Source organism: Ceratotherium simum, chromosome X (assembly GCF_057802395.1).
Source record: "Ceratotherium simum simum isolate JZ-2026a chromosome X, ASM5780239v1, whole genome shotgun sequence".
NCBI classification, from domain to species: Eukaryota; Metazoa; Chordata; class Mammalia; order Perissodactyla; family Rhinocerotidae; genus Ceratotherium; species Ceratotherium simum.
The window spans coordinates 33,102,380-33,246,558 of record NC_141940.1 but is presented as its reverse complement, the minus strand read 5'-3'; the positions used below and the strand labels follow the sequence as shown (position 1 = coordinate 33,246,558).

At 37.3% G+C, this 144,179-nt stretch overlaps 1 protein-coding gene across 2 annotated transcripts; it reads left to right on the top strand.

Annotated features, from left to right (window-relative positions):
* The first annotated feature begins 52,181 nt into the window (after positions 1-52,181).
* PLS3 (plastin 3) lies at positions 52,182-132,313 on the top strand. 2 transcript variants are annotated; one of them, XM_087426511.1, is made up of 17 exons: positions 52,182-52,310; positions 90,438-90,509; positions 92,758-92,841; positions 102,069-102,232; positions 108,060-108,189; positions 108,696-108,828; positions 110,691-110,772; positions 111,541-111,706; positions 113,890-114,032; positions 116,771-116,866; positions 118,740-118,935; positions 119,993-120,071; positions 120,861-120,975; positions 124,131-124,264; positions 124,931-125,054; positions 125,276-125,400; positions 126,804-132,313. In XM_087426511.1, the coding sequence occupies exons 3-17, from the start codon at positions 92,769-92,771 to the stop codon at positions 126,934-126,936; spliced, it is 1,893 nt and encodes a 630-aa protein (XP_087282637.1). In that variant the 5' UTR covers positions 52,182-52,310; positions 90,438-90,509; positions 92,758-92,768; the 3' UTR covers positions 126,937-132,313. The 2 variants fall into 2 exon arrangements, with proteins under 2 accessions (XP_087282637.1, XP_004440568.1); XM_004440511.3 differs by lacking the exon at positions 90,438-90,509 and having other exon boundaries at positions 52,198-52,310.
* Positions 132,314-144,179: the final 11,866 nt, after the last annotated feature.

The window sequence follows — 144,179 nt, the reverse complement described above, 5'->3', positions numbered from 1 at the left end:
GAAAAAGATCTTATGGGAGGTATACCAAGGAGCTAATTGTGGCTATCTCTGGTGGTGGTGTTGTGTGCAGTTTTAATTTTCTTCTCTTTGATTATATTTATTTTTAAAATTTTTATAGAATGAACATTACTGCTTTTTTAATCTTTCAAAAAGTTACCGTCTTATTGGTAATGAGTAGTCTTCATTTTTTAAAAGGTCAGAAATGATTGTTCTAGTCTGTATAAGCCTCCAGTACCAACCTGTTCTATCCTGTGTTAGCTGACTTTCCTGTTCTTGGCATCTTGCCTATCTGATCTCCAATTTCTCTCTGATACTTCTCATTAAAGCAGGCTATGCTTTCAAGTCAAGTCATTCTACCACACAGCTTGTCTATTGAATTTATTCATCAAAGGAGGTGTGGGTGCAGGAATGACTGTCACAGTGATCATCTCCCAGTCTAGATTAGCCCTCATTACTATGCTAAGTCTGTGGTTAAGCTGGTCGGAAGATTAGTCTTTATTCTGAACACACCTTCAAAAATTGTGTAATTGTGACTAGTGACTAGTAGAGGCGTTGCAGAAACTGGCAAATGCTGAGAGGCAAGAACAGAAATGAGGAATAAATGACCCACCAAGATCTTTGTTTTTGGTTAAGACTGACGTATGGGATCCAACATATGTAGTAGCAGCAGTTGCTCTCTAACCTGGCAAACTTCTGTTCTTGTTATTTTTATGAGTGCTGATTATGAAACTTTATTGCTGGATCTGCTTGCCCTTAAACAGTTCTGCTCAAATCTTTGGACACAGCATGCTGATCTGCAACCAACATTTAGATATTTTTCTCCTTCTTTGTATTTAATGGATTCCAGGAGGCCTGATCTCTTGCCAATGTTTCCTTTGTGATTACATCCAATGACTATCAGGCAGACAGAATCAATTTCTCAGAATCAATTCTCTCTCTCTCTCTCCCCCCCCCCCCGCCCTTTGTCTCTCTCTCTCCACCCTCCTCTCTCAAAAACCTTCATTAATAGCATGGGCTTAGAGAATTGAACAGTGTGTAATTTTTCTTCATTAAAAAAGATTTGTTTTTCTGAATTGACATCTCTACCATTTGAATTCATAGTAGGGATGAAATTTAGTCAAAGTAATCATCAATTTGTATCTATTCAGCCTCCTTTTCATTTTTTGCCCTTCTGGATTGCCACAGAGTTCTTCTTCCTGTTTTTTGCTCTGTCAGAATCTTAATCACAACGTTTCTAGATCCTTTTTGGCTTAAGCTCTTTTCAGCCAGTATCCAGTTAAATCATTTCAAGTAAGCAAGATCATCTTTGATATGTGATCCTAATTGAACTCAAACTTTGTGTACAGCTTATACTCTTCATTCAAAGGGCTTCATATTCCCAGAAATCCACATTAAGGAGTTTTAGCTCAAGAACCATTTTTCAGTGTTTTCTGCTCTTTGATCTTTCTCCTGTGCCTGCTTGACAAACATAGACATAACATCTGTGTCCCTGTGGACATTTCCCCCTGAAATTGTATTTCTTTCTCCCTTAGAAAAGACTAATTCTTTTTTGTTGAGTTCCAGTGTTTGGCACGTGTGGGTGCTAATAAATCATAAATAGGAAGCCTGATTCTCCTCTCTAAGAAAGAAAGATAATTTGTCACATGCCTGTGGGAAAATACCCAGGGCATTTCTCCATAAGCGTTATTCGATTCAAGAAAAGAATCATTTTTCTCCATTTGCCCCAGTCCTGTAGCTTTAATAGAGCCACCTTGCCAGTGTATTTATACCATATACTTCAGGCAGAAGTGTGAGGGCATGATGGGACCCTGACCAGATAGAATCTTACATGTGGCACTCTTTCAGTCTTCATTTTAGAAGATCACACCCTTCTTCTTAAAACAGTGTTCCCTTGATTTCTGTGACATCATCTTCTTCCAGTTTTCTTCCTTTTATCTGGTCACTCCTCTGGCATCGTTGTTGGTTCTTCCATTTTTGACCAAACTTCTAAATGTTGGAGTTCCTCAGAGGATGGACTTTTCTCCTTAGATGATTTCATTCACTCCCAGGACTTCAGTTAATACCATCCTAGATTTTCATACTGAACTTAAAATCTGCCTACCATAGGTATCTGATAGGCACCAAAAAGTCAACAGGACAAAAAGAGGATTCAAGATTTATACTACCTTCCCCAAATTCCTGTTCCTCCTTCAGTGCTTTGCCATTCAGTTAAAGGCACCACTATCCACTCAGTTACTCAAGTCAGAAAACCAGGAGTCGACTTCAACATCACAGTCTCTCTTCTGCCATCAATTAATAGCTAAAGCCTGTTGATTCTACCTCTGCTATTTCCCTCAAATCTGTCCACTTCTCTCCATCTCTATTGCCAGGACTCTAGGGCAAGCCAACAGGTATCACTGCTTCTAGCTCTAGCCTTGCCCAGCCCTCCTATCCATTTTGCACACTGTGCACCTAGTGACCTTTTAAACTCGTAAATCAGCTTGTGTCACCCTTGAACATGAAAACCATTCAGTGACTTTCTATGATTCTTAGGGCAAAGCCTAAACTCTCGCCCTTACTCACTATCCTTGAACTCTTCTGGCATTCATTCACGTCCTCCAACATGCCAAGTTCTTTACCATCTCAGATCCTCTACATATGCTCCTCTATTTGGAATATTTCAATGCTCTCTCCCTCCACTCCCAATTTAACTTTCAAACGAATGAACGAAGGAATAAATGCTACTAGAACTAACAGTATGTAAACTAAGGATGGTAGCAGTTAGGAAATTCTTTGGTTTACTCAATAACAGACACACCAAACAGAAAAATATAGAAGTCCTATAGAAAGTTCTTCTTCCTGTTAGGCCTACCTACCTTAGTATGAATTAATATAACCAAACTTTGTTGCTCTTGTTGGTACAGCAATAATCTTTTCTACAGAGAGAAATGAATACTTAAAAAAAGATGTTTTTGCAGTGTTCACATGGTTACAGCTAAAATGTTGCATGAAAAATGGAAATTTTATTCTGTTATCATATAGACATAAATCCAGATTTTTGACTGAATGTTTCCAATTTTATCTAAATATTTGTGGTTGTCCGTACACATTTTCTGCTTTATTAAGCTACCCACTTATTTTCAGGAATCTTTCAAATATGGTACTTATGTTATCAAACTAGATTCCTGTGGCTCTAAGTCATCCGTGAGGCCAAAGATGAAAGAATTATTTTAACGATAACATCTGGATGACAAAATTTCTCAAAATTATATTTAATGGCAAGATAGGACATCAGAAAAGGTTAACAGTGAGATTAAATTTGAGTGGATGGTTAGTGGCTCAATAATTTTCTTTTTCCTATATTATTTACATTTTACGCGTGTATTTTAAAACACAAATCGCATTTGCTTTGTGTTTAACTATATATATTTCTTTGTCCAGTAATACAGAAAGGATATTGCCAATATGAAATGTTAGAACAATGCCCCATCTTGGTCCAATTTTATCCCTAGATTGCTCAGAGTTTAAAATAAATAAGAGGCAAATTGTCCTAGGCGTGTAACCGGATACCGTCCATGGCCTGTCTCCTACTGTAACAGGTGTGCTTTCAATGGCCTTTTATTGCTCTTTTTATCCCTCTCTTGTTCTGTTGTCTCCTAGAGTCAACAGCTGTGACTACTGTTTGGTCTCTATAGCACCCAGAAGCCCTGCGGCCTCTTAGTTGGGAATGACCCAGGACCCCAGAGTAAAGCAGACACCCTAAGCCTGCCCTAGGCCAGGCATACATTCTCCTCCCAAACATTCATCCCTCACTCATTCAAAAGCTATTTATTGAATAAGTAGGCATTGTACTAAGGAAATGGAGATACAGAGATGATTAAGATACAGTCCCTGCCCTTAAGACTTGAGTCTTATGGTAGAGACAGACACAAACACAGACAATTACTATGAAAGATGGTAAATAAGGATGGAGGAGAACTGTAGGATTACAAAAGAAAGATACTTTAGTGTTAGGAAAGCTTTCCAGAGGAAGTGACATCTAAGCGGGGATCTAAAGGATCTGCAGGAATTGACCTCACTAAATACTAGAGGACAGCTGTCTCAGGGAGAGGGGGCAGCATTTACAAAGGAACAAAACTTTGAGATAACATGGCTTATTGGGTGAATTATCAGTAATTCCTCATGGCTGGAACATAGGATTCAAGGGTAGGGTGAGAGGAATAGTAAAAGAAGCCTGAGGAGGAAAACAGGAACAAGTTAGCTAGACTAAGTCTATGGGCTTTATCATTTAAGGCAATGGGGATCCAGAAATGTTGTAATTAAGGGTATGACAGAACCAGAATAGCGTCTTAGATGGGTCACCTTAGATGGCAGTATAAAAAAGTAGATAGGAAAGGGTCACAACTGGACACTGTTGCAATAATCCACATGAGAGATGATGATATACTGAGCTAAAGCATTGTAGACGGAATGGAGAAGAGAAGACATATTTAAGTGATATTTTAAAAGTTGAATTGCCAGTACGTAATAATATAGTTATGATACAACATGGGAAGTGCTATAATAACAATAAATCTAAAATAGAAAGCAAATATTTTTTGTCTGGAGGGCTTGGGTGAGACTCGAATGAGAAGATGAGCTTTGGTTATCCCAGGCAGAAGAAACAACATGTGCAAGGGCACCAAAGAGTGAAAGTAATTGTGTGTTCAGTGAATGGCTTGAGCGGGTGTGTGTGTGTGTGTGTGTGTGTGTGTGTGTGTGTGTGTGTTTTCAGCAACAGAGCACTTTTCCCCAACTAAATGTTTCCCTAAACCTTAATGTTTAAAATAGACAGAAATGATGAACCAGTTCCTCAGACAGTTTAAGCATTTTGGCCAAATATGTCATGGTTTGCAGAAGTCTGGAGCACCCTGCCCTGTGAGTCCCTAAGGAGGCCAGTTGAAAACTTGCTGGGGTAGAACTTTATCTACTGAAGTCCAAATCACTGAGCTAGGCTAGAAGTGGATCGTTAGACTACTTAAAGAGAAGTTACATCAACTGCCTCTTCTAGGTACATTGCTCCCTGAATCTAAGCTGTGTGCCATATACTACCTATAGCATTTCAAAGAGATTTATTTACCCCTGCAGTTAAGGAGAACCTGGGAAACCAGGTCAACGGGTAACTTTATTTAACTAAACTTTATCTCTTTTCTCTACTATCCCTTTGTCCAAAGGGCGAACTGCATTTCTGCAACCTCCCCCCCACCTCCGTACCAGTCTTCTACACTTTAGTGTGAATATAAGTAAATGAATGCCTTGTCCCAAGGATATGAGCAATGTATGCATGTTGAGTTCTAGATTGAGTATATAGGTTTTGGGGTCCCATATCACAATGACTCAACAATGACTCTTTTAAAAATCATATTATAGTGTCTGGATGGGGTCAGTAGGGATAATGCCTTCCTCCTTACTCCAATCCCCTGCTTTTCACATTATTCTGTTCTATGGGGTCAATGTTGTTCAAACTGGGTATACATACTCCTAGGATATATGAAGACTTTAAAGAGATACATAGGCAGGTTTTGTTTGTGTGTCTGTTTTTAACCAATTTCCAGATTTTTAACTTCCATATGTACTCTTTCCTAAATTTGATCTGCCATACTCGATGGTTCTACTTTCCCACCTTCCCTTCTCCCACTTTACAAAAGAAAGGCGAGTCTCTAACCCATCTCAAGGCTTACTTGGGGCCTGGCCCCAAGGTATTAAAAACCTGGACACCATAGAGACCACTGGAAATACTGGTGTTGATACTGAGAAAGTACATTACTCTAATGACGAGATAACAAATTCTTTTGTAAAGGCAAACGGGTTTTTAATGCTTTGCTTTCAACAAAATCAGAGGAGGGCCTAACCAAGTTGTCATTTGATAGACCATTACACATAATTTTGATGACAGATCATTATGTAATTTTTTGAGATATTATTCATGAGGTGCTCAATTGAATGATATTATTTTAACTAAACTCCATTCATTCCCACCCATTTATTTATGTAAACAAGATTTCTCAACACTTAGATCTATTAAAAATGCTGAACTTGGTCTCATTCTAGCAATAAGTAACATTCATCCACAGATAAATGAACTACTTTAAAAAAAAATCCCCTTCTATCACATTAAGAAATACATTCCCAATAATACTCTATGTTATGTTTATTAATTATAAAGTTCTGTAATCTATTTGTGTTATTTTAATAAATTATGTACTAATGATTATAATAAAAACAGTTCCAAAGGCTCAGAGCCTTACAGTCACAGGAAATAAGCACTTTTTACAATGTAAGTTTATACATGTTTTTATGGCAGAGATTAGGATGTAATGATCAAAGACTTTCAAGAATAAAGATAAATTACATTAAGATACAATTCTGTGGAGTGAGTATAGTGAAAATAAGAGTTCGAGAGCAAAGGTACGATATAAAATTTCTGACTATTCAAAAGGAGTTTGCACACGTATCTTTTAAATGGATAATGGGGGCCGGCCCGGTGGTGTAGTGGTTAAGTTTGCATGCTCCACTTTGGTGGCCCAGGGTTCGTGGGTTCAGATCCCAGGCATGGACATACACAGAGCTCATCAGGCCATGCTGTGGCGGCGTCCCACATACAAAATAGAGGAAGATGGGCACAGATGTTAGCTCAGGGACAATCTTCCTCAAGCAAAAAGAGGAAGATTGGCAACAGATGTTAGCTCGGGGCCACTCTTCCTCACCAAAAATAAATAAATAAAAATTAAAATTAAATGGATAATAGTGGCTATCAAACTGCTATAGTATTTGGTTCCACTTAATACATTTAAAAGAGGGTGGTGACAGTTTTATTTTTAAATATGAACATTTGCAATATGCCAGAAATTACATTATTTGAAATATTTAAACTTTCATAAATCCCTCTGTAAAAAGTTGTTAAGTGTCAACTTTAAGATATATTATGGGGCATACAGTTCTTCCAAAATTCCTTCACAGGCTACGGAAGTAAAAACATTTGAAGACTACTGTCATAGGTGGAGAATTAAGTAGGGGTTGTTTAAACCCACCTGCAAGTTGGGAGTTCTTGTTCACATAGATCAGTGTGGGGCTGTCCTTCCCAGCTCTGAAACCAAGCACATTGTCTCTTCCTTGTTGATATGATGTATCAGACATCTTTTCCCCAAACAGCACAGTTTTGAATACGTTGAAAATCTGTTCACGTAAATACCTCTTCCCAATGCCAAGCTCCTACGATCTCAGTAGTAGCTGGTATCTTAGAGAACTCTGTAGCAACTTCGCTAGCCCTACACCACCTGATCTCACTTGCATGCGTAGATTCAACGGCCTTGAACCAGGGGAACCTAAAGCATAGGGAAAAAGCCATTGCTTGTGATGTATTCATTCACCTGTTCAGTCATTCAAAAATATGTATTGAGTACTTAGTATGTATCAGAGACTGTTCTAGGCTCTTAAGATAGATACATCAGTAAACAAAATAAAGATCCTTGCCCTCATGGAGCTTACATTCTAGCAGGAGGGAAACAGATAATAAACACAGTAAACAGGTAAATTATGTATTGGAAGGAAGTGCTATAGAAAAAGAAAAGATAGAGCAAAGTATGAGAGATTGGGAGCACCAGGAGTGGCAGTGGGAGGAGGAGGCTGCAGTATTAAATAAAATAGGGTCATCAGATTAAATTAATGCAAAATAATAAAATTTTCATTCACAGTATTTTTACCAGGATTAGCTTTTGAGTTTTTGAACAAACTTCTAAACTAGCTTTCTCCTAAATTAATATAACACTAATAGACATATGACACTGATGCTGGGCCCTCAGCCCTACAGTCAAAAGTTTTCTATTTCCTCAATTGATTTACATCTCTCCCGATGACTGTGGATTGCAAAGGCACAGAACTTTCTATATCTGCCATCATTTGCTCTTTATCATTCATAATTGTTTCTATCACAGAAGGAGTCATCCTATCAAATATTGGTCATTTCTTACCAACTTCAAATTTTTTATTCTCTACTTTTATTTTCATCACGGATATACCAATCTCGTAACACTTGCAACATGTTCTCTACATTTGTACTTATGATGATACAGGATTAGAGTTGCCAGATTTAGAAAATACATTTAAATTTAAATGGGAATTTTATATAAACAAGAATTTTTTGTATAAGTATTCCCATGCAATATTTGGGACATATTTATATTTTTATATATATTATACTTATATTACATATAAATATATATATCTAAATAGAGAGTAGTTGTATTTATACTAGAAATGATTTGTTGTTTATATAAAATTCAAATTTAAATATTTTATCTGTCAATCTTATGCAGGAGTCAATGAAATTTATCAAGGTTGATTGAATGTCCATTATGAGCTGTTATTCTACATAGAGCAGTGGTTCTCAAAGTGTGATCCTGAGACCAGCAGCAGGGAACTTGTTACGAACGCAAATTCTGGGGTTAACCTCAGGCAAACCCAATGAATCAGAAACTCTGGGCATGGGGCCCAGCAATCTCTGTTTTAACAAGCCTACCAGGTGATTCTGATGTAAAGTTTGAAAATGACTGTTATAGACAGCTTTGTTAGTGTCCCGCCCAAATCACACCCGTGCACCCATCGTGCAGCTGCTAAAGAGTTGGCTGCTAAAGTCTCACAGTTGTCCCCCTTTCACTGGGGAATTGCCCTCAGCTGTCAGAGCCACCTCTCCTGGGCAGTTGTATCCCAGGGTGGGGGTGGCCCATAACTTCTGAACCACCAATAGAGGTATAAAAGGCTGACTTCTTGACAAAAAGGGGGCCAACTCTGCAGTGTGGTTTATACTCCAGAGCCTTAACCCCATGGATCAGACCAAGGCTAGACTTTATCTGAGACCACATCTTTTCCTGGTTCTTTTCCCTTCCCTATCCTGCTTCTCTCACTCACTTACAGGTGTTTCCTAAAGACCATTCCCTCAACACATCATTTGCAACCAAATTCCTGCTTCTGCAGAACCTGACACAAGATGGATGGGGCTAATAATGTTCCTAAAATACTGTAAAGTTAAGCCTAAACACAGCAAATTCAGCAAGCCAACGAAATAACAAAACTAAAATGATCACATGGAACCACCGATGCTGTTTGAAGAGAAGTAAAAACTATTGCAATATTTTAAGCATCAGGTTTTAAGAGCCAGGATTTAGAAAGCAAAAAGGAAGAGGATGAATTTAACACATTAGAAAAAAACAACATTGGCAATATTAAAATATTAGCAGCTGCCATTTATTGTTTTCTACATGCCTTCATGTAAGTCAGGTCACAATACAACTCAATCACAACCTGAATATAGAGCCCCTTGAGAGTTGACACCATATCCCCAGCACCTGGCATGGTACGCAGCTCACTGTAGATGCTCGATGAATGTCCGTTAATGAAAGAAAGGTGTGTGTCCAAGGTGACACCAAGATTTCTAAGTTGGAAGCATAGAGGAATACCATTAAGAGAAATGGAAAGCTGGGAAGATGATGAATTTATTTTTAAATAAAGGGTTTGAGGTGACCCAAATTTGAGAAACTCAAATGAAGATGTCTATAGATCGCTGAAAACATAGGCATGGCAAAAAAAGGTGAAAGGTCAGAGCCAAATATATCTGTTAGAGAGTGGTTTTCTATGATTACAGTGTCATTCATATATGCTCAGTCTTCATAATTTGGCATGAAGCCGAGGCATCTGATCACAGTTTCAAAAATCTAAAAAGAAAATTGCTAAACACAAATGTCTAGCCACTCTTTCTTCTGAATGATCTTTTAGAAATTTTATTTATAGGGAACTTTTTGGTAAAGGACTTTCAATTTAACAAAAGATGCTTCTGTGTAGCAAGCAATTATGGAAGAAAGTTATTCTCACCAGGCAGCAACCTCGAGATGACTAGAACCATCAAGATAAGATGCCTTTGGTATTTCTCTTTCTGACTTATTTCACTTAGCATGATTTCACCCATATGTGAAAGATAAACAAACACATGGATAAGGTGAACAGATTGGTGGTTACCAGAGGGGAAGGGGTTGTGGGGAGGGATAAAGGGGCACATGTGTATGGTGACAGATAAAAACTAGACTATTGGTGGTGTAGTCTGTACGGAAGTCAAAATATAATGATGTACGTCTGAAATTTACACACTGTTATAAACCAATGTGACCTTGATTAAAAAAAAAAGATAAGATTCCATTGGTATTTAAGTTTTGCCTTGGGAAAACTTTGTGTTTCAATAGTCTGTGGGTTTTCACATATTTTTTTGACAACTTAGGTTCCCCAAAAGAGATTTAAACTGATACTTTATGAACCAGCCACACCTGAATCTTTGTACTGAAAAATAAGATTTTCAATTCACTGCTTGAGATTTTTTAAAATGCTGTTTTTAAGGCTAAGTTGAAAAACAGATGTTCCCTATAACAGTCCCTTCTCTCTTCTCAGAGTTTTAGTGCACATATAATGTTTGGAGACCTCGGAGGCTTATTTCTTTGCTATTATGCACCCATTACATTATACGCTGAAGATGTGATGACTCATGCCTCCCAAGAACCATCTGTATTGTCTATGTAGCTCCATTTTATTCTAAGAAAAGCAATTTTGTATATGTTGAAGAAAATGCAGGCAATATGGATGCTGGTTCAGGAGAGAGAAAATAGAAATGTGCAGATAATGTAGGATTTAAGATGATTCTGAGTCAAGTGGAAACCATAAGAAGAGAAGAGAAAGGACTGAAGTGACAAGAACAGACTAGAAAAAGTAGAACGGAGAAACGGCAATCGCCTCAAGAGCAGCTCATGTAACCTGACCTAAGTCAAGTGTCCAGGCTAAGGTTTTATTCAGGGGATTTGGGTGGCTTGTCAGGGCAACTGCTACGTTATAATTGGTCTAGAATCTCAGGCTCATGCCTGAAGTCACAGAGACTTATTTTTCTGTAATTACTAGGGGCTTAAAAGTTGTCCTGGTTGGCTTGAGGGTGAAGGAGGTTGAAACTCAGAAGACAAAATTAGGCTTGGCTCCATACTTATCTAGGCAATTATCATTTGCTTTCCTGGGTATGGTTTGGAACCTGAGATTTTTTACAGTGTGGCTGTCCATGCATTTTTCATGGTGGAGTGTAAAGGTCAATCCTGAGGAGGGGCACTGACATCCAGAGGGAGAAAAATTTTCATCCTCTGAGAAATGGCGAGGAGAAACTGATGACAAAAATGGGAAATATTCTGTTACTTGAGTAGTCCCGGCATTTTTGGCTGAAGAAACTGTGTTAAAAGAGAAGTCTCAGACACTCTTCTAGTGAACATCTCCAACACTCTGCTCTTTAAAACTGTGAAGATCTCAAGTTTTCTGAAGGGAATTGAAAAAGAATGATTAAAATAAATTTTTCTCTTCAAAGAACAGTTTCTTGAAGTAATCAAAAGCACAGCCTTAAGAACAGCAATTCTCCTTCCTTTCTTGTATTAGCTGCTAATAGAAAACAATACATCATTTGGTATCAACTGATACTTTTAAATGAACCTCAGAGAGATAAGAAAGTACAACTAATTACTATAAGTAAGCCCAAGGGGACAAAAAGACGGTGTTACTATGGTGTGCAAAGGAATATTAATGGAATACTCAGCCGAACATATGTATTCATCAGATTATTTTGTGTGCTTGAATCCATATTCTAGAGGGTGTATTTAATACTGACCGCTTGTCCTATAGTCATGTTTTCTGTTAGCAAAACTGTTCATAAGGGAAGGCAGTAGATGCAGTAGTTAAGATCACAAACTTTGAAGTCCAGGGTGCAAATCTGGTTTCTGTCACTTCCTGGTTGTGTGACCCTGGGCAAGTCTCTGAACGTCTCTGGCCTCCATCTTCACATAGCACACATTGCATAGGGCTATAGTGAGAGGAAAATAAGGTCATGTATGTAAAAGGATTAGCAGAGTATTTGGTACATAATAAGTGCCCCCCAAATGGCAGGTGCTGTGATACTGTTATTCTTTCATTCTTCTCATTATTAACTGATGGAATCAAATGAAAAAATATCATTTGTTAAAGTCCCGCAAAAAGCACCATGAGTCCCAAGTACTCTGACACAAGAGCAAGTTTGAGAACAACTTCCGTAGTACAGCATAGCCTGTGCCTGAATCCAAGATATTACACCTTTGAAGAAAACTGGACGAAAAGTGAACCTTTGGATAAACAAAAGACATGAAGAGGAGCCTTCGGGGAGGAAAACTACACGAGGAAGGATACTGCTGGGGAGAAAATCCACATCCAAAGGTCAGAGGGCTATGAAGTACAGAATCTTCAGGGACAGTAAATATTACTGCATTGCCCCTGGATTTCCATGATCACACCAGCTTTATAGGAAAGGGAAAAATCACCAGTCAGTGTTTTTCTGGCTGCATTCCCATGCACTCTCTAGGAACTTCACTCCCCATTCCGTACCCACACTTTCCCATATGTCCTCTCTCCCACCCTCCCCCACTGCAAAAAGAAAAAAACCTCTGGAAAACCAAGAAGATATCTCACAAGTTCTCTGGGATCTGGTACTCATGGCCACCACATGTCTCCCATTTCTCTTCTTTTTTTCTAGAGCTTGACCTGGGTATATATACTCTCATGGCCAATGCCCATCAAACGCAAGACTCTTACTGGTGCTGCCAAGGGTATGACTGGTGGCGAGCAGTATCCATGCACAGGCTGTCAGTGCCCAGTAAGGAGGGTGCTGTCTTTCAATGTGGCAGAAGCCAGTGGGGCAGTCTCCCAGGGTGCTGCCAAAGCTGTTGGCACTGAGGTTGCTGACGTATTACAATAAAGTTCTTTTCATTCTCACTTGTTCTTTTATTAGAGATCCTTTGCTGTAAGATTCAGGCATGGATTCAGGGTGCTGAGCCAGACGGTATCTGTGACAGACACTGTGCTGGGCTCATAATCTAGCCAAGCCCCTTACACTGGCCCAGCTGCCCTTGAATCAAGTTATATGACACCAGTTTAACTTTGGATGATTTATTTCCCAGGAGACTTCTTGATGCTTATGCCTTATCAAGCCTCCTGATGCGCCCAGCCAGTCGCGCCTGACTTTTAGAGTAAACACCACTTAAGTTGACGATGGAGTTCTTTATTATGATGGGATGGTCAGAAGAAAGGAATAGGGACAGGGAGGTGAAATTCATCGAACAGCGCAATTTATCAGGCATTAATGAATACCCACTGTGTGCTTTGCAACAACCTTGCAAGGCTGCCATTGTTATCCTCATTTTACTGGTATTATACTCCATTTTGCTAATGCTCAATCCATTAAAGTAACAGGTTCAAGGTCACACAGACAGTAAATGACAGAGTTAGAATTTGAAACCAGGTCTTCTTACTCCAACTGTCCCTGACTGCAGTAATATTCTGTGCTTTTATCACTAGAAGTAATTACATTTGGCCCTAGGGAATTAGGGATAAATGTGTAAGAGGTTACAAGCACACACAATAGATCCTATAGAATTATATCTTTACAACAGTCTTTGGCCATTCTCTAATATGGGGGTCAGCAAACTATGGCCTGAAGGCCCACAACCCGGTTTTGTAAATAAAGTTTTATTGGAACATAGCCATGCTCATTCAATCGCTTACATATGGTCTACAACTGCAGAGATGAGGAGTTGTCACTGATACCATATACCTGGAAGCCATACATATTTATTTTTTGGCCCTTTAAGAAAAAGTTTGGCAACACCTGCTAACCCATCAAAATGTCCCATTGGGTTCAGGAGATGCCTTCATTAGCAAATGATATTCCTCACCCCTCCCCGCCTTGAGAACCATAAAGAGTCTCAAGAAGATCTATTCCTGTGTTTGGGAAGAAATCATCAACCAAAAGTTCCCACAGAGCCCTAGCTCATGCTGAAGAGTAGCACCCTGGTGCAGGGGTTCTTAAACTGGGGCTAGTATGCATTTGCATAAGTTTATTTTTTTAGACAGAAGATCCATACCTTTTATCGTATCAAAAAATAGGAATCACTAATTTAATCATTGTCAGACTGACATAGGTTTAAGTCCCACCTCAGGCACTGACCAGGTGTGTGATTTTAGCCAAGTAGTTAAACTCTTGAAGCTTCTCTTTTCTTACTTGTGAAATGGTGTATATGGACCATCTCCTAGGATCAGGTCATCCCCTGAATATGTGAATCTACTTGTAACTTTAGATCACTGAAATGTTCCTAGGCTCTCTTCTCTCCCTGTTCCCTTAAACCTAAGGTGACCACTACTCATATTCTTAGACTGCCATTTGTGCCTGGACTCTCTCATCAGCAAGTGAAACAAACTGTGATAGGTCCATACAATGAAATACTACCCAGCAATAAAAAGGAACTATTTATCCATGCAACATTGTGGATAGATCTCAAAGGCCTTATGCTGAGTTAAAAGAGCCAGTCTCAAAAGACTACACACTGTATAATTCTATTTATATAACATTCTGGAAAAAACAAAACTATAGGGACAGAAATCAGATCAGAGGTTGCCAGAAGCTGGAATGGAGTGAAGGGATTGATACAAAAGGTGCAGAAAGCATAATTTTTAACCTTATGACCTTCAACCCCGGTTTTATGTCCATGAATATGTTGTTACACGGCAACAGGGACTTTGCAGATGTAGTTAAGGTTATTAATCAGTTAATCTTAAAATAACAAGATAAACCTGGATTATCTAGGTAGGCCTAAATGTAATCACATGAGCTCTCAAAAGCAGAAGAGGAAGGCAGAGAGATTTGAAGCACAAGAAGGATTCAACTTGCTGCTGCTGGCTTGAAGATGGAGGGGGCCAAGTGTCAAAGAAACGGGACCTCAGTCCTAAAGCCACGCGGAACTGAATGATGTCAGCCACCCAAATGAGCTTGAAAGCAGATTTTTACTCTGACCTTCGAAAAGGAAGTCAACCTGGGCAACAGTTTGATTTCAGCCTTGTGAGACCTTGAGCAAACAGCCCAGTGACACCATCCAGGACTTCTGACACACAGAAGTGTGAGATCATAAATGAGTGTTGTTTTAAACCACTAAGTTTGTGGTAATTTGTTTTGGCAGCAGTAGAAAACTAATACAAAAGGGCATGAAGGAACTTTTTTGGGTAGTGGAAATACTCTCTATCTTTTTTTCAGACATTTTATTTTTTCCCCAGCTTTACTGAGATATAATTGACATATAACGTTGTGGAAGTTTAAAGTGTATAATGTGATGATTTGATATATGTATATATTGCAAAATGATAATCACAATAAGGTTAGTTAACACCTCCATCACTTCCCATAGTTACCTTTTGTGTGTGTGTGGCGAGAACTTTTAAGAGTTACTCTCTTAGCAACTTTCAAATACTCTGTATCTTGATTGTGATGCTGGTTACATGACTAAATAAATTTGTCAAAATTCATAGAACTGTACACCTAGAAAAGCTAAATGTAAATTATACCTCAATAAACCTATAAAATAAAATAAATTAAAACTCATCAAATTATACTTTAAATGGGTAAATGAGCAAATTTTATTGTAGGTAAACTATACTGCAAATAAAATAGATTTAAAAAGAAACAACAAAATTCCAGTTCAAGAGTCATCTATTACAGAACTTTTCCCCCTCTAGAGAGGGGAAAGAAAGAGGGGCGAAAGAAAGCGTGGCTTTCTTTCCTAAAGTACTACCACTGTACTTTATTATTTACTTCTCTTTTTCTCCTAACACTATATTGTCGTCTTTTGTATTTTGAATTATACCTGTATTACTAGTAGACTTCCTGAGTGCTGGGACAGTGTCTTCAACTCTGGATCCTAAGTGCCAAAATACAGTAGGTATTTTATCATTTTTATTTGATTGACATTATTGTACATGAATACATCTAAAACTTTTAAAATATCTCTTTCAAAAATTTTCTGGCTGGGGCCGGCCCGGTGGCGCAAGTGGTTAAGTGTGCGTGCTCTGCTTCCGCGGCCAGGAGGTCGCCGGTTCAGATCCCGGGCGCACACCGACGCCCCACTTGGCAAGCCATGCTGTGGTGGCATCCCATATAAAGTAGAGGAAGATGGGCACGGATGTTAGCTCAGGGCCAGTCTTCCTTAGCAAAAAGAGGAGGATTGGCACCTGATGTTAGCTCAGGGCTGATCTTCCTCACAAAGAAAAAAAAATTGTTTTCTGGCTGGATCTCTTCCTTGGAGTATTGAATTCCATATATTTATTACTGAGTAAAGCATTTCAATTTTTTAAAAAATTCAAAACCACTTCCTTAAATTTCAAAGAGTACTCCCCTATTTCTGGTATTTGGACTGGACTATCTGGACTATCTGAAATAGTCCTTGTGTATCATATTTCTTACACTTTTTAGACTTTGATAACATATCCCTTTTAGATACAGTTTTTCTAGAAAATAATTCAGTTAAAAATGCCCTTTCAAGAAATCCATGATGACATAAAGAAATGGAAAGATATCCCATGCACGTGGATTGGAAGAATAAACATAGTTAAAATGTCTATATTACCTAAAGCAATCTACAGATTCAATGCAATCCCAATCAGAATCCCAATGACATTCTTCACAGAAATAGAAAAAAGAATACTAAAATTTATATGGGGCAACAAAAGACCCCGAATAGCTAAAGCAATCCTAAGAAAAAAGAACAAAGCAGGAGGCATCACAATCCCTGACTTCAAAACATACTACAAAGCAATAGTAATCAAAACAGCATGGTACTGGTACAAAAACAGACACACAGATCAATGGAACAGAATTGAAAGCCCAGAAATAAAACCACACATATACAGACAGCTAATTTTCGACAAAGGTGCTAAGAACATGCAATGGAGAAAGGAAAGTCTCTTCAATAAATGGTGTTGGGAAAACTGGACAGCCCCATGCAAAAGAATGAAAGTGGACCATGTGCTATCGCCATTCACAAAAATTAACTCAAAATGGATCAAAGACCTGAAGGTGAGACCTGAAACTATAAAACTCATAGAAGAAAATATAGGCAACACACTATTTGACATTGGTCATAAAGGAATCTTTTCGGATGACATGCCTACCCAGACTAGGGAAACTAAAGAAAAAACAAACAAGTGGGACTTTATCACATTAAAGAGCTTCTATAAGACTAATGAAACCAGAATCAAGATGAACAGACAACCAACCAGCTGGGAGAGAATATTTGCAAAACATACATCTGACAAGGGGTTGATCTCCATAATATATAAAGAACTCACACAACTGAACAACCAAAAAACAAACAACCCGATCAAAAAATGGGCAGAGGAAATGAAGAGACACTTCTCCAAGGAAGATATATAGATGGCCAATAGGCACATGAAAAGATGCTCAACATCACTAATCATCAGGGAAATGCAAATCAAAACAACACTAAGATACCACTTCACGCCCATTAGAATGGCTATAATCACCAAGACAAAAAACAACAATGTTGGAGAGGATGTGTAGAAACAGGAACCCTCATACACAGCTGGTGGGAATGCAAATTGGTGCAGCCTCTATGGAAAACGGTATGGAGATTCCTCAAAGAATTAAAAATAGAGATGCCCTATGATCCAGCCATCCCACTACTGGGAATCTATCCAACGCACCTGAAATCAACAATCCAAAGAGGCTTATGCACCTCTATGTTCATTGCAGCATTATTCACCATAGCCAAGAAGTGGAAGCAATCTAAGTGTCCCTCGACTGACAATTGAATTAGGAAAATGTGGTATATATATACAATGTAATACTACTCAGCCATAAAAAAAGACAAAATCGTCCCATTTGCAACAACATGGATGGGCCTGGAGCGTATTATGTTAAGTGAAATAAGCCAGAAAGAGAAAGACAAACACTGTATGATCTCACTCACATGTGGAATATAAACCAACACATGGACAGAGAAAACTGGGCTGTGGTTACCAGGGACAGTGGGGGGTGGGGGGTGGGGGGTGGGCACAAGGGGTGAAGGGAGTCATATATATGGTGATGGACAAACAAAAATGTACAACCCAAAAATTTCACAATGTTAGAAACCATTAAAACATCAATAAAAATAAATGCCCTTTCAGCAATATATATGTCCATCATAGGTAGGGTTGCCAGATAAAATACATAATGCCCTATTAAATTCGAATTTCAGATAAACAACAAATAATTTTTAGCATAAGTATGTTCCAGGCAATATTTAACTGGGCATCCTTTATTTGGGGAGGGGGTGGCTAACTATGACAGCCCTAATCATAGAGTACATCTGTCTGCTGAAGCAAGAATATAAGATTAATGTTAATGTAAATTTGTGTTTTAAATATGCTATGTTTTTACTAAGTGACAGTCAACTACATTATGGGCCTGGGAGGCAAGATGTTTAGACTACTTTGAGGGCAGGGATGAGGAGAAAAAGGAAACTGGTCAATGACTTGGGTCTGCTAAGAGAATCACTTCATGCTATTGGGAGATCTGCAAGAGTTGCCAGAAAACTATACATTAATGAAAGTAAGAGACTGCCACTTAAAAAACTTATTCAGGCAGATAGGACTTCGGGACGAAATATTTGTTAAGGAGGTTCCAGAAATATTCCACCGGAAGGTAGAAGTTTCAGAGCTCAGCAGGTGGCTACAGACAGAGCAGTTTTAATTCCTTCATTCAAAAAATAATTATTGAGCACCTATTATGTGTCATGCACTGTTCAAGGCATAGACAAAAGTCCCTATCCTCATGGAATTTACATTTCAGTTGGGAAAAGGGGATACGCACGATATACAAATAAATAAGGAAAACATATAGCACGCCAATGATTAGTGCAATGGAGAAAAATAAAGCAAGGAAGAAAGATAGAAAATGTGGATGAGAGAAGCTTAAAATAGAGCACAGTCGTCCCTCGGTATCCGTGGGGGATGGGTTCCAGGACCCCCTGCGGATACCAAAATCCGCGGATGCTCAAGCTCTCCAGTCTGCCCTCGGTATCCGCGGAACCCGCATCATCTGCAGATTCAACCAACCGCGGATCGTGCGTACAAACCGTGTTTACGACCCGCGGTTGGTGAATCCGCAGATGCAGAATTCTCGGAGACGGGCCAACTGTATTCAGGAAATGCTTCACTGAGAAAGTGACACCTGAGCAGAGACCTTAAATAGTTGAGGAAAAAAGTCATGCTTCTATCTGGTATAAAAGTATTCCAGCAAAGAGAACATCTATGCGAAAGCCTAGCTTTGTCTAGGAAAAGCAAGGAGGTCAATGTGGCCGATGTTCGGTGGAACTAGCAGGAGAGGAAGTAATGAGAAAAGAGATGTTGAGTCTTCCTATGGGGCCTTATAGGATAACGTAAGGACTTTGTCTTTTACTGTGAGTGTTAGCTACTGGAGATTTTTAAGCAAAAGAATGACTTTTTAAAAGGGTCACTCTGGCTGCCATGTAGAGGATAGAATATAAGGAGGTAAGAACAGAAACAACATGACCAGTTTTAAGACTAAATGAGGAAGAGATTGAAGCTTCCTTCTTTGAATTATGGCTAAAAGTGGTGAAAATAAATTTTTATTAAGCAGTAAAATGACACCAAGGTGCTAGTCTTTTCTTTTATTTAAGCAAGAAATAGTTTTGTGTAGCAGAGTGTTGAAGAAGTAGGATTGTTGCATTGCATTACACGGGGATTGCAAACTAATAGGCTATAAGTTATATAACTTGTCTGGGCCCACACTTTATATCAACTTCTGCCTATCCCAAGTCTCAGGACAGGCTGGAAGCCTCTAGTCCTTAGATAGCAAATTCCTGCCAGACCTAGTGTCTTTCTCCCAACCCAGGCAAATCATCACTGCTTACAATGCACTTTAGCTATTGAGCCTGAAAACAGCCTCAGAATCCTTCTCAACATCATAGTTTTTTAGACAGCCATTATTGATTCATTAGTATTAGCTTTAAAAATTAAACCTGTTTAGCATCGCTAGTCTCACAGCTGCTTTGTTATTCACTGAACCACTGCACCTGCATGAGAGAATGCAATGTGGCTATTATCCAACCCATGCTCTGCTCTTCATGGGCTGGGTCTGTGTTCTGAGAGTGTCTTTTTCTAAATCACACGAAGGCAATGTATGGACTAGCAGCAGTTCTGTCTGTTCTAGGAGAATAAGCAGGGAGTCACTTGGCATAACTGATTCAAATAATAAGGGAGAGAATATTTAAACCAGAGAGAGAGAGATGAGTGGAAGCATTCATCTCTGAAGAATGGCTAAGATTTGATTTTTTTTCTTCTTATTTGAAGTAGGCAATGATTTGCATGATGACGAGGTTAGTATGAAAGTGGTTTAATTAAGCTAGATGTTGTAAGTAGAGAGCTGTAGAAGCAGGATTGTAAAGAATGGGGGTTTAGGGCTGGCCTGGTTAGGTTTGGTGCACTCCACTTCAGCGGCCCGGGTCCGCAGATTCGGATCCTGAGCACGGACATACACCGCTCATCAAGCCATGCTGTGGTGGCAACCCACATACAAAATAGAGGAAGATGGGCACAGATGTTAGCTCAGGGCCAATCTTCCTCACCAAAAAAAAAAAAAAAAACAGGGGTTGACCTTGCCTGATGGAGATGCTTACTTGGGTGGTTATTTGCCTCTGCCTCTTGGCAACTAAATAAAGCCAACCTTGGCTTCTGAGCATGTTCAATACTGGATGCCTTTCTGTTAGAGAAATTTAAATATCACCAAACTGAAAGCAGTTTTCTATTTACTGATGCACTTTCGTTGTTTGTTTAGTTATGTTCTGTATTAAAGAAACACATATATGACATTCTGATTTTATATAATAGATAAATCAAGTGCTAAATGATTCATAGCACCACAGTTCCCCAGGTGATTCTGATGTATACAACTTGGTTGAGACACATGGACCCTAAAGAGTAAGTCAACTGGCCTGGAGGGGGAATCAAATCAGAACCATTATGAACCAGCTTTCGAGCTCATTAACTAAGACTGTTCACCTGCCCCTTACCAGTATATAAGGGTGTCCTTACATTCCCCATCCTCTCATGTCATGTGATGTAATGAGGAGGTGTTGGCTTAGGGATAGTTCAGCTGAATGAACATAGAGAGAATGGAAAAGTAAAACTTCAGCCCCAAGGCTGAAGCCATTTGGAGGAGAAACTGTTTAGCATGCATGCTCTGGCAAGACACCGGTAACAAAGACTGCCAGCCACATAGCTCTTTGATGAGCTTACTCTTAGCCAGTTTCATGAAGAAGAGTTGTCATTTTACATATAGCCTATCCCCACCCCCCTGCCTCTCTTGCTATAACCCCCTTCATCATTTGAGTTGCTTTTCTCTGCATCTTCTCCAACTCTATTATTCCTGTCTTGTACACAGACCAGAACTACAAAAAAACAGCCCAGGTGCGGATGTCTCAAGGATTTACAGAAAAGTAGGATGACTGCTTACTGGGTTTTTTCCTATTTTTCTTAATGATATTGATCATTTTCCTGATTATTTTGGCCAAAGCAACCCTTGGGCAGCTGTCTTCAGGGAACAGTCTACAACGACTTTTGGCTCACTTTCCTAGGATGTAACAGCTCAGAATTCATCATTTTAAAACATGAATTTTTTCTTCTCTTGTCTTGAAGAGACAGAGATGTGAGGAGACTGGAGAGGTGGAAATATAGACGTGATTTGAAAAATCAATTTGAATAGAGATATGTTGTTGGGAACGTTCATTTGGGTGGCTATTTGGAGAAAACACTTCATATTTGCATAATGCTTTATGGTATATTAGCACTTAACCCTCACAATAACTCTGATGAGATAAGTGAGTGGACTTTTCCAGTACTACACAGTAATTGCACAATGAAGCTGGAATTAGAACCAAAGTCTGGCTCCTTATTTCATGTTAGACTGCTTTATTATTTGTTAGGATCCCCTGGACAATCTTGATATCACAAAACAAATTGTATATTTTGTAATTTTATTTATTTATTTATTTTTCCCCAAAACCCCAGTAGATAGTTGTATGTCATAGCTGCACATCCTTCTAGTTGCTGTACGTGGGACGCGGCCTCAGCACGGCCAGAGAAGCGGTGCGTTGGTGCACGCCCGGGATCCGAACCCGGGCCGCCAGCAGCGGAGCATGCGCACTTAACCGCTAAGCCACAGGGCCGGCCCCAAATTGTATATTTTAGAAAAGTTTTTATTTTAGAGAAAATATCTAAAAGTTTGTAAGGTAAATTTATAAAGAATTTTTTTTAAAGATTTTCCCTGAGCTAACATCCATTGCCAATCTTCCTCTTTTTTTTTTTTTCCTTCCCAAAGCCTCAGTGCATGGTTATATATCCTAGTTGTAAGTCCTTCTAGTTCTTCTATGTGAGCCGCCACCACAGCATGGCAACTGACAGACGGGTGGTGTGGTTCTGAAACTGGAAACGAACCCAGGCCACCAAAGTGGTGAGAACTTTAACCACTAGGCCATCAAGGCTAGCTCTATAAAGAATATTATGAGACTTAAGGTAACCAATGGAGTAGGCGTGATAGAATGCCCATCTCCTCAAATCTGAAGAAAATGTAGGGCTCTTTTTGTGACTGCCCATATTGTAAATTTAATCATATTTCAGGCTCTAAAACCTTATCGGTCAAAGATACTACAATGGACCCAAGGAGAATTTTATTTAAGTAAGATCGTCAACTGTGAAAAGCAGCTACAGATAGAGGGCTTCTATAATTCTACTTCATTCTTGGTGAAAAGTATTTTCATTTCACGGTGGGAACTGTTCTTTCTCCATCTCTCAGATTACTTTATGAGCCATTTGCTTTGCAAGTATTTTTTTCTCTTTTAATGGAATGAAATGGTACAAGGCTAAGGCTCATTATCAAATTGGAATGCAGAAACAACATTGGCCCATAGTTTAAATTTGCCACTGTAGAAACTATAAAGAAGAAAAAAATATATATATATATAAAATGAAGTTTGTTACCCATTGAAGAGTTCTGAAGAGACCTTGATACATTCAAGGCTATCAACTTTATTTTTATTTTTTTTATTGTGGTAACATTGGTTTATGACATTGTATAAATTTCAGGTGTACATCATTATATTTTGATTTCTGCATAGATTACATCATGTTCACCACCCAAAGACTAATTACAATCCATCACCACAGGCATGTGCCTGATCATCCCTTTCATCCTCCTCCCTCCCCCCTTCCCCTCTGGTAACCACCAATCCAATCACTGTCTATGTGTGCTTGTTTGTTGTTGTTTTTATCTTCTACTTATGCGTGAGATCATACAGTATTTGACTTTCTCCTTCTGACTTATTTCACTGAGCATAATACCCTCAATGTCCATCCATGTTGTCACAAATGGCTGGATTTCATCCTTTCTTATGGCTGAGTAGTATTCCATTGTGTATATATACCACATCTTCTTTATTCATTCATCTGTTGATGGGCACTTAGGTTGTTTCCAAGTCTTGGCTATTGTGAATAATGCTGCAATGAACACAGCGGTGCATGTATCTTTACGCATTGGTGTTTTCACTTGTTTTGGATAAATACCCAGCAGTGGAATAGCTGGATCGTATGGTAGTTCTATCCTTGATTTTCTGAGGAGTCTCCATACTGTTTTCCGTAATGGCTGCACCAGTTTTCACTCCCACTAGCAGTGTATGAGAGTTCCCTTCTCTCCACAGCCTCTCCAACACTTGTTTCCTGTCTTGTTAATTATAGCCATTCTGACAGGCATGAGGTGATATCTCATTGTAGTTTTGATTTGCATTTCCCTGGTAGTTAATGATGTTGAACATCTTTTCATGTGCCTGTTGGCCATCTGTATATCTTCTTTGGAGAAATGTCTGTTCAGATCTTTTGCCCATTTTTAATTGGGTTGTTAGTTTTTTTGTCGTTGAGATGTATGAGTTCTTACCTTAGTGAAATACTCAAATTCACTAAAAACATGCAAATGAAGCAAGACATTTCTTATTTCTTGAAATTTCAACTGTCAAAAAGGTTTTGACCTTTCAGAATATAAATATAAGAACAATCTCCCTATCTATAGATGTCTATGAATATGAAATCACTTAGCAGTCATTTAGCAAACTAACGAAATATAAACAAAACTTTACTACTGGGTATGAGTAGGTGAATGGAACAAATTAACTGATCTGAGTGAACGGGAAGAGGCTCATTCTAAAGAAGGAAAGGAAGGACAATTGTGTAGCACATCACCAATTCTAAGGTTCATAGTCTATACAGAACAGTGCATACTGCCTCACTTTTTGTTCTTTCAAAAAAATATAAAGGTATTCAAAGAAAAAGTAAAAAAAATAATGATTTTAGACTATAACACCTGAATGTGCTAAAGAAATCATTGTAGGGAAATAAAAACAACATTGTTGGTAAGGCAAGCAAACTGACACCTTGGCTATCTACTTGGTTGAGTATAAAGCTGCATGTGTCCTCAAAACAGAGCCCAAATACTTAACATAAGAATAAAACAGCAGGTACTTTTTCAAAAATGCTACTTTAAAGGCCTTTGCAATTATCAGTTTGTAGTCTGCCCTGTGAATGCCTTGAAAGTCTAAATCAGAAGACCATAAAAACTAGTTCTTTGCTTGCTCTTAATAATCTGGTTTGGGAAAGTACAAAATTCTGGGGATTTTATTTGATTATTATTTTGATATTACTAACACACCGTAGATAGAGCTATAATGCCAGCTGATAATTAAGGCAATCACCTGAAATGACTCAGACAACAAGCTCCTCTCGCCTGCATTCACGGAGCATTTCCTCTGTTCTTCAATGCTCAAGTTGCAGCAGTGGGGCGGTGTCTTAAGTTTTTGGTGATAATAAATCTGATGTTAACTTCTCTCTGTCTTAGATAATAATTATTAGAAGTGGGACAGGAGTGAGCATCTATTAACCGCCTGATTTCCTAAGTGAGGAACTCAGGCCCAGAGAGGTGAAAGGACTTGCCCAACATCACAAAACTAAATGCTGGCACAGCTGGAGTACAACTAGGTCTCCAGTTTTCCAGTGTAGTGTACTTCTGATTTTAAGAGGCTGTCTCAAGTTTGAACTGGTTGCTGCCAAAAGTATATAATGATTTCTGTTTTATAGAACTTTCTGCTTTTAAAGTGATAACAAGAGTAACAACTCACTGAGTGCCTCGTAGGTGCCCCCTCTGTGCTAGCTACCTTATATTATTTAGGAGAACTGACATCATGGCAATATTGAGTTTTCCAACCAATGAATACGGCATATCTCTCCATGTATTGTTTTAGACAGTATTTGACTTCTTTTGCCAGCTAAGTAAAGTCAATTCTCTCTGATAACACTGTTGTCTTGGCCTCAAATTATTCCAGCTTTTCAGAACAGTTGCTAGGCCATTCTGCTCTCATGTTTTAAAATGAAATGATAACCAGTAAAATTCCATAAAAGTACAATGTGTTTATTCAGAGGAGGTCTGTCATTTGGCTCCAAATTAACGTAGAAATGACAGTAAGACAGTTATATGACATTCACTATGAAAGCTTTTCAGGAAAAAATATTATAAGCTTATATTTAATTTATAACAGCTTTATTAGGATATAATTTGACATTTAATAAACTGAATACACTTAAATTGTACAATTTGACAAGTTTTGACATATGCACATACACATGAAATCATCACCACAATCAAGACAGAGAACAAATCTACCACCCCCAAAAAGTTTCCTTATGCCCCTGCATAATCCTTTCCTCCTGCTCACTCCCAACCTCCCGCATTCCCAGGCAACCACTGATCTGCTTTCGGTCACTATAGATTAGTTTGCATATTCTAATATTTTGTATATATGTGGACTCATACAGTCTGAACTCTTTTTTGACTTGTTCATTTCACTCAGCCTAATTATTTTGAGATTCTTCCAAGCTTTTGCATGTATCAAAAGTTCATTTCTTGGGGCCGGCCCGGTGGCATAGCGGTTAAGTTCGCATGCTCTGCTTCAGTGGCCCAGGGTTCGTGGGTTCAGATCACGGGTGCAGACCAATGCACCGCTTGTCAAGCCACCCTGTGGTGGCGTCCCGTATAAAGTAGATGGGCACGGATGTTAGCCCAGAGCCAATCTTCCTCAGCAAAAAAGAGGAGGATTGGCAACAGATGTTAGCTCAGGGCTAATCTTCCTCACAAAAACAAAACAAAACAAAATTCCTCAAGCTTTCTGAAGCTAATAAAGATACACGATATAACATTTACCTTTAAAAAAAAAAAGTTCATTTCTTGAGCCAGCCCTGATGGCCTAGTGGTTAAAGTCCTGCATGCTCTGCTCTGGCGGCCTGGGTCCAGTTCCGGGCGCGGAACCACACCACTCGACTGTCTGTAGCCATGCAGTGGCAGCAGCTCACACAGAAGAACTAGAAGGACTTACAACTATACAACTAAGTACTGGGGCTTTGGGGAGAAAAAAAAAGAGGAAGATTAGCAACAGATATTAGCTCAGGGTGAATCTTTCCCAGCAAAAAAAAAAAAAAGTTCCTTTCTTTTTAGTGCTGAGTAGTATTCTGTTGTATAGATATATGACAATTTGTTTATCCTTTCACCTGTTGATGGATATTTGGGATGTTTCCTGTTTGAAGCTATTTTACAAATAAAGATGCTATGAACATTTGTGTACAGGTATTTGTACAGACATATGCTTTAATTTTTCTTGAATAATTACTTAGGAGTTGAATGGGTGTATCATATTACAGTATGCATATGTTTAACATTTTAAGAAGGTGCCAAACTGGTTTCCAAAGTGCTTGTACTGTTTTACATTCCCACAAACAGTTTATGACCATTCCAGTTCCTCCACATCCTTGCCAACACTTGGTATGGTCAGTCATTTTCATCTTAGCTGTTCTAATAGATGTGTAGTGGTATCTTACTATGGTTTTAATTTTCATTTCTTCAATGACTAATGATGAGCAACTTTCCATGTGTCTATTTGCCATTCATATATTTTCTTTGGTGAAGTGTCTATTCAAATCTTGCCCATATTTAAATTGGGTTGTTTGATTTCTTATTATTCAGTTTTGAGAGTTCTTTAGATATTCTGCATGTAAGTCTTTATCATCTATATGCAAAATTTTCACCCAGTCAGTGACTTGTCTTTACATTCTTTTAACAGTGTCTTTCAAAGAGCAGAATTTTAAAATTTTGATGAAGTTCATTTTATCAATTCTTTGCTTTTATGGATTATACTTTTGGTGTCATATTTAAGAAATCTTTGCCTAATCCAAGGATGCAAAAATTTTCTCCTATATTTTCTTCTAGAAGTTTCATATATTTAGGTTTTACATTTAGGTATATGATCAATTTTGAGTTAATTTTCATATATGATAAGAGGTATGGACTTGCATTCGTGTTTTTGCATATAGATATCCAATTGTTCCAGCACAATTTCTGGAAACGATATCCTTTCTCCATTGAATTGCATTTGATCCACTGTTGAAAATCAGCTGTCCATATATGTGTGGGCTTATTTCTGAACTCTCTATTCTGTTCCATTGATCTACATGTATATAAAGGTAAACTAGTGCAAAGACACTAGTACCATAAGGTTTTGATTACCATAGATTTATAATGAATTTTAAAAATGATACTCTTACTCCTCTAACTTTGTACTTTTTTTTCCAAAGTTGTTTTAGGTAGTCTAGATCCTTTGTAGTTCCATATGAATTTGAATATATATTGATATATACATCAATTTGGAGAAAATTGACAAAATGACAAAATTGAGTCTTCTGATCTATGAACACCATATATATATTTATTTATAATTTATTTAATTTCTCTCAGTAGTATTTTGTAGTTTTCAGTATACTGATCTTGAACATCCTTTGTTAGATTTACACCTATGTATTTCATGTTTTTTTAATGTATTGTCAATGGTATTGTTTTATTTAAATACAATTTCCAATTGTTAGTTGCTAGTATATAGAAAGAACATTGATGTTTCTATTTTTATCTTGTATCCTGAAACCCTGGTAAACTCACTTATTACATCTAGAAACTTTTTTGTAGACTTAAGATCTTCTATATGGATGATCACATCATGTGTGAATAAAGACACTCTTACTTCTTTCCTTCCAATCTGAATGTCTTTTATTCCTTGCTTTATTACACTTGCTAGAACATCCAGTACAATGTTGAATAGAAGTGGAAAGAGCAGACCTCCTCATCTTGTTCCTGATCTTAAGAGCAAAGCATTCAGTTTTTTACCATTAACTATGATGTTATCTACAGAGTTTTTGTAGGTGCCTTTTTTCAAATTGAGAAAGTTTCTTTCTATTTCTAATATTCTCAGAGTTTTACAAGGAATGAGCCTTTTTTTGTTGTTGAGTTGTAAGAGTTCTTTAAAAATTCTGAATACTGGACTCTTATCAGAAATGTGATTTGCAAATAGTTCCTCCCATTCTGTGGCTTATCTTTTCACTCTCTTGGTAGTGTCCTTTGGTGCAGAAAAGATTTTAGTGTTGATGAAGTCCAATTTATATACTTTTGCTTTTGTTTCTTATGCTTTTAGCATCGTATTTAAGAAACCATTGCCAAATCCAAGGTCATGAAGATTTGGCTTGTCTGTTTTCTTCTACAAGTTTTATTGTTTTGTCTTTTACATTTAAGTCTTTGATCCATTTTGAGGTAAATTTTTAATATAATGTGAGGTAATGGTCCAATTTCATTCTTTTACAGGTGGCTACCTAGTTGACCCAGCACCTTTGTTCAAAGGACTGTTCCTTCCCCATTGAATGTTCTTGGCACCTTGGGAAAAATCAATTGATCGTAAATTTGAGGGTTTGTTTCTGGACACTCTCTTCTATTCTATTGATCTATATATCTATCCTTATGTCAGTCCAACACTCTTTTGATTAATGTAACTTTGTAGTAAGTTTTAAAATCTGGAAGTGTGAGTCCTCCAACATTATTTTTTTCCAAGTCTGTTTTGGCTATTTGGGACCCTTTGCAAATCCATATGAATTTGAGGATTGGCTTTTACATTTTTGCAAAAAAGGCCATTGAGATTTTGATAGAGATTGCATGGAATCTGTAGATCACTTTGGAGAGGATTGCCATCTTAACAATATTAGGTCTTCCAAACCATGAACATAGGATGTCTTTCCATTTATGTAGGGCTTATTTAATGTCTTTCAGAAACTTCTGCGTACAAGTCTTTCACCTTCTTGGTTAAATTTATTCTTAAGAATTTTATTCATTTTGATGCTATTATAAATGGAATTGTTTCCTAATTTCCTTTTTGGATAGTTCATTGCTGCTGTATAGAAATACAATTAATTTTGGCATGTTGATCTTGTATCCTGTAAATTTGTTGAATTCATTTATTAACTTTAATTTTTTTGTGGATTCTTTAGGATTTCTACATATACGATCACCTCATCTGCAAATACAGATAGCTTTAATTCTACCTTTCCAATTTGGATGCCTTTTATTTCTTTTTGTTGCCCAATTGCTCTGACTAGAACTTCCAGTATGTTAAAATACGCAGTTTTTATTTTTGAGGATGTACATTAAGTTAAACCAAGCTAATGAAGTTTTCATGCAAAGCTTTGTCAAGATTTTTTTATTGAAAAGAATAGTCTACAATCAGTATATTAATATATATATGTGCACATGTGTGTGTGTGTGTGCTTGAAAAGTTCTCAGAGTTCATGTGTTAAGGACTGTGGACCTGATTAATTTGCTTGGCAAATTTTTTTAAATGACAATAAAAATATATACTTAAGGCTAACCTATAACTAGTTTATCATATATCTTATATTATTAGAATCTTAGTTAATGTTGCTTTGCTGTACATAATTATTCAAATGCCAATACTATTGTCAAATATATGTATTTTATGGTCTGGAAAATTTTTAAATTACTTTAAAAATATCTTTTTATCTGCATGTAGGCATTTATTTCAATTTAGTTTCGAAGCTTCCTTGGACAAAAGACATACTGTATAATGTATATGGTGTAAAGTCACATATAGAAAAATATTTTTCCAATCAACATTGAAGCTTGATCTGAAGTTGTGCTTTTGCTTATGTCAGCATTTTTGGGGCATGATATCTTTTTGAGCCTTTGTAGTGTTTGGGAGCTGAACACAAGATTTAATAATCATCATAAACAGAAGCACACCAATATTTTTCCATTAAAATATTCCTGAGAGGGCAGACATTACATCTGAAAGTGCCTAAATAGAGTTCTTACCCATTTCTGGAGGCAGCTCAGGCATTTATTGCTGTGTGTCCTTTTGCAAATCACTTAACCTCTCTGAACCTCAATGTTTCTCATCAGTGAAATAAAGTAATATTACCTACATAACTCAATAACACATGGGGTTTCAAGTAAGTACAGTACAGAAAAGTACTGTGTGTGTTTTAACAAAGCATATAAACAAAAGAAGGGAGTGTGTAAATCATTTTTAAATTAAACGGTTAAAGAATTTATACGAAATGTTTGAAAAGCAATAATTTTTAAAATCGAATATGATGTTTAAGGTTATTTCATCATCAAGGATATCTGTCATAATAGAGTTAGAACCTTGATAAGCTGTGTCAAGGTTTCATAAAACGGTTTTATTATGACACAATAAAGCAACACTACTTGAAATCTGTAATATTTCTTACAGTTTTTGTTTGCATAATTTGATGTCCCTCCAAAAATTGTTATAAGTTTAGGGAACAGTCTAGGTTATTCATATTCATTTGCTCTACTTGTCATACTTAGAATCTGTCTTCAGGGATCACCTGAGGGGGAGGGAACTAATCTCCTTTTCAGATGAGGAGTAATTAAGTAATCCTGGAAGCAGACATCAACGTAATCAAATGTGAAGATGTATTTTTCCTTGTAAAATTGGTAAGAATTAAATGCAGCATCATCAACTTTTCAGACATTTTTGAACCCTCCCTTGGAAGTGTGAATTGCATGTTCATTGAAATGATCAGAACAGGTACAGCATCTGAGTTATATTTGGTGAGGCGAGATTCTTTAATTAAAGGAAAATTCCATGTGAGGTCTACATTTTGTCTCACTCCATATCCATTTTGGGTGCTCTCCAATCCTCATTTAAAATATTATGACTTTTTTGACTCGGTTCCTAGACTCCTCCTTCCCCCGCCTCGCCTCGCCCCGCCCCTGCCTCATTCGGGTTGAGCCTTCACGCCAAGACCGGTAGAGAGCTGAGGCACTTATCTGAATGAGTCAACCCAGATCAACAAGTGAAGAGCAACTGGGCCGGCACAAAAAGGCGACCAAAAAGAGGCTTTGTGTTCACTTTTTTTTTTGCAGAGGGGTGCAGGGCTTTAAAATAATTCGTTTATGAAATGAATAGTCTTCTTCACAGAAGATCTTTCCATTCATTCAAAGAAATCTTGTATGCTAAGGAGACAGGCAGAAATGGAGAAGGATGAAAACCCGGGGACTTAAAGCAAACCTGCTTCCTAAAAATTAAGCAGCCCACTGGAATATTATAGAATCAAGCAATGCTCTCTAAGGTTAGGGTTGCCAGATATTGCATGGGTCAGACTTACACTAAAAAATTATTTATTGTTTATCTCAAATTCAAATTTAACTGGGCCTCTGTAATTTTATTTGCTAAATCTGGCCACTCTATTAAGGTGTTATTCCATCACATCTGCTACATTTAAAATTCAGAGTCAGGTTTTATAATTTAACAATCTTTAAAAAACAGAGTTTTTACACTGCTCTGTGGAGAAAAAAATAACTGTTATTTTTCTTGACAGTAAATAAATTTAAAATCTAACTGTTCTATTACTTTTCTAAAGGTTGAGGGTGGTAATAATGTCATCTACAGAATTTAGACTCTAAGTTCCTATGCAGTATCAATATCAATGTAACAGTAAGTTCTAGGTTTATAAGTTTTCTGGCTATCCATGGATTCTCTGCCTTCTTAATCAGGGCCCTATATCTATTAATACCAGACTTTCTGTTTCAGTGAGCTTGGGGGAAGGGAGAAAATTCAAGAACACCCTTTTGCTATTAGTCCTGGCTCAGTAAGCACAATGTGGGCTCTGTGTCTGCTTCAAGCTTGCTGAGCAACAGAGGGTTAAAATCTTTTTCAATATTGCCACTCAAATTGCTGTTTACCATCTAAAGTACAGGGTACAGAGTGAGGAGAAAGGCCACAAGGGTCATTATGCTTTGGTGGCAAAAGACGTATCATTATTTTCATTCTATTCGATGCCAACAAACCGTTTATTAAAGGACAAAATTGGAAATTCTCCACTTTGCTCTTTTTGAGGACTGTTTTATTTTATTTCCACAACCTGAGGAAAAGAAAGAAGGCTTTACAGATGGAGCACTGCAATGGTCAGGGTCTTTTGGTGCCCACAGGCTGCCCTCATCCAATGACACTATGCTTATTGTTGAGACAATCGAATTTCATTTTTTTCTTATATTGAGTTGAAATCTTTTAAAATCTTGTTGCTTAAACTGGCTTCATGAGACTGACATATCATTTGGTCAGTCACTGAAGGAAACTAATCACATGAGGTTTTCAGCCTGGAGGAGTCTCTCCCTTCTCTGAAGATGCATTCTATTTCATTTGTGCCCCTCCCATGGCATTTATCCCTTTGTGCTGTGTATTATAGTTGTTTGTGGCTTCTCTCTCCTATTCAAGGATAAACTCTGTGCTATCTCAGCAGGGTCCATGTTTACTCATCTTAATCCTCTCATTCAGAACTTTACATTGCATATCATAAATTCTTGATAAATATTTGTTGAATGGATGTGTGAACTGTTTTTATTTTGTACTAACCACAGCATGATCAGAGGCATACCCAGATGTGTGGGGCTTCGAAGAAAATATCTCAGAAAGGAGTTTTTTTCCCTTTGTTAACTCAAAATAAAAGACTTTGCAGTTCTGTTATTCAGGACTACTTGGATGTAGCAAGAAAGAAGAGAAAGGTTTTGGCGTTTTCCCCATTGACAAAGTCTAAAAAGGAAGTAATGCTCGGCAACTAGAATAACTTCTTGGGCATAAGAATAACTTATTACCCACTCCCTGTAGGTAACTAGAGAGCTTTAGCTGAAGTGAGTATTGACTGTAAATGCAGTGTATTCTCGAGACTTAAAACAGGTCTCTTATCATCCTCTCAAAGCCAAGTGGTAACAACTCCAGCTGGTTGGACATCATCCATCATTAGTTGGATTTTAGGTCAGCATGTGTTTGCATATCTGTAGTTGGACTTGAATGTGGCCAGAAGAGGATGACAAACCCTGGAGGGCTAGAAAAGTTCATCTGGAATAAGGGGAGGGGAGATTTTTTAAAAAACCTTTGATACAACAGCAGGTTAAATGATGCAAAATAAGAAAGTTTTAGAAGGGGCCATAAAAAAGTATGGGGCTAGTTTAAAGAGATTCCTCTGAGTCGAAGACCAGAGGAAGATATGCATTATTTAGGAGGCTAAGGACAGAATTTTTCATCTAGAGAGAAGTGGTCCTAGGTTCCAGAACAAAGGAACCTCACTTCCTTAGAAATATAGGTGGGAGGGAGGGAGAAAACGTGAAAGAGAAAGAGAGCAAAGAGATGGATCAAGCAAAAAGGGCTAAAGCTAGGGAGGAAGAATTGTGGATCTCATAGGACCAGGGCTAAAGTAATGAGTTCAGGCACTATATTAGAAAATCAGACAGGGATTATTGAAATTTGATTAATCAATTAAAAAAGGATACTGGGCACTTACTATGTACCAGTCATTATAGCAGGTTCTTTTACTATTATATCTGATTCAATCCTCAAATAAGTATGCAAGTAGAAATTTTTATCTCCATTTTCCAGACTTAAAAAACAGTAGCTCATATACAGCATATTCAAGATCACACAGATAGTGAAAAATTGAGAGGGAATTCCAACTCAGGAATGATTCAGGTGTATTCTGACAGACTGAAGCCCATGCTCTTTCCACTGAATGAACAGAGCTTGCATCAGGCTGAATGTATATGTATGTATGTATATCTATATTACGTATATCCATATTTAGTGCTATATCTATATTTAGTGCTGTATAGTCTATTTGTTACCCCTGAGATTTAATAACACAGGAATATATTAACTTTGCAATAAGTAAAAGCTACTGAAATCCTATAGAGGAGAGAAGTTCAAAAGGGAAATTAGATTGTTGAGTAGGCATATTTCCCATTTCCTGACGTTGTGACAACAGAAGTCCACACTTGGACTCCTTCCACCTCCCCTCAACCCCCATAGCTCTCAATCCTCTAATTCTCGGAACCAGTTTAACTTAATCACCCCTTACAGGTGTGTCCTCACCTCATACCTTGACCCAATCCTGATTCTAAATGGGGGGAGGTGCGGTGTGAAGCCTGATAAAGGAGCTTGGTGGCTCTTATTCACACCACTCAGTAGACTGAGGCCACTGAAAGAGCCGTACAGCTTTGTTCCTTCTCTGATGTAGGTCTGCCAATAACTTGTGCTCCTTCCATTATAGCCCTTCAGTTGATGTCCTGCCTTCTCCCTCCCCTCACCACCACTCCCCACTTCAAGTCCTTCCAGGGACTGGATTTCTTGACCCTGAACTCTAACACTTGTCAACACTGAGTCACTGGTACCTGGTACCACATCTTCCAGATGTTGACCCACACCGGCACTTCCTTTGAATCTATTATTGACAATAAAACCTACGAACTTTACAAAGCACTGTTACATTTGTTATTTCACGTGGTCCTTACAATCCTTTATACTTAGGTACATGTATTTCTTATCCTCATTTCAAGGATAAGAGGCCTGAAGACTTGTGACTCGCCCTAGGACACGAGGATATTAAGTAGCAGCGCTCCTTTTTCTCATCTGACAGTGCTCTTTCACCTATGCCCTGTTGCATTCTGACTGTCCCTTCTGCCTATTGACTGATATACTGGTTTCAGATCTTTGACCTAAAGTTCCCACCTACTTGCTTTTTGTTCTTTGCCTCTAATGGGTCCACTTTTTAAACTAATGTTCCTCCCTAGCCCAGAGAGTCTCAAACTTTAGAGTGCACCAGAATCATGCACTCTGGGATGCTTGTTAAAATGTGCTTCTGAGACCTCAGCCCCAAGGGATGTGATGTAGTGCGTTTGGAGGAACGATGCAGGAATCTCCATTTTAACAAATAATCTAAGTGACTATGATGCAGGGAGTCCAAAGACCACCATTTGAGAAACACTGTTTTAGCTATTTGGAAATAAGGCTACAATCAGATAATCCTCATAGTGTAAGTTGCTGGGGAATTCTTCAATTTGAGTGTGTGTTGCCTTGAGTTACAGAGCTCTTACACAATGTGAAATGAAAAATGTAGAACATTCAATCAACACAGTTGTTCACTGCAATAAAATGTCAACGTTTCAAGTCTTTTTTTTCAAAAGACTTCTTAAAAATTACTCTCTCCACACACGGTCCTGTTTAAAAGGAATTACAGCTGCGCCTACTTTTGTAACTAACACTTCCAAATATGTCTATAAAATATTTAAAATGAACAAAGTGCAGCTATAGTTATATTTGCAGTTGTGTAGAACAAATCCATTGCCTTTAAAATTATAAGTTTGACTAATTAAAACTACCAAAAAAACTCTATGGAATAAGAATGGAATTTTTAAACATATAAGCCATGGAAGAAATTGCAAATGGAAAAATCAATACTACACGAAAATGTAGTATTTTGAACTGCACGAAAATGGAAAAAAATGAAGCTGAAAAGCCATTACTAAACAAGAAAACCTAAAAGACAAGCCACAAACTGGGAAAAATATTTGCAATGAACATTAAAAAGGGATGATAGATTTGACATATTGAAAAGCTCGCCTCAACCCGAAATTACACAATGTTATAAACCATTATGATCTCAATAAAATTACTGAAGAAAACAAAAGAAACAAAAAATAAAAATAAAAAGCTCACTCTTAAATCAAAAAGGAAAATGAGTAAAGAACAGGAATAGAGATAAATACACATGAGACAAGTTCAAGAACCTAATGGACATATGTTTTTAATGTTCAATACTTTAAAATAGCAGTGATATATATCATTTTTGTCAATCAAATCAGGAATTTTTAAATGACTATTTGGGACAGAATTCAGTGAAATGGATGGGCACACTCAAACACTGCTGGTGAGTGGGTAAATTGGTACAAATTTTCTTTAAAACAATTTTATAATTCTTATCATTATTGTTTTTTGAAAAAAAATCACACGCTTAGACCCAGTAAGTTTCTTTGTAGGATTCTCGTCTAAAGAAACAATCAGAAATTCAGACAAAGATCAAGTACAGAATTATTTTTAAAATGGAAAAATTGGAATCAAACTGAATGTTCAACAATAAATGAATGTTATTTTTAATAAACAACCTGTGGTATATTTATAGTCATATGACAAAATGTTATATAGCAATTTAAAATGGTGTTTTCAAATACTTAATGGTACTTGAACATGTTTCAAATGTAAGGACACTTTGAAAAGCCAAGATATAGCATTTTATATATAATATGATCCTGATTTTCTTTTAAAATGTTTTATATGCACATAAAAAAGCTATAAATAAATCAAAATGCTAACAGCTGTTATCTCTAGGTGTTGAGATTTTTATTCTCCTCTAAGTACTTTTCTGTACTATCAATTCTCTGCAATGACCATATGTTACTTTTATAATCAGAAAATGTAACAAATGGTATTTCAAAAGTCCCTCTGAAAGCATAACATAAAGAAGGAAAAGTTGTCAACTTAATTAATTTATAGTTTGCAAGTGACAGAGAACACTCACCACTTGTTTCTGTAGCAGGCACTGGAATCCATTTATGGAATGCCAGTGACCTTATATTCGCAAGACAACTGCTTATCTGTCTCCCTAATTGCAAGAGGGGGATATGGAGTAAAGACAACAGTCTCCGGGAACAGATGTCTGAAGGGAGATAAAACAAGTATCAGGATAAAGCGAAAGGAAATTTTTGCTAACAATCCTATATTCTAACTATATTCTGATTTAGAACTCTTGGACCAAAATGTTTCTCTTTGTACAATCCGGTACACCAATTGCTCAACATGACACCATTAATATTTATGAGGTTTTTTTTTTTAACAGAAAAGGCTTTCCTTCAAGAATTTTAAATTGTAATCATTAGAGAAATGTCTTACTCCTTCCTTGAAGGTTGGATGGTTGGGTAGGGGTTAATTTGGGTAATTAAAAGACTAAAAAGGAAGACGTGGGATACTTGACCCACCCCAACAAGGACTAACTTTACATGAGAAAATACCAAAGAATCTTAGGCATCCATATTAATTTTGTATTGATCACGCTTGATAGACTGATGGGAGAGAGATAATTCTAGTACACTACTTGCTAGCACTCACCTACAACCCAATTTCTTCATATTAAAATCAGCATGGAAAAGGGTCCCTTCTTGGTTGCTGGACAAATGAAAACAAAGTGAGGGTAATCTGGAAGGGAGGTAGTGCCAGGATTTTTCTCCCAGCTCCATAGGACGTCTTTACTTGAGCATTCCCAAACTCAAAGCAGGGAATTAGACTTGGTGAGTTTAATTCTCCAAATTTAAAAGGACAGGCTCAAAACTAAGGGATTTCACAGGTTGATGCACCATATCTAACTTATCACACCTCTGCCCAGGGCTAGACATGCCAACTAACACACTGGGTAGCCACCGTATTCAATGTAATTTGAAAAATATTTTAGGGATTATGCATTCAAGTCTCCCTTCCCCCACTCCCCTCAAACAGCCTGTCATGAGGCCTGATATACCATCATTTGCCAGGGTATTTACATTATAGCTGGATTGAGAAACAGATTGGGAGGGATAGCAAGGAGTTAGCTAATAACACATTAGCAGAGATGAATTTATCTAATTCAAACCTATCCTTTGGTATTTAGCACAAGAAGGCAGAGACTAAGAGCACACATGGAAAGGCAGATATTTTTGAGGATCTTGTGAAGTGGAGGAGAGTTACTCAAATAAAGGAAAAGAATGGGCGAAAGAGCTCTAAAGATAGATTTTGCCTACATTAATTCAAGAGACATTTATTGAGCCAGGCACTGTGTTGCCACTGCAAACACAAGCAAAGGAGCCTTCCCTTAGATTTCACGGTCTAGTGGGGAAGACAGATATGTGAATTAAAAAGTATAGTCAAATCGTACATTCTAGTAAAAGCTCTGGCAGACGACTCAGTCTCTTCATCATCTTTTGTCAAACATTTATTTGCTATATTACATGCCTGAGACTTAGTTAGAAAATAGGGACACAAAATCCAATAAGGTGGAATCATTGCCCTTAAGGAGCTTCCTATATCTAGCTGGGTAAATAGACAAATTAATAATGACAACACAATGCTCTGAGAGTCAGGTATAAGATGTTATGAGAATGCAGAGATAGACTCCTTAGCTCTGCCAGGAGGGGCTGGAGAAGTCATCTCCAAAGACATATCATTTGATGTGGGACTTGATGCTAAGAGATTTGTTAGGTCAAAAAAGAACATGAAAGGAGACCTCATAGAGGGACAGAGGATATATGATAAGAGGTACTATTTACTGATACTATTATATATGTTATATTTGACCCTTCAGCAATAACAATTGAGCACATGCTATACACAATTTAGCACTATGCTAAAGTGCTAATTCTCTGAATTTTCATATGAGGATACCAAGGCATACAGAGACTAAGTGACTTTCCCAAAGCCACACAGATGGTAAGAGACAGATTCAAACCAAGTTCAGACTGTCTCATAAACACACATGTTTTCCATTCCACTCCCAAAACTGGATTATATAGGTATACAGGCATATTTGGGAAATGACGAAATATCTGGTTTGGCTAGAATATAAGGGAATGTGGGGAGGACGTGGGAAGTGGCAACAGAAAATCTGTGGAATGTTTCACTAATTTGCATGTTGAGGTTGACATATCTGATCATTTGCATTTGATTTTAGAAAAGGAGAAACAATTCCTCTTTTGTGCCTTTCCAAGAAGATCCTAGAACAGGTAAAATAATAACTTTTTAAAGTTTTTAGAAACTTTTGACCCCACAACTTTGAGGAGGAAAAGAAACCAAGAAGGAATTAAAATTGATTCTCAATGCAACCATTTTTTACTTGCAATTACTTTAAAACATCATGAATATTTATCACCCAGCTTTCCAGACAATATGCCAGAACCCAACCAATGATAAGGGAACAGCTGTCTGAAGCAAATATGAAGAAGAATACCAAATAAAAACAACAGCCTTCATGTTGCATCATAACTGTAATGTGTTTATGTAATTTCATATTCCAAAAAACATTGCCAAAATCAGCATATACCTTGAAAACTCATTTTGTATAAAATTAAATCTCGTTAAATGATCTATAAATGTGTTAAATAGTGTTACAAAAGCAAGTGTTTTTGCGATAAAGATTGAGTTATTGAGTAGCGCAAACCAACAGTCATTTCACGGGATTTCTATTAAGCCTTCAGGGAGGTAATTGAAATGACCTATCTTAGTGATCATGGAAAAAAATTGTACCGTATGCTGAGACTTAAGATGTTGGCTTTCAGTTTGTAGATGTTAATGTTTAAGCAAATATTTAGCTTCCATGGAGCACCAAAGCATTATAATTAATTTAATGGCTTTTAATAGGAATAACTGAAAACATGGAAATTTGCTCTGAACATGGCACTTTCGTTTTATATAATTTTAAATAATTGAAAAACCTACTAATGGTTACGCATTTCTTGAATTTATATTATCCTTTATGCTTTCATAGACATCATACACATTTTTATAAATTATGTATTGATTTCCCTTTTAGAAACTGAATTTGTTCTTCTAATTATTTATAAAACGCTATGAGACATTTGGAAAAAACTATACTACTACTGATAAGCATTCAATAATCCCAATTTTCTGACCTGCACTTTGGAGGCTGAGCTGTTCCAAACCTTCAGAGGATTTTCTTTTCTCCACAAAAAAATTGAGTTGATATAAATATTAATGGAAATATTGATTCATTTTTGAAAAATTCATATTTAATTCAAAATGGAAAAGAAGGCATAGGAAAGACCTTAATGTTTTGAATCACTTCTAGCCAAAAGAATGATATACATTACTATTTTAAATATTCCAAGACAAATTTTAAAGAAGAAAGAATCCTGGACAACTGGTTCTAGTCTTGCATGTCTGTTCTGTGTATCTGGGGAGATTCAACACAAAATCATATGTTGCTGGGAGGTAGGAGAGGCTGATATTCATATTTGGGCTTAACGGAAGTACTGCCAATTCTTTGCATTCTGTTACCTATGCCTCTCTCCCTTGGTGGGTTTTCTTCTTTGTTAAAATTGTAACCTACACTGATCCGGAATGATTATGCCATTTTAATGAGCAGTACCTGCTTCAATCAAGGTAAAAAAGAAATTGGAAAAGATAAATAAGGCTAGAATCTATTTCCCAGATTTGATGAAGAGAAAGGGCTTCATTTTCCTTTACCAGAAGGGAAAGAATTTTGTATACTCAACAATAAGGTAAGGGAGAAAGGAGAATTAAGGAAGCAAACCAGAAGTCTTTCCATTGTGTGGCAGAATGACCTGACAAGTGACCTCTTTGCAGACACTGAGCTGTTCCTAATCATGTGAATCATTTACTCCAGCTTCCCAAGGAATAATGTAGTGATTTTCATGCCTCTTAGACTCGGAGTCATTAATTAGAGAGCAGACTCAAAGAGCAGTTCGAATAAGGGATCTTTGCATTGTGTGATCTGTGGGGCGCACTGTCTCAAAACTAGCAAATCGTCTCTCCGCTGAGGTGCTATTCAGGTTTCCTCGGCCTTACCTTGTGTCCTTTTCAAGCCTTCATTTTGGATTAGGTCCTTAAAGCTTGGATTTCGCATTTCCTTTGGTTGACAGAGTTCCTGATCTTGGTCAGTGCTGGCCCTACCTTTTGCTCTATAGGTGCTGGGCTTTGGCGACACACTTACACCCTACTTGCTATTTGACCTCAGCCAGAACCCTATTGTTGACCTCCCTTCTCCAGGAAACTGACAGCTGGAAGGGACTCCACTGTAGTACATGACAGAAGTTATGGCAATGTCACTGGAATGCATCATTATCTAGCTTATCTGCAAATCCACACTTAAAATTGAATAACATAGAAAGAAAATTATAATCCTCAAAATGCCACCTGTTAAAGTAACTTTATAAAAGGACTTTGAAAAACCAAAAGATTAGGGCAAGTCATTTGGCTCACATGGGCCCCTGTTTTACTAATCTGTAAAGTGAGGGGGATAGCCCATAATATTCCTTCTAATACAAAAAGTCTATGATTTTAATTATCAAATTATTTTACTTTTTAAATTTGTTGCTTCAAGAGACCCTGTGTTAAATAAAATCAAATAAAATGTCAGCCAAATGCTATGGGTGTTTTTGTTATCAACACATTTATTTTAGAATATATTTAACTTGCTGCAAACTACACCCCCACAATGATTTATGTGACCCATAATTCAGAGTTTATCAGATAGGACAACTTGGGCTGTAATGGTGTATTTTCTGGATAATTTGATAAATTTTGCCTCTGTCTATCCTGCCTAGAGGAAAATCTGTTATTTTGTATTTGTAACAAACAAAACTGATTTGATAAACTTTTCACTGAAATTATCCTATATTTTAATATCCCATAGAATATAGAAATATAGACATTATTTATATTTCTTATATTATATAATAGCTAATTATATATTATAATTATATAATATCTTATATTATATTCCTGCAGAATATAGAATATAGAAAATAGAAAATAAAACACCCTTTGCTTCCAGTCTTCATAGTACCAAAAGATCTATGTTATTAATCCTGGACATCACCTAAAAATATTACTAAAAAGCAAGCTGGAATTATATTCTTCCTGCTGCCATTGGCATAAATTGCTATTACATGGATCCACTGACTTACTCTTCAAAGCTGACAGTGCCATTTGGTGGAATGAAAACACCACGTGTAGAATTACAAAAATAAATACATGCTACTATACACAGCTAACATTGGATTAGGCATGAGTGTAATAAACATGCCTGCTTATCTATGAGATTTACCACTAACGGGCTAACCAATTTTCATGGAAGTGAGAAGAAAGGTGAAATCATCAGCAGAGTTCCTGTGCTTTATTTCTTGGGATAAAGTATAGTGAACATTTCCTGTAAGATCCTGTGGTTCAATCCCAGGCTGTAGAGTCAGACTTGAGATGGAATACTCTCCTCCCCACTCCTGCACCCCTCAGCTCCTGCATTACAAGCCAAATGATCTTGGGCAAAAGTTACTTATTCTGTAAGCCTTAGTTTTCTCATCTGAAAATGGGCATAATAACGCTTCTGTTCATGAAACAGGTATTAGCATTAAATGAGATGATATATATAAAGTTTCTAGTACAAATCCTACCACATAGAAGGAGTTCCATAAGAGGTAGTTGTAGCTCTTGTCATTTTTTCCCCTTGGGGGAACTTTGCCATTGTGATTACATTCAAATTGGAAAGATGAAAAAGAAACAAGAATAGAATATAGCCATTCATCAGTTGCTTGGTATCAAAGATTGTGAAGACCTAGGATTGTAATAAGGAAAGGGTGCTAATTTCTATCTTAATCTGTTTCATATCTTCAGTTGTGAACCAACTTTTACTTAAATACCCCTTTAAGAACACAACTCCATCCAGATGCCAAGTCCATATTGGAGCAAGCACAGGAACCTAGACTGGGGTTCGTTGGCAGACTACAGCCGGCAGGCTCAATCTGTTGCCACTCTTCTCATAAATAAAGTTTTATTGGCACACCACCATGCCCATTTGTTTACATATTGTCTGCCTATAGCTGCTTATGTATTACAACAGCAGAGTTGAGTAGTTGCAACAGAGACTGTACGACCTATATGCCAAAAATATTTACTGTCCAGCCCTTTATAGACAATGTTTATTGGCTCCTGACTTAGAATAGTCCTTAGGAGTCGGATCTCATTTCACATGATGTCCTTTCTAGAGGATTACAGAATATTGAAAAATTTTTAAAAAGCTTAGTTAAGCTTAGTTAGTTATAGGCCTACTCCATTCCATCCATTAAATGAGATGTAACTTACCATAATGCTGACCAGTGTGAAAGGGCATGCCTCTCTGAATGGACAGCTTTACATTCTATTGACCCCCTTGTTCAGGTGACCCTATGGCATTGATAAAGAAACAAACCAGTGGAAGCATTCTTGGTTCTGAATTATCAAAGAGATGTTTGTTGATTCAAATTGAAACTTCCTGTCCTCAACTCTTCTGTGACACTTTCTAAGTAACCTTTTTGTATTTAGACCAAATGTCCAATTATTTCTAACTGCAATTAGTTATTAAAACGTTGGCATGATTTAAATCTTTAAACCAATATAGTAATATGATTACTTAAACTTTTTAAAAAGTATCAAAGAAGAAATATATCATCTTTTGCTATCCAAGTTCTGTTTCTGGCTTACTTGATTTGTTTAAAATGTTTTTGGTAATGTTTAAATCTCTTTTCCAGTAAATTGAAGTGCTTTGTCCTTTCAATGATAGTGGCAAACAAGGGATCATGCTGACCAAGAGGTAGATTATCTTCCAAGGCCCTTTTGATTTCTGAGTTTAGTTTGTCTCTTACAATACAGATCTTTTCTATACTTGTTTTCTGCCATCACACGTATATCCTCATTAGTATGGTTTTCCTGTGCTTAAGCAGCCTAATTGTGTCAATCTCTTTTTTTTAATACCAGCCTTATTGAGATATAATTCACAATACTGTAGGATTAAGAAAAGAAACGTCAACTAAATTAGTCAGGAAGGCCTGTAGGGGGAGCTCTCATGCCCTAGCATACATGGTCAATTACTCCAAAAAGGAAGAGACTGTAGGCTTGCACACCCAACAGGAAGGTGTTTACTACTTTACTATGCAGCAGAAGAGAGGAAGATTTCTCTCCCCCTCCAGCAACAGCGCAGCCAATGAGAAGCCGTTGCCACCCTGAACTCTTACTTTCCTCCAATGAACTTTCTTTTAGAACAGCCCCTCCCAACTCCCCCCCCCCCCCCACTTTCCTCTATAAAAGCAAGTCTCTTCTTTTGTCTCTCTGGATTTGCCTATGGTCTGCCATAGCATGCACTTACTGAGTTGCAATTCATTTGGTTGTTCCAGAACAAACTCATTTTGTGGGTAAAACAACTGGCCAATTTGCATTTAAGTTGACAATACCATACAATTCACCAGCTAAAATGGTACAATTCAATGGTTTTTAGTGTATTTACACAGTTCTGCAACCATCACCACAATCTATTTTAGAACATTTTCAAGACCCTAAAAAGGAACCCGTTAGCAGTAACTCCCCATTTTCCTCCAAATCCACCTGCCCCCTGCCCCCAGCCCTGGGCAACAACTAATCTACTTTGTGTCTCTACGGATTTTCCATTTTCATACATTTCATATAAATGGAATCATACAATAAGTAGTAAATACCTTCCTGTTGGATATGCAAACCTACAGTCTCTTCCTTTTGTAACTGGCTTCTGTCACTTAGCATAATGTTTTCAAAGTTCATCCATGTTGTAACACTGTCATTTTTAAAATCATATTTTGCGTATTTAGTAGACACAGACTCAAATATTTATACCGTTTTAAAATCTGATTATATTTTTCCTCTCTCTTTCTCTCACACACACACACAAATGGACTCACACACTCACACACACAGACAGACACTCCTAAATTCACCAAAATCTGGCCTAACATATTCGGGAATCAAGCAATCAAACATAATAGGCTAGACAGACTATTTCTTTAGGATGCTGATTAGTGGTGTGGAAAATTATGTATAATCCTTATGAATTTTGAAATATGCTCTACAATTTATTCTGAAAGGTCTCTAGTACATCTTTTTTTAATGAGGTAACATTGGTTTATCTAGTATATCTTTAACAGACCCTTCTCATAGGAAACCTCCAATATTTGAAATTACATTCTGTTGAAGGTTTAGGTTGAATATGTCACCCAAAAGAATGCTTTCATAACTCAGACACACAAAATGATGAAGTCAAGATACATATGTGAGCTAGTGCACTCACCTACCTTGCCCTGTCATTTACAGGCATGTTCAATCAACAAATACAACAAAGTTGCAGAATACAAAATCAACATACAAAAATCAGTTGCATTTCTATACACTAATGACAAACTAGCAAAAAGAGAAGTCAAGAATACAATCCCATTTACAATTGCAACAAAAAGAATAAAATACCTAGGCATAAATTTAACCAAGGAGGTGAAAGACCTATACAATGAAAACTATAAGACATTATTGAAAGAAATCAAAGAAGACATAAAGCAATGGAAAGATATTCCATGCTCATGGATTGGAAGAATAAACATAGTTAAAATGTCCATATTACCTAAAGTAACCTACAGGTTCAATGCAACCCCAATCAGAACCCCAATGACATTCTTCACGGAAATAGAACAAAGAATCCTAAAATGTATATGGAAGAACAAAAGACTCTGAAAAGCCAAAACAATCCTGAGAAAAAAGAACAAAGTAGGAGGTATCACACTCCCTGAATTGTACTACAAAGCTATAGTAATCAAAACAGCATGGCACTGGCAGAAAAACAGACATACAGATCAATGGAACAGAATTGAGAGCCCAGAAATAAACCAACACATCTAAGGACAGCTAATTTTTGACAAAGGAGCCAGGAACATACAATAGAGAAAGGAAAGTCTCTTCAATAAATGGTGTTGGGAAAACTAGACAGCCACATGCAAAAGAATGAACGTAGACTATTATATTACACCATACACAAAAATTAACTCAAAATGGATTAAAGACTTGAATGTAAGACCTGAAACCATAAAACTCTTAGAAGGAAATATAGGCAGTACATTCTTTGACATCAGTCTTAGCAGCATCTTTTCAAATACCATGTCTACTCAGACAAGGGAAACAAAAGAAAAAATAAACAAACGGGACTACATTAGACTAAAAAGCTTCTGCAAAGCAAAGGAAACCAGGAACAAAACAAAAAGACAACTCACCAACTGGAAAAAAATAATTGCAAATCATATATCAGACAAGGGATTAATTTCCAAAATATATAAAGAACTCATATAACTCAACAACAAAAAATCAAACAACCTGATCAAAAAATGAGCAGAGGATATAACAGACATTTTTCCAAAGAAGATATGCAGATGGCCAACAGGCACATGAAAAGATGTTCAACATCACTAATTATTAGGGAAATGTAAATCAAAACTACAATGAGATCTCACCTCACTCCCGTCAGAATGGCTATTATTAACAAGACCAGAAATAACAAATATTGGAGAGGATGTGGACAAATGGGAACCCGCATACACTGCTGGTGGGAATGCAAACTGGTGCAGCCACTATGGAAAACAGTATGGAGATTCCTCAAAAAACTAAAAATAGAAATACCATATGATCCAGCTATTACACAACTGGTTATTTATCCAAAGAACAAGAAATCACCAATTCAAAAATTCAAAAAGATTTATGCACCTGCATGTTCATTGCAGCATTATTCACTTGGAAGCAACACAAGTGCCCATCAATGGATGAATGGATAAAGAAGATGTGGTATGTATATACAATAGAATACTACTCAGCTATAAAAAAGACAAAGTCGTGCCATTTGTGACAACATAGATAGACCTTGAGGGTTTCATGCTAAGCAAAATGTCAGACAGAGAAAGACAAATACCATATATTTTCACTTATATGTGGAAGATAAACAAACAAACACATAGATAATGAGAACAGATTGGTTGTTGCCAGAGGAGAAGGGGATAGGGGGAGGGCAAAAGGGGTAAAGGAGCATAGATGTATGTTGACAGATAAAAACTAGACAACTGGTGGTGAACATGATGCAGTCTATATGGAAACTGATATATAATAATGTACACCTGAAATTTACACAATGTTATAAGCCAAAATGACCTCAATAAAATAAAATTTAAAAATGTGATGTGTGCCAATTCATTATGTAAACCTCATGGGAGGAGTTAATATGGCTCTATCTAAAGGAACTGTCAGAATTGCTGTAACCAAAAGCAAGACCTTCTGTAACTTTCAGTTTAATCATTATAAAACAAGATCCAGAAGTCTTTTCAATCTCTAAAGTAAATATAACAAATATTTTATCTTTTAAATGGATTAAATAGATGAAATCTCAACCTTCTTTCCAACTGATGGTATCACTGGACCTTTATGATAGGCAAATTAGAAGCTTTTGTTTTACTGATCATGAAGCAGATGCCCGGAAAGGAAGCGCAATCCCCGAAACTCATCTTAAACCGTCCCTTTGCCTTCTTTCCAGGAAAGGAATGCCTTTCATTTCCACTTAGCTTTATCAAGTCTTATGCATCTTTTAAAGCCTAGCTCAAGTCTCATTGCACAAAAGATGCCTTCTCTGACTGCTTCAGCCCAGTCATTCTCAGTCTTTTCAGAATTCCTACAGCATCCCTTATACATTCTATCTTGAATTGTTTTCTCATTATTTCATGTATGTTGGTTTTGCTATTGAATTATTATCAGACTATGAATTCCCTGTGTGTTGAGACCATGCTTTTTCTATGTTGCTTATAATACTTAATTCAATGCTGAGAACATAATAGGCATTTAAAAGAATGTTGTCGACTAATTGTGTATTTAACAGACAGCAAACCCAGGGGAAACATTTCAATTTTGAGCATTTCCAGTGATGATAGTGACCTTCATTGGATCTACATAATAAAACATTAATGTTGATCAAATATGTCCTAATCCTAGTAAAGACATTTTTTTTCTAAGGAAGATTCACCTCGAGCTAACATCTGTGCCAATCTTCCTCTACTTTATATGTGGGTCACCGCCACAGCATGGCTGATGGCTGAGGAGTGGTATAGGTCCGGGCCCGGGTTCTGGGCCCATGAACCCAGGCCTCCCAAGCAGAATGTGCTGAACTTAACCACTATGCCACCGGCTGGCCCCTAGTAAAGACATGTCATTTGATTATTTTGTCTTTTATCTTTTTTTAACAAGTGAAAATCTGAAAATACCCTTGGACATGTCACAATAATTTCTTTATGGAAACGTTCTTATAAGATAATTGGCATGCTTTAGCAGACATTCAGATGACAGCAACTTCTGAGGCTTAAAAAATATTTGAAAGTGCCTAGTCAAGGAATTATCATTCATGTGTTGTACATGTGTACATTTTGAGTTGAAAACATAAAAACACCTCTCACTTAGTAAACACTTTAAATTTTTATATTCTGAATCAAAAACTTTTAAGAATTTTCCAGGTCTACCAAGATTTCCTGCATGTCTAATATTTTAAGGATAAAAGAAACCTTTAAAATCACACTTAACTTTTTAAAAAATTTCATGTCACTATTTGCTGTGGATATTAAGCTGTATTTTTCACAAGATATAACATGTGGAATAAAGAGAATTTAGGACCAATCCAAGAACCTAAAATATCATAACATGGAATAGAATATAAACCATAAGATGAAAGAAAAATAGATTTGTTCTTGGAAATTAACTGATAAATTAAGAAGCAATTAATTTAAATAGATTGGTACACAGTTATACATTTAGACACTGAGAAAACAATTAGGTGAATTAGAATAAATTATTTAGTATTGAATTGATCAAGATTATTTTTTACTTCTATTATATAATGATTGTGTAGCAAAATCACCTTTTAGTAGGCTATAAAAAGGAGGTTTTAAAAAATGGACAAAAAGGAAACAGATAATTCACCCTACAAAAATCTCAGCAAAAAACTCAGACTATGTGCACATAATAAATTGTAAACTGGTCTGGGGAGCGTATTGGGCAGAGCTACGGGAAAAAGAGAAAGAAAGGGATGTGCTTGTGGAAAGCAGGAAAGAAAGGTAGGCTGGACAGAGATAAAACCCACGGGGGAAACTGGAGCCTCCTATGACATCAGAGGAGTACAGAAAGAAGAAACAACTTTCAAAAGTTTGTGATACTGATTTTGTTTATTCATTTATTTTTTTGTGAGGAAGATCAGCCCTGAGCTAACATCCATGCCAATCCTCCTTTTTGCTGAGGAAGACCGAGTGAGCTAACATCTATTGCCAATCTTCCGCCTTTTTTTTTTTCCCCAAAGCCCCAGTAGATAGTTGTATGTCATAGTTGCACATCCTTCTAGTTGCTGTATGTGGGACGCGGCCTCAGTATGGCCAGAGAAGCAGTGCGTCGGTGCGCGCCCGGGATCCGAACCCAGGCCACCAGTAGCGGAGCGCGAGCACTTAACCGCTAAGCCACGGGGCCAGCCCCTGTGATACTGATTTTAAGTTATTTATTACAAAGATGCGTGAGACTGAAAATTGGAGATGGAAGGAAAGGGCAAAATTTTTTAGGCTATTGATTCACAGGATCTGTGAGACACCTATGTGTATATACATACTTTTTTTTTATTTTTACAAGAATAGAACCATAAAATAACCATCAGTTCAACAAACATTTACTGAACTCCTATGTGCCAGGTGCTATGCAAGGTGCTGCTAAGATGCATTAGAGCCTGTAACCTGACTGTAAGCAACTGGAAGGGACCCTGAGGATCATCTGTGCAAGCCTTTTTTATATAGATAGGAAATCTACCAACTTTGGGTGACTTTGTGAATGATCCTATATGAGTTAAATTGATGGTGTAAACGATCAGAAAGAAATGCAGTTTGAACAGAGCTCTGAGTCTGAAGCTCCTTTCTTAGAGAAAATGCCAACCCTTGAAAAGGCCTTTCAGATTTTGGGCAACACAAAGGTAGTTTAGTTACATCAAAATGCCTATCTTAATAGTATCCATTAAAATGGAGTTCTACCTGGATTATATTGTTGAGCTTGTAAAACAGGAATCTCAACTAGTATCCAAATAGGTGCATCCGTGTTTAAGGCATGATTTATCTGTTGGAAATTACTGAGGCAATGACAGGCGGTGCCACCACCTGGCTGCTTGGAAACTATGGACCACTGCACTTCCATTAAAGTGACATTTCTTTTTTTTTTTTTTTTTAAAGATTTTATTTATTTATTTTTCCCCCAAAGCCCCAGTAGATAGTTGTCTGTCATAGCTGCACATCCTTCTAGTTGCTGTATGTGGGACGTGGCCTCAGCATGGCTGGAGAAGCGGTGCGTCTGTGCGCACCGGGGATCCGAACCCCGGCCGCCAGCAGCGGAGCGTGAGCACTTAACCGCTAAGCCACAGGGCCGGCCCTAAAGTGACATTTCTTAACAACAAACGCTTGCTGAATCCTGAAATCTTCAGTGTTAGTGGTAGATGAAGACTTTTATTAAAGTAAAGCTTCTATGTGAGCTTTTTTGACTAAGAAACAGGAAAGCATAAATAGCATATGCATAGGCTTCTTCATATTTTGACTTATTCTAAATTCTAAAACTTGAAAAATAAACTAAAATAGAATACGAAGTTAAGTAATTGAGACAAATACATCCATACTTGAAAACTTAGCTTGCAGAGTCGCTTCACGCTACTAAGTCTGTAATTTAAGTTTAAAAGCAGGTGGAAGCTTTCACTGGTCACTTACAGACACTATAAAAGGTAGAAAATTGAAGTACCATATTTAGTGTATCTAGAAACTGTGTAAAGAATTCCAGAAATCATACCAAACCTTGGGCCAATTACTGAAAGCCAAAAATCTCATTTTGGAGCCTACCGTAAATGTGTGTGGCAATGCACTGCACCGTCAACCCAACACCAACATTTTGAAATCAGCATTTTTGTGCTGACCCAAACCTGACCCAGTACAAAATCTCTCATAACAGAAATTTAATTTTTCTGAAAGCATGATTGCCCTCTCATTTCTTTTTCACCTTCCTGTGCCTTTCATAAGTTCTTCCAGTTGGTTAATCATTAATTAATATTTAACGAGGCTTTTTTCCAGTGCCAAGTCCTTCTCTGCTTGTCTAGCCTTTAGGCAGTATATGAACTTCCCATTTAAGAAGTCCTTCCCATTTAAGAAGACCTGGCACTCACTACAGGTTAATTTCTCTAAGGAAATTCATCATAGCAGATGAAGTGAGGGTTCCTTTACAACAGCATTCAATTTTTCAGGCCACTCTTAATTTAGCATTTTTCCTAGTGCATGTAAAATGGAATGTAATTGAAGCAATTTTAAATTCTTAAAAAGTTTCCAGGCACACATTTCCTGAACAAAATGGTTACGACTGGAACAGGAAAGAACTTAGACTTTCTCTTCTACAGCTGTCCCACGAGCCAATCTCTTGACCTGACCCTAGAGAATCCCTCAAACTCTGGCCCTCGCAGCTGACTTTGGACCTGGAGTGAGCCAAAGGATTGGAATGCAGATAAGGCGGGGAAACCTCCGCGGGTATTAATGACAGAGGTCAGCTATGACGTCGAGGCAATCTCGTGGGCAAAGAAAAGGTACTCGGGGAAGCAGGAGCACGTCTACAAGTTTTCTCTGGTGAAAGGAGACTGATGAGAATTGACATCCATGTCCAGTCAAACGAGTGGAACCACGTTACGTCCACCATCCCTTCGAACCTCCACCTCTCATCCCTTTCTGCACGGAGAAACACACCAGACAGGTGATTTGGGGCAACAATTTACTTGGCACGAAGCCAAAGACATGAGAGCCCCGTCCTGTCCATATTCTGCTCCCTAGACCTCGTAAGGAGAAGGAGGATTGCTGAGGTTTTCCCTCTGCGTTGTTCCACACCTGGGCTGATGAGTAGCAGACGAAACTACTAGTAATGTCCCTTCCCATCCCGAGATTCTCTTCACGCTGCCGGGGAGAAACTGTACGCTACACAGACTTAAATAGGGGCTTGGTAACGTTCAAACTCTCGTTCCCGACATTCCCATCTTTTCATTTATTCCACAAGATTTTTTTTGAATATGTACTCCGAGCCAGGCACTATGGACGCCTAATCTGTTCTTAGCCAGAGAGAAGGAGAAGCAGGCGCGGGGGACCAGTCTCCGCTCCTTGCCGCAGTTACAATCCCCATCCCTCCTGGGCGCCCATCCCGGTGATTATTCTCCCGGCTCCCACCCAGTTGATGTGACAGGCTCGTGGTCCAATCCCCTTCTTGGTTCCCAGGCCGACTGCTAGCACCACTCGAGCCAATGGCGGCAGCCGAGGGGCGGAGGGGGCTGGCAGGAGGGGAGGGAGCGCTGGCTTTAGAACCACAGCAGCAAAGATTCCGAGAGGCAGAACTTGTCCGAGTGCGTCGATCGGAGGCTGTCGGGCCAGATCCGGTACTCTGCGACTTTATGTAAGTGCTTTGTAGGCACGGGAGGGCACAAGGGGAGCGGGGTTCCCTGGGCGTGGGCAGGAGTGGGTCCAGGGGAGAGCATCTCCGGGAACCTCAGCAGGAACGTGCCTGCATGGGGGGCGAGGGGCAGAGAGGGAGGCTGGAGAAATTTCAGTTCTAGCCCTTGGGCGCCAAACCGATCCTTCGCATGAAGGATGGGTGAGAGTGACAGAGTGTTCCCCACGACCACCACCCCGCCGCAAACACGTTTTCTGTCTTAACTATAGAAATGGTGCTTTCTCACTAGTTGCTCTTAACTTGTTGCCAACCTTGCGCTGGAGTCCTTGACGCCAACACTTGCCCTTCTCCCCTTCCGTGGTGGCGGCCCCAAAGTGGAAACCGAGCGCCTAACTTCCCTCTGTCGTCCTTCTCCAGCTACTGCCACCCCCCCCCCCCCCAACTCTCGCTCCGGACTCAGGAAATCCCAGAGCCGGCAGCCTGCGACGCCTCCAGCCCCCGCTTGCCCGCCTCGGGTGACCTCGCGGGCTCACCCGGACCCCGGGGCTCTGAGGGGGTGCCGTGGCCCAGGGAAGGAACGAGGCTCCGGTTGCCTGCTTTCCGCCTGCTTCCCTTGCCATTAGCGAGAGCGTCGCGATCGCACCGCGTCTCCCTATGAGTAAGCACTTTTTTCCTTTCAGTAGCAGAACATCTCCGGGCCATTTGGGCAGTACCTTTCCGTTCTCCTCTCTCCAGACCGCGCGCCGCCTGCCTGCTCCCTCCTCAGCTCCTCCGGCTCTGCAGCCCTGAGCGCGCGGTCCCGGCAGCGGCAGCCCGGGACCTCTCGGGGCTCGCTGGGAGGCAGAGCCCAAGGGGCGGTGGGAGGGGGGATAACATCCACCCTCCCCCCACACAGCTGCACTTGCCGGTGTTTACTTTTCTCCACCCGCAGTACTTAAGCGCTCTAATGAGAGGCCGGGGGACGCCGACCTCCCCCGCCCCGGCTTCTCGCCAGTCCCAAAGTTGCCGCCGCCGCCGCCGCCGCCGCCGCTGCTGCTGCTACTGCTCTAGTGTGCTGGCAGGTCCGACGGCTCGGCTCCAGGGCAGGAGATGATCCCAGCCTGGGAGGTGGAGTGGGGTTAATGCTATCTGACACTTGCCATACGCAATGCTTCTTGCTCCTCACTTGATCTGTACAACATCCCCGGTGGTGCAGAAGGTTGAGTTGAGAACTAACTGGGTTGGAGAGCCTCACCATGTAAGATCACACAGACGGGATGCTGGGGGGGGGGGGCGGCCTGTTACGAGGGGTGAGGGGTGGGGAAGAGAGCCTGGCTGGCCGCGCAGTAGGTAGAAACCATAGGTGAAATTAAAAACTACTGAGAGGTTAAGCACTTACTCTACTTTATGGATGTCACAATGTATTTGGGAGCCTAAACTTGATCCTGGAGATGCAATTTACAGTGAATTCCAACAAAGTGGCCGAAGTCCCACACATGCCAATTGGCGTCACGTGAGCCAAGTATCTGATGCCCCTAGGGTAATGGTCACATGACTTATTTTGACTTGAAAACTGGAATGTAATGGCTGAAGCCCATTTTCCAAAAATTACCACGACGAAAAAAGGGAGAGGGGGGTGTGAACTAGCCTCTACTCCAGGGAATTCTACTTGGATTTGGGTGAGAGGAACAGAAAGAGAATTTGTTGCTCAGATTTTATCCAAAATAAAAACAGGAGCTGTTTTTAAAATAAGGTCTTGAAATATGTTTGTGCTGGGACATATCTCTCCCTTGTGGCCCTTCAATCTAGTTATGGCTTTTCTAAATTTTAAAAATATCTTACTAATTATTTTCTAGGAAAATCGCCCTTTTAGTCACGCCCTATTTCATCCCTAAATGATAGATTTGAAACCATATACCATAAGATAGTGTTAAAAAAAATAAGGCTTTGTCCGCATTCCTGGGTCTGCCCTATATTCTAATTGAACTGGTCTCTATATTAGGCATCTGCTTGAAGGTGGTGGATAATCTCTTGACTAAAATTAACTATCAGTTATTGTGGCTTGGAATTAATTAGATCAGAAATCAGGCACAAAAACAGTGGACAATAAATTTGATAAATCCAGCTGGTTGGGTTTTTGCCTGTTAATAGTTGGGTAGAATAATAAGAGGACACAAACAACTCCCATATTGACCAATACCCGCCCATGTGGCCCAAGTTAAGGTTACTGTTGGAAAAACGTGGCAGTTTTGCTATTTGGATTATATATTACAGAGTATAGAAATGGGCAGAGAAATCTCGTGAGGTCAGGAGCTTAAAAGCTTTCCTTATTTACAAAAATGGATCCAGTTGATACATAATTCAGCCTTGAAAACAACTAGGACAGCTAAAAATGAAACTGGGAACATTTAAGAGATTTTGTATGCCTTTAGCCAAAAACCCTTTGACTACTGTAGCAACCTCTGAATGACTGGAGCGCTCCATTTCCACGCTGTGCATGGGTTTCTGAGCCTAAAAACTAGAACTACTTTAAAGCACATAGTTCTGACCCCAAGGCTAGCCTTGCGGCACAGATTAGTTGGAAGTGGATTTAATCTGCACCTGAGTTATTGGAGTTAACTACACTGGGAGATAGACCCCCCTAGTGGAAGTGAGGTGATAATATAATTTTAGACTGAACTAACAAATAATTAACCTCAAAAAAAGGAGAGTACAACTATCCAACTAGGTTACAGTGGTAGGGAGATAAGCTCTTTTTAAAATATTACTAACTGATGTCAAAATAGGATCATCCCTAGGTTCTCGGTCCACAGCATTTCATTGTCTTCGGATGTCCACTCATTTAAAACCACTGACTTCATTTTGTAGTGGTATGATCTAATGAACCCGGGTTTTATTAAAATTAGGGAGTTGTGAGTCTAATTCTTAATTTCTACTGTTAGATCTAGCAAGTTTTCAACCTTTTTCTTTACATGGGGTGGAGAACCAAACAATTATGCTCTACCTTGACTTAATACAGACAGTCAACATGGAAGTCCAAGGTCTCTAGTCTGATGCCATCATTTAGATTCCATTGCTAAAATTGTCCAGGTTTATGGCATTTTGGGTAAGATTAATTATAACTAGTGAGTAATATTTTGGTTGAGATTAAATCTCTTCTACAAATGGTTACATGCATATTAGACTTGACCCTGACTATCCTGGCAGAATGTCAGTATCCAGGGCACTATCAGAAACCAAATGAAATTTTGCTCCTGTGCAAACAACGTGACTGTTACTGAAAAGAAGGGGATAGCTTGGCCATGGTGCTTGAGCACTAAAGTGATTCTTTTTGGTGAAACTGACAAGGAAAAGGAAGAAAGTCCACTTGCCACTATTCCATGTTTGTTTTAGGCATTATTTCTACTTGCCTTTCCAAGAAATTTACTGACATATTTTTAGCACATATGATAAATTCATGAATTTGCTACTGTGTTTGATGTAGCATAATCTAGATGGAATGTGTATTCCAAACTGTTTTTTGCTGTTTAGTACAGATTCCAAAAGTAGCTGATATAAAATTGAAAATGAACATCTATCAGTACATGACAACTTGGGTATCTGTTTTTAGAATCATTCTGTACTTGCTCATATGACAGTTTTTCTTTTGGTAAAAAGTAATCCAGAGGGGGGAAAATTTGATCTGTGAAAATAATAAAACTCAATTTAGAAGAAAACAGCAAGATTATGTTTTGAGTCTGTGTAACTATTCTAGAGAGTGATATACCAAATAACGTATGTTCAATGCCTTGGAAGTTTCAAAAGATTTGTGGATACGTTACACTGTTGGAAGCTCTTAGATACCCGTGGTCACGACTAGCTGTTTTTAGTTATGAGAGAGCTTTGGTTAAAGTATGGCTTAGAAATATAAAAAACTGCCTAATCCTGAAATGTCAGCCTCAGGAGAAGATCTGATAATACTTTGTCCAACTTGCAGTTATGAAGGCGAGGCAGTTTCCAAAAATTCAATATGTTTAATAATATTGAATTTGCCTTGCTCTTAATGCTTGAAAGACAAATATCAGTAAGTTCGAACTGTTTTAGGGATGAAAGAGCATTGTTGTTAAATGAAAATTAAAATATTAAGGGGGAAGTATGTTGGACTTGGCTTCAGGAGAACTGGGTTCTATACATGGCTCTGCCACTGACTCATAGCATGACCTTGAGAAAGTCACTTCAAATTATTATATTGGTGACTAACATTGGTACATGCATATGCCAGACACCATGCATTTTCTCATTTATAAAATGAGGGCATGGCTCAAGGTTTTTGGTTTCCTGGGAATTTTTTTTCAAATGGTTAGAGTCTGGCTTATTTCAGTTATATTTATCAGTTGATTTTTCAAATTTTAATGCATCTATATTGAACCAAGCTAAATACTTTGTTGGCAAATTGGTGACTCTTCAGGAAGATGCTCACCGCTGGCTTATACCATGACTAACGTTAGTTCTTTAAAATATAGAGGTAGCATTTATATCATTTCTTAACAAGAATTTTTGGCACATTAAACCTACTGGTCTTATATTATGAGAAAGCTTAATTTTTCCTAACAGTCTAGAAATTTGTTTGATGGTAAGGATGTAGTGTCGTTTATTGGAAAAGGCATTAAGCGTGGAATCCAGGGTCTTTTAGTCCTCTACAGTTTGGACAGATGGGCCATCTTAAGTAAATCATGGAAGTTCTCTGTGTTCATATCTGATTTTTACTTTATTTGTAAGCCATCTGTTTCCAATCTATGTATTTCACAGGCATGCTGAAAGGATAAGCGAGCTATGTAAGCCTTGGCTCTTCAGCGGACAGGTGCTATATAAATTCAAAGTACTGTAGTAGTATATCATAGGAACACTAAAGCTTTAACAAGAGTTAACAGAAATGATAGAATTCTCATCACTTAAGTCTTGCTGCATTTTTATTTGCCTGTAAATGTTCTCCAGCCATCCAATTTTATAAGCAAAGGAGAAATAAAGCCAGACATAATATAATGAAACATAAGAGAAATGGTTGATAACAAGAGAATAAAAACCTATATGTAATACTTATATATTTTCCCTCAAATATTGTGCCAAGTAGCCTGTTAAAACCATTAATGTGGTGTTGGGTTTTTTTTTTTTACCCTTCTCAAGTAACCACTGAGTAGTATTTTGGTGTTCATTGGTAACTGTTACACAATCCGTTGGCTTATCATATTTCATTCTTAGTTCTGTGATTGCCCATAATAGGAGGTTTTGCGTAAAACTGCTCACGAAAAACAGTGTTTCTCCTTACAATTGCTCTCTAAAAGAGGACAACATGTAGGTATGGAAAAGTGTCTAATGTATATTTAAGTGATATGCCATCATTAACACAGAAAAGGTGAGAAGTTAATGTAAATCTTCATTGGAAAAGCAAACATGTTGGGCTAGATGACTTCTGAGAGGTCATTTTCAATCCCCACCCTCAAAACTATTAACTTGGAATTAATTTTCAATGTTTGTTATCATGCCAATTATATGGTGGTTCTTTAACTCTGTCGTTCTTTGAATTATCATGAATTTTTATTTTGTTGGTTAAAATTATGTTTGATAACATTTGTTAAAATATCATTTGTAAAGTAATAGTACTTAATTAAAATGAAATAAACAGAAAGCCCTGAAATAACCTGGTATCGTATGACCAGATCTGAACAGTAGGTTCTTTTTGCTAATAGAAATCATTTCTTTTTGTAAAGTCTGATCTCTTATTTCTACCATCTCTGGTTTAAAAGATTCAATAACAAATCATTTTTTGTAATCTTGTAACCTTTTCATTGAAAATATAACTCTGATTCTCTTAAGCTGTTTAATATATGTAAATAATATTTTTATATTTATATATAAAGTTTTTACTTTCTATAAAATAAAATTCGTTAGGGCAAGACAGTAGCTTTGAATATTCATATCATTGCGTTCTACATTATATGCTCTAATTACAGAGTGTTGCACTCAGATTGATGTTCTGCTATTGATACTGAATAATACACTGTCTTTCACAGATGAATGTAATTTTTAAGCTTTTTTTCTGTATTTCTTAATTTGCTTGTATATTCCCATTTTTGCCATTTCTTACTGTTCTTTTGTGTGTGTGTGTCAGGAGATCAGCCCTGTGCTAACATCTGCCAATCCTCCTCTTTTTTTGCTGAGGAAGACTGGCCCTGGGCTAACATCCGTGCGCATCTTCCTCCACTTTATATGGGACGCCGCCACAGCATGGCTTGCCAAGCAGTGCGTTGGTGCACGCCCCGGATCCGAACCGGCGAACCCTGGGCTGCCGCAGCAGAGCACACACACTTAACTGCTTGTGCCACCGTGCCGACCCTCTTACTGTTCTTTTCAATATTTTCCGGCTTGTATTTCAGGTCAGGGAGAATTACTGTTATAGACTGCAAAGTGTTTTCTCAGAGGTGAAAATGATAGTAGGAAATGGTTCCTGGGGTATATCCTATTGCTATAATAGTCCGTATGTATGTATGATTTAGTTAGTCTACTGGAAAAGTGTCTTAAGTAGTGCATACTTAAGATGTTTTCGATCACTTTACTTTGGATTAAAAAAATACCAGGTTGGGCCGGCCTGGTGGCACAAGCGGCTAGGTGTGCGCGCTCCGCTGCAGCGGCGCGGGGTTCGCCAGTTCAGATCATGGGCGGGCACCCATGCACCGCTTGGCAAGCCATGCTGTGACGGCATCCCATATAAAGTGGAGGAAGATGGGCATGGATGTTAGCCCAGAGCTGGTCTTCCTCAGCAAAAAGAGGAGGATTGGCAGATGTTAGCTCAGGGCCGGTCTTCCTCACACACACACAAAAAAATACAAGGTCATTGTAAAAATAAAACATAAAAGGGTTTATAAAGAAGAAAATAAAAATTACTCATAATTGTACCACCTGTTCATATTTTTTTATCTGTTTCCTGTGTAGAGAGAAAGATATTTTTAAAATTGGGATCATATTGTATATACAGTTTATATATCCCATTCTTTTCACTTATTACATTATGAAGATGCTTTCACGTAATCAGATATTTTTGAAAATGTTTAAAATCACTGTATGATATTCTATATAATGGATATTTCATAATTTATTTCACTAATACCAGGTTGTTGGAAGTTTGTGTTGTTTCAAAAACCATTTTGCGATTATTTCTTTGAGATAAATATTTAGAAGAGAAATTCCAAAGATTTTTGTTTTTAAAGATGAATTCCCTCGACAATCTCTGAAATATAAACATTGGCTTAAGCAAAAAAAGCCTTGATTTCAAACAGTGGCACTCAAAAAAAAAAAAAAGCTGTTCTTTATATAGTGTATTGTATGTGACTCTAAACTGGCGCTGGTTTAGGTATAGTATATGTCTTGGAAATATTTTGGTTTCCTCTGATCTAGTTAACAGGTGCAAAGCAGGATGAAGTAGAATCCTGTGGAGTATACAATCAAAGGAAGTTCTGTTTTTTAAAACGGAACTGTTAATGGGGGAAGGGAGATGGGTTTGTTTTTAAGTAGCCTCTAGATTTCAGGTTGCTATAAAACTCAGTTCAAGTTACGGAGCTTATCTGTGACCATAAACCTTCTGTATCCTAAAGCAACTTTCAATCCTGGAGTTGGTTAAATGACTGTGTTTGTTGATAGGCTTTTTTATCTCAGGCTGTTTGTCTCTTAAATGACTTTGACATCACTCAATAAACTCAAAGTTTTATATTTCATTCAGATTGCCTAAGTAACTAAACAGAGATCCAATAGTAGTAAAAATTCTGATGCCACCACTTAGTTGGTGCCTAGTTTCAGTGTATGGTGACTACCTAAATTACAAACACTTGACTTAACAAATATTTTGTATATTTGATTGGCTCATTGTACACTGCACATCCTCTCTAAGCTAATCCCATGCTGCTTCACAGATCCTTCCCTGATGTTTTTCTCCTTCCTTCAGGTCACCAGTCTCACTAAGGCCGTGTTGGTCTGGGCATTCCATGATGACCCAGAAGCCATGTGGAAGGTTTATCTGACCTGACAATTTGTTGTCATCACCTTCTTTTTTTTTCTTCTCCTCAAAGGGATCATGGACATGCTATGTTTCATAGTCAGAATGGATTTTAGCATAAAATAATGGGGTCCAGTGGCTTTGCTATTTTATATCTCTGACATTGGGAGAGTTCCCCAGCTCCTCTAAACCTCAATTTGGCCATCTATAAAATGGGGATAATACCACTTGTTTTCGGTGTTGGCCTTAGAATTAAATGAGAATATTTATAAAGAAACTAGCATATAGTAGGTGCTCAGTAAATGCCCCCATTTATAGGTCAGTTAATGTTGCCTTAGATAATCTTTGTCAGGTATCTATATTTACCTCTTCATTTTCCTCTAATTCAAACCCGTTTTCCTTAAGTATCACCATTCAAGATAAATAAGATAGTTTATTTTTTCTGTTTTATTTAATGGCATTGTGAAAATTTTGCTTCTATTGCTTTTCATTGTGAATGTGAAGAATTTTAATAAAGTTCCAGGTTGAAAAACCTTCTTGGCTTAGCTAAGAAATCTATTTACCATTTAATTTATCCTTTTGTGAGGATATGCCATCCAACAGTCTAAACTCGTCCTCAAAGAAAAATTGGAAACATGACTCTTCTAATACATCACAAACACCATTATAAACTCATTGCAACCAACAAACATAGCTTAGATCAGGATGAAAGGTAATAGGTAATGTTGATGCCTGATTTGGAGGGAGGAAAAAAATGCTTCAGAGTTCTTCAGTGTTTCTACAATAGTAGAAATAGTAGAAATGTGAATGTTAGAAAATTTACTTTTGAAAAAATAGGAGAAAAGAGAAAATAAATTAGTGAAAACTTAAAATGCTGGGCAAGGCAGAAGGTTATAAATTAAATCAATATCTTTCCAAGATGACATGTAGCCTTTAGAAATGGGTGAATCCAAAACATATTAATCTTAAATTTATGATGTCCATTATTTCCTCTAGTGGAAGTTTACAAAAGCAAAAGCCAGGAAACGATGAAGGACATTGACACATTCAACAAATATTTTGAGCGGTTTGTGGGTCTCCAGTTTAAAGCCACAGTTGAATCATTTTTGCAAGTGGTTATGAATAATTAAAATTTTATATTTTGTCTTATGATAATTAAAAAAAACAAATATAGCCAAACTGTCATTAAGTGTAGGTAACAAAAAAGTAATATTGACAGATTTACATGTTTAAAAATATAAGCAAACCCATACATTTGGTGTCTTATCCTAAACCAAAGTACTGCTGTATTAGTTGGCCCTCTGAAAAAAAAGCAAACTAGAATATATACACAGGTGCTAGCAGAAGGGGGAAAATTTTCCTAACCAGAGATTTGTGTAAAGATAAAGAGAAGGTTGATATGTCAAGTGCCTTGAAATAGGTATTATGTAAAAGAAAGCCTATAGGCCATTTATAAATAGATGTAAAACTCAGGAAAACTTTTAAAATGCGTTCAGAGTTCTCAAGTATATGTTGAGATAGTACAAACTACAGATGGAGTAATAGTTAGCCAAGGATAGTAACGTGGACAATGCCTTAATCAGTCTATGTGGAATGGTTTCATCATTCATTCAATTAAAAGTTTAATGAAGACTGTTAGGTGCTAGAGCTATAAAGATGGATAAGATACTCCTGCAGTCTAGTAGAAGAGAAAAACACAAAAGTAATATTGGATTTCATGAAACTAAAAATATTCGTACATGTAGAAAATGAACTTAAATATGGCCTTTTTTCTCAACATAAAATAATTTCTAAATTTAAACCTTGTGTGAACAAAGATATTCATTTGTAATCCAATATAATCAAATCTAAACTAAGAACAAATCAAATTTAAACATTGTTATTTCTTTGCAATAATTATTGCATCCTAAAAAAAGAGCCCACTATGAGTTAATTTTACTTAAATAGAACATTGCTCAGCCTATAAATGAAGGTCAGCAGACACCAGTGTCTTGGAATAAAATAGCCCTTTGGCAAGAAAATGAGCCACACCCCATTTAGTTTTTACAAAAATAAAATTCTTTCCAGCTTTACTAAATTGTAGATGTTGTGCACAGCATGTACTTCTGCAGTAGTTGGTTCTGCAGCTGTGGAAATATCCATTTATGCAGAAGCCCTAAAAACATTGATTCACCATTACTTGTACATGCGGCTCTCATACTTTCTGTAGTATGGTATTCTGTTCAGTTTTATCTGACTCAAGGGTAATAGCAAGTCACTACAGGTATGGCTGATACCTTAATTTCTTGAACTTCTTGATTGTCACAGACTTGAAAACGAGCAGAAAACCCTGGGGTTCCAAATCTGATCATTGTTTCATTTTAGTGGGAGAGGATCAAATGGATGTACTATGTCTGGATGTACTATGTTTACTGTATATGGTTTTCTTCAAAGACAGTACTAAATTCTTGCCATGTTCCATGGAAAGAATTGTACTTCTAGCGAGAAAAGAAAATAAGCCCTAAGGGGAAAGCCCCATTCCCCTAGTTCTTTCACAGTCCACCCGGTGCACAGCAGGTCTCCTTATATGCATTTGAAAGAGTGAAAAATAAATGGCCGTGAATGGTCCTTGCTGATAAAGATTAAATTGTGAAAACCTAATCAGCAAATTAGTAACGTATAAATCACATTGAATAAAATACAAAATGATGTCAACTTAATAAGAAGACTAAGCAAATGGCTTCCTTGGTTTTCTTTTTCTTTTAGTTGTTTTAAATGAATGGTCAGGAGTGAATGTAATGGATGGCGCTTTCATTGTGAGAACTGCTTAACTTTAGAATCAAAGAGGAAATTGGGACATGTTAATATTTTTTCACTTTTTAAAGCAGTTTTATTGAGATATAATTCACATTCTATACCACTCATGTAAAGTGTACAGTTCAATGGATTTTAGTATATTCACAGTATGTACAAAACATCACCACAGTCAATTTTCTAACATTTCCATCACCTCAAAAAGAAACCCCAAATTCTTAAAGCTATCATTCTCCCCAGTCTCCCACCCCCCCAAACCTAAGCAATGACTAATCTACTTTCTGTCTCTATAGATTTCCCGATTCTGGACTTTCATATGAATGGAACATATAGTTATGTGGTCTTTTGTGACTGGCTTCTTTAACTTAGTTTATTGCTTTCAAGGTTCATTCACATTGTAGCATGTATCAATACTTCATTCCTTCTTATGGCTGAATAATATTCCATTGTATGGATGTACCACATTTTGTTTATCTATTCATCTATTGATAGACATTTGGGTTGTTTCCACTTTTGGGCTATTATGAATAATGGGACATGTTAATATTAAATGTCTAACCACAGGTCAGCTAATGAGTTAGAGATGGTATTGACAAGATAGCAATTTGTCACTACTCTGCTATTAATGTAAATCCTTGCTTTGATTGACTCTGAGCAATATTGATTTCTGCATCTAAGTGTAGCTAATTTTTTCTTGTTTCCTGATGCTTAGTAGCTTATTACTATCAACTTGTTCCCAATACCTTTTTCCTTAGTAATATTTTTACTCGAATAATGGAAAACCTGTAAAAGTTGTATAATCACCTTTTCTAAAACATTGTAATAACATATATACAAAATGCCTTGTTTATACACGTTTATTGAACACCTACTGTAAGAAGCAAAGGTAAACAGTATTAAGTAGTGCAGAAGTAAATGATAAATGCTTTGAAACACATGGTTTCGGTCATCCTAAAGCATTATTGAACATGTCTAATATATTTATTTTTAAAATTTACTTTTCAAATACGAAATATATTCATAGAACAAAATTCAAAAGCTGTAAAGGGCCATAAAGAAAAGAAAATAAGCCTCCCACCCCTGACCCCAATCCCCCATTTCCCTTCCCAGGAGGTGACCATTAGTCTAGTTTCTTGCATATCCATCCAGAAATAGTATTGAGTACATTTAACACTTGACATTTTCAGAAGAGCTTGATGTTTTACGTTTAGGAAGTATGGCACTAAGTTTGAGGGAGTCTTTATCTTTTGACTTTTTAGGGGTGAATGTGAGAATGAGGGATTATCAAAGGATGATAAAAAGAATCACCTTCAGTTTCAGATCAGAGTTTTTCTTTCAAGGACCCTTGACCCCAGATTCACCTGCATGGCATCAGGTCAAAATAGCTAATGACACCTAGAACCCAACTCGGCCATTATCTTCTGGATTCAACCCACAGAGAAATTCCTGGAACCAATCTCCTTACTCTTATGAGCAGTTAGTACCTTGCAGGCCCATTAGGGAAGGACAGGCTTCCCTGAGAGAGGAAGGCTGTAGTTCAGTCAAGAAAAAATACAATTTCCAGGAGACCCATTTGGAATTTCCTATATAATTACTTAATTCATTTAACAGGCCTTTGTCAATTATCAGCAGTGTGCCAGGCACTGGTATCATTAAGATAAATAAAACAATGTGCCATCATTTGAAGAGCTCAGAGTCTAATCCAGTCACTGATTTTTACAGATGAGGTGACAGAGGTCTAATTGATTTTGACTTGCCCCAGCATACAGTGGTCGAGGACAGTGATGGAGGACAGGGTCTCCTGAAACCTAATCCATCACTGTTATCACCATAAATTTAAACAGCACAGCCGGAGTCCAACTTTGTTTAATAAGAATGCCTCTTCCTCCCTGAATCAGCTTATATTAACTGGTGTTTTCTTTCAGATGTTAACAAAATGGCAGGTGCCATGTCCTTAAAGTTGATATGAACTCTCTGAAACTCACTTCACCTATAACTTGAGCAGCTTGGTTTTGCTCTTCTATAGCTAATGGAAATTCATTAACAATAGTTTTAAACTGGTAAATTATTTTTCTCAGTCATATATTTAATCCAGAATATTCTTATGCTGACAAAGCTACGGTCATGATCACTGATCTTAAGGAGTTTCGTATATCATAATGCATTCAAAAGATTTTGAAAACTCTAATGCCAATATATTGGATATACATTATAGGATTTATCACTCTTGATTTCTTCTAAACTGGGTTTTATTACTCTGAGAGAGCCAGTATTTCACCTTTGTATTACTCCTCACCAAGATAAAAATTTCTGTTTCATTCACTTATTCAAATATTTACTGAACACTTTCTATAGATCAGGTACTATTCTAGGCACTGGAGACTGATTATACCCGTGACTGGAACAAACAAAAATTACGACCCTTATGAAGCTTACATCCTACTAGGGGGAGATAGAAAATAAACAATGATATAGTATATTTGATGGTAATGTGTTATGGAGAAAATTAAGGCAGGATTAAGGGTATAGGGAGTGGGAAGAAGGGTGTTGCCATTTCAAAACGTGTGCTCACAGACAGCTTCACTGAAAGGGAAATAATTTGAGGCAAGACAGAAGGAGATCAAGGCGTGAGCCACTTGAACATCTAGGGAAAAGTGTCACTTAAACAATTAAATATTTCTAATAACAGATACCTAAATTGTAATGCATTGATGGATTTTAGCCCTGAAATTCTCCTTTATATCAGCTTTTTATTTTGGTATTGAACAGAAAAAAAATATCTTTTACCCAGATCAAATACTCTAATGGAGTCATGAATTGACCATATATGCTGAGGCAATAGCAGTAGTTATGTCAATAATGTTTTGGAAAGATTAGTGGGAATAATGTTTAAAACAGGGTTTGGAATGATTGCAAGTAGATTTTTCTTCCCTTTTCCCTATCAATTTAGTTATACTATATTCTGTGTTTAATTCCAAATTAGATTTTTAAGTTAAACTTTTTACTTTGTGATAATTGTAGACATGTACTTGTAAGAAATAACACAGAGAGATCCTGTGTACCCTTTACCCAGTTCCTCCCAGTGGTAACCTTTTGCAAGACCATAGTACAATATCAAAGCCAAGATGTCGACATACAGTCAAGATGCAGAACAGTTCCATCACCACTAGAATCTCTTTTGTTACCCTTAAACAACACACACCTCCTTCCTCCCCCGCCCCCCATCTCTACCCCTGGAAATCACTAATCTGTTCTCCATTTCGCTAATTTTGTTATTTAAAAAACATTATAGGGGCCAGCCCCATGGCCTAGTGGTTAAGTTCAGTGCACTCTGCTTCGGCAGCCCAGGTTCAGTTCCCAGGCATGGACCTACACCACTCGTCGGTGGCCATGCTGTGGCAGTGACCCACATACAAAATAGAGAAAGATTAGCATGGATGTTAGCTCAGGGTGAATCTTCCTCAAGCAAAAAGAGGAAGACTGGGAACAGATGTTAGCTCAGGGTGAATCTTCCTTAGCAAAAAAAAAAAAAATTATATAAATAGAATCATAGAGTATGTAACCTTTGGGGATTGGCTTTTGTCACTCAGCTTAATTCTCTGGCGATTCATCCAAGTTGTGTAGATTAGTACCTCTTTTTTATTGCTGTATAGTATTCCATGGAGTAGATGTACCACAGTTTATTTAACCATTCACCCATTGAAGGACATCTGGACTATTTCCAGTTTTGGCTATTACAGATAAAGCTGCTACAACCATTTGTGTACAGGCTTTTGTGTAAATGTAAGTTTTCATTTCTCTAGGATTAATGCCCACAGAGTGCAATGGGTGTGTCATATGAGTGTTGCATGTTTAGTTTTATAAGAAACTGGCAAAATGTTTTTCCAGAATGACTATATCATTTAATCTCCTACCAGCAATGTATGTGGTCCAGTTTTTCCACATTTATGTCAGCATTTGGTATTGTCATTTTTTTATTTTAGCCATTCTGATTGGTGTGTAGTGATATCTCATTGTGGTTTAATTTTGCATTTCCCAATGGTTAATGGTGTTGAACATCTTTTCATGTGTTTATTTCCCATCTCTGTATCCTCTGTGGTGAAATGTCTGTTCATGTCTTTTACCTGTTCTCTAATTGGATTGTTTTTTTTAATATTGAGTTATGAGAGGTCTTTATATATTCTAGATAATAATCCTCTGTTAGATTTGTAGTATACAACTATTTTCCTAGTCTTAGTTTGTCTTTCAAACTGTTGAAGACAACAAGATCTTTCACAGAACAAAAGGATTTATTTTGATGAGGCCAAATTTATCAATATTTCCTTTTAGGAATTATCTTTTCAGTGTCATGTCGAAGACCCCCTTCTCCAAACATAGTTCCTGAAGAATTTTTCAAAATCTTTTTCAAAAGTTTTATGGTGTTGTGTTTCATTTAAGTGCGTGACCTATTTTGAGTTAATTTTTGTGTAAAGGTATGAGGTTTAGGTTGAAGGGGTTTTTTTTTGGTTGTTTTCTTTTTGGTTGTCCAGTTGCTCCAGCAGCGTTCCTCCACCTACGTGCTTTTGTACCCTTGTCAAAAATCAGTTGAGCATATTTGTGTAGGTCTATTCCTGGATTCTCTTGTCTGTTCCATTGCTCCATGTCTCTTGCTTTGCCAATACCACACTGTCTTGATTGCCATAGCTACAAGGGAAGACTTAACACCAGGCGGAATGATTCTACCCGCTTTATTTTTCCATATATTTTACCTGTTCTAATGTTCTAAGACCTGTTTCTTTCCACATACGTTTTTAGAATAAGCTGGTCTATGACTACAAAGATCTCTGTTAGGATGTTAATAGGAATTGCATTAATGAATTAGAGTTTTGAGATTGCATGTGCAATGTTAAGTTAAAAATGGTAATTCCATTAAGGAAGAAAATTTAATTTCTACTATAATCTCATGTTAGGTCTCATTTTCTAAATGGTGCCTATTTTTATGATTTCTAAATCATTGAATGAATATTAACTGGTCATTTCTCTTCAGATATAATTTGGATGTCTTTTTATAATTGCCAAAATTGAAGCTTTTTTTCCCCCAAAGGAATGATACATCCTTAATTTAGGTATATAACTCTCAAGTTGTAAATCATTGATTGTTTTTGAATTTAAAAATGTTTTGAAGAGTTACTTCCAGAATTTTTAAGACCCCCTGCCCCCATTGGATTTCTGTTTACAAGGTTTCTAAACCTATTGTTCTGCCTCAAGGAAAGTATGGTTTACTTCTTCTGTTGTTTCAAATACTTTTCCCAAAATAGCAAAATAGAATATGCCACTGAAGCATTGGGATTTAGGGTATTGGAGTTTGGGATGCTTATGTTATTTGTGAATAGTAAATCTAAAGATTTAAGAGAAAACTTTGTGCGTTCTCATGCTTTGATCTTTGATTCTGCAAAATAAAATCTGAAAAATTACGAAAAGAATCTGGTAAACCTCTTAATTTAAAAAGCACACTTGGAAACTTACTCTTAGGTGTAAAAAAAAGAAGGAGACTGTTAAACTGATTAGAGCTGAAGAAGAACTCAAGAGAAAATGTCACCTTGTTGCTTTTGGGTGAGGAAGAAGTGAAAGAGATCATGCTTTAATTTCTGTCTTGCTTTCTCCAGATAAAGCTTTTCCACCCTTCTTTCTGTTTAATGATTCAGGGTGGAGGCACACACACACACAAAAACCTGGCTCTCTTTCCCATCCTGTTTATGTTCTAAATTGGCTTTTATTGTTTTAATAAAATTTATCACTGGTAGCCTAGAACATTATGAATATGGTATTAAGTGGTTAGACTTAGAAAGAAAGAATTTTAAAATCACAGTCCAATTATACTACCTTAAATACAGTTAACAATTCTCAGTAATGAAAACTTCCGTAAGTTAAAGCATAGGGCTCATAGTTTTAGTATAATCATTAGATTGAAATTTACTACCACTAATATCAGCAATTTGTTTCTTCTCCACCTACCCCTAACTTTGTTTAGGTAATAGTCACAGCTGCAGCATAACCTTTGCTGTAATTGAAAAAAGTGTAGTTTAAGGAAGAATGCAATATAATGGTAGTCATCAGAAACAGATATTCCAGTTTCTTTCTTCACATATAAGTTATCTGCATTTTTTATATTTATTTGGTCTAATGAGAGACTTTTAAAAGCTCATTCTCTAAAGCAGTGAATTCTCAGAGCCACTGAGCCTAGAACAGTATACAACTTCAAAAGAACCCTGCTAAAGGCTTTAGCCAGTTTGTGAGGCAATATAGCACCACCAGGGAGAGGGTTAAATTGGGAGAGGGAAGAAATTACTCTTGCGTGGATGATTTTTTGCAAGTGAAGCCCACAAAAGCCATTTGATTTGTGGCAGAATTAATTATAATGAGACTTTTTAGCTGCACCAGGTAACAGATTGCCAAATAAAACACTGAGCAAGCAACATTGGTCAGTTACAATTCACTCTTTAGAAATCTGAGCCAGCATAGTGTTATATTTATGAATTCAACTCCATCTTCAAAGAAATACAAATTGGGGCATCTCAGCAAAAATAAAATTAATAAAATTTATGGGGCATCTCCCATACATCTGAATGGTAAGGGCATATAATACTTTATGAGACCATGGTGTTTTTGCAGCCAATCTTAAGGATAAATTGACATTGTGTTCAGGATTCTTTGTTGGGCCAAACTTAACAATGACCATTATGTTTAGAAAATAGCAACCATTGTTGTTGAATTAAACTCTCTCTGGAGATTAAAAAATTTTTAATTAAGCTAATAAAACTTTTTTTGTGTGTGTGTGAGGAAGATCAGCCCTGAGCTAGCATCCATGCTAATCCTCCTCTTTTTGCTGAGGAAGACCGGCTCTGAGCTAACATCTATTGCCAATCCTCCTCGTTTTTTTTTTTCCCCAAAGCCCCAGTAGATAGTTGTATGTCATAGTTGCACATCCTTCTAGTTGCTGTATGTGGGACGCGGCCTCAGCATGGCCAGAGAAGCGGTGTGTAGGTGCGAGCCGGGGATCCGAACCCAGGCCGCCAGTAGCAGAGCGCGCGCACTTAACCGCTAAGCCATGGGGCCGGCCCAAGCTAATAAAACTTTAATGGCAACATAACCAAAGAAATTAACATAACCAGAGAAGAATGGTAGAAGCAGATAACATAGTGCATTTGTTGAATTACACCTGGCAAAGGAACCCTCAGCTGTGTAGAGCTGGTGACTATTTACTTGTCTAAAAAAGCAATTCCAGAAGTATACACATACACAAATTCAGATTTTTCAGCTAGACCTTTAAGTAGGCTGTTCATGACAAACTCTCAATGAAATGGAATTAATTTGTGTTGTGTTTTGAAAGTGTATATATGTGCTTGCTCAAGAATTACATGGAAGAATTAGACTGACATAGGGTACTTGGTGGTTCTTGAAGTGAATATTGGCAATCTTAAGGACGTTTTATTAGACAATGAGGCAACAATTTTTCTGGGAACATGTCTCCACAGTAATAGCGGACGACAGAAAATATTTCACATACAAATATCTCTGAACCTCTTCAAGAATGCATTTAACACTTTGAAGCGATGGCAACATCTGGTAACAAATAGGAACCAGCGTCTTATAAACTATGGCTTCACGTTACCACTTCATCTGAATTAGTCATTTAAAGGGGTTTTATATGTCTTCCTAAGAACTGACAAGGTTAATCTTGGACTAGGGCAGGCAGGCAGGAAATGCTAACGCGGCCCTTTCTTTTGAAGGTTTCATTATTCCTTGTGAGGTCAAAAAGTAGTCGTTTTAAAGTTTAGAAAGCTAAAGCAGTGATATCTTGACACCTAAGTGAGATTTTTCTTTCTTTTTTTGTGTGGCAAGTTTCAGGGAAAACACTAAAATTCAGAGTTCTTTATACTTTCCACTCCACTTCTTTCATCTGAAATGCCTTTATTTTCTAAAAGTGGAGAATTAAAAAAATCATTTCAACTGCCAATATGATCATGGATTCGGTGCCAGTAGAAAGATGTAACCTACTATTTGTTTGGCCACATTAGCTCTTAGGAATCACGTATTTTGTAGAGTTACTCAATGTAGATGTCTTTTATGTTTATTTGATTTGCATTAAAAGTGCTAAAAGTTTGCTCTTGATTATGTAATCAACCACTATAGCAAATGACAGTGAGTTTAATTCCTTTAGGATGCAATGTCATTATCATATATTGATTTAACAGACACTTATTGTCTACTGTGTGCCAGGCGATGTTCTAGATGCTTGAGATAGATTAGTGAATGAAACAGACAAATCACCGCCCTCATAGAGCTTAATAAATACTAAATATTAAAACACTAGAGCCATTTTAAGTAATTTAATGCTATCACTCAGCTTTTAAATACTTTCACTGGGCCGGCCCCATGGCTTAGCGGTTAAGTGAGTGCGCTCCGCTGCTGGCGGCCCGGGGTTCAGATCCCGGGCGCGCACCGACGCACTGCTTCTCCAGCCATGCTGAGGCCGAGTCCCACATACAGCAACTAGAAGGATGCACAGCTATGACATACAACTATCTACTGGGGCTTTGGGGGAAAAATATAAATAAATAAAGTTATAAAAAAAAAAAAAAAGACTTTCACTGAATGAGTTTTGAGAACTCTTGCACATTTTATTTGAAGTTTGAATAGGGAAAAATTGACATTTTGTTTGGAATATATGGCAATAAGCTAGAAGCTGATAAAATAAATATCTGATTTTTTGATTCTCACTTTTATTTGTCATTTATCAGTGTTATAATTGAACCCCTTGAGTAACTGAGGAATGTTACTCGTTTAACTTGTGGATTTATTCTTTATGATGGGCTGAATTTGTATGGAGGAGGATGGTGAAAGGACCTAGTAGTCCTGGAAATTAATGTTACAGTGTGGCATTTGTAAACATTGTCTTCTGTCATTTGAAGCATTATAGAATACTTAATGCATTTAATGTTCACCACGGAAAATGAATGTATTGCTCAGTTATTTTTGCCTATGTGAGTAGTACAAGAGCTGACTCAAAGGAGATGACATGATGGTTCCTGTCCTGAAGTGAAATAAGATGATGGGTTGTGGTGGAAAAATGATGTGGTCATGCCCATATTTGCTCACATCTCTCGTTCGTTTCCTTTTATAGAGGAAAACCAAAGAGAGTCTCATTTCTTATTTTTTTGTTTCCTTTTTTTATTTTCTTTTCATGCCATTTTTCTTTCTTTTTTCTTAAAATTGCATTATAATGATTTGCAATTCAGTTGGCTCAAGTTGTGCTTTGTAATAGCATAAGTACCCCTTAGAATGGTCATACTGGAGGCATTATACCCATTTTAGGGAATTAATTACATATATGGACACACACTCTGAGCCCCTTTGGGTGTGAAAGGCATGTTTCATAAATCTTTATTTTTCCAGATGCCATCTAATACAGTGCCTTTTACAGAATGGGTGCTAGTCAGTATCTGTCTAGTGAATGAATGCAAGCCAGGAGTTTTATTTTTGCTTTCCAAAATACCAAATTCTTGTAAGCACACGGAATTTTTTAAAACTTTTTTTTATGGAAATTTTCAAACATATAAAGCAAAATAGCATAATGAACACCTCTGCTTCAACGATTATCAATATTTGATATTCTTGTTTCATCTTTTCTCCCCCCTTCTTTTTTATTTGTTGTTTGGGATTTGCTTTAAAATAACCCATGTATTATTTTACCCACAAATACTATAGTGCACTTAGTTTTTAATATTTTTAAAATAGTTATAATCTCTGCATTCATGCAGAGTTTAACTTTTAAACCCTTTCTGTTCTAGTTTAAGATAGAGAAGGAAATTCTTACCGTTTATCAGAAGAAAAATCTGATTTGCTACATATGAGCTGGCTATTTTTAAGTAGTTTCATAACAAATATATTGCCTTTCTTAATCTTTTAAAAATTTTTATTAAAAGTTTCTAAGCTGCACTATCATGATAAATTTATGTCTTATGGACGTGAACCTGATTCTGCAAAATTTGCTTTGGAGTAGATAAGCTGTAGATCGGTCCCCTCAGAATCGATATTAATAAATTAATTTTTCTTTTCACAGTTCAACAGCTACAGAACTCACATTAAAACCTATATATGTGATTCTGGTAATGTGTTCTCAGTTTTGAAATTTCTTGTTAAAACCTTCAGACCTTACTTTTTTTTTCTTTCTAAAATTGGATGACTCCATCATAAATATTAGTAAATAAAGCACCAGTTCTCAAAAAAAAATGTGGCATATGGGCCCTTGGGACCTAAAATTACTTGCATAATAACACTAAGATGTTATTTGCTTTTTCACTGTGTTGACTTTTGCAGTGGTGGTGCAAAAGCAGTGGTGGGTAACACTGCTGGTGCCTTAGCAAGAAGCAAGGCAGCGGCACCACATTGCGTTACTAGTCATTGTCTTCAACACCACTGGAAAGAGATGGTGTTGAACAGTTTCCTCACCATTGAAAAAAGACCTACAACATTCATTTCATTTACAGATGTCCTCGATGAAGCAGGAAAAATTAATTTTATTAAATCTCAGCTCTTGGGTATACATCTTTTTAATATTCTGTATGATGAGATGGGAAGCATACATAAAGCATTTCTGCTGCATGTGGATGTACAGTGGCTGTCTTGAGGAAAAGCACTTGGGCAATTGTTTGAGTTGCCAGCTAAACTAGCCGCATTTTTAAAAATAGAAAACCATTTTTACTTGAAAGATCGAATGACACATTAACTAATTATTCAGATCTGAGTATTTGGCAGATATTTTATCAAAAATGAACTAAATGTGCCTGTCACTGCAAGGAAAGCAACTGAGAGTATTTGTTGTCAATGACAAAATTAGAACTTTCAAGCAAAAATTCAAAGTTTTGAAAACTTGCATCAGCCACCAAGTGTCAATAATTTGACTTTTCTAATGAGATTGGTGGTGTTTTTAATGAAAGTGATTTGTCACATATTGTAAAATAAAGTGTCACAACATTTGGAAGATTTGCATTTGTCAAACGGTATTGTTCCAAATGACCAGTGCATGATGTTACAAAATGATGCATGGATAAAAAATTAAGCATTTAAAGTGCAAGGTAGACCAATGGATTTTAATGTAATAGAGTATGAAAAATTCATTGATATGGTATCAGATTCCACACTGCAGCTAACATTTAAGAAACTACCACTTCTTGAGTTCTGGTGTAGTATTATAAAGAAGAATATTCATACTTATCTGGAAAAGCTCTTAAAATACTTCTTTTAACAATGTATCTGTGGGAGGCCATATTTTTTTTCATATACTTGAACCAGAACAACATAATTGCAACAGGTTGAATGCAGAAGCAGATATGAAAATCCAGCAGTATCAATGAAAATATAACTGTCATTGTATTAAGTTAAACAATAAAACAATTGCAAAAATGTTAACAGGACACTCTTCTCACTAATTTTTTTGAAAATATAGTGATTTTTCACTTAAAAATGTTAAGTTAACATGTACCGGGTTTATTGTTGTCTTTAAATAGACAAATACCTTAAAATTTTCCCAGTCGTAATTTCTAACGTGATAAATGCATTGATGGATCTAACCCACATATCAAAAAGCTCTTTGGAGTCCTCAGGTCCTGAGGCCAAAAATTTAGGAACTGCTGAGTTAATTGGGTTTTTTGTTCTTGTTTCCTCTTCTTTCCTTTTTCCTCTCCTGTCTCCTATTCTTTCCCCTTTCCTTTCCCATCCTTCTTTTTTTGAATGAGACATCCTCAGGATAGAAAGGTGTAGAGCCTATGAGTTATTCCTATGTATGATTTTATTAGCTATGAACAGAACACTGATGTCCTTTTTTTCCTAGTTTCATTGAGATATGATTGACATAGAACATTATGTTAGTTTCAGGTGTACAACATAATGATTTGATGTATGTGTGTATTGTGAAATGATCACCACAATAAGTCTAGTTAACATCCACCACCTCACATAGTTACAATTTTTTTTCTTGTGATGAGATCTTTTAAGATCTGCTCTCTGAGCAACTTTCAAATATACAATTCAGTATTGTTAACTATAGTCACCATAAATGTCTTTAAAATCAGTTTCTTGCCCCATGTGTAGTTCAGTTGATAATTTTTGGAGGACTTGTACTTAAAACTACCTTCTGTTTATTTCAGCCTTTTGTGTTAGTGCCTTAGGACAAGGTATATAATTTAGTGTATAATAAGACAGAGCTAATAAATACTTACTGTTGAGAAGACATTCCTTGGAATATTGAAATTAAGATATTTTTGTGGCTTATTTTCTTCTCAAATGTGAAAAAAATGATTACATAAACCAGGTCGATTTGATTGTTAAAACTTGACACATCCATGCAACAAGAAGTTTGTGTACCTAATACTACTCCTAGTATAAATTTCGTAAACTTTCCACTATAGTCCAAAATTACAGTGGCAGTTTGCTGCATGTTAATTTGGTTCCTGCTTTATGTTAGATCCCTGTACTTCAATGTTTCACTCACTGTGGGTGTTATTTGTTTGCTTTATAAGTCATGAAGATTGGTAAAATCCTGTTTCATTAAAGGACAATAGATCAGTGTTATTGAGGTATGTCATTAAGCAGTGTGGGAGAGGCCTCCAATGTGTATGTCACACATGGAAAGAATATACCTGGTACTGGGTGTGGTGGGGAGCATGATGTTTGAATGAAGATTGGAAGAGACTAAAAATACTGTGCCTAGATCTAGTGTTCTAACTGCATACTACCCTGATTTGTCTATGAAACACTCGTGCGACTTTGGGCGTGCCTCTTTCCTTCCTATCCACCTGAGGTGTGTGTGTGTGTACACAGGTGTGTGTGTGTGAACTTTTAACTTTATGGATTTGTTTGTAACATCTGAGAGAGAGAGAGAGAACTTGAGAGTTGTACGTGTGCAGATAAAACATAGTTTGGTTTCCATTGGCTTTCCTCAGCATTCATCATGGTGAATTTGGAATGCAGTGTAAAAGTTGTTTTCATTCTGTGACGTGCTTATAAAAATATGAAACATATTACACAAGCTTTGCCACCATTTTTCTATTCCCAAACCAATTTTCATTACCCGTAGTAAAAACAGAGATTCAGTTCACACACAGAGTCACACACATGCGCATAGCATACACAAACACACTCCTCCTCTTCCCCCAACCCAGCCCCACACATCCACACAGACCTCAGATGATGAGTGAGACATTTAGAAGGTTACAAAATGGGCCCCAGACTAAAACTGGTTGAACTACTGATGTGATAGAACAGTCTTTCAGGAAATGTCCTAGTATTTACTAAGTAGAAGATGTGCATTTTTGAAGGGAGTATCCATTTCTAGAACTTTCACCACAACGTTTTGTAGTTTAAATGAGTTCCATTCTGTTATGAACAGACTTTAAAATCAGCGACTTGGTCTTGACAGATTTCACTCCATCAAAGATTCGCCTTAGAGTTCAGAAAGCTAGAAAGCATGCACATTTCAGATGACCATGAAAGGGAAAGTCATGGAAGCCATTTCTAGGAGGCATTATCACTGAAGAAGTTAGTAGCACTTGGGACAGACCCTTCTAAGTGGTCTGCAGGGACAAATGTGGCTGAAGAAAAGGTAAGGCTGGGAAAACCCAGAAGTTCTGCTCTAACATTGATCCTGTCTTCTTACCCGAGACAATTTCCTGTGCCCCAATTTTCTCTGTCTGTAAAATGCATGATAATACGTACATGTATATCCTTTCTTCCAGTTAGCTCAAAGTGCTTGAGCGTTACTTTCTATCTCAGTTATTCCCTGACGGTCACAGGCAGACGGTGCTATGCTTGTTTTACAAATGGTGAAATTGGGACTGGGGAAAGTTGAAGAGGCTTCACATAGTAAGTCAGCAGTGAAAACAGATGGAAAAACACACCCTCTGGCTCCTGCCGCTGTATTCCTTCTGTTTCTGAATTGTGTTGCCTTTTTGATATTTCATGCAGTTTTTGTTATTGATGAGATAAATTAAAGTGCTTCCACTAAAGAGACAACATGTAATCCAGTGTCTGCTAATGGTGGTTAGTGATGAAGACAGAACACTGCCTCATAATGTGGACTATCCCAAACCTTTTTACAAGTGAGTGCAGTGTGATTGCCTCCTTATTTTGAGAATTCAATATGTTATCATAAAGTGCTTCATTTTGTTTGTTTTATATTATTTATAAAGGACTGGAGTGTCTGTTATCTCACTTTCATTCTTATTAGGTAGATAGAGCAGATGGTATTATGCATGTTATATCCCAGACAGATTATAATAATTTCCACCACTCACCGAGCACCTTGCTGGGGACAGATGCTCTTATGTACTTATATCGTCTCATTTAATCATCATAGCAACCCTGTGAAGTATGTGGAATTAACTCCACTTTTAAAAATACAAACCTAGGGGGCCGGCCCCGTGGCTTGGCGGTTAAGTGCATGCGCTCTGCTGCTGGCGGCCCTGGTTCGGATCCCGGGCGCGCACCGACGCGCCGCTTCTCCGGCCATGCTGAGGCCGAGTCCCACACACAGCAACTAGAAGGATGTGCAGCTATGACACACAACTGTCTACTGGGGCTTTGGGGGAAAAAATAAATAAATAAAATCTTTAAAAAAAAAAATACAAACCTAGGACTCAGGGAAGCTAAGTAATTTTTTTCAAGGTCACACAGACTTCCATTCCAGTCTGGCAGACTCCTAAGACCCTGATGTTGCCCTTGTATTCCATTTCCTTTCAAATGATTGGCTTGCTCTGTGCCGGTATTCTAAATGGCCTCCTGAGACTAGCACAGTACTCCTATTGATTTTCTGTTCTCTCCCATAAACGGCACTCACAACTAACCAGTTGCTTAATTTAGCAATTAACTGATTAGAATTGCTAGACCAGTTAAAAAGCAAATTTCAATAATACGAACAGCAGTTATCACAATCTAATGCCTACCATGTGCCAGGCTATGATCTAAATTTTGAACACATATTAAATCAATTTAAGTGTCACAACAATGTACAGAGTAGTTACTGTTATCCCTGGATAAGAAAACAGAGGCACAAGAGCTTAAGCAACTTGTCGAAGGACACACACAGCTAGAAAATTGTGGAGAACAGATTTGAACCCAATCTGGCTCCAGAGCTCTTAACTACTCTGCAGGACTGCCTCTCAATAGAAAATTCAGTTCAGCAAGTATTGGCTTACTTCCTATATGCTATGCCAGTAGAAAATATAGTTCCTACACTTAATAGCTTGCATTTTCAACCAAAAACAAGATGTAGATACAATAAATGCTGTAACACCTAGAATGTGGAGTGTAAATGTTGTGTGAAGGCATGAATAAGTATGGATCAAAATGAATAATAGAGAACGTTAAGTGGTCTGAGACAGTTAACTTGCCTTTCTAAGTAATGTACTTTACTACGAACAAGTGATTTGGGCACTGGGGAGAAGATGGTTCCATGTGTTCTAAAATAAGCAGGTTACTTGGCTAATGTTCAAACTCTAAATAGGTATGTGGGTTGTAGCTGTTTGACCTGAACCAACTTTAAATTCCCTTGTGCTCTTGCATGATTTCAGTGGAGCTGGAATGAAAAAATTAACCTATCTCTAAATATTGTGAAGTTAGAATTTATTAATACTTGGCAAAATACTGTGAGGCTGACAGGAAGGGGATTCGTAAGTATTGTATCATTCTTTTGTCAGGGTGTTCTCTTTTTCTAGCAGGAAGTGTTATGACTTGCTCTCTAAAGTTGCAATTGTAAGAAGAATGTTGGGTTTCCAGATTGGCGTTCTGGGCGTGGGAGGTTCCTTCTATTAGTGCTTCGAGAGAAAGAAACAGGTTTGCTCTCGTCTCACAGAAGGGTAACTATTTTAATATTATTTTCTTAGGCTCTAACTTTTAGATTACTGAATATTAAAGCAGAAATTTACTTAAAAAATCTTGGAATTCTTATTATGTGTTTGGGTAGTTAAACATTTGGAGACACTTTCTAAATCTTATTTATTCAAGTAGAATCAAATTTGTCTTAAGAGAAATTTTTGAAGTTTAGAAGCTAATCTGTTCTCTGTATATTCTGTCTTTTCTTTATTTTGGGAATATTTTAGGGACTTTGTACTTTTTAAAAATTGGTTTTGAGATTCTAATTATATAGCTGTATCTATCAAGTTAAATACCCAAAGGTTTAAATGTAGAAACTATTACTTTTTGTCTTGGGTAAGGGGAAGATGGGATTTCAAATGCCTTTGATTTTTGGTAAATGGTTTTTCAAAATTCTGTGAAACAGAAGTTGAGGTAGCTGTCATGACAGAGCATGTCATGATTAGATTGGTATTCTCCTCCTACAAAATGACTTATGACACAGTTGTCCTAGTGTTTGTTTATACTTTACAAAATACATGAAAATCATTGGTGCTGAAATCTTGGTGGTGTTACTATAACATGATAGTGATAGTGATTTCCAGTGCTCACAAGCTCACCAGGGTTTTCCGTCACATGGTGATCATAGAAGTTTTATTTTTCCTTTTTTCAATACAGCTGGTTATATAAATCCCGACTCTGCGTTAAAGGTAACCTCTCAGATTGGTTGTATTTAGTACACTCGTATGAAGTAAAAAAAGTGAAGTATGAAACAAAAGAATTTAGTTTTCTCAGTTAACAAGTACTATATTTGAGAACGTATAAGCAAGGTATGTAACACTGCAGGAGGCACTTTCAGCGGCTACTAGATAAGCTTTCGGCTTAGCTCAAAGTTTAAGCTGAAATTGTAACTCTAGTGATTCCTGAGTTGCACATCATATTTTGTTTTCAGTTGAAGTATGTTAACTAGTCTCATCTTGCCTTGTGATATCTGTATATATATATACCTGAAGGTTGCCCTTGGCTTCAAAGTTATTTTTCATAGGAAAGGAGAATGGAAATACCCCTCAGATGTGAAGGTTAATTAATTTCGTTAGCAGCAGATATATTTTTTTATGAATTATTCAGATATTTTTGGAAAGTGTCCAAGTTTACCTAGGAAATATGGAAGGGATTAGACCTTTTAAAATCCATGGAGTTACTAAACCTTAGCTTTGTAAAGATAGGGGAAGGAGAGGTGTCATTTTGTTGTGTCTTTGAGTTTGATGTAGAATTCTTCATCACAGGAGAAGGGGCTTTTAGAATGTGAGACGTACATTAAATATCTGCAAAACTCTTGCCTGGCAATAATTTAAAGAATGTTTTCAATCTGACTAAATTGAATTGACTGTTTCTATTATTGGAAAAGTTATTAACTTATTTTTAAATAGCCATTGCTTTAAGATCTTATCTTTTTTTATCAAGACCAAAAGAGGAAAGGGAAACTTTTACTTAAAATGGAGATATTTGATAGTCCTCCAGGAAATGACACAGGATTGGGCACCCTTTGGGATTTAAGTGACTCATAGATATTGGTACTTGAAAAAAAGATCAATTAGAATGTAGCTTATGCTAGATTCTAGAATAGAATAGGGATATTTCCAGAAAATGAACTCATTTCTTAATAGCTATGTAGGGTGAAATCAGGGGATGTCTGGGGTTTGCTTTAAAATAATTCAGAAGAAAGAGAGAGACAGGGAAGGAGGGGAAAAAAAGAGAGAGGACAAGAAGGGAGAATAGATGTAGCAATTGTGGGGAAATCCTAATAAATGTAAAATCTGGATGATGGGTTTATGGGCATTTGTTGTACTATTTTCTCTTTTGTATATATTGAAAATTTTCATAACAAAAAATTTAAGTATAGCTTTAGTTTGAGGCAATTTACATTCATTTCTAAATGTTACTTTTATCTATAAATTGCAGGTTTGTCAAAACGTGATTTGTGCATAATGTATATTATTATACAGGTGAAATGTGGTGCTTGGTTGCCAAAATTACTGCAAGTAAAAACTGTTGCTGAAAAAAAACTTTCTGTTTGACTTTCAGCTAACTTCAAAGGACTGTTGCAAACATCTTGAAGAGTTTTGGTATCTTGAAGTATTAAACAAGAGTAGATAGTTAAAGCATGCTAACAGGCCAATTGCATGTGAAGAATGTGGGAACATTACTATGTCTTGACTATTTTGTTCACAGCTTTCTCTGTAGAGTATGCATTTTTAAAACCACGTGAGACAGCTATTTAGCCTGCATTATGTTTAAGTCCGTTCACTTTCCCTACTTGCCTCCATCAGAGTTTATTTATTCAACAATCGTTTGGTAGGTGTTCATTGTGAGCCAAGATACAAGGTCAGGTAAGATCCCAACCCTGCTTTCTAGGAGCTCACAGACTAGTGGAGGAGATTGAGGAGTAGATGGTCATTACACGCTGAAAGGGAGTTGCTGGTTAGCAACTATGACTCTATAGTGCATCTCCTTTAAAACAAGACAAACAGAAAATTTGAGATGGCTTAATTAGTTGTAGGTATTAGAGAAGTAGGAAGAGGGCTGAGAGAGCTTAGTTGGACTCTGTGCAGTCCCCCATGCGTGACTTTGCAAATAACAGCCATCTCTGCTCTCCTGCCCTTCTTAATAATCCTTCCTACCTCTCTCATGCATCTGTAGGCGTTGTTGGAGCAGCATACATGCGGGAGATAGCAATCTCTTCTTCACATTAAATAGTAAGCTAATGTTTAAGTCTCCTTAAAGTTTTTGGGTGTATCCAAGGCAAAATTGCAGTTATGGGTAAGCAGCTACTTGGGGTTGGATAAAGGGTAGAGTTAGCCTTCAGTCACTGATAGAGCCTTCCAAAGTTCGTTTCTCGATTTATTTGGAATTTGAAACACATTTTGTCATGGAAATAGTAGGTAAGGTTTTTCGGGTCACTTCACAAATGTCCCTGAAATGGTATACTATGTTACCTGAAATGAGACTTTTCTCTTTTTTTCAAAAAAGTAACTATCTTTGTTTAAATAATTAATACATATGATTCAAAATGAAAAATTTGAAAAGGTATAAATTGAAAAGTCTCCCTCCCTCCCTGTTCTGCTTCGGCCTACCTCCCCCGCAACACTGTAACCAGTGTTATTAATTCCTAGTGCATCTCGCCATCTGTTTTTATGCATATGTAAGTGAATATTATGTATAGATAATTTGCCCCCACATTTTAACAGAAATAGCAGCATATTATATACACTGTTCTATACCTCGCCTTTTTCCCCTAGTGAACAGTACATCTTAGAAATCTCTGAAATGAGACTTTTTGTGTTCATATTATTTTTTTGTGTTCATATTATTTTAATCTAAATGAACTGTAGAAGCATAGTTGCTAAATATATCCAGATTTATGTTCCATCAGCCAGTTGCTTTATTCTCTAGTCCCGAATACTGTATAACCTAACAGCATATATACCAGTGCCTCATGGGAAAATACTGTCAGTTTTATTTGGGGTTATCTAGTGGTGTCCTCTGTTTAGTTTTACCAATTTGCGGCTGAAATGTCAGGTAGAATTACCAGGAGATGTAGGCCTGAAAAATAACCTCGCTAAGTAAAGTATGCTGTGCATGTCAAATATTGCTTTCATAGAAGTTTGCTCTCCACATTGACTATAACAAGCAATTTTTAATAATGCTGAGGTGCTGGAATCATAAACAGTAAAATCCTTCACCCCTTTTCCTTCTGCTTTAACGTCTCCTAAACTTTTAGGACTAGGAACCTGTGACATGTATGAGGACATTCAGGGTGTAACTCACTTGTTTTGACTTTCAGAGCAACAAATCATTAAATTGAGAAAGAAGCATATAGCCTCTTAAGCTATTAAAATTTCTCCTTTACTGAGATTCCATTAAAATTTTCTCAAAGGAGGCAAACAGAACTCCAACCGCTTGCTTCTTGAGAAAAATCAGTTGTAAGGTTACAAACTAATCACTAAAAAACTATGGGTACCATAGTGACAGCTTATGCATGAAAAAAAAATCCTAAATAAAAAGTAAGTCACATAGATACTTGAGTGTTTGGTTATGTTTATACTAAGTTATTAGCACTGATACAATTGGAGTGGCTGTTCACAGTACTTAGCATTTAAGAAGCAGAAATTAAGCAATATTAAATACAGTGAAGCAAAAGCATATCATAAATAGGAATGAATGTGCCACAAGAGAACGTAAGCATTTGTGTGCCTTTTTTTTAAGAAGTACGACCTGTTTTATTGTCAGTACCCATTTAACACCAGTGTTTTGAAGAAAGAAATTTTAGAACTCTAAAATGTAAAGTCTTTACTAAACCTGTTGTTTTACACAATTACAGTTTTGGTGATTTCAGTTCAAGAATTAAGTGAATCCCTTATCCTTTAAGTAACGAAAACGAGTTAGTATTAGCTAGAGGGGTCACTATCTACATTTTGTGGCGACAGTTCATATTTCTCAATATCATGGTCACATTTGTCAGGAGCTTGTAAATTGTCTTCCATAGGCTATAATAGGCATGGGCCTTCTTTCCACAAGGCAGAGTGTGGCCTCTTTGTTTTTGTTTTTATGGTAAGAGTAGTTAATTATCTTCTCTCACACGCTCTTTTAATTTTATATTTGCCGCACAGCTCTCTGTCTTGGGCAAAGTCACTTAACTACCGTAGGCTCTTGTTTCTTCCCTAATACAATTTCAGTAATCATTGGATATTGGACATGCTGGGACTTATCACTACCCTCGATACGTTGCGGTCAGTTGGAATATTTTTGAGCCATGCCTCTGTACCCAGCATCCAGCAATGGATTATTATTGTGGGAGTGTATGAGAAGAAGATGAAGTTTAGACTCTGTTTTTGAGAAACAAACAATCTTGAAATAAGACTTTCAGAGCAGGTAGTTAAACAAGTATTTGTGTGCTGTCGATAAGGAATGGTTCTCTTTTATTGGGGAAGTTTATTCTCTTTGACCAAGTTTGAGGATCTGTGTGGAGGAGGCAGATGAACTGAAGCAAGTAGGATGTCCCAGACAGACTGTCCTCACATGCACTTATATAACTATAGGAGAAAGTCTATAATTAAATTGCTAAATTTTGTGGCAAGATTCTAAATCCTGTGGGGGTTGAAGAGAGAGATCAGCAGGGGGTAGACTCATTGCGAAATGTGGTTTGGGAGAGGATGAGGCTTCTGATGAACCTTGAAGAGTGAGTAGAATTTGGATAGGGAGAGAAGAAAAATTAAGAGGAGGGCATTATAAGTGTGAGAGGTAGATACAGAGAGAGTCCTTAGTGGGAGAGAAGGAAAGAGGAAGTGGGGCAGGGTAAAATGAAAGGTACTGATATAGGAATTAACAGGACATGTTCAGGAGGATGGCTGTGATCCAAAAGCTAATTTTGAGTATTGTTGAAAGGTAAAAGTGGTTAGATGTGACTAGTAGGACCACCCTAGAGGACCTGGAATAATAGGCAGAGATTAGCTAATCTGTGTAGGCATAAGCAATTATAGCTTCCTAAAAGGGGACTGACATGATCAAAATGGTTGTGGACGATATTTGACTCAAAAGATATTTACTGAGAATGCACTGTATCCATGCATTATACTAAATGCTATGGTGAATACAGAGATGAGTAAACTGTATTTCTACTCTAATAAGTTTATAGTCTTGTTGGGGAAATAAATCCATTCAATAAGCCATTCTTGAGGAGGCTAAGTATATAGCATCATGGCTGAGAATACTGACTTTGGTGTCAGGCAGACCTGAGTTTGAGACCTGGCTCTACTTCTCTCTAGCTGTGTGACTTTGAGCAAGTTACTCAACTTCTCTAAGCCTGTTTGCTCTTCTGTAAGATGGGAATAACAGTATTACCTGGTTCATAGAGCTTTTCTGAGAAGTAACTTACATGATGTATATAAAGCGTTTAGCACAGTCCATATAAATAATGAGTCCTCCATAAATGTTAGCTGCTATAATGTAAACTTACAATGATATGTTATTATATTATCTTTATTATTTTTATTATTACCTACTCTGTAGACACTGGGAATAGGGGCTGGGAATATGAAAATGAATGGGATATGGTCCCTTCCATCAGTGACTTTTATATAATAGTATTAAATGCTATCCTTGTCGTAACATATTTTCTCATTCAAAAATTGGTACTTATAGTCTGACGGTAAAACAAGGTATTGAAAATTGGAGCTTTCTGAAAGAATCCAGCACTGGCTGTAATAAAGAAAGCACACAGTTCTGTGAGAGTACTGGGAAGAGAGAATTATTATCTCAAGTGGGGACAATCTGAAGAGACTTCCTCAAAGATGCTTTTGAAGAGTAAATAGGAGGTGGGTGAAGAGCATTCCACTGGAGAGAACCACAGAGGAGAAGGAATGGAGGTGGAAAAATACATGGCCTGCTTGGGGGGGAATAGGGTATCTTTATGGAGTGTGATTCAAGGGTGCAGTGCGAGTAATGGGAAGTAACATTGGAAAGATAGGCAGATATCAATACAGAAAAGTATAGGGCCTTGAATGTTGTGCTTAGAAGCTGGGTCTTTCTTTTGTATGGAATATGTCATAGATCTGCTCTTCAGGAAGTTAGCTGTGTAAAGATCACACTGAAGGGAGACAAGCCTGTAGATAGATCAGCTAAAAGGCTTTTGGAATAGGCCAGATGGGAGATGATGAAGGGTGTGATAGAAGAATCCAGAGTGCTTAGTGATTTACTTCAACCTCCCTTTGTTTCCTGTGGGCAAACTTTGGTCTCAAATTTGTAAACGTGGAGACTGAGGAAAGTGGGGAAATTGAAGAGGAGACCTGATTTGGCAGGAGAGAGAGTTGCAAAAGGGGGAAATAATGTGGCAAGAAGTTCAGTTGTAGACACTTAGACTTTCCTGACTGGAGTCCTCCTCACTTACCTTCCTTCTCAAGTCCAGATTTTGAGTGTAGCCCTTCTAAATTGGACTCTGACCTTCTGCTCCAATTGTGTCTGTCACAAACCCTAGGCACAATGCTCCAACCACACTATCTTTCTCCAGCTCCAGAATATCATCTCTTTATGTCTCTGTGCCTAGAATGCCTTTACAGTGATGTCTATCTGAGGAATTCTACTTATGTTCTAAGATAAAGTTCAAAAGTCATCTTCTCTGGAAAACCTTCCCGGACGCCCACCACTCAGTAGATATGACTATAATAGCATGATAGCACTAATATTATGTCTTTGTTTTTCTATCTATTTCCCCCACTAGACAGTAAGCTCTTTGAGAGAAGGGGACTTTGGGTCCTAGTTCTCTCTATCGGCAGCACCCAACACAGTGCCAGGTACATACTAAGCCTTCAATTATGGGTTGAATATAAATGAGTAAGTTGGTGAATATGGTAGACATTCAAATGGAAATCTTCTAAAGTTATTGGACCGGAGCTTGAGTAATCATAGTAAGAGTAGATGAGCTTTAGCTCACTCAAGAGTGTCGCACACCCATCTGGCCTGGAGACTAGTGCTGTTGACTTACCTAACTAGGGAGAAGGCAGGGTGGCAGTTTCTGTTGGTACAGGTAGGTTTGTGAAGTGTGGGTGTTCCAAAGCACGGCTCGTTTTGGACTGAGGAAGGTGACAAATACACTTTTTTTGTTGACCACTGTTGAATTGTTCACACATAGTAGTGGCAATGTCTTTTTTTTTTTCATTTGTAGTGAAATAATGTATTCTTTCATGTTTTGTCCACCCTTTGTTGCTCTCTTCTTTATGACACGAGCTTAAGTATGTGTTGCCAAATCTCTGATTTAAGTAGTCAGCCTCTCTTTCCCAATTCTACTTACCGGGCATACTGGTGGCTGGGATCAAGTCTGTGGTGAATATCCCTGCTTTTATGTTTTAGTTGCCTTTCGATTTCAAGAAAAAAAATATGAAGTTCATAATCAACTATAATTATCTATGGATGAGTTTCCCAATGTGTATGCCCTGCCTCCTGACCCACGTGGTACCGAGTGACACAGAGTAGTAAATAGATTATTTAGTCAGCTGCATTCCTAAGGTGAATCGCTTTAGGGGATGAAAACAGGCACCCCTCCTCATCTCCATCAAATTCCTTTTTGAATTTGAGTAATAGTTTCAGGTAGTTAATTGTAGCTACACCTTTCTCAGCAAAGATTTGTGTTCGGGGGTTTAAGTATAGTTAAGTGAGCCAGTGGAGTGGTTTCATAATTGCCGTATTGTTAGTCAAACTCTGTAATTAGGGATGACTTCATAGGCATAAGATTCCTCTATGGGTGACGCCCTGAATTCAGACCCAGTTGTACACCATATCCTTTTATGAAAAAACAAACAAACAAGGTTTTGTTTGCTTTTGTTTTATTCCCTTATTTGAAAATCTGTTTTCCTGTGTCTTGGATGTTTAGGGAGTGAGCGAGTTTGCTTTTTTTCTGCTGCTTTCCCTTTATAGAGGAGGCAGGCACAGGCGCTCGGGAGGAAACAGAATTTGGGACAGATCAAAGTGCTTTGCAGATGAGAGAATTCAGAAAAATGCAGAGATCTTGGCAGCTTTTATTTTTGATTAGTATTTCATTTGCTAAATTTAAATGGAGGGAAAATATATTTCTATTTTTTTTTTAATATCAGCACGCTGTCTCTCTGTCTTCCTCCATGTAAATAAAGTTCACTTTTGTGGGAAGACAGACGGGGAAAAGGACATATTTCGAAAGTCAGACTTTCTTATTTGTCAATCACGTACTGTGAAATTGAAGTTAAACTTTTATTCAGCAAGTAATATTTACTTTTTACCTCTTCACCTTTTATCTTTCATTGCTCATGAAAAAAATGTGCAAATTGGGAGGAATGTGACAATATTGACAAACTGTTAGCTATTTTTAAAAGTGGTCCGAAACATTTGAAGTAAAATTTGTACTTTTTTTGTTTTATGTCTTCTGGCCACTCTTCAAGTTGTGTTTAGAAACTGGCCTTATGAAGGAGCCAAATTGAATCATGGGTAAAAAGTGGCTGAGAGGTTTTCTTTAGGCCCATCCTTCTTAAATTACTTTGATTGAAAGCTTATAATTGTTATATATGAAGGACATCTATTATACTCTGTAGTCAATAATTATAGGGCAAAGGGGATAACCTTTCATATATCCCATTTAAAAAGTTCTTAGTAGAACCTATGCCTTATATATATATAGCCTCTCACAATTACTTAGGCATTCATTTATTCCCCATTTTCTTTCATTAAGGATTTCAACTTGCTGTATAATACTTTATACATAATTTACAATGTGCCTTCACATACGCCATCTTTAATCTTCATGAGGACCCTGGGGAAGTAGGTACTTATCACTATTTTCAAATGAAGAAACTGAGGCTCAGAGAGATTAAATAATCTTGCTTATGGACACACTGCTAGGAAATAGCAGAGTCAGGGCACTAATTGATGTCTTGTGATTCCACATCCACATCCCACAGTCTCTCCATTATAACATGCTACCTCCTTGGGTGAGGAACAACCGCTTGCTACAGGTGCTCAGGATTGAATGAAGTGTCTACAGGGCAGTAATGATGTCAAATCCTGTTTTGCTTCGTAAGCCCCAGTCTGGAATGTTTTAGTTGCTTTGAGTGAAAAAGGCCCTAAAGTACGACTGCCCCATGAAGAGGAATAGAGCTTCCATAATTTTAGTTTGTAAGATTTTAATTTTTAAAAATCTGATGATGCTACCTACCTAGCAGTCTTTCCTAAGTTATATAAATGTGATGTTTTCTCCCAAGATAGTACTTAATTGTTTGATTTCCTTAAAGATACCCTCAAGCACCTCTGAGTAGTCTTAAGGACAAACCTTGTGTGGGAAACATCTGCATTAAATAGCTAATTTAAAAATTGTGATTTTTATCAGCTAAAGCATATATTGTGAGCCTTTTAAATTTGACTTTGTGCTTCTTAGTTTTAGCTCAGGTATTACTGGGTAGCATTTATTTATTTACTTTCAAATAATTATAAATAAATGAAATTTATTTAAGTGAGAGACTCCTAAATTATTCTGTTATCCTGGACCAAACTTGCCTGGGAATGTTGTTTTGGGGCTATATGCCTGTTCCAATTCTTCCTTTTATTCTTATTCAGGTGTGCCTCTTCATGTCTCCTGTAGATGACAAATCTAAGTTACAGATGTAAAAGAAGTCAGTTTAGGCTTTCCTTAAGACAAGTTAGACAGGAATAAGAAATTAGACAACTTGGAAGTATATTTTGGGTTTTGTTTAATGCTGTGTTGTATTAGTATATATATATATATTTTATAATTTTATTTATTTATTTTTCCCCCAAAGCCCCAGTAGATAGTTGTATGTCATAGCTGCACATCCTTCTAGTTGCTGTATGTGGGACACCGCCTCAGCATGGCTGGACAAGCAGTGCGTTGGTGCGAGCCCGGATCCGAACCTGGGCCGCCAGCAGCGGAGCACGCGCATTTAACCGCTAAGCCACGGGGCCGGCCCTGTATTAGTATATTTTTTTAAGTAAACAGGTGCCTTGAAATCATTTCTATGAGATCTAAGTATTTCCTAATTTAGTAGGAAGAACAACAGCACTGCTTTCCTGGCCTACCTGAGAAGGAATTAATACTCCTGAAAGTCTCCAGAGCCTTCTCCCTTCTATACTTTGTTTTGCAGCCACTAACTCACTTTGTATCAAATTATAATTATTTATATATGTTTGCCTTCCCCAGATTGTAAATTCCTTGAGGGCAGGAGCTAGGCATATAACAGATGCCTAAAATAGTGGCAAAATTGTGTGAGGATAGCGGTGTGTGTGTTGAGGAGGAGTATGAAGAACAGGGAAAGAGATTTCTACCCGGTTCAGCCCTGCTGCCTGCAAAGGGGCGAAGCGGGAGAGAAGGATTTAGTCAGAACCCACTAGTCAGCAGGGATGAAAGGGGGGTGGGAGGATGGGGAGGTGTTATGTCCAGAACCATCTCTGTCTAATTTTCTCTTTTGTATAGAAGCAATACAGTAGTATGAGAATAAAATCAATTGTCTTTTTTTTTAAGTCACATACTTTAGATTATTACTCACAAACTGCCCAAACTGGAAAGGACCTTTAGAGATAAAGGAGAGGCCACATGTTTTGGATTTTCCGAGACGGTGTCACTTTCAGACTTTCTGTGCCTTTGTTCTACGTGGTATAATTCATGGACATGGGAAATAATTTCGTATTGAAAACATGATTACTTAAAATATGTGTAAAGGAAATTGGAGTAAATCTTGTATAGTATTTTTATAATCAGGAATGTTGAACATCATATTAGTAAAATATAGAATACTTTTTTCAAGTACTGTCATTAGGTTGCAGCTTAACTTATGAAAACCTGCTTTTTACTCTTAATCTTTAAAATGCATGACTTGATAGCTACCTGAAGATCTTTGTTTACCTTATAGAGCCTCTGAAAGGTGTTTTTACTCAACTTTCCTGAGAAATTGTCTGCCTTTAGCATCATCCTAAAATCACAGGTAAGAAAAGTTTATGAACAGACAAATTCTGTTTTATGTTTTTTAAAAGTCTATTTTTATTTAATTTTGTAAAATACCAGACATTGTGAACATGTATTGCGTTATGGTGGAAACTTAGCTAGTAGTATCATACGGCCGTTTTAAAACTCAGAGATTTGAGAAATCTGAGTTTGAATTCCAGTTCCGCGGTCTCTCCGAACCTAAGTTATCTAATAAGAAAAAAGGGGGTAAGAATATTTACCTCATTAGGCTGTTTTGAGTGTTCAGGGAATTAATATGAATATGGATTTATCTACTGTATTGCTTGGCACATAGTTGTTGCATGGATGAATTTATTAAAGTACTATTTTATTGAGTGCCTTACTGTGTGCCTGGGGCTGTGGTAAGTTCTAGAGATGACAGCTGTGGCTGTGAAAAGACAGATGTGGTCCAGCTCTCTGAGAGCCTCTGGGTACTGAGTAGTACTGAGTATTAGTCTGAATGGCAAAATGATGAGTTGGTGAGTAGTTTTTTAACTTTTAATAAAAGTGTCTAAAAGGGATAAATATAAGGTCTCAAATTTGTATTTTGTACAGTTTGTGAAATTTAACACATAGAATACTTTTTTGAAAAAGCAAAACATTTAGGGCAGTGAAACTATTCTGTTTGGTACTTTAGTGGTGGATACATGTCATTATATATTTGTCAAAACCCATAGAATGTACAACACCAAGAATGAACCTAGTGTAAACTATGGACTTTGGGTGATAATGATGGGTCAATGTAGGTTCATCAACTGTGACAAGTGTGCCACTCTGGTGGGAGGTATTAATAACGGGGGAGCCTGTGTGTGTGTGAGTGCAGGGGGTGTATGGGAACTGAATTCTCTGTACTTTCTGCTCAATTTTGCTGTGAACCTAAAACTATTCTAACAAGTAAGGTCCTGAAAAAAGATTAAAAGAGAGGAAAAAAAGGCAACACATAATCATTTTCATTTTCTTCTGTCCAAAAACCGTTAATATGTTTGTATTTGGGGATTATCCATTGTGATACAGACCTCCTTTCTCTATTGCAAGGCTCAGTAAAGTTTTTCTGTGAAGGTCCAAATCATAAATATTGTGCGCCAAGAGGCAAAAGCAAGAATGTTATATTATTAATATCAAGGATATAGTATATTAATTCTACAAAGTTTTACTGACAAAATTCAAAGTATGCTAATAACTCAGTACTTATTTTTGGTAATACAGATCTACTGATGAGAAGAATGGAATTCTTTTTTTTCTGAGATAACATTTCACTTAATTGAGGTTCAAAATAAATATGTCTTATCGTCAAAATTGACTGCAAATGTTTATCTGTAAAAACCATACTTGGCTTGGGAGCCATATAAAAATAAGCAGTGGTCCAGATTATGGCCCACAGGCCATGGTGTGCTAACCCCTCTCTATCAATTAAATAGGTAAAATAGGACCAAATCACAAGGATGTAAACTCAAATAATATAATAAGTTATGTGCACAAGGCTGTGTTCATTAGCACACATTGAGTGTATTTCTATATCAAAGCCAATTAGAATTTGTTTTAGTTGACTCCTTTAATGGGAGTGACTGATAAGTGTTAGGGTGCTATTTGAAAATTAGTGTTTTCATAGTGAATGATTTTAAAGTGGCTTAATGGAAAAAACGGTAACTATGGATGTTCCCTAACCTTATTGTGGTAATCATTTCACAATATATACGTATATCAAATCATCACGGTGTACACCTTAAACTTCTGCAATATTATATGTCAGTTATATCTTAATAAAGTGGAAAAAATGGAAATAAACAGTAAGATAGATAGATGGATAGATGAATGAATAGACAGAGGGATAGACAGATAAAGGCTTAATGGAAAAGTTACATTTTACGTAAATCTTTGGTCATGTAATTTTAGTTTTGGCACATATCACCAAGAATTTCTATTATGTATCTCTTTCCTGTCATTGCTGGCTACCTTGGCCCTTCCTTACACTCTTTGAACGTAATATAAGATTTTGGCCTTGAAAGGAAGATTCAGAAATATTTTTTTCTGAATAACTTTTGATAAAAGATGACTTCTCATTTTTCTTTATTATGGCTGTAGCTACAAATGTGGGAACCTATTCAGAGGTTTTAGTAGTTTGCATTTCTGTTTAAATTATCCCTGAGAAGAGAATTTCGCAGGAGTGACTGTAATGTATTCATCCCCCAAATTTTTGAAAGTCTTAAACCATTTTGGTTTCTCTTTAGATCCTTTTTAAATGGATGAGATGGCTACCACTCAGATTTCCAAAGATGAGCTTGATGAGCTCAAAGAGGCCTTTGCAAAAGTTGGTAAGTATTTTTTGTGGTGTAACTATAGTAAAGCAACCTTTAGCCCTAATCAAAATTATTGATCTAAAACATTATATGAATGGTTAATCACAAACCTTAGGGCAAAATAGTTAAATTGATGGGATAGAGTTTTAGAAGCTATGCTTTAAACTGTATTATTTCTTTTTTTAAAGATTTTATTTATTTATTTTCCCCCCCCAAAGCCCCAGTAGATAGTTGTATGTCATAGCTGCACATCCTTCTAGTTGCTGTATGTGGGACACGGCCTCAGCATGGCCGGAGAAGCGGTGCGTCGGTGCGCGCCCGGGATCCGAACCCGGGCCGCCAGCAGTGGAGCATGCGCACTCTACTGCTAAGCCAAGGGGCTGGCCCTAAACTGTATTATTTCTAATTATATCTAGTATCTAATGTAGTCAAATGGTTTTAGTCCAAGGTCCCAGTCCTTAACTGGGGGCTGCTGTGGCTCCTAAAATTTTTAGACAAATTTTGTATTGTTATAGTATTTGGTGTATCATATTTTCTGAGGAGAGGATTTGGAGCTTTTACCATATTTTCAAAGGGATGTGTGACCCCTGAAAACGTTAAGAACCGTTAGATGTTGTTTTACCTTTCCCTAATTAGCTTGGCTTTATTGCCTTTTTCATGGATCTGTGCCTTTGGATAAAGCAGACTGTTCTACCTTCTCACATTAAATTATAGCATCAGGATAAGATGAAAAGGCATAGCACACCATTTAGTTTATCCTTTAACATCATATAGTATGTCTTAGAGTTCAGTAGCTATGGAAGCAGTTTGTAGTATTTACATTCCAAATTTCAGTACTCAGGTCAAGTCAGTAGAAGATAATGAGAAAACAGAGTGAGAACTGATTCTTGATGCATGTGCTCACGTAAATCAACATGTGCTTAGAGAGGTAGACTATTACTATATGGCATCTCCTTGTTTAAAGGGTATAAAGTTAGATCATAATAATTTGTTATTTAAATCAGAATCTACTCTTTGACCTATGTGGAAAATCAATATTTTCTATGAAGGCATTTAGTAGTAACAGCATGCTTTGGGAAGAATAATGACCCCCAGCCAGAATGACTATTCATAATTCCATCAGAATTCTAATTAGAAAAAAATCGAATAGTCCTACATCTAACACAGTTTTGTGTGTTTGTATGAAAAAAAGGCAGTCAATTAACTTGCCATAGGTACCACTTACTATAAGAAGAGTACTACACAGTCTGATAGTAGATTGATTATGAAACAATAGCAGGTGAGTTCTTGGTTGCAAGATTTTTTAAATCTCATTATTTTGTAGAAATAGCACTATCCTAAGTGTTTTAAGATTGCATTTCCTTTGAACCTTCTGTTTTATTTACATTCATCTTTCAGTGTTGGGGACAGCCTGATTTGTTTCTTTATGAATAGAATTTGGGGATAGGGACCATAACTTATTATTGCTATTGTTTAGTCTTCAAGGCCTCACCTCCTCAAATAAATGTTTGTTGTTGAATACAGCCCTTGTTCTCATGTGCAGAATCTTGGAAATATTTTTGTGCAATATTTTTAAAAAATTAAAGCTAATTCAGATACTGTTTACCTGATGGGACTGGAATACTTTTATCAGTAAAAGAGCTTAACTGCTCCTTAAAAGCTTAATGATATAAAGAGAGCTGAGCAATTATCTTCACCGAGGAAATGGGGCTAAATTGCACTAAGTGAGAGATCAATTAGAGCTTGGACTGCAAGAAAGAGTCATTGTGGAACTACTGTCTTACTTTAAGTCATACATCTTGGAGGGTGTAGAGTAGGCAAACAGCTTCCCAAAGGCAGGAGATTGGACCATATGTCTTGTTGAAGCCCACACCAGGCGTATATTCCTAAGATATGCAGACTCTTATTACCCTATATGCTATAAATAGAAATTCTGGAATCCAAAATTTCTGCCTGTTCCTGCATATTATTCTTTTGTATTCCCCCTTCAGTATCTAGCTCAGTGTTGCACACATGTTAAGTTCTCAATAAAGCTTTAATTGATTGAATCCCAAGGAATTATACATAGTCTTTTCATCTACTGGGATTTTGTCATTATCAACTGTAAACTCAAAGGGCTTTGTTATGAAGATTTTCTTCATGGTGGAATTTATTACTACAGGTTTTGGCCATTACATTTAGCACATAAAATTTATATATAGTTTTCAGCATAAGGCTAGTGTGTAGTCTGTCTTTTAGAAAAGCGTTTAGAGACCCAGCTGAATCTTTTGATTTTCCTTTAAAATCTTTGTAGTTTTTAGTTGTCGTTAGTTATGGAGCCCTCAGGCAACTATCAAAGGTGTTATGGAAATCCTTTTTCTTTCATTCAAGGAAACTAGATTTTAAAAACAAGCTCTATAACTTATTTTCCTGTCAAGGACAATTCTTTCTTATTTTGGGGGGTGGGGTAGGGAGGACTACTTTGTCTCAGTTCAATTGTGACAAAATATGGAAATCATTATATGATTTTTCCCATCTTTTAACAATAATAGCCTTGATTATCTCTTTAGAAATTCAGCAAAATCATAGTGTGTGGAGAAAATCTCTGTAATTATCACTAATCATAGGTTTTGTTCAATCAATTAATAGTGCTTTGAAACTCTCTTTACTAGCAATAAATTGAGTATTTGGATTTAAAGTTCTCCTTTCACTCACTTTCTGCACCTGCTTAGTATTAAGCTCCAAGCAGTATATTTTCATTTAATTTTCTCAATCTTTGTTTCCAGTATTTCCCACTGGGGGATAGCAGAAGCCTTTGCTCTCATTTTTTCCTATTTCATAATGTTTCTGTTTTAATGTAAATACTGCAATGCTACATAAGTTCTTTCTAAAGAATAAATAAAACTTTTCAGAACACTTAGGAAGTAAATATTTTACCAACTAGAAAATGTCTTCTACATTCTGAGACTTTAATCTTGTGGAAGCTAGAGGTCATTTGGCTGATTACTTGGCATAAAGATAAATTCATGTAATGTAAATCTTTTCAGTTTGACTTTAGTCTTATAAATACTTATATCTGACTTTTTTTCTCTCCTAAGCAGTTGCTACCGAGCTTTTTTTTTTTTTTAAACAGGAATTCAGCACTTTTGAAATAAAAGAATAATGGGATTTTGTAAATGACTAAGAATGGTGTGGAATGACTAGGAATATAATATTCTTTATATTCCTTTGAGGCTGCCCACCAAACTAAGCCAAAACATCTTAGTTATGGTGGTTGTAGCTGTACCAGATTTTCTCATCTCAGGAAGTTGAGTTGTTTCAAATTATTTGATATTCTCTAGCATATAAACACCACATCGGGATGACACCACAAAAAGCATGGTGGTTTAGTTTAATTTACTTTTAGTATTCAGTAAAACTATACCAGTGCATATTTGTTTAATTATGACTTAAAAACTATAGCACAACCGAAAAAATAAACAAACTAACCAGTGCTCTTTCGCTGTGCCATCTGGTTAATTATCGATGGAATATTAGTAATGAAGGTCTCGGGATAGTCTGAAAAACTTGTTTTGCCGGCATGGAAGACAGGAGGACTACAAGTGTGCAGGTGTGGGGAGTAAGAGCAAGAGCTCACATGTGTGTGAGAATGCACTCATGTGAGCATGTGTGTAGGTGTGTATGTTTTTGTGTGTGTGTGTGTGAGGAAGATCAGCCCTGAGCTAACATCTATTGCCAATCCTCCTCCTTTTTTTCCCTTTTTCTCCCCAAAGCCCCAGTAGGTAGTTGTATGTCATAGTTGCACATCCTTCTAGTTGCTGTATGTGGGACGTGGCCTCAGCATGGTGGGACAAGCGGTGCGTCGGTGCGCGCCTGGGATCCGAACTCCGGCTGCCAGTAGCGCTGCCAGTAGCGGAGTGCACACGCTTAACCGCTAAGCCACGGGGCCGGCCACCGTGTGTATGTATTTTTAAAGTGAGACAGTGGCAGCAACTGCAAAATGATGGCCAAATTGCTGGAAATTGTGAGTTGGAAAAGGATTGATAGACAACATTTTTGATTGCCTGGTCTCAGCCCTCCAACCTTGTCCAGCCTTCAGCTGTACTTGACGTCCACCTTTGGGGATCCACTGTTAGGATGAGCTCTTAGGTAGCGACCTCTATTCTACCCTTAGCTGGGTCTCATTAAACTGCCTCTTATATTTGCTGGAATGAGCTACCTCAAAAGGTAAAAGCTGTGAAAGGCAAAACCCATGTTTAGCTAAGCATCTGGAGATATTTAGCAACTATCTTTTCTAAGGTTTTAATGTCTAATGAAAGCTTGACTTTACTGCCTAGATCTTAGGGTGGAATATAATCTAAATTCTTCTGCACAAGTCTTTTGGCTGAGTCTTTTAAATCAATGTTTCATGTGCTTTCATGGGCATTCAAGATCGTGTGTGTAAATCCATTATTGTTAGACATATAGATTCCTTTTGTCATTTTTTTTAGTACAAAAAGATTGTGGAATATATTGGTTAAACTAAATGGAACTTTTAAACCCAGCTTTTCTGAAAGGATGTGTATCTGCACTTAATTGTTTTTTTCTTTAAGTCCAAATGAGCACTGTCCGTAGTGGGTTAGTAAAGAGGTTGCATGTGTGTTGCAGATGAGGGCAAACATATGCGACCTCTTTATAAAGCAAGACACTAGATTTAAACAGATTCAAGGCTGGTTAAAGCAACATACACATACAACCTGGAGGTCAAAGGAAATCCCAGTCTTTTTTACTATCAGATTTATAAGACAAAGTAGCACCCCAAAAGATGCGTTTGAAGTGATCGACTGCACCACATACCACCTGGACATGGGCAGTGTAAAACAGCAGCTAAAATCAAAACCACTTGAATTCTGGCTCAGCTTTCTCCAGACAAGTACTTAAAATAGCTTAAATAACAGGATGCAAGGGGAGGGAAAACATTTCCTTTTAAGGATATGCATTCTTGGTGTGATTCAAACTTCTGCAGGAACATGGCTGTATAATAAGTTTATTTACTTTAAGATTACTTGGGGGAAGGGTGTTGGGAGAGTTAACTGGCATTTAAAATAATACTTAGTACAAGAGCAGAAGGAGGTTTCTTTTAAAACAGAATGCAGCTGTGAACCTACGTGTGTCATCAGGGAGAGAGACACACACGCAGAGACAGACAGAATCTGTTGTTACAAACAGTTGGTTCCTTTCTGATGAATTCGGTAGCCAATATGAAAGACGGGCCTCTCTGGTACAGCATTGGGAGCCTCTTAGTGATTTTTTTTTTTTAAGTATAGTGATTTTTCTTTAAAAATAAGAACATATGGTCAATTTAGTGAAATTTAGCTCTTTCTGCAGGAACTTTGTTCAGGGGTAGGTGGAGTTTCTTTTCTCCTGCTGCCTGCTTCTCTCTGCACATACTGACCATATTTTCTAAACCAAAAAGTTGAGGCATGTGCTTGCGGAAACGTTGAGAATGCTCTGGATAACATAGGCTGTACGATAATATCTACTTTATCAGGTAGTTGAAAATATGATGCTGGAACAGAGGAGTCTGTGAAATGCAGAATCTGTTCCACCTCGTGCCAATGTGTAGTTAATGAAAAAGTGGCAAGTGAGCCAGAAAGGGGTTCCAGAATATTGGCAGCTTTAATGAGAAAATAAAGGACTGTCATCATGCCAGGAGGTTGTGAATTTAGTTTCCAGTTGTTAAAACTGTTTTCAATCTAGGTCTGTGTTTTTTGGGTCAGTTTATTATTAAATTCTCATGTTTATGTCAAAACTCAGAATAGGAAAAGTTCACCATCAAACATAATTTTGAGCTCCCAGCTAATAACATCATTGATTAGATAGAATCTTTCTAAAATGCCATTGTGCAATCTCATTTTCTGGCCTTCCGAAGCACAGCACATTAGATCTCTGATATTGTTCAAGGATGTGTGTGTGTGTGTGTGTGTGTGTGTTGGCTGCAGACTAGAAATAAAATTAGCATAAAACTCTTTAAAAATAATTGCACCCTATTTTGTCTTTCAAATACTTTACCAGCTGGGAGATTTTGTAAAATTAATTGCAAGCCGCCTTTTTAGGCTCCCTCTGCCTTCCTATTGAAATTGAAATTGTTTTCTTCAAGAGATATGATTTAGGAGCTCTAAGAAAGGCTTGCTATAATTTACTAGTACTAACACTAAAATGCCTTTGATCACGTGAGGTCATACAAGCTAGATCTGCTGCTAAAATATGGAAAAATTACAGAATAGGTAGAACTTTTAAAATATGTAAAACTAGATATGTTCAATGATTCTTTTCCCATCTCAGGAAAGGTATAGGATAGATATTCCACTTGACTCAACATTTTAACAAGGATTTTGAAGCCATAGGTTCAAGAACCAAGGGTTCTGCTGATAAATTTCTGTATGTTTGGTATCTGGCTCAGTACCTGCCACAGAGTAGGTACTCAGTTTGTTCTGAGGTTGACTCATGCTCAACAAATGCACATGGTATTTCTTAATAAAGTCAAAGCAGGTTTCCACATTTAGAATGAGAGAGAGGTCCTGACCTGACAACCATCACTGGCTGTCTACTTGGGTACTCCTTGGTGGGTGTGTCCACTTAGAAAACCAAATTACAGATCTGAAGGCTACTGGGTAGGGACAGGATTAGAACAAAGGGAATGAGATTGAATGTTATTTTAGGGATATTTCTGTCGTTATGGTTTCCTGATGAATTGCTATTCAGTCTTTTAGTACTATTTCTGTATTTTTTGTCACTGTTTGTTTAATTTTGTTTTTAAAATGCTCAGTAGATTAGAGCATTCTTTTCCTGGTTAATATTTGAGAATCAATGATTCTACGAAAATAATTTTTCCCATTGCTTTATTATATACATATGTATTATGTGCTACATATTGGGCTGGGAGAGAAAAAGATTTAGAAGAATCTTTATCAAGAGATTTGCAACCTAATAAGATTGTCATGTAATGACAAGTTCTTATTCCTCCAACCCCCTTTAAAATGTTCCTATCAGTTACTAAAAACATCTGTTATTACTACACTTACATCAAAATGGAGTTTCCACATGTGGTGATTTTATGTTAGTTATATTTTAGGGTGGCTACTTCCTGGCATCTTTTAATCACATCAGTGAGCTTCTAATTAATGCTCAAGAGAGGTTATTTCAGAGAGGGCTCACGCAAGTGGTAGTTGTCCCCATTGCCAACATCTCTGTTCTGCCTGATGTGAATAAACTGCCCGATAGACTAGACTCTCAGGGCCTTGGTCAGTTTCATGCAGCTCTTAAATTTATTATAGTTCTCCAATATTTATTTTTAAACATTTCTACCTTCCACTTCAAGTATATCACTGAGAATACAAAAAGAACCTGTTACTAGGTATGCTAGGTCTAAACTGGAGTAAATAACCTAATTAAATTATGCTCAGATATGTCATTTCAGAAGTCAGGGAAAAATAGAATACATTTAAAAATATCTTTCTATCGGAAATTGCTGAAGTGGACAACGTTTTGATAATTGCAAAGAATAAGCTATCTCCTTCAATAAAGATATCATAAAACTGAAGGACTATTGTGTTTAGATAATGAGGTGTAGTAGCGATCAGAATGTTATTACTCTATATTTGTTTTTAATATGTATTATGATGTTATCTCCAGGTTTTTTTTATTAAAGTGTGTGTGCACGCGCACGTGCACGCGTGTGGATTGTGAAATCCTGTGTACTTGAATTTAGAATCATAGTGTGTTCGAGTCAAAAAGGGACCTTAGAGATCATTTGATCCAGAGCACTCCTTTTACAGATGAGAAAACTAAGACCTGCAGAGATGAATTGTGCAAATTAGTAGCCAAGATGAAATGAGATCCTGTTACATTACTCCCACCTGTGTCCCTTCAACTGTGTTGCGTGTCTTTCACTATGCCATACTTGCTCCCTAGTACTGCACTCTATTTTAACTTTAAAGAAACTAGGAGAAGCAGATTGGTATATGCATGGGAGAAGGTATGTTTAAATCCAAGAATTTTATTTATCAAAAGTTGCTAAAATCCTGCCATAGTGTCATGTGGATTACTTTGTTCTTTTTAGCAACTGCAGATGTTATTACTGGATTGATTTCTAATAAAGTGTTTGATGTATGACCTTTTATAAATTCAAAGCAAAGAAAGTGAAGATGTGCCCTAGGGGAATTAAGTACCTTATCCAGGAGGAAATATTAGTAATTTTCAGAAGTGTTGAGTAGTTTAGGGATGATGTTTTAAAAATATAGATATTTTAATTGATAGATTTAAAATATAGTAATCTATGTTTAAGAAAATTTGACTCTAGAAATATACCACATTAAAACTAAACATATAATTTCATCCACCTTCAAAATATTGGGAGAATGGTTTCATATAGGAGATTTAATATTTTAATAATTGGAAAAAATTGGCTAATATGAATTATGCTTAGATCACACAGCATAAAATCCAAAGTATGTTCCATGGCCTATAAGAGCTTTTATGATCTGCTCCCTGACTTCATCTGTGATTTTCTCCTTTGCTGACTCTGCTCAAGTCATACTGGACCTTTGCTTTTCCCAAAACACATCAGACACTCTTCCACACCACAAACTTTGCATTTGCTCTTTCCTCTACCTGAATCTCTTCCTCTAGATAGCCACATGATTTGCCCCCTTACCCCCTGTAAGCCTTCATTCAAATATAACCTTATCAAAGTGGCCACCCTTGACCATTCTGTCGAAACAGCACCCCCACCATGACCCCCACCCCAACCTGTCACTATAATCCGGGGTTATTCAGCTTCAGCACTATTGACATTTTGAGTTGCATAATTCGGTCTTGCAGAGTGGGGGCCGGAGGGGGTCATATGCATTGTCGGATATTTAGCAGCATCCCTGGGGTCTACACACTGGGTGCCAGGAGCATCCTCTCCCCACCCCACACTTCCAGTTGTGGCAATCAAAAATGTCTCCAGACATTTTTGAATGTCCCCTGGGAGGCACAATAGGCCCCCAGTCTAACCCCTTACGCTGCTTTAATTTTCGTCATAGCACTTATGTTATATTACATTATATTATTTTATAGTCGTGCCTCATGTTATATGTTATTTGCTTATTAGTTGTCATTAGAATGTGAGCTCTCGAACTAATGAGCTGAGCCTCAAATGAAGAAAAATACTCTAAAAGGTTAACTTATTTCTCCTAAAACTTCTTTTCCTTTTTTGCTTGCTCTCCCTTTTTACAAAGATCTCAACAGCAATGGATTCATTTGTGACTATGAACTTCATGAGCTTTTCAAGGAAGCCAATATGCCATTACCAGGATATAAAGTGAGAGAGATTATTCAGAAACTCATGCTGGATGGTGACAGGAATAAAGATGGGAAGATAAGCTTTGACGAATTTGTTTATGTAAGTATGTGAAAATCCACCATTGTTAAGAGTAATGATCGTTCCTTTGTCTAGTGGGATCTTATAGTCATAAGTCCTATTATATTAAGTTCCTAAATATATCATATTAGTACTGTTATAAGTAATAACGTTTCTCTCATCCCACCCACTAAATTTTTAGTTCTTTTAGCCATTAGAATATCTTAACAAAAGAATTGAGAAAAAGAATCAAAAATATAACACATTGCTCGCTGTGTAAGGTCAGCAGTCTCTTTTGGGGGCATCATTAAAGGGCGGTTTTCAAGGTGCTGCTTGACATCCTAAAGTGCTCTTTCTATCTACCTCAGTGAACGGGTGCTCCCAAATTTTAATGATACACCCTGACTCACAGTCTTGGAAGCTTCCTGAGTTGAACTTTCTGATTAAAAAGATGTTTGCCACTCTCGTGGTAGTAGTATTTAACTGTACCATTCTCTAGGATGATAATTTTGATAATTAAAAGTTAGAAGCATATCTTTTTAGTCCATTGGAAGAGGCATTTAAAATTCTTGTTTTCTTCTCTAGTATCGTCAAATACTCTTAAAGGTTAGGGGCTGATTTCTTAATTCTTCGATCCCCAAGCACCTAGTTTACTGTTCTGTACTCAGTGCTCGGAGCGTGTGTGTAGCACTCGTTATTGAAGCCTAATGCTTTTAGCTGCTGGGGAGCGAGGTCTAGATTTTCTAGACATAGGCCATTTTCAGTCTGTATTCACTGACAGAGCATTTGAGATACATGTTAAAGAATAGCTGTGGCCTCTTCCCTCAATTAAGGACACCCTTCAGATTTCATTGGTTTTATGTATTATTAATTTAAGGCTGAGTTTGACTAGATCTAATTAGGCCTTCCTCAGAGTATATTGCAAACAGGTAATTAGTGCCTAATATTTATCACAAACTTCCTAGCACTCTTATCCTCCTTTTCCGTGGTTTATTTTGCCCAAGACACCTGAAATGATGACATATCCTCCCATCAGTAAACATGGCTCACTATAGCAAGTCCAATTCTGATATGTTCTCTCCAATTAGAAGTAACTCCATTAGAACACCACGAGAGTTCAAGAAGCAACTTGGCTAAGTAATGATGTCTACTCAGCTGATAGCATGTTGTGGGGGGAGTTCCAGTTTTCAGAATGCAGACGTGTCATAATTATAATGATATTGTTCTTCTCATCATCTTTTGAAATACTGATTTCTTCCCCACCCTTTTTGTCTCCAGTTATTGCCAAAGCCTTTTGTTTTGAGTTCTGTGTTCGATAGTAAGTTGCAATTGACTTGCAATATGAGCACTTGCATGTCCTCTGGTGTATAACTTGCTCCTCTTGTAACTGCATGTTTAATTGTGAATTTAAAGCAGCTTAGAGCAGTAGTTAATTATGAAGTGTTCATTTTCACATGATTTACTGCTCAGAATTTTTTAATCTACTAGAAAGAACAGACAAATCATTAAGATTTGCAGTGTGCCAGTGTTGTTAAGGGCAAAATCATGCAAGTGTCTTTGAGAAAAAGGATCTTAGGGAAATATTTAATTTCGTATGTTTTGAAACGTTGCAGTTTCTGCACAGCTGTTTGTGGCTTTTAAGTGAGGAGATGTGATTATCTTAGTATATTCTTAAAAAGTAAAGAACACGCATAATAATTTTAGCATTGCCAGGGATTTTTTAAAAAATAAGATAGCAATGAGGACATTTTAGGTTAAAATGTACATTTTAGAATTGGAAGGAATCAATATATTTATACTCCTTCATTTTGCAAATTAAAAAAAAAAAGCCTGGGTTCCTGAAAAAGGAAGACTTGCCCAACATTACACAGGGTACTTGCAGCTTTTTCCAGTTACCTCCTTTCTATTCAAGAAATTTGAAATATGAAGGACAGTAAAATAACCTGCCTGGAGTTTCAGGATGATACCACCATGACTGTACTGAAAGAAAGATGGGCATTTAACCAAATGTCTGTCCGCTCCCATCTGCTTTGTCATCAATGAAACATCTTACAAATTGTTATACAAAGCATAGGTAGATCTTAGTTACCTGAGAAAGGAAGCACGTTATTCCTGTCAAGTATTAACATAAGGAAATAGAAATAAACATGTTCTTGCACGTTAGGTTTTTGGTTTTTATTTAAATTGCTGCTTAAGAGGTGTTAATTGCAAACCAGACTACAAACAAAACCAGTTTATGTTAATTTTGGAGAAGAATATATATAGGGTGGAAAGAGTCCATAAATTATACGTAAACTTCAAACATTAAAATTAAATTTAATACCTTGATTTTGTTTCTTCTAAGTATTTCAAAACTAAGTTACTGGATTTTTATACTTAAAAGATAATAGGCTTTTTTTCCTGCATCTATAAAAAGACTGGTATGTCAGTTTCTTTCAGCAGAGATGTCTGCATTAAACTCTTATTTTCATAGTGAGAAACTTGTCCTTGAATAATGGTAATAAGTTGTTGACCTGTTTTAAGACTTTTACTAATAGTATCAACCTCATAGAATTAAATAACTTCATATAAGTAAAATGCTTAGAACAGTGCCAGCTATCTAGCAAATGCTATATAGTATAGGTGTTAGTTGTTGGAACAGTTATTTCTTTTTTTTTTTAAGTGGTGTTCTTTTCCTATTATTACTAAGTTTAGGCCTACAACAGATTCCAAAAAAAGGAAAAATTCAAACCTGCTACTTTGGAAACACTTTGGAAGCAAGCCTCAAACACTGGAAGCCAGTCAATATTTTTTTGCAATTCTTTCTGAAATCTTTCCTTTTTCTTAAGTCATATGCCTCTGGGTTGCTTTGGTTTGGCCACTAGTCCTGTGCTGAGCTAGAAAGGTGATGAAACTTTTAAAAGGAACAAGAAACATATGTACTCCATAAAAGAGACTGGAAAAGATATACAGGACCAGCGTGAGCAGTGTCCACCCAGAGTTTGTTGACACATGATAAAGCAAGTCCTTCCTCATGGAGGGAAAACAGCACGAAACAGTGAGCTCGTTAGTATCACCACGGGCAGCTTTGAAAAGCTTCATTGAGAAGCCTCCAGCACAGTAGTTGGCCTTGTGTATCTCTGATTTCAGAGATTCTTGTTAAGCCAAGGCTTATACTCAAATAGCTTTATCATCCACTCGAGCAATTTCTTTACTCAAGTAGAAAATAAAATGCAAATTCCTGCGTAGTGAATCAATTTAACAGATACATAAACCTTCTATTTTAATTTTTATTATATTTTAATTTTTTTTAATCTAAGGAACAGAAGAAAATACTGTGAACCTGAACATTTGAGCTTGGCTGGAATAATTTATTTATAAATATTTAGAAAATGAAGGTCATGTAACTTTTGTAAGACAATTGAAAATTAACTAATTTAATTGCAACTTTGTATGTCATTCCCAAGCCTTAGGAGTTTAATGAGAGCCGTGTAAGTAATTGCGTTAGGATATTATACAGCAGATATTCCTTTTTTATTATAATTTGTATTATTCCTCTTTTCTGTATACAAATTGGATTTATTTTTCAGCTGAAATTGTGATCATGGAAACCACTTAATTTTTAGAAGCAAATGATCCTTGAGGCAAAGATAGTCATAATAAGAAAAATAAGTTTCCATGTGTTATTCTGAGGCAGTAACTCTGAGGCAGTAACATTTTGGACATTTTTGGTCATTCCAGTGATTGATGGTATGTCAGTCATGAGAAAATTCACACATTTATGATTTTAATTTACTAGACAATGTTTTACCAAATGAAGAATAAGGTAGAATGGTGAAGATTGTTTTTTCACCGAGCAGATATGTAGTTATCACAGGGGGAGCTATGGGAACGATATGCATCACAGTTAGCATCACCATATTCCCAGGTAAACATTTTCTTGTGTAATCTTGGCTTGAAAGTTAAGGTAAATTAAATGAAATTAAAGTTGGACTAAAACAATCAGAGTGTAAGTAAAAATAATTTTAATAATTTGAAAGTTAACCAGAGTACGTGAGTCAGCTCCACATTATTGATACTTAACAAGAGTCAGTATAATGGCCAGAGAGGAGGGAAAGTGATTTCCTTGGTTGTGTGTCATATTTAGAGTAGTCATTGTGTATGTGTGTCTATATCCATATACAGACATAGACACACATCCATGCTAAAATTCTACCTCTGAAATTACAGGTATAGCATAAAATCACAGCTCTGGAAATTGAGTAAGCTTGGTTTTGTAAAAGTTACTGTTTACTATCTTCCTAAATAAAATTGGGTTTATAAGTCCAAGGAAAGTCAGAATTTAAGAAAGGTAACAGGAAAAGATGACTTGGTGATAGGGTCGCTGACAACACCTACAGCAACTTTTCTGACAGTTACAAAAAGTCACTGTCTCTGGGTGGATTAATTATAAAAAGAAGCCCTCCTGGAAATAGAAAGGCACTTCTTCTTTCAGCCTGACACAGTCTTGTACAAGACACAAGGCTTGGTTAGTGGAGCATGGGCTGGATTTCAGCTTCTACTCGTGCCTGCTCTCACGGATTCACCCTGAACTGCTAGATATTGTGACCCTGTTCTATGAACTTCAAACACAGGCTGCACCTCCTGAAATGTGTGTGTGTGAGTATGTACTTGTCAATAATGCTAAAGGCCTTTGAGTTATTTTTTATTTGTTCAGCAACTTTTTCATTAGGGTCGTGAGTTTCTTTCGGTAAGTCCACTTATGTGTTCTAAACACTTTTTAAAGAAATGTGTATGAAGATGCTACATCTTGCTCGTGTTTTACTGGCAGTGGCTAATTTAGCCATGCACATTGGTAGATCAGGAACAAATTTGGGGTTATGTAAGTTCCAGTATTTAAGACATATACAAACAGTCCTTTAGAATGTCCATTCAATCAAGTGGTTAGAGTAGCACGTGAAATTTGCTTTGTTACAACCTGCTCTTGTACAATTAGATGGTACAAGTTAAATTTCGTTAGCCGTGTTTCTTATTGTGGAGAGAAGCTGGACTTCGTAAATGCTCCCACAAGACAATCACTGGACAGCCTCTTTTCTGTGTTTATCTCAATGGTCATCTATTGCTGCCAACTTAACACATTTTTTCACCTTATTCTATTCTTTTTTTTTTTTTTGAGGAAGATTGGCCCTGAGCTAACATCTGTTGCCGATCTTCCTCTTTTCCTTTTTTTCCTCCCCAAAGACCCAGTACCTAGATGTGTATCATAGTTGTAGAGTTGTAGCTCTTCTATGTAGGATGCCGCCTCAGCATGGCCTGATGAGTGATGAGTAGGTCCGCGCCGGGATCCGAACTCGAGAACCCTGGGCCACCAAAGCAGAACTCGCGAACTTAACAGCTACGCCACCAGGCCAGCCCCTATTCTATACATTTTGATTCAACACACTCTTTCAGAGCTACCCCACTATGCCAAAAAATAGTTATTTTTATTGATTCCTAGGTTTTCATCTTTCTTTGCACTAAGAATTATGATTAAACAAAGGAGATCCCTCAGCCTTTTCTCTCCAGGAAAAGGACAAAGCCTTACTCAATTAACAGATGTACCTATGCCTTTGATCCACGCTAGCTTTCGGCTTAAAGCGAATTCAATGCATGTGGCACTTAATGTTTTCAACAAGTGTGTGCAATTGACTTGCTGACGCTTTGTTTTCAAGAGCAGTATTGTAGTACTTGTTTAGCATTTTAAAAACTCAAGCCCAGTTTTCTGTATCTTTTAACACTCATCACCTATGAAGGAAAATGTAGGTGATCAGAGTATAAAGAAGATAAACATGCTTATTGTTGTGCTTGGTTTAAAATTAATTGTGAATCAACAACATATTTTAATTAATAGATTTTCCAAGAGGTAAAAAGCAGTGATATTGCCAAAACCTTTCGCAAAGCAATCAACAGGAAAGAAGGGATTTGTGCTCTGGGAGGAACGTCAGAGCTGTCCAGTGAAGGAACCCAGCACTCTTACTCAGGTAATCGTTTCACGTGCATTAGTTTAACACAATGAACTAAGTAGAGTGCATGCTCTAATGTCAAGGAGGGGCTCTAGAAAAACATTGCCTCCTAATTAAGAATACAGTAGAAGTCTTTTGTGACATGTATTTGGACTTGGGACTGATACTTGCTGTAAAGGCATTATCAGTATTTATTGTATGCCTTTGTTAGCTTGCAAGAGACGCGATGCAATATGTGCAATGATAGGCTTCATTATAGTAGAGTTCTACAGTAATATAAATATAATTTTTAAAGAATTATGTAACTACTCTAAGGCTCAGTTAACCTTGCTCTATTCTTTTTGTTAACTTTGTAGTTCCCAGTAGCCACTGTGTTGCATTCAAGTGTCTGAGTTTCCAAAGAGAATAACCACATGTTTGTGACACATTAACAGTCAGCACTACTGTACAACTATTTTAGGCTTTGGAGGCAAATATTTAACCTAGAGGATGAACTAATTTCTTGTTATTCAACGTAATTTTAGAGGAAGAAAAATATGCTTTTGTTAACTGGATAAACAAAGCCTTGGAAAATGATCCTGATTGCAGACATGTTATACCAATGAACCCAAATACTGATGACCTGTTCAAAGCTGTTGGTGATGGAATTGTGCTTTGGTAAGATGTTGGTTTATTTTATGTCCAGATTTCCAAAAATAGTCTTCCACGTAATTGATATATTTGTTTCTGGATGCTTGACAGCTTCACCTCGGGAAATAATTAGAATTGAAAATTGTCTAGGTTCTGCTCATTTCATCTCTAGGTCTCTCTATGAAAGTACCATCGGGCCGGCCCCGTGGCTTAGCAGTTAAGTGTGCGTGCTCCGCTACTGGTGGCCCTGCTTCGGATCCTGGGCGCGCACCTACGCACCGCTTCTCCGGCCATGCTGAGGCCGCGTCCCACGTACAGCAACTAGAAGAATGTGCAACTATGACATACAACTATCTACTGGGGCTTTGGGGGGAAAAAAAAAGGAGGAGGATTGGCAATAGATGTTAGCTCAGAGCCGGTCTTCCTCAGCAAAAAGAGGAGGATTAGCGCGGACGTTAGCTCAGGGCTGATCTTGCTCACAAAAAAAAAAAAAAAGAAGAAGTACCATCAAAATACGAATCTAAAACTCAGTCATTTAGACTGAGGACCTCTTTGTAGGGAAGCTCTCAGCTTCCAATTTCTTCTCATCACTGAGCAAGCAGAGCATTACAACTTTGTTGAACTTAAGTATGTCAGTATCTCTTTATTCTAAAGTACCATAGCTTCCAAAAGAAAACAAGAGGCTACTCCTGAGTTTTCACTCACCAATTACTTATTTCTGAAAAATGTGTTTGTCACTGTTACTGCCCCAGGGCCAACAGTGTCGTGGCAGAAATAATATAAGATTATCAACAATTTGTCAGTTTTTGCACCTATTTATTAAGGCAGTACAGCACAGTGGTTTAGAGCATGCCCCATAATCAGTCTGCCTGGGTTCATATTCAGGCTCTGCCACTCAGTAGCTGTGTAACTGTAATCAAGCTATTCACCCCCTTTGTCTGTCAGTTTCTATCTGTTATGGTCCCCATATTATTGTACTCACCTTGCAGGGCTGTTGAGAGCATTGAGTAAGTGACTCCCTATAGAGTGCTTAGAGCAGTGCAATAGATATATTTCAGATGACAATGTACAGTCTATAAAATTCCTTTTTTTGCAATAAGATCATTTTGGTTGTTTGAAAATCTTATTTTAAAAATGTAAGATATCCCCTATTTTGTCCATTTATAGGCACTGAAGAAATAATTCCCAGAGATTTTCGTATGGTACTATTTATTTAATATTTAAATTTTGCATAGAAAGAAGCATGGTTTTCCCTATGCAGAATAAGTTTGTGGGCAGTATTATAAACATCTAAAATGTTAGAGTCTAGCTCCAGATTTTACCAAATGAGATTCTTCCTTAGTAAGTCGCAGATTCTAGGCTGGTTAGTATAACTTTTCTTTCTCTCACCACTGTATTACCAGCACCAAATACAGGACCCAGCTCATCATGTAGGCACTCAGATATTTGATGAATGAAAGAATCTCATGCTCAACTACTTTTACCTCTTTGTGGATAAATGGTGATTTTAAATTGTGAATTATATAATCTAGAAGAGACACAATTTCAATGTGGGATTTTATCTGTTTTTAACATTTATTCAATAAAGTTTTTTTCAATATCCAAGTTACACATTCTTAAAATAATGTGGAAAATACAAACAAATTAAAATGAGAAAATGTGCCCCAATCCCCAACTCAGAAATACCGAACTACTATAAACATTTTGGTCTTTTTTTTAATTTGCATTTTTCATATGTATAGTTTTTTCTGATCACCATGATAAAAGTCATATATTGCATTCATTTTTTCAGATTACATGAGAGACATGTTTATAATAAGACAAAATATTTGTGGATATTTACAGACTTTTTAAAAGTAAACCAACTCATTTTTAAATTTTTGTTTCAGTAAAATGATCAACCTTTCAGTTCCTGACACAATTGATGAACGAGCAATCAACAAGAAGAAACTTACACCCTTCATCATTCAGGTATGCCTTGTTCTCCCCTCCCTCTTCCGTGAAACTACTATTTGAGGACCTATTATACAGACCATAGGCTCTGCACTTTGTATCTTCTCATTTAATTCTTATAAAAACTCTGAGTTTAGGATTATTATTTAGATTTTACAAAGAGAGCTGGGACTCAAGTTTCTGAGCTTGCTCGAGGTTACTGTTAGAACTGAAGTTCAAATCCAGGTCTAACTCCCTATGTTCTTTTTATTATGTATTGTGTTCAAACATGCAAAAATATTTAAACTCTTAATTAATTAGTATGCTTAAGGAAAGGAGCATTTTTCTTTTCCATCACGTGAGTATTACACTATTAGCAAAATTCCCTCAGGCAAGAGCACCTTTTGGGATGCGGAGATTGAGAACTTCTAGAACTCTTTCAGGTGTACGCAATAGACCTCTCATTGAGGCATTTTTAGAAATACAAAACCTAACCCACATGGCTATACTTACTCCAGTCACTCAGCCTTTTCCTTTAGTGTCGGTGTACTTCAAATGGGACCAAATGAAAATACCAAGTTAACTTCCCATGGAATTCTGGAAAAGACGATAGCCATGAGGCTGAGATTTGTTTTAGCTATCCCTTTAACACCAAAGTCTAGAATTTGTTTTCTGTGGATCATGTATGGCTGAAATTAATACGAGGTATTAATTTCCTCACTGAATGTTGTTTTCAGTGAAGGGAGAAGTAGACTCCCCAAAGATGGAAAGGTTAAGAAGCAAGTGTTTAAATTGGCTGTCTTGCAGGAAAACTTGAACTTGGCACTGAACTCTGCTTCTGCCATTGGATGTCACGTTGTGAACATTGGTGCAGAGGATTTGCGGGCTGGGAAACCTCATCTGGTTTTGGGACTGCTTTGGCAGATCATTAAGATCGGTTTGTTTGCTGACATTGAATTAAGCAGAAATGAAGGTAATGGAACACAGTCATTATTTTGAAAGTTGTTCATTGGTTGTTTTTTCTAGTCATGTAGACTGTCATGCTTTCACTTAATTGAGGTGATTAGATGATAACTAGAATTAACATAAGGTAATGCTATAGTGTTATTCAGGAAAACAGCCTAATTATAACTTTCTTCTTTAGTAGTAATTAACATTTGTCTGGCACTTTAGAATTCATTTTACAATAAAGACACGAAAGCGCAGAGAGTTTAAGGAACTTTCCCAAGGTTCCCAAACTTGATTTCTATTCTTTTCTGCTCTGCCCATACAACCCCCACCCCATCACCACCCTCAGCTCTACCACTGTGGACCATCTCCTATTATTTTTAATACCTTTTATATTCTATCATAGATTTAGACCTCTTAAAAAATATTCTAACCTGCCCTTGGTGGTCTCATATTTCCTGAACCAGTAGAAGCATAATCCTTCTTATGGCATAGGTTTTTATATCACATCATGTATCGATTTCTAGAATGTATAAGCATATGCATATGCAATACAGTTGACATGGGGTCCTAGGAAGTACTACATTATCCTCTTCATATAAAGTTTAAAATATTAAGCATCACTCCAAATATTCATGTTTTATTTCAGAAATCACTATCTCGATCCTCACTTTTGGGGTTCTCAGTATTTTCAAGGACTCAGAATATCTGTCAACAGTCTTATTTTGCACATTTATCCATTACAGTACTTTCTTGCACTCCCAAGACTTGATTACATTTACGCTTTCAATTCACTCAAAGGTACCTATATTTGAACAAATAAAATTATTGTAATTATTCTTCACAGCAGCGTTTGTCTTATTAAAGGTGTTGAGGTCCATTGAAAAAGGAAAGTGAAGCAACAAAATAAAATTACATTGGCTCATGTAATAAATGAAATGATTTATCTTTGACAAGGTCTCAGGTGCATAAATGTCAGGCTGTGTAATCCTTCCTAGGCTTTGACTTGGTGGAGATGGAGAGCAGAAGGAGGGTGCTGCACAAATGACCACGCTGCCTCTGCACTTGCTTAAATCCCTCAGTGCCTAAATGACATGGCATGAAGTGGAGTCCACGAGAGATTAAATGTGCCTGATATGGGTATTACTTAGCCCTCTTCGTAAATCAGGCACTTTCCGTCTTGTTCAATATAAATCTCCTGGGGCTGGCCCCCGGCGTAGTGGTTAACCGCGCGCGCTCCGCTGCTGGCTGCCGGGGTTCACCCCCTGGGTGCACAACGACGCACCGCTTGTCAGGCCATGCTGTGGTGGCGTCCCATATAAAGTGGAGGAAGATGGGCATGGATGTTAGCCCAGGGCTAGTCTTCCTCAGCAAAAAGAGGAGGATTGGCATGGATGTTAGCTCAGGGCTGATCTTCCTCACACACACAAAAAATAAATAAAATAAAACTTCTTTAAAATATATATATAAATCTCCTTTTATTTTATGGGAGGTAATTATTGCATAAGGACTACACAACTTCTTCATAAAACAATGCTTAAATTTAGACAGCTCTCCACACAGACACCCAAGCCTCTACCTATTACCTATGGGAATATTTACCAAAAAAACCCTTGGCTTCTTCCACACATTCAATTCAACAACAAAAAATTATTGAGCAGCCTTTACCTATTAGGTGCCATAGAAAATGTAAAGTTGAATTATATTCTTTTAAAAATTAGTTTAACCCTTCAAGAGTTAATTATACTTATGTATATATATACCATAGTGTTTCTGTACTCCTTTAATCAAAAGGTTATGTAAAAGCCTCCAAAATGTTTAAAAACATTCTCCCCCAAATCTCTTACTTTAATATTATTAAACAGGGACAATTTATGTAAATATATGACATGATATGAAAATGTTAATCTTAAAAGCTATAACTTATTTGGTATTTGGAATGTGAAGAAGAATAAAATAATAAATTATAGTATTATATATTTGCTGTGTATTCTCATAGTACAATATCTGTATCATCTTATGTTATAATTATCTACTTATAAATATTTATCTTTTTTATTAGACTATGGGTACCTGAAAACCAAGAACTAGGTCATACTAGTTTTTACACCTCTATACTTAACAAAATGTCAAAAGACTGAATGAACTTGTAGTGACCATTATCATATAATATATTGGTTTGGGGTTTTTTTTTTTTTTTTTTTATAGCCTTGGCTGCTTTGCTTCGAGATGGTGAGACTTTGGAGGAGCTTATGAAATTGTCTCCAGAAGAGCTTCTGCTTAGATGGGCAAACTTTCATTTGGAAAACTCGGGCTGGCAAAAAATCAACAACTTTAGTGCTGACATTAAGGTAACGGTGCAAAAAGCATTAACACTTTGGGGGGATATAATGACTTGGGCGATTTCATCCCAGCTTAACAGAGGGAAATCCTACCAGTAATCACCAAGCCTTGTTGCCTCTTGGCTCTGATGGTAGATTTCAGTAGAGAGGTGGAGACCAGTAAAGAGCCCTAGCACCAAGGCTAGCTTTCATTTTTTGGAAAAGGGTAAATGTATCATAGTCCTAACATTTTATATTCCGCCTACTGTTGAACATGGACTATGAAAGGATGGGCCATGACTATTCTATTCCTAACTGCCTTTCCTAGTCCTAGGTGTACCTGTTAGTTAAAGACCTAGAAGAGGGCCGGCCCGGTGGCATAGTGGTTAAGTTCACATGCTCCGCTTCAGCGGCATGGGGTTCACAGGTTCAGATCCCAGCAGGACCCACACAATGCTCATCAAGACATGCTGTGGTGGCATCCCACATACAAAATAGAGAAAGATTGGCACAAAATAGGGAAAGATTGGCACAGATGTTAGCTCAGGGCCAATCTTCCTCAAGCAAAAAGAGGAAGATTGGCTACAGATGTTAGCTCAGGGTGAATCTTCCTCACAAAAAAAAAAAAAGACCTAGAAGAGAGAGAAAGGGGCTCAGGATTCCCCTTTCCCTTTCTTGTGTGGCTTCTCTCCTGTCGTGTGCTCCCTCCTTCAGATGTTGAGTTCTTGAGGACAGTGATGAGCTCTTATATATGTCTATGTCTCCTTCCTCAGCCCCTGCCCCAGTGCCCTCCTACTAAAGCCCACCTCTAACACAACGCCTGGCACATAAAAGACCCACAAAGATTTCTTGTGTTGAATTGAATTTTGGCACTCACTTCTCACGATGAGCAGTAGGGAAAAACTAGCAAGAGAGGGAGACATTGGTAGCAGTTATTTACCACATGTTGCCTTTGGCTTCTCAGGGAGAGAGGGCCAAAGTTACCAGAGCAAATATCGTGGAGTTCTCATTAACTGACTCGACTCTCTCAAATCCGGATGTTGGAACACAGGGCACAAACTCAAGGATCTTCACCAGATATCACTGACCCAATAGTGCTATTAAAACAATAGTCTATGATCATATCAATTTGTTTAGTGGTGAGAGGAAGTAATGGGATATTTGCACTCCTGATTTCATCAGTGGAAATTAAGAATAGCCCCAAAATTATAAGACCAACTGGCCCCACACCTTCTTTTACCTTACACCTGTTTAGCCAGGTATATTTTGCTTTATGCATTAGAAGTGTTCCTGAAAGCCATTCGTAAATGGATTTTATTTCTGGGCCATATTTTAAATGTACAAAAGGAAATCTTATTTAAAAATGAAGCCTGCTTTGAATATTTTTAAAAAGCAAAGGATTGTTTGGTCATGTGAAAAGGAGCTTCCGGTTCATCTATGTTCAAGTTCGAATTTTCACCTGTAAAGCCCTTTTCAGGATGGTAAATACAGACTGCTGGGTCTGCTCTTTACCTCTTCTTCTCAAGAGCATAGGATTAGGTTATGAATTGTTTATGCACCTTTAGTAGGTAGTTGTTTACGTGAAAGCACTTTCACAGCTGTAATGCACTATTCCTTAGAGAGAAATCCCATGCCCACTAATGGTAGGATCTGGGTTTGCATTTCACGACTTGCTCTGAAATGGCTTGCACTCACCGGATTTTCCTCATTCTTAGAATCATTTATGGTGAGTGTATCAAACTCAGCTTGGGTAGCTCGTGTAAGATGCAGCTTTCTGGGCAGCTCACGGAGATTCATGTTTGGTAGGTCTGGGGTTGGATCCAGCAATCTGTATGTTGAACAACTTCCCCGGGGGATTAGGATGCAGGTAATCTATGGAGTTTACTGTGAGAAACATTCCTTTATAGCCTGTCTGGACTGTCAAGGCTCAGTAATAGAAAACCATTATAGCTGGGAAGGTAGCCTTTAGATACAGCAGGATTAAGGAATCTTGACTCCAGTTCCTGTCCTCTAGTATTCCAGAGAGGCAGAATTTTACTTGACATGTGTGTTGAAGACCCTTATTAAGCGTTTGCACTGGTACAATGGTTTTCAAGTTTGTTCTGTGGAGTGTCCACCCAGCCCACCCCCGATACAAGCGATGCCACTTTGTTTTAGGTATTGGGATTTCAAGTAAAAGTGTTCAAGTGATGAAAGAGTTCAGCAGCTTAAAATAAAAAGAGAAGCTTATTTGGATCAGTATATTCAGATCCTAAAGGGTTAAATGTTATTTCACCTACTCAAATGTTCCTCATGTAAAAACTTTTGTCATTTAAATTTACAATTAAATAATCTTTAACCCAGCTGATCTCTTCTCCGTAGGTTATGGTTTATATTGTGCTCTGTAATGATGTAACCTGTTTATTTTCTCTTTCCCTATGCTTCCTGGATTTCTGCTCTTTTTTTCTTGCTTGTGTTATCTACCAAGCTTATTGACTTCAGTAATTCAGTGAAGGTACAGAACTAGTTATGTGTTTACTAGCATTATTGTGTTGATGACTTCAATAAAATTGTAAAGTCATGACAAAATCCAGTTCATCCATATTCAAGGCAGACATAAAGCCAGAGAGATGGATTTTTCTGGGGAAAAGATCTGTTAAATTAGGAGACGAGATTTGTGCTATATATTCTCACAAAATCCAATGCAAGTATCCTTCCAAACATGGGACAATAGGATACATTCATTCTTTGTAAATGTGATCTCACTGACATTTTCAATTCCTTTGTAGGATTCCAAAGCCTATTTCCATCTCCTCAATCAAATTGCACCAAAAGGACAAAAGGAAGGTGAACCACGGATAGATATTAACATGTCAGGTTTCAATGTAAGTATTGGTGTTTCTTTTGAATTCTACAGTCTTACAAAATTGTTATCAATTTTTTATAAAAACAAGAATCTTTATAATTGCATGTAGTGGTGTTGACAGTTTTAAGTATTATTATAAAATTTATTGCTATAGGTGTAATTCAGAAGCAGAAAGACTAGCTTTGATTTATTTTGATAGTTTAGTAGTGAGTTCCATAATTATGGTGGTATTGGTTTATATGGATGGCATAAAATATTCAAAGCAAGTGTGGGGAAATAAGCACTAGAGACTACCCTTTTCCAAGTATTTGGGTTATAATCACAGTGATAGATTTAATGAGTACATATTCATATATGCATCTGTAGTATTCCCGTGTTGAGGGTAACGTGAAAATGTTTACAAACTCCTGATCCCTGAAATCCAATTTGGGGAGTCACTGTCATGGACCATGTTGCCTAGTTACATCACTCATTTTTTCAGTGACTTTGGACAAGTTCCTTCCCAAGATTGGATCTCACTTTGCTCATCCATAAAGTAGGGAGTTGGGCTACACTATTTAGTCTCAAGTTTCTAGGATCCTGTGGTTCTTTGTATCCATTAGACATGGAACGCATTCTACTAATTTTAAAAATCCACATTTCTAGCCTATTATGCAGTAGGATTGAGTGGATAACCCTCGCTAAACCATTTACGTTGCCCTTACCAGAACTGAATTTGTAACTGACTTGGGTGCTTATGTTTCTGTCTGTATGTTAAATATGAAACTCACCGGCTCAGGTTACCCTTGATACGGATGAGGGTAACAATGAAGGCTAACAATAAATACGCATTGTTCTGGAGTCCTATACAATCAAGGCACCTCACTGGACCTTAAAAAACTAATTAAAGATAGCATCACCCATTAAAGACAGAATTAAGACTGTCAAATTTTACATTCTGAGCAGCATTGGTTTATAAGGAACATTCCTCAAATTTCCTTTATCTCTTTTCTTTTTCCCCCCAATTATAAAACCTTTTTCACATGACACTGTTTTCCAGAAGTGCTACTTTTGCCCTCGGGCAGACTGGGGTGGAGATGTCTGTAGTAACTGCCAAGAGCGCTGCTTTATCCATTTCCGGGCGTAGGTCACTGGAAACGGAAAATCCACAAGCAATTGTTCCTCCTGCAGCTCCAAGTTTTATCCTTTTAGCACTGGGAGGTGGGAATGGCGGGCGCCTGGGAAACCGTATTTTTTACATTGGTCTGAAATCATTGTATCTATAACAAATTCCTCACCAAACCCTATGTTAATCAAGAAATCAGCATGCATCTTTCCAGAAAAAAAAGACGGAATGAGGAAGAAGGTAACAAGTTAGGAGTCATAGGAATTAGTCGAAAGTAAGTATTCTTTATAGAAAAGGACAACTTTACTTCCTGGGTGGAAAAGTTAAGTCAAATAAAACAAAAAATAGTTGAAGAGAAAAACTACGCTTTGAAATAGGCAAACCTGAAATTAAATTATTGGAACCTGGTATCCTTGATTATTATGTTTAAAATATTTTATCATAATTCCTTCATATTTTTCAGCCTTATACCTTCTTTAGGGCCTAATTTAAAAATCGAAACAGTTTTAGCTTTTTTCTTGATGAGTTTTGGCATGAGATGTAATCCCGATTGAGTTAAATGTATTTTGTCCTTAGATGTATGATCTAGTGCCACCTAGGGTATTTTCAAGGTACTGCATATCCAGCTCAGCTAACTTTTTTTTTTTTTTTGCATTCAAAACAATTTTATAAGTGCCATATGTTGGGTAAGAGAAAGTGGAATTGTATATCCAGCCTATCATTGTCGAGAAACACGTCTATATTTTTAGTATGGCTTTTTAAAAAATGTCTTCTTTTACTTCAACAGGAAACAGATGACTTGAAGAGAGCTGAAAGTATGCTTCAACAAGCAGACAAATTAGGTTGCAGACAGTTTGTTACCCCTGCTGATGTTGTCAGTGGAAACCCCAAACTGAACTTAGCCTTTGTGGCTAACCTGTTTAATAAATACCCGGCACTAACTAAGCCAGAGAACCAGGATATTGACTGGACTCTGTTAGAAGGTAACTAAAGATTCCTCAAATTCTAATGTGTGTGTCTACAGAGTAGAGATACATAGGCCACGAAGATTTCATAATCTTGACTTAGTAAATTTCCTTATCCACTTTCCTTTAGTAAATATCTGCTAGAAGTAGAAACAAGGGCTGAGTAAAAAGTATCAGCTGATAGAAAAGGATGATACAAGGGAACTTTTAAAGTCAAGTAGTCTAGGGTCACTTAGTTTAAGTCCAGTTAATAAACCAATGTTTTATCTTAATATTTTAGAATTAGATCACTTTTTAAGCTTCACACCAGAAAAATGCATATATGTGTAAAATTTGACCTATAAATGTACAGTATTTATGTTTTATTCTTCCACAGTCAGACTAACTGGAACTAGCCTCAGTTCCTTTCACACTTACCTACTCGAAAAATAATAATAATGTAGAGTAATTATTTGTTTAAGTTTGAGAAAGGCAGAGATTACCTTTTCCAGATTATATATGCATGAACAGTACTACTTAAAAATTAACAACTGTAAATAAGTTTGTTGAATATCCACTGGCATTACTATAAAATCCTTAAATTTTATGCTTTTGAAATTTCAAGTAATTTGTTGCTGTAATATAGGCATGTAAAAGGAGTATTCATATGTAGCTTAGTATTTAAAAATGGATAGAGAGAAGCCATAAATTAATATGAATATAGAGGTTCATATGACCATAGCAGATTTTTAAAATATAAACTAAACTGATAACATCAGTTACTTTTGAGGTGTGGGAATTTGGGGAGATAATTGGAGAAGGATTAGAGGGGGAAGGAGATTATAAGAAGTTCATAAACCTCTAAATTGCCTAACTGGTTATAATAAGGTTGTATTCTTTAAAATAAATTCAAGAAATTAAAAAAATAACCATGTATTTAGAGAGAATGTATTTAGGGAGAATACTTGGAGATTCATGTTGGTGAAAACCTCTAGATCTGTACAGAGGAAATAAAATAATCTTGTATGTGGGTTGATTTTAAATGCACATATACAAGGTGTTTAATGAACATATAAATTTTGAATATTCTTAATAGGAGAAACTCGTGAAGAAAGAACCTTCCGTAACTGGATGAACTCTCTTGGTGTTAATCCCCATGTAAACCATCTCTATGCGTAAGCCTTCCTACTGCTATTGTAAACAGTTATGAACATCAGGAATGGATGCTACACAAATAATTACAGCTCTAAACATTTTCTAAATGTTAGTTTGGAGTGATTATTTATGTTGGAAAATGTTGAGTGGTGACTTCCATTATCATTTTCCAAATACATAAAAGCCCAGATTCTTTCTTTACATGATAATTAACATTAAGTAAAAGAATATATAAATGTCTTTCTAACATACTAGGGAAAAGATACTTTATATTTTGAAACTGAGACCAGGGAACACCATCCATGTAGACCATCCATGATGCCTCGAGGCCTATGTGCTCACTGTTCTCCCAGCCTGTAATGTTGTTTTCCACATCAAATACCTTGCTCTCTTACTATATTCAAGCAACTGATTCAGATCCAGACCCACCACCCACCACTCCCTAACCCCTAACCATAGTTCTTTCTTTCCTCATAGCCGTTATATACACCTCAAAATCATATTATCCATTTATCCATATACTTGTTTATTATCTTTCTCTCTGACTCTAATGTAAGGCCAGGGATTTTTGTTCTGTGTGCCCAGCTTCTAGAATAGTACCTTGCAAAGAATAAACTCTCAATAAATATTTTTGAGTGAATTGGATGATGTTAGCTCTATTTTCTGCACAGATTGATAGAAAATATGAGTTCTAGGTATTATCGATCTATGGTTTTATATATCTTGTTTAATAGTGTAGTGTTATGTTTTTAAAGAAACAAAGACCTAGCTGCCTGGAAACACTGATCAAATTATTTTTAAATCATTAGTGACCTGCAAGATGCCCTGGTAATCTTACAGCTATATGAGCGAATTAAAGTTCCTGTTGACTGGAGTAAGGTTAATAAACCTCCATACCCGAAACTTGGAGCCAACATGAAAAAGGTAGATAATTAAGTTGCTGCATGTATTTGTTACAGGCTGTTTTTATTCTCAATTTGTTTATTTTGTTTGAAAACTCTTCTTTTTATTTATAGAATAGGTTTTTATTATTATTATGTCTTGCTTTCATAAAGGATTGATAAAATATATACTCTTAACAAGTAAGGTGTGTTAGGCATGTATGATCATATTTACAAGCAACTACAATTCTGTACGCTGTTTTGAACTTAAACACTCTTGGCCTGATCTTGAAACATTCAAATGCTGATAATCTCAATGCCATTAATAAAATAACCTATGTTAACTTTATATTTTTGTTTTTACATTTTTTATTTAGGTCACGTTGGTTTATAACATTATATAAATTTTAGGTGTACATCATCATATTTCACCTTCCATATACACTGCATCATGTTCTCCACCAAAGTCTAGTTGCCATCTGTCCATGTACACATGTGCCCCTTTACCCCTTTTGCCCTCCACCCACCCACTTCCCCTCTGGTAACCATTAATCTGTTCTCCGTACCTATGTCTGTGTTTCTTTATCTTCCACATATGAGTGACATCATACAGTGATTGTCTTTCTCTGTCAGACTTATTTCACTTAGCATAATACCCTCAAGGTCCAACCATGTTGTCACAAATGGCAAGATTTCATCTTTTTTTATGGCTAAGTAGTATTCTATTGTATATATACCACATCTTCTTTATCCATTCATCCCTTGATGGGCACTTAGGTTGCTTCCAAGTCTTGGTTATTGTGAATAGTGCTGCAGTGAACACAGGGGTACATACATCTTTTCGAATTAATGTTTTTGTGTCCTTTGAATAAGTACCCAGAAATGGAATAGCTGGATCATATGGTATTTCTATTTTTAATTTTTTGAGAAATCTCCACTGTTTTCCGTAGTGGTTGCACCAATTTACATTCCCACCAGCAGTGTATGAGAGTTCCCTTCTCTCCACATCCTCTCCAACACTTGCTATTTCTTGTTTTTTTTTAATAATAGTCATTCTGACAAGAGTGAGGTGATATCTCGTTGTAGTTTTGATTTGCATTTCCCTGATGATTAGTGCTTTTGAGCATCTTTTCATGTGCCTGTTGGCCATCTGTATATCTTCTTTGGAAAAATGTCTGTTCATATCCTCTGCCCATTTTTTGATCAGATTGTTTGTTTTTTTCTTGTTGAGTTTATGAGTTCTTTATATATTTTGGATATTAACCACTTATCAGATATATGATTTGCAAATATTTTACCTCAGTAGGTAGGTTGTCTTCATTTTGTTGATGGTTTCCTTTGCCATGCAGAAGCTTTTTAGTTTGATATAGTCCCATTTGTTTATTTTTGCTTTTGTTTCCCTTGCCTGAAGAGACATGATATTTAAAAAGATACTGCTAAGACCAACGTCAAAGAGCATACTGCCTATGTTTTCTTCTAGGAGTTTTACGGTTTCAAGTCTTACATTTAAGTCCCTAATCCATTTTGAGTTAATTTTTAAATATGGTGTAAGATGATGGTCTACTTTCATTCTTTTGGATGTGGCTGTCCAGTTTTCCCAGCACCATTTGTTGAAGAGACTTTCCTTTCTCCATTGTATGTTCTTGGCTCTCTTGTCAAAATTAGCTGTCCATAGATTTGTGGGTTTATTTCTGGGGTCTCAGTTCTGTTCCATTGATCTGTGTGTCTGTATTTCTACCATTACCATGCTGTTTTGGTTACTATAGCTTTGTAGTATATTTTGAAATCAGGGAGTGTGATAACTCTAGCTTTGTTATTTTTTCTAGGATTGCTTTGGCTATTCAGGGTCTTTTGTTGTTCTATATAAATTTTAGGATTCTTTGTTCTATTTCCGTGAAGAATGTCATTGGGATTCTGATTGAGATTGCATTGAATCTGTAGATTGCTTTAGGTTATATGGACATTTTAACTATGTTTATTCTTCCAATCCATGAGCATGGAATATCTTTCCATCTCCTTATGTCTTCTTTGATTTCTTTCAATAATGTCTTATGGTTTTCAGTGTATAGGTCTTTTACCTCCTTGGTTAAATTTACTCCTTGGTATTTTATTCTTTTTGTTGTGATCGTAAATGGGATTGTATTCTTGATTTCTCTTTCTGCTATTTTGTTGTTAGTGTATAGAAATGCAACTGATTTTTGTATGTTGGTTTTGTACCCTGCAAGTGGATTCTTTAGGGTTTTGTATATATAGAATCATGTCATTCGCAATTAGTGACAGTTTTACTCCGTCTTTTACAATTTGGATCCCTTTTATTTCTTTTTCTTGCCTGATTGCTCTGGCTGGGACTTCCAATACTATGTTGAACAAGAATAATGAGAGTGGGCATCCTTGTCTGGTTCCTGTTCTTAGAGGAGTAGCTTTCAGTTTTTCACCATTGAGTATGATGTTGGCTGTGGGCTTTTCATATATGGCCTTTATGATGTTGAGGTACTTTCCTTCTATACCCATTTTATTCAGTTTTTATCATAAATGGATGTTGGATCTTGTCAAATGCTTTCTCTGCATCTTTCAAGATGATCATGTGATTTTTATTCTTCATTTTGTTAATGTGATGTATCACATTGATTGGTTTGCAGATGTTGAACCATCTTTACATCCCTAGAATAAATCTCACTTGATCATGGTGTATGATCCTTTTAATGTTTTGATATATTTGATTTGTTAATATTTTGTTGAAGATTTTTGCATCTATGTTCATCAGCGATGTTGACCTGTAATTTTCCTTTTTTGTGTTGTTCCTGTCTGGTTTTGGTATCAGGGTAATGTTGGCCTCATAAAATGAGTTAGGGAGCATTCTGTCCTCTTCAATATTTTGGAAGAGTTTGAAAAGGATAGGTATTAAATCTTCTTCAGATGTTTGGTAGAATTTACCAGAGAAGCCGTCTGGTTCTGGATTTTTGTTTTTTGGGAGGTTTTTGATTATTATTTCAGTATCTTTACGTGTGGTTGGTCTGTTCAGATTCTCTATTTGTTTGAAAACTCTTGACTCTGAGCTTCTTGAGGACAGGAACTGTGTCTTGTTTATTTTTGTGTGCTAAGCACCTAGCATCACTTATATGCACATACATATACACATACACATATAGAGATTAAACAAATGAAAATCTTTAACCATTTACTTTTGTGTGTTTGCAGCTAGAAAACTGCAACTATGCTGTTGAATTAGGGAAGCATCCTGCCAAATTCTCCCTGGTTGGCATTGGAGGGCAAGACCTGAATGATGGGAACCAAACCCTGACTTTAGCTTTAGTCTGGCAACTGATGAGAAGGTATAGTACACAATTTTAGCTGTTTAAGCTTCACTGTAATACAGTTCTGTGATCCAGTCCTTATTAACTTGAAGCAAATGTGTCAATGACTACACCTTTGAAAATTTTGTATTTAGACTCTGAAGTGAGCTTAAATAATGAATATATGTTGGATATTCAGTGGGAGATGCCTCCTTGAAAGTTAGGCCACAGAACTGTACATATTTCCTTTTTTTCATAGGAAGCCTGACACATAGAGTTGAGCCTTATTTAGTGTCAGTGAATAAAAAAATAGTAAAAATTATGAACATCCTGTGTATCCATTTGAAAAAGAAGATCTCTTAACTGTAATGCTGAAAAGCATTCATTGTGACTGGGTACCAGGCAAAGCACAGCCTATTTTAAGTCATTACCACTGTTGGACTAGTACAAAGTGTGCCTGCAGTAGACTGTTGGGCTTGCTCATTAAAGCACTGAAAACCTTCTCCTCTACCACTGAAGGGCAGATCAGTGGCAAGCCACTACTACTTGAAATATATTTTTTTGTATGTAGCGTGAATGTCTTTCCATGAAATCTTTAGTCCTTCAACCCTGAGGAATAAAAGAAATGAAGTTAAAGCATCTTTCTAATGTTTGCATTTTTTCTCATAAAATAGATTGGGACCTTTTCTTTGCTTCTTCTTTTAGATATACCCTCAATGTCCTGGAAGATCTTGGAGATGGTCAGAAAGCTAATGACGACATCATTGTAAGCTGGGTGAACAGAACATTGAGTGAAGCTGGAAAATCAACTTCCATTCAGAGTTTTAAGGTAAGAATTTCATATTTGACTAATAAACATTATGTTTGCTAGAAAGTATCTATAATTTTGAAGGATAACCTTTGGTTTCTTTGTGAGTGAGAATTATTGTTGGGCTAATGGCAAGATTCTCCTTTAATTTGCTGGGATTTGTTTTTGGCAACTTTATATAATTAATTACATGTTAATTTGTACATCTGGAAATTCTCAGATTTATTGTCCTTTTACACTAGGACAAGACGATCAGCTCCAGTTTGGCAGTTGTGGATTTAATTGACGCCATCCAGCCAGGCTGCATAAACTATGACCTCGTTAAGAGCGGCAGTCTAACAGAAGATGACAAGCACAATAATGCCAAGTGAGGAATACTGCATAATATCCTGGCAAGACCATGGGCTTTGTAGCCAGGCAGATCTGCATTCTCATTCAGATTCCTCATCAGTAAAATGGGAGCAATAATACTTACCTTAGAGATTTTGAAATGAATAAAATATATAAGAGCCTAGCATTGTGCCTGACCTAGTAGGTGGTCAATCAGTTGTTGGTTTAGTGGATTACAGAAATAATGTAGTGTATGTTTTAATGCAACTCAGCTACAAACTTACAACAAGGGAAAAATGAGTTCTAAGGATATTGATGCCTTAGATAAGAGTATTTTTCTGTCTGTCTCACTCTTTTTTAACTGTATTATCCACTGATGTCTCTCTTACTGTGCATAGATCACTCTTACTACATATGTTGAGTTTACTGTCTTGGTCCCTAAGTGGGCAGGATCCTTAACACTCAGCTAAAACTATGCCTTGAAAGTTTCTTGCATTTCAACAATATTGAGAAGGTCTTTTCCACCTGTCTCTTCTCTTCTTCAACAAAGACGTAGACTGTGACCTGGTTTTACGGGCAACCCATGAAAGCTTTACTAGTATACACTGAAAATCAGCCCACAGCAAGGCTTCATAGGATAGCAAACAAGCATTACTGCAAAACTTTGGAGTTAGAGACACCATTTCTTCCCTCCTTGAAAAATATTTGTACCATATATGATACAGATTTAATATCCATAGTTTATAGAGAACTCTTGAAACTTCTTTTTCCAGAAATTTGATCATCTTTAAAGATTCCTGTTACAAAACACCTAGAAATGCCTCATGTATTAATGGAGGTGTGCTCCTGCAAATTTCCCCAGCTGAACATGTCAGTTCTTCCTTCCCTTCCTTTGTCTACCTTTTCCATTCCTTGTTCTGGCCACTCTGTCCATGTACCATGTAGACTCTCTCCCCTCCCTTGAATATTTGGAAGTATTCACTGCATCTACCAAAGCAACTTGGATTTTACATTTGGCATAATTTTCCACCCCATATCTCTAAGATCACATGAGAGTGTCTGTTATTACATGCTCAACAAGAATGTCAACACTGATTGTACAGCCAATCCGAGTGATTATATTTATATATTTTTTTTCTTTTCATTTAAAGTCATCAGTGCTCCAAAATTAATTCTCATTTCATATTGGAGAAAAGGAGTGAATAAATATTATGAGTCCAAAATAGTAGAGCTTAAAAACCAGATGTCAATTAAGAGTGACCTGAGAAACAAAATAAAACAGAAAACAAAACAACAAAAAGTGAAATCATTGTGATTTGAACTTTCGATATGGACGTTTTGCTTCCCAGCCAAATGATTATGTAAGAGGAAATAGATGTCTTGTATTTTGTCCTTGACTGACAAGAATTTCATCTTAATTTTTGTTTCCTCAAAAAATAGGTATGCAGTGTCAATGGCTAGAAGAATTGGAGCCAGGGTGTACGCTCTCCCTGAAGACCTTGTGGAAGTGAAGCCCAAGATGGTCATGACCGTGTTTGCATGCTTGATGGGCAGGGGGATGAAGAGAGTGTAAAATAACCAATTTGAATAAAAACAACCTTGCTCCCAGGTGCATGATTAGGTCAGCTATTTCCAGGTGAAGTGCTCATGGCTTAAGGAACTGTTGCTCATTTAAAGGACTTTTAGTTTTGATTAACAAGACTAGCTCATCATGAGAGCTCTCAGGGGAAAGAGTTCTAATAAAAACAACTCCTCTTTCCCATAGTCAAAGTTGGATTTGTCAGGCACACCTGAAATATGCTCATAGCCAAATCATTTACTCTCTCCTAGATTGCTGCCCTTGACATTCCCCATTGCTGTATGTTATTTCTCTCTCTCTTTTTCCCTCTTAGAATGTCCAGCTCCTGGGACTTGCTTAGATGATTGGATATGAATATTATTACAATAATTTTTCTTTCCACCCAGTATGCTAGTTCTTATTTGAGGACTGTGGTCAGAGGGTATTTGGATATGAGTATCCTTTGCTTATCTTTATAGTACTGAAAATTTGCAGAAGTAACTGGCTGTGCAGAATGTAATAGATGCTTTTCATATTCTTTTATTCTTAAAATCAGTATCTTTTTACAGTATTCTTTCTACATGATCCTTTTTTGTACATTTAAGAATATTTTGATTACATTAAATAAGACTGCTGATTTTGCTACTTTTTTAAGGGGTCTTCAAGTAAGTAAAAAACACACATTGTAGGTAGAGGAAAAACGTACCTTGAATTTGCATCTTCCCTTTCACACCCAAGCTGTAAACAATTGACATATTTTGTCTTAAAACACTTGGTTCAATATATGCTTATTTGTTTTAAAACCTGTATCATCAAACTCTCTCTTTAGATTTGAAATGCTGTTGACTATGACATTTTGAGGAGAGAGTGTGCTCAGAACTTAGGATACGGTAGGCCAAGTTTGCTAAGTATACAATAAATTTTCTAATTTTACACCTAAGACAAGGAGATGTGGTCACTAAAAAATAAAAATATATATGTAGGACTTAATGTACTCTTGCTTTGTCAAGCTATTTGCTATAGTTTTCAAGATCATAATGTTACTCTAACTCTGAAAAGTGATGTAATCTGGTAGCAATGTATTAGTTCAAATAAAGGCATTTACATAATAATTAGTGTCTTCATGCTTCTGTCCCTTAGTAGTATGCCAATAATGTTTGCCAGTTTTTTTTTTTTTTTTTTGAGGACAATCAGCCCTGAGCTAACATCTGTTGCTAATCCTCCTCTTTTTTGCTGAGGAAGATTGGCCCTGGGCTAACATCTGTGCCCATCTTCCTCTACTTTACATGGGACGCCACCACAGCATGGCTTTGACAAGCGTTTCATAGGTTCGTGCCCGGGATGCGAACCTGCGAACCCCGGGCTGGCCTCCCAGTTTTTTTTCCTCCAGTATTCTAACTCTTTTTTCTGGTGTACCGTATAGAATGATGTTTGTTAAATTTAGGCTTTTGGAGCTAAATTAGAGGGACTGAATTAAGGATAGTACCAATGGGATAAGATGGTTTTCTTCAACTTACCAAAAATGTCCTTCTCCAGTCCCTCCCTTTTTCTTTTTTTCCCATCTCACTCAATCTTTTCAATGTTCTCTGATATACAGAAGACCAAAACAATGGGGATCTGAACAACCAGTGAGGAGAGATGGTTTATGGCAGGTTTTCTCAACCTCATCAATATTGATTGACATTTCGGGCTGGAAAATTCTTTGTTGGAGGAGGCAGAGGGCTGTCCTGTGCATTGCAGAAGGTTTAGCTGTATCCCTGGCCTCTACCCTCCAGATGTCAGTAGCACACTCTCAGTGTGTAGACCAAAAATGTCTCCAGACATGGCCAAATGTCCCGTGGAGGGCAAAATCATCCCTAGTTGACAACTAGTGGTTTATGGTACCATTTTAAGACTTTGTGTGACTGAGTAAGAGGAAATGCAGTGCTCTGAGGAACTGCATGGTGATATTATAAAATATTTTGCATTTATAGTCTAAGAGTAAGAAAGACCTTTCTAGTATGATACAAACCCCAAAGACATAAAATAAAAGAATGATAAATTTGACAATTCTGCTTTTGCAAAAAAGTATATAAATAAATACAATAAACAAAGTCAAAATATAGAGGACCATGAAAAAAGTTTAGTCCCATTGTCTTAGTCCATTTAGACTGCTATAATAAAATATCATAGACTGGGTGGCTTATAAACAACGAAATTTATTTCTTCCAGTCGTGCAGTCTGGGAAGATCAGCGCACCGGCAGATTTGCTGTCTAGTGAGGGCCCACTTCCTGGTTCATGGACGGCTGTCTTGCTGCAACCTCACATGGTAGAAAGGGCAAGAGAGCTCTCTGGGGTCTCTTTAACAAGAGCACTAATCCCATTCACAAGGGCTCCACCCTCATGACCTAATCACCTCCCAAAGGCCCCACCTCTAAATACCATCACCTTGGAGATTAGGTTTCAACATATGAATTCTAGGGGAGACACAAACATTTGGTCTATGGTACCCATATGATGGATTAATTTTTTTAATATAAAAACAACTTTTATGAATAAATAAAAGACAAGTCTTCTGCAAACATATGCCAGGATAACTGATGAGGTAAGGACAATCACATCTTATCACCTGTCTTCTGCCTTGTATTTTCTGTGCTTACCCACACTTCTCTTCTTCTAGGTACAAAGGTTCTTCTCTGTAAGTAACTATGGCCCTAATACCTTGAAATGCCTTTGAAGCAATATAGAAAAGGTTTATTCTGTCTTGCCCTTTCTTCAAAAACGGAGCTGATTTCTTGGGTGGTTCACTGTACAAGGCCCACAGTCTGTAGGAATACACCTTTGGATAGTTAAGTGCTCATATAAAGCGGTGGGCTTGAACCATTTCTTCCTTCCTCTAAATAATGGGCAAAATCACTAATATATTAAGAGTTCTAGGGCCGGCCCCGTGGCTTAGCGGTTAAGTGCGCGCGCTCTGCTGCTGGCGGCCCGGGTTCGGATCCCGGGCGCGCACAGACGCACCGCTTCTCCGGCCATGCTGAGGTGGCGTCCCACATACAGCAACTAGAGAGATGTGCAACTATGACATACAACTATCTACTGGGGCTTTGGGGAGAAAAAGGAGGAGGATTGGCAATAGATGTTAGCTCAGAGCCGGTCTTCCTCAGCAAAAAGGGGAGGATTGGCATGGATGTTAGCTCAGGGCTGATCTTCCTCACCAAAAAAAAAAAAAGAACATGAGATCCCATGCACCCTTCATCCAGTTTTACCCAGTAATTACGTCTTATATAGCTATAGCACAATATCAAAAACCAGTCGGGTGAAATGGGTGAAGGGGGTCAAGAGGTACAAACTTCCAGTTATAAATAAGTCCATGGGGATGTAATGTACAGCATGGTGATTATAGTTAATAATACTATATAGCGTATTTGAAAGTTGTTAAGAGAGTATATCTTAAAAGTTCTCACCACAGGAAAAAAATTTTTGGAACTATATATGGTGACAGATAACTAGACTTATTGTGGTGATTATTTCAAAATATATACAAATGTTGAATCATTACGATATACACCTGAAACTAATATAATGTACTTCGATTATAGCTCAGTTAAAAAAAAAAAAACAGGAGCTGGGAAAGAGTACAGTGAAAAATGTGAAAAAACAAAAACCCACCTAGGACATTGACATTGGTACAATCCACAGAGCATATTTATATTTCACCAGTTTTACATGCACTCATTTGTATGTGTGTGTGTGTATATATAGTTCTGTGCAGTTGTATCATGTAGATTCATGGAACAATCACCACAATCAATGCTCCCTAGTGCCCCTTTATAGCCACACCCACCATCCTTCCTCCTTAACCCCTGGGTCTATTTGTGGGTTCCTTATCATGTTTCATTGATCTTTAGGTCTATCCCTCTGCCAATATCACACTGTCTTTATTACTGTAGCTACATAATAAGCCTTAACATCAGATCGAGTGACTCCTCCCACTTTATTTTTCTTTTTCAAAATTGTTTTAGTTATCCTAGTCCTTTACTTTTCCATATACATTTTAGATAAGCTTTTCTATGTCTACAAAAAAAATTTGCTGGAATTTTGATAGGAATTGTGTGAAATCTATAGATCAATTTGGGGAGAATTGACATCTTTACTATGTTAACTCTTCCAATCCATGAACATGGTATAACTCTCCATTTCTTTAGGTCTTTGATTTCTTTAACCAACATTTAAAAATCTTCAGTATCCAGAGTCTGTACATTTTTAAAAAGTTTATACCTAAGTATTTCATTTTATTTGGAATTTTTTAATAAATTCCTTGGGATTTTCTACGTAGACAATCATGTCATCTGCAAATAGGGAAAGTTTTATTTCTTCCCTTCCAATCTAAACATTTGTTAAGGGGGTAGATCTCATGTTAAATGTTCTTACCACAATAAAATATTTTTTTAAGAAGAAAAAAACAATCATTGCTTATTTAACGGGAAGTGGTCCTATGTCCTTTATATATCTTCCTGGGAACACTGCATGGGAAGGTATATTTAAAGGACCAACAAGATGGAGATGACAACCACTTACTGAAAAACAAATAGTTTTTGTGAAAGATCTTTATGTAAAACCATTAAACATCAGGTATAGGAACTTGCAGTGACTCATGAAGGATTTATCAGATTTTGTTCACTTTGTGAAATACCCCTAAGTGAAGAATTTAGGACTGCAGTCTGCCTCTTTTGTCACTTTCTATTAACATACTTCCTGTGAATGGAGAAGTTTCCAAAGTTACATTTTCTATTGAGTCTTCTGTTAAAATATTTTTTGTTAAAAATTAATTAATCAATTAAACACTATTGAGAACCTGCTTTGTCTCAGGCTTTTGTCTAAGGCCTGAATAAGATGAATGAGACACATTCTTTTCCTTGAGTTCTGTAGTTGTGTATCTGAGACACAAACACTTATCATAGTAAAGTGTAACAATGGAAGTTTGTACCAGGTAGGGGCAGAAAGTCAGAAAGACTAAATTTTGACAGTGGTAGACAGAATGTATATGGGTTAGGGATGGTGGTAGTCTGCAAAATCCCCTGTGTGAAGTGATGCTTCAGCTGGTAGTTTCTTACAAGTTTGACTGGAGCTAAAAGGACCCAGATAGGTTTTTTAAAATCCTGCAGGAGATGTGAGGGTGATCTGGCTGTGACATCTGTCACCCCACTGATAGCCAGGGTTGATTCGGCTGATCTGGCTGGTTAGGCGAGTGTCCCCTTCCTCCCTCACTGTTCTGTGTGTCCCTTCCAAAGCTGTGCACTCAGCGAAGAGGACGACCTTCCCTGAGAGAGGAGGACCGTTCTTCTGTCAAGGGTATACGAGTAGCTGCGCTCCCCTGCTAGAACCTCCAAACAAGCTCTCAAGGTCCATTTGTAGAAGTTAGGGTAGTCAAGCTTCCAAGACTCCAGACACATCCAAATGAGGTACTGCATGTGGCAGTCTGCCTTTCTTTGGGGAAAAAAAAACAAAGAAAAACAAACAAACAAAAAAACTAAAGAAAAAATAAAAATCCTGCAGGCTTCTTCTTGAGGTCCAAATTTGACCCATACTTGCTCCCGGGTTCCAAAATCTTATTTCAAAACTGTGCTATGCTCATTAGATTTCATGGAACGCGCTCCCAATAAAGCTTGCCAGCTTAGACTTAAAATATATGTAAGACAGATTTAAACAGCATCACCAATTTCTCCTCTCACAGTCCAATATCACTGATGAGAAAGAGGAAACTAGCCTCTGACATATGGGAGCTGACCTGGCACTCACAGCGAGGCCTTGTTGTTCTCCTGTGATCATAAACAAATTCACAGAACAGCAACATCCGACAAGGCTCTGTGATGGTGATGAAGGGAGACAAAAACAAGACCACTGCATTATCATGTTTGAACACAGACAAAACATGAACGTTGTCCAAGTCTCAGAAATGACCAAACTTCCCCCTCTCCTGGCTAGCAGGAGACACTGCCGCTGATTTTGTTTTTTTATACAGCTTTAGTCTCCGTATAATCTAGTGCGGTTTCGCAACGATGATTATAAATATTTCTTGTCTTTAGACACTTATGACTTACACCTTGTCTCCTCTAGCAACTATTCTTGATTTTGTCTTTCCCAAATCCAGGCTTCAAATTCGGAATAATAAAATTATGAAAATGTCTTTTATGCCTAAACTATCTTTGGGTTTCCGGAAAAGATTTGCTCTTCAATCCTATGAAAGAAAGGACAATAAGAATAAATTTTTCTAACTTTTAGTTAAGTCAAAACTGTTATGAGAGCTTCTGTCTGCCAAATGTAATAATAATAATGATGATAAACTTGACAAATTAAAAGAGCTTAGCTTCCTATGATAGTTATGCATAAATAAAATATAGTAGTTAAATATCTTTTAAGGATGAAATACATTTTGAGTTAAAACAAACATACTCACATTTAAGCACGAAGACTGATGCGATGACTAGCTGCCAAAAATTTTTCCAGGATTCTGGATTCACAAACCATTTTTCTTTTCTGTTCAAAATATTTGTGGATAGGCATTGGCGGTAATGACTCAGTTACTTAGGACTCAGGAGGGGCCTATTGCTTAGATCCAGTAAGCAAGACACATCCACTTTGTGAGCTATAACAGCAGCAGTACAATATGTAAGAACTTCAATAAGCTTAGTTCCAAGGTCTTCACTAAGCATAATGCTTCTCCATGCTGTGTAAACTCTTCTGTGGAAGAAAAGTGCTCGCCACTTTTCAGCTAGTTACCTAGCTGCCTAAGAAATATTATTGCTTTCTACTTCACACGACACTGTCCATTCTTGCAATACTCCAAACCCAGTCACTGTCCTTTCTTTACCTGAAACAGAAAAGCCCCAGGGCCGCTTATCTCTTTTAGGAGATTATGTCCTGGATAGACCTTTTAGAGACTCTCTTGAATAACTATGATTTAGTTGTATTTGTTAATGGTTCAAACAAAAAAAAGTAAAACTGAAAAGTGGTAAACAGGATATGTTATCAGAGACTTAAATTTCCCCTTAAAATATAGCTTCTCATAGAAATTAAATCAGTTCAGATGGCTAGATTAATTGCCATTGCCCAGACTTACCAGTTGACAAAATATAAAAGAGGATATTTTACATTGATAGTAAACATATGATTTTAGCTCAGTCCATGACATCAACATGCTTTAAAAACAAAGAGATTTCCTGACTTCTCCTGGAACCCCAATAAAATAAATGGTGAACTAAAAGACCTTTAGGTGCTTTGCCATTATTTAAGAAGATAACCATAATAAAAACAGCTTTTAGCAAAATGCTTCGTGATATTACCCTCAATAGCAGAGATAGTTTGGCCACAATACTGAAGTAACAATAGTGGGGGAATGGGGGAATGTTAAGAGGTATTGCTGAGGATGTTTCCAGTGCAAGTCTGACCTGCAATTGTGCAATTCTGAAAGACTGTAGGATGTGGACAGGAACCAAAGGCTTGAGGCCTCTTTAAACACCTCTAAATGGGCTATGAGAGTGTTCTGGATGTTGTTGTCTATTCTTAGGGTGGATTGAGGACTCTCCTTGTTGGAGAGCTGAGTGAAAGGATTTGCCACTTCTGATGTGGGAATCCCAAAGTGTTTCTCTAGTAACAGTGACACACATTTTGATGGTATTTTCATTTAAAAACCCTTTAAACTATTATATTTTACTCAGCAATTCATCTGCTTACCATATTCAAATTCCGAAAAAATAAAGAAAACTAACAGAATTCTAAAATTATAATTATCAAAGCTCTCAAAAACCCTCTATCTTCGTGGGCCCAAAGTACTGCCATTAGTTCTGATGACAATAAGGTCAAACCTTTCAAGGATCCATAAGCTATCTCCTTATATGTTAATAAAAGGACACCTCATGCATTTGGGAATTTCACTTTCAATCCCAGATTCTACTATATTACAGGCTAATGTGACTGAATATTCCAAGAGACTCATAAAATATCTCCAGCTTTATGACCATTGGATACACAGTACATTTTCAAAATACACACCTAAACGTCCTCTGCATGATCTGCCCCCTGGAGATTTGGTCTTCTGAAACAGGCAACAGAAATAAAACTTCCCTTGAGATTTGATAAAAAATATCTTGTTACTTGATACTGTTAACAACTGACATGTCAGTAAAACGCCAAGGTATTGATACTTAGATTTTTATAAGTATATAAAACTTTTAACTTAAAAGATATAGATTACTTCCTCTGACACTACTGGACATGCATTTCATCAGAAGACTTTAAACTGAAGGCTCTTAGGAATCCTCCAAAAGCTGCTGACAGCCGAAGTGGATAGGTTCCACCCAACATGACAGAATGAGACTAATTTTCTGATTTTTCAACACTCTTTTTCTGTCCCTTTGCCCTTCTACTAATATTATCTATTATTATACTTTTATACACTCTAGAACACTGTGATCTCCCTTATCTTCATCCTATTATTTTTGAAGCCCTATCGTCCTCTCTTGCCGCTTAAGTGAAAACAAAATTCTCCTCTATGTCTTTCCCAGGCCATAGCTACTGCTCTGAATTTAACTGATTGCTGGATGTAACATCCTCCATCAAATCCTACTGACAATAATTTAATATCAATTCCTTTAAACATCTCAGAAGGTAGACTCCCTTTTATAGGCTCTTTCTGGTACTTAAGCTTCCCTCATATCATTAATCCTGACCTTCAGCCTTGTAAAAATGGAACTTGACCTCACATTATCAGAATGCTTTCTGCTCAGGTTGTTATAAAATTATCAGGAAGACCTAGCCAATCAGGAGTAGACAACAATATTGAGGCTTTCCTGACCACTATAGTCAGTTCATTCTCTTCAGAAAACATTTCATCCTGCTTTGCTGAACTATTTAGCTCCACTCAAAAAATTTGTCTACCTCGAGGGACACCAAACAGGCTTACTCCTGTTGTGATAAATGATGCTTATATTTCCATATAGTTTACCTCTAAATAGAGTACTACATTTTATATGGATAGGCTTACACCTGTCTGCCACACACTAATTTATCCTGTGTATTCAGGATAACTGTGAGACACTTTTAAATATTTAAAAGTACCATCCCTCCAGTGGATTATGTTTCTCTAGAAAAAAATACTACCCAGAAATCTCCAAAATGCAGTATATATAAGCTTATTTTAAAAATCACAAGGGCCAGCCCAGTGGCATGGTAGTAAAGTTTGCACGCTCTGCTTCAGCAGCCTGGGGTTTGCAGGTTCAAATCTCGGGTGTGGACCTACACACCGCTCATCAAGCCAAGCTGTGGCGGTGTCCCATCTACAAAATAGAGGAAGATTGGCACAGATGTTAGCTCAGGGACAATCTTCCTCAAGCAAAAAAAAGAGGAAGATTGGCAACAGATGTTAGCTCAGGACCAATCTTCCTCACCAAAAAAAAAAAAAAAATCACAAAACTCCCAGAAAGCATAACTGACTCTGCTTTCGTGAATACTATGTAAGTTGCAATTCCCCCATTAGAGATAATATCACTGGCAAACATGGCCCAAAACTTACCTTAGACCCTAACAAAAATCATAAATAACACAACTTCAACTCTGAAAACTAGTCTAAACTCATTAATTAGGATTGTTATTGACAATCACATAGTCCTTGATTACCTCTTAACTAGCCAAGGGGGAATTTATGCTATGGCAAGCACTCCTTACCGTACCTGTTGATCAAGTTAATTCGTATATCGGGACCCACAAAATGGAGGCTGCCCCCGTGGCCCAGCCCACATTGCAAATCTAAACCTAAGTCAGCCTGCGCTTACTTACAGGAAATACCTGTCAAGGAAACTGAACATACTCCAATCACAATGCTCCAACTCAGCTTTAGCTATTTACCCCAGAAAATAGGACCTGCTAGCCTTATAAAAAAATCTCCGACCTCCTAGCCAATCATGAGCTGTTTATGCGATGCCCCTTCTAATGCTATATGAAACTTGCTCTTGTCCAAAATCCCTTGGGAAGAGTGCTCCACTGCTTGTGAGGCATTGCACTCCCCCAATCCATGGATTGTTTCTCTTGAGTAAAGAACATCAAACTCATTACAAAATTGTTTCAGTTTTGTCATTTGACAGTTTTGGCGATGAGATGGGGCATGAAGACAGCTGCTGAAGATTCCGAGAATGACCCCTAGACGCAGGTGAAGGTACCCACAGAGCCCCGTTGGTTCGCTGCCGCTTCAGCTGCTCTCCAGGATCTCTGGTAAGTGTCTCTTGGATGGAGTTCTGCTTATTTTGTGTTCTGAGCTCTTTGAGTTTGTTTATCCTGATCCTTCCAGGTGGAAAATTGGGGTGTGAGAGACTCCAAATTTTTCACGTTAAGACTTAATGGGCCACAACATTTGGGTTTGTAGCTAACCTCATCTACAACGTAAGTCTTGCCTTTGAGAAGTCCTGACAGGTCTCAGGGACTGTGCACAAGCAGATAGAAATAGTAAGTCTCGTTGAATTAGGGAGGATTATTTCAACAAGAAAAAATAATGGGTAGCCCCTCACCTAAGAAAGCAAGATGGCAGCCATTAGGGGAGTCTCAAAGCCTCTAGGTAAGTCCACAGCATAAACCACTGGGGGACTTGGCAAATAAATTAAAACAAGAACTTCTGACTGTTTTGACCAACTGCACATCAAAATCTACATAGGCACAAGTTGGATTATTAAAAGCTATTAGGATCTCTGCCATTACAAAGAAATCTTCTCATGAAAGAAATAATAGATCTCTTGCCAATGGGAATCTTGGAAGCCAAAGCCACAAAATTGGTGGGCCCAGGTTGAGCACTTAAAAGCTGTTAGAGAGCTCACCACCCAAATCTAAGACTCCCATGCTAGGATAAGTTGTTCATGGAACAGGTTAGATTGATACTAGGTCACCTGCCAACCTCAGGAAAATTTCAGTACAATGAAATACACTGTAAAACACCACAAAATCCCCAACCCAGAAGAACATTCCTCTTAGGTGTTATTTTGGCTCTGAGACATCCAAGGCTTAGCTAAAAAAATGGGATCTTCAAGTTTCAAGGAATTGAGTGCGCCACCTTCTGGCACAATTGCTTATTTTATGTCTTAGAACTGTGGTCTCAGAAGCTGTAGCTAACCGCAAAAATGGCAAAATCTTACTAAGACAACCTAGAATTACAATGGCCATTATGGGGAATGTTCCAATTAGACAAGCTCGTTCATTTAAGAAGTGCACTTGAAAGTAAGGGTTCCCAAATCAAACAGAATGGGATACCTATTTAAATGGCATACAAAAGCCTTCAAAATTCCAAAATAGCTTCATTGAAAGATTCATTGCAAAAGGCTAATGAAAAATTAAAGACACAAGACTACAAGACTGATGTGACTCTTACTACTCCCGTCCATCCTCCTTTCCCTGAGTACTCACAGTCTACTAATCCTATATTTCAATGGCCTTTCCACTCTGAAGATACCCCAAGACCATAAATAAAAGTCTTCTCAAAGTCAGTGGCCTTACAGATGCCCCCATATTTACTCTTGAAGGAAGGTCCTCTTATGGGCCTCTCCCAGGGTTGACAGGACTCTGAGGGATTCTTCAGTAAACTGCTACCAGTTATTCCCTTAAACAGCTGAAGGGGAGCAGAATATACCGCCCCCAAAATGTGCCACTTTGGCATATGGATTGTTTTGAGCTGAAGGCAATTAAAACCCAACAGACTCAGGAAAAGTTTTTGCCTCTCCCTTACCTGCCTAAAAAAATTTAGATAGGGGATCTGTACCAGGAAGAGAGCTATTACCAGAGATAACTTTTTATATCAGGAAGACTTATCTGCATAGCATAGCAAACATTTGCTCTTCTCATCTTTCTGTGAATTGTTTTCCTCCCCTTTGAAGCTCCAGACCCCTACCCCGTCTCCTTAGCTCAAGATGGCATGTCAGCCTCAATTGCCTGACTGCCTCTGAGTCTCGTGTCTTTGTGGGGCTCCCCTATGTACAAAATTAAATTTGTTTTTCTCCTGTTAGTCTGTCTTATGTCAATTTGATTATTAGACAAGCCAAAGAACCTAGAAGAGAAAAAGGGAAAATTTTTCCTCCCCTACACTGCCAAGGGGAGACAAAAATTAAAATTAATGGAAAACCTTGTCAAAATTCTGGTACATACCAGAGCTACACTCTATAAGCCCCTCTTGCTCCCGAGCCTGCAGATGGGATCTTGGGAAAACTGGCTGAAACTGGTGAAGGGTGAGAATTCTTACAAAAGTCAGCTGTCCCAGATCTCTGTCTGTAGTGCTCAGTTGAGAGAGAGGAATGTAAATTTCATGTTATCCTTTCCTTTCCAAATCCAGACCCATTGGTTATTGATCCTTTCTCTCCTAGGGACAGCTATTACCTTCTTGTTTGTCTTGTTTTGTGTCCTAAGAACTTGGCTTGGCAACCATCAGGTTGGGAGCCCCAAAAATATGGCCAGGCAGAAATGTGGATTGCACTACATTTGTGTCTGGGGTCCTACCACTTGCCAGCTCTCAGGAGAATTGTCTAGGTTTCTTTTGGCCATCTTGGGAGTAGCTCTGGGTCTTGGGAGGGTAGTATCTTTTGCACTCTTTTTGGGGACAACTCTTGGGTTAAATGAAACTATGTACCCAGAGGGAAAGAACATTCTGAAGACAAACAGCTGATATAAGGAAGCAAGTTTAAGATGATGTGGTTGGATGGGTAGGGCAGCCTTTTCATGTCATTCAAGTTGCAACACAATTCTTTGAGAAATTAAAAACAACTGTCCTTGTCTGATAAACTGAGTCTTTACAAGAACAGAAATGCAGCTCTAGAAGCAAGTCAAAGCCCACCTATCCTTTTTACCAACCCCAAAATCTCCCCTATTCATCTCAAAAGGCTTGTAGGTATTATAAAAGTTCTAGCCTTAGGAAACAAATGTCCTTCTTGAAGGAACATGCACTCTTTCTCTGTGCCTTTGAGATGTAAATGTTCTACCTGGCCTTCTCTAGGAACTGAGGGCCCTCTCTTTGAAATGCAAACTTCAGGGAGGTAATTCTTATCAGAAGAAACACGAAAAAAGGAAAAGCTATTTGAAAACTAGCCGTAAAAAAGTCTTAAAAATCTTCTTGACAAATATTAGTAAAAAGTTTAAGCCGTCTGAGCAGGTAAACTTAACTTATTCCATCTGCCAGAAACACAGTTTTATAAACCAGCAAGTTTTGCATTATCGTACCTGTCTCATGGCTAAAATTTTTTTGTGTGTGAGGAGATCAGCCCTGTGCTAACATCTGCCAATCCTTCTGTTTTTTTTGCTGAGGAAGACTGGCGCTGGGCTAACATCCGTGCCCATCTTCCTCTACTGCTTGCCATGCAGTGCGTGGGTGCGCCTCCGGGATCCGAACTGGCGAACCCCGGGCCGCTGCAGCGTGTGCACTTAACTGCTTACACCACCGGGCCGGCCTCATGACTAAAATTTTTAAAACAAAGCTATAAGATCTCTGTTTGCATCTGTCTATATGTTTACTTATGTCTATGTATGTATGTTATAAATGTGTGATTTTTTTCTACCTCCAGATGGTATTGCCAAAATTAATTTATAAAGAGCTCTATTTGATTGGCTTAAAGAAAATTAAATATTTATATAAATCAAGTATACTCTCAGAAATATAGAAACTAACCCAATGTTTTTCAAGTTCACATGATATGGGATAATCTTCAATAAATAAAAGCTAGTTTAAGTTTGTTGGTTTAATTTAAACAGGCATCTTCTTTAGAGTTATCAGCATTAAATGTAATGCTGATAATACAATACAATAAAAATATAATGCTGAACATAAAACTTTTATTCTACCAAGATTTACTAAACAACAAATAAATTCACATTATCTCTGTTACAGAATTTGTCAGTGAGAAAGATAACTTAAGATGATGGTTAACTGTTTAATGTCTTATGAAACTTTTCATGAGTAGTCTAGACATAATTGTCAAGAACAATTAAAGAGATGTAAGAAAGATAAAATTTTGTAAATGAACTTTTCAGCAGTAATGATGCTTTATGTTATCTCTACTTGAAAATAGTTTCCGGCCGGCCCTGTGGCTTGGTGGTTAAGTGAGCGCGCTCCACTGCTGGCGACCCGGGTTCGGATCCCGGGCTCGCACCGACGTGCTGCTTCTCCGGCCATGCTGAGGCCGCGTCCCACATACAGCAACTAGAAGGATGTGCAGCTATGACACACAACTATCTACTGGGGCTTTGGGGGGAAAATATAAATAAATAAAATCTAAAAAAAAAAAAAAAAAAGAAAATAGTTTCCAAAATCTTTTTGGCAACTTGAACCTTTAAATTATACTGAGATAAGTTAAATGATGGATATTCATTGAATACCTAGATTATTTCCAAATAAGATAAAATACTGAAACATTATTTACTGAACATAAGTTTATCCACTTTTGGCTTCCTTTTAAGAGGAACTAAAGATATTTGGGACTATTAGTAAACATGTTTTGTGCCACATTGAAAAATTTACTGTGAGGAAGAATATACTTCTAGAAATTATGAAATGTATTTATAAATTTGCCAATCCACGGAATGCTAGTGTAACAGACAGCCCACAATTGCTTACATCTTAATAAAGAGATTTATTATGGAGAAATAGCTCATGTGATTATAGAGGCTGAGAAATCTCACAATCTGCTGTTTGCAAGCTGGAGACACAGGAAAGCTGGTGATGTAGTTCTAGTAGTCTGAGTCTAAAAGCCTGAGATCCAGAGCACCGATGGTATAAGTCCCACTCCCAGGGCAGGAGAAGACTAATATCCCAGCTCAGACAGAAAGAGAGAATTCTTCCTTCCTCTGCCTTCTTGTTCTATTCAGACATTCAACAGATTGGATGATTCTCCACGCACCTTGGGGAGGGTAATCTGCTTTACTCAGTCTACTGATTCAAATGCTGGTCTCTTCATGAAACACACTCACAGACATACCTAGAAATAGTGTTTAACCAGATATCTGGGCATCCTATGGCCCAGTCAAGTTGCCACATAACATTAACCATCACAATGAGTGACTACTCCTTTTTTTTTTTTTTAACAAATTCCATATTCTTGCCTCCTTCTAGATAGACTTATTAAGATTCTCAATCATAGGTAACATCAGCTTCATGGCAGAATGAGAGGTCCCTTTGTCTCTCCTCTCTAAATTACATCCAAACAGGCATCCACTGACCAACAGAGGATTCCCTATACAGCACAACAGGACGCCTGAGAGATCCAGGCAGCTATACATCTGAAGGTGGGTGGAGTGGACCCCTGGGAAGCAGTGGAACTAGAGGAGAAGCCCCCTCTTCCACTCCCAGTGGCAGCAATCCAGGACATGTATCCTTATGCAGTAGCCCACACGACAGTCAGTGGAGGCGAGGGCGGCCCAGCCCCACACACCCAAAGTGGTGGTGGCCCTACTCATGTACAAACCCCCCAGGGAGGCAGTAGTGGTGGCCAGTGGTGGCTGGCTACGACCCCATGTGCATGCAAATGCCCCTGGGGAGGTGGCAGAGGTCAGCAGTGGCCCTGTGCAAGCGAGCGTGCATGTGAATGCCTAAGAGGCAGTGGCAGGGGTGCGGCGGCGACCTCACCCTGCAACAGTTGGTGGAGTGGCAGCAGAGGCAGTGGCCCAACTGACACAACTATGAGCAGACATGGCAGGAGCACCCAGTCCCCAGTACAGGCACCCCTGAAAACAATATCATTAGCAGGGGGTTGCATACAACTCCATGGGTTCCTGAGCCCCCATCAGTGACAGCAACACCCACAAACCCAGCTCCCCCAAACAACTAGGGAACAGCAACACAGGTGGTACATGGGACAACAGCATCTGAGCCTGCGGAGAGACAGCGGAGGAACATGAGACCCAGGTGATCAGAGCCAAAGTAACCAAAGCCATACCCAAATAAGAGAAGCTGACTACTACCACAAATGTGCAGGCAGAGGATCAATTCTTCGAACACAATGAACAACTACAGTAACACTACAGAACAGAAGGAAAACGACAAGTTCCCAGAAACCAAATCCGAAGTCATGGAAATTTAAACTCTGACAGAGAATTCAAAATAGCAGTCATAAAGAAACTCAGCAAGTTACAGGAAAACTCAGTTCAATGAGCTCGGGTATAAAATTAATGAACAGAAGGAAGATTTCACCAAAGAGATTGAAGCTCTAAAAAAAACCAAACAGAAATTCTGAAGATGAAGAACATAATCAAAGAGATAAAAAATAATGTAGAAAGCATTAAAAATAGAGCAGATCATATGGAGGAGAGAATTAGTGACCTAGAAGATAAAAATATAGAAATGATTAAGGTGGAGGAGGAGAGAGAAATAAGATTTTTGAAAATTGAAAAAATTCTGGAAGAAATATCCAACTCAATTAGGAAAAACAACATGAGGATTATAGGTATCCCAGAGGGAGAAAGCAGCAGAGAGCTTGTTCAAAGAAATAATAGCTGAGAAATTCCCAAACCTGGGGAAGGAACTGGACTTAGAAGTACATGAAGCCAATAGAACTCCTGATTACCTCAATGCAAAAAGACCTTCTCCAAGGCATATAATATTAAAACTGGCAAAAGTCAATGAAAAAGAAAAAATATTAAGGGCAGCAAAACAAAAGAAAATAACCTACAAAGGAACCCCATCAGGCTTTCAATGGATTTCTCAGCAGACACCTTACAGGCTAGGAGGTAGTGGAATGGTATATTCAAAATACTGAAAGACAAAAACTATCAGCCAAGAATACTCTATCCAGTGAAATTATCCTTCAGATACAACAGAGAAACAAAAGCTTTCTCAGACAAACAAAAGCTGAGGGAGTTCATCACTACTAGAACTGTCCTACAAAAAATGTTGAAGTGAGCCTTCCTACCTGAAACCAAAAGGCAAAGGTTTACAAAGCTTTGAGCAAGGAGATAAATAGACAGACAAAATCAGAAAATTGCAGCTCGATATCAGAATAGGTTAGCAAACACTTATAACAGAAAGGATAAATGGAAATAAATCATCAAAAATAACTACAAACTCTTCAATTTAGTCACAAACTCACAACAACAACAAAAGAATAATTTGTGACAACAAAAACATAGAAGGGGAAGAAAAAAAGGATGGAACCTGCTTAGGCTAATGGAGATAAGAAGCTATCAGAAAATAGACTATCTCATCTGTGAGATCTTTTATACAAACCTCATGGTAACCACAAAACAAAAAATCAAAGCAGAG

What these genes read in the sequence shown, in the direction of transcription:
- PLS3 (XM_087426511.1), top strand. Translation starts at nt 92,769, where the DNA reads ATGGATGAGATGGCTACCACTCAGATTTCCAAAGATGAGCTTGATGAG. An exon ending in AACCCAGCACTCTTACTCAG is followed by an intron (nt 108,190 to 108,695) that starts GTAATCGTTTCA and finishes ACGTAATTTTAG; the next exon opens with AGGAAGAAAAATATGCTTTT. An exon ending in GGTGATGGAATTGTGCTTTG is followed by an intron (nt 108,829 to 110,690) that starts GTAAGATGTTGG and finishes TTTTTGTTTCAG; the next exon opens with TAAAATGATCAACCTTTCAG.